Here is a 124,409-nt window from a genome sequence, read left to right on the forward strand (position 1 = left end):
GGGTCTGGGGCTGCTGTTGGTCAACAGAGCCTACAGTCCAGAGGAAGAGCTGGAGGCAAAATAAAACAATGACAAGCTGGAACCTGCCAGGCACCTCTGCATCTACAGGTCATGCCGAACCATGAGGGCATTCAGATATGGTACCACAAAATTCCTTCCTTGGCCAAGTCTAACCTGGAACCACACAAGGAAAGGGATTCTGCAAAACAATTTCCATTAACCAAGTTAATGGTGGGAGATTCTGGAGGAAATGTAGTGGGTTCCATTTTGGTCATGTTAACTTTGAGTTGACTATAATACATCCCCGTGGAAATGTTCAGTAAGCAGTTGTCCTGTGCAAATAAATTGCTCTGGAACTCTAGTTCTAATCCATCCTGGGGTGAGAGGGAGGAATGCAACTTTGGATTACGAACCTAGGAACTAAAAGTATTGGCAGGAGTCAAGCCAGTCTCAAGAGACAACAGACAGTTCAACCAAGATCTATAACTCAGGCAGTGACCCGGGGCAGTGAGATGGAATGGACAGACCCTACGGGGCAGGTGGGAGAAAGCATCCTCGAGAGATGGCCTGAGATACTTTACCTCTGAGTGTATGGTCTGTATATTAAGGCCAGCCTTCTGGAATCAGTATTTTGAAAGTACCATGATTTATAATTAAAAAACCTTACTTGATAGTCACTCCTCTTATTTTGTAATCCTATTATGCAGGCACAAGACAGTATATTTAACGAATGATTCTTCTTTCAGAAATTTCAAGCACAATTTGTTACCACAGTTTGTGCCCTTACTGCTTCATAGTCCTTCAGAATCCTAGAGAGAGTTCTGACTGAGGTTCCAGGTGATGTAGTAAACATTCCACACAAAGGGGTGTACCATTACATCAGTGGGACCACCACCACTGCCGCCACCACTACCACCACCATCGTAACCACCTCCGTTACATCCATCACCATCAATATCCAAACTTGGAGGAACAAAGGCTGGGGAAAGGTGGTAAAGAGAGGAAAAAGGAACGTAAAGATTCCAAATGAGCACAGAAATTAATAGTGCTTTCAGGTAAATTTTCCTTATTTCTATTGCATGACAAAGAACATTTTTTTAAAATTCCAGTGTAATTAACATACAGTGTTACATTCGTTTCAGGTGTACAATATAGTGATTCAACAAATCTTTTTTTTTTTTTTGGTAAAGACTTATGTATTTGAGAGAGAAAGAGAAAGTGAATGGGGGGAGGGGCAGAAGGAGAGGGGGAGGGAGAGGGAGAGAGAATCTCCAGCAGACAATGCAATGAGCACAGAGCCTGAAACAGGGCTTGATCTCATGACCCCGAGATGGTGACCTAAGCTGAAATCAAGAGTCAGATGCTTAACCAACTGCACCCAGGTGCCCCAGTGATTAAACAATTCTATGCATTACTCAGAGCTCATCATGATAAATGTGCTCTTAATCTGCTTCACCTGTTTCCCCCATCCTCCCACCCACCACCCCTCTGGTAACCGTCAATTTGTTCTCTATAGTTAAGAGTCTGTTTTTTTGGTTTGTCTCTTTCTTTCCCCTTTCTTCATTTGCTTTGTATCTTAAATTCCACATATAAGTGAAATGTCAGCTCTCTCTGACTTACTTCACTTACCATTATACTCTCCAGATCCATCTATGTTGATACAAATAGCAAGATTTCATTCTTTTCTATGGCTGGATAATATTCCACTATGTGTATATATACCACCTCTTCTTTTTTTTAAATTTTTATTTATTTATGATAGTCACAGAGAAAGAGAGAGAGAGAGAGAGAGAGAGAGGCAGAGACACAAGCAGAGGAAGAAGCAGGCTCCATGCAAGGAGCCCAACGCAGGACTCATGCCCTGGTCCAGGATCATGCCCCGGGACAAAGGCAGGTGCTAAACTGCTGAGCCACCCAGGGATCCCCATATTTTTAATTTTTGAGGAATCTCCATACTGTTTTCCACAGAGGCTATACCAGTTCACATTCCCACCAACAGTGCACAAGTGTTCCTATTTCTTCACATCCTTGCCAACGCTTGTTTCTTGTGTTTTTGATTTTTAGCCATTCTGACAGGTGTGAGGTGATATCTATCTCATTGTGGTTTTGATTTGCATTTCCCTGATGAGCATTTTTTCATGTGTCTGTTGCCATCTGTAAGTCAATGAACAATTTTATCTGCAGTATTCTTTTTCCTCCACTTTCTTAGTTATCAGTTGAAATCTTGGCTTCCTGTTAGACTATGTACATGGGGAAATGATATATTCTTCTGACTACCCTGTACAAAGGAGGGCTTCCATCCTTCTCTATACTCTTATTCTTTTTTTTTTAAGATTGTATTTATTTATTTATTTGACAGAGTGAGTGTATGCACACAAGCATCAGGAGCAGCAGGAGGAGAGAGAGGGAGAAGCAGGCTCCCTGCTGAGAAGGGAGCCTGATGCAGGGCTTGATCCCAGGACTCCAGGATCATGACCTGAGCTGAAGGTGAACACTTAACTGACTGAGCCACCCAGGCACCTGTCTATACTCTTATTCCATTATATTTTTCATTTTAGTACTTACTCCATCTGGTATTATATGTTTACATGTTTCTTTTATTTATTGCCTTCATTTCAGAATATAAACTTCATCACAGACCATGCCTGTTTTGGTCACTGCTGTATTCCCAGCAAATTAAACAGTACCTAGCATATTACAGAGACTCAAGTATTTGTTGAATGAATGAATAACACATTACATTCTAAGAATGGCTCCCTGTGAGAGAGAACTGTATTATGGCTGTTCTCTATATAGAGAAACATAAACTTCTGGTATAAAGGATCGACTGTAAGTTGAATCACAGTAGCAGGGTGCCTTAAATATTGTCCCAGCAGTTCATCAAGCCTCAGGAAAACTGCAACCTTTACATGAACATGATCAAATAATAGCAAATAAAAATATTTGTTAAACATTTTGGCAAGAAGAGCTTAATAGCTTTGCCAGTACTCATTTCTCCCCCTACTTCTCTGCTTGCCCCTCCATTTCCTTTGCTGGTCTTCTTCCTCTTTCTTCCTGCTAACCAGTCATTCCCTTGGATTTGCCTGGGACCCTCTTTTTGATCTTTCAACTGTGAGTTTTTGAAGTAGGCTTCTCAGGTGTCATGATGCCACTCCTATCTACATAAGGGGTTAAGTCCCTGTGTGGGCACTGTCCTGGGCCTCATCTGACCTGTTTAATTCTTTGTATGAGCATATGAGGCTCTGCAAACTCCTCCCCTCAAAGCCTCCAGCCTTCTCTGTGTGTGCTGCTTCAGCATTATGCACAGTAGTTAGCCTTTTGTAGATATTGAAGAAGTGAATGGATGCTGATTAAATTTGTTGATGAGACTGAAGTATTTATCAGTGAAATTGATATAATTTTGGTATTTCATTTTAAATATTCCAGTAAAAATAAATAGAATGTAATAAAAAAATAAAATGGCTGAAGACAAAGATGAAACAAGAATGGAAAAATGTTGATAATGGTTGAAGCTGATGATGGGCATATGAGGGCTCATTATACTCTTCTATTTTTGTGTACTTTTAAGTTTTTCTGTTAAAAAAAACACAAAAATTTGTTGTTGAGGCAAAGCCAAGAAGGCCTACCAATATGCTAATAGTTTTAGAAGCATTTATGAAGTGGAAATTTGTAAATAAAATTTTACAATAGGAATGGGTAGCTATATTCACTACAGTTATGCCCTTTAAGGAATTAAATACAAATGAGGAAAGCAGCAAACATGTCAAACTTTTCAGAGCTTTGCTTAATTTTTAATCGTATTGCCACGTGTAAACCATATACGAAGGTTGCTAAAGCCTTTTGCCAATCACATGGTACACCATCTTATTCATCATTTACCACAGAAAATTTTCCTCCCTAGAAATAGTATAGCATATAGGATGAAAATTCTACTGGGAAAAATCTTAAAGATATTTGCCTATTTTTATAGCCATTGTATTACTTTACTTATGCATTCATTTTTAATTTACATGCGTTACTCATAATTGTGTTCCATTTTTTTAAGTCCTTACTTATTTATTTAAGTAATCTCTACATCCAGCATGGGGCTTGAACTCATTACTTCAAGATCAAGAGTCCCATGCTCCTCCAACTTAGCTAGGCACTCCTAAATTGTGTCTGATTTTATATATCCACTTTATTATTTGTTATACTAACAATTGTAGGGATGCAATGATATATACAATTTACCACAACATATTAATAAATACACATATCTCAATTCTGAAACACTGATTCAGATACTGCTATGGAAAAAATCCTCTCCCAGCTCCTGGCTGGCATGCAATTCTTGATCTCAGGATTATAAATTCAAGTCCCATATTGGGTGTAAAGATTACCTAAAAAAAAAACCTTTCCCATTGATTTACTGATTTTTTTCTTTAATTAGTTTTATATAGAATATATTTTCCCATAAGTGTTATAATTTCATGTCTACATGTGATATGTTTCCATTTGGTACAGTTCTCAGCATCCTTTTTGCTTAGGGTAAAAGGAGCAGGCACTTTTTTTTTTTAATTTTTATTTATTTATGATAGTCACACAGAGAGAGAGAGAGAGAGAGAGAGAGGCAGAGACACAGGCAGAGGGAGAAGCAGGCTCCATGCACCAGGAGCCTGACGTGGGATTCCATCCCGGGTCTCCAGGATTGCGCCCTGGGCCAAAGGCAGGCGCTAAACCGCTGCGCCACCCAGGGATCCCAGAGCAGGCACTTTTTAAGTGGCCCCTGTTGCCAATTGCTTCACCATTTATCTTCATTTGATGCTATAAATAATCCTACTTACTTACAGATAAGAAAGCAGATGCTCAGAGAAGCTTAATTTGTGAAGACAGACTTTTTTTTTGAAGACAGTTTTTTTAAATCCAAACTCTACATTGTTCATAGTATATTGTTTTTTGTCTCCATATACAAACTTTCAGTATGAGGCCATGACTTAGTATTGAATAAAACTGGCAGATTCTAGGATGGTATGCAAATATGACTCATTTACATCTCAGAAAAGATGACATATATATTATGTATGTAAATATGTTTATGTAACCAATGTTAATATTATTAATATATTATTATATTACTGTAGGTAATATAATAGTCATCGTATGGTTATAATATATTTATATTTAATGTATATAATTATAATATATTGACATATAATAAATATATTATTAATATATTCTAATATATCTTATATATACATATTTGGAAAGACAGATAACAGCCATTAACTAAGGCTGGAATTTGGGAGTTAGGGTGGGGCTTTGGAAACAAGGAGAACACATTTTCTAGCTTGTATCTTTTTGTCTTGAACTTAAAAATGAAATGCATTACTTTTATGCTCAGAGATATCACTATTATTTTGTCATTAGTACTAAATAGACTCATTTCTTATTTTAACAAGTATCAGCATTCTGAATACCTGTTTTATGCTTGGAATGTTTAAGTCCCTATGGGCTTCAGGCATTCTTATTGTTGTAGGCCCATCTAACACATTAAATGTACTCACATCAAATACAACTTCTATGAGTTAAGTTGAAGTTAAATAGAACTTACATGAAGCTGAGTTGAAGTTAACATTGTCACATGTCATAAACATTTAAAGCTACTAAATTGATTTTTTAGGTTTTAAAGTAGTTTTTAAAGATTTTATTAGTTTATTTTAGAGAGGGCACATGAGCAGGGGAAGGGGCTGAGGAGGAGGAAGTGGGAGAGAATCTCAACCAGACTCTGCGCTGAGTGCAGAGCCTCATGCAGGGCTCAATCCCACCAGCCTGAGATCGTGACAGGAGCCAAAACCAAGAGTTGGATGCTTAACTCACTGAGCCACCCAGGTGCCCTATTCATTTTCCTGTGAACCTTTTAAGTAGAAAAAAAAAGTACCTTCACCAAGATAAAATGGAGTACACAAATAATTATGCTCAAATTTTAAATCAAATACCTAGGTCTCAAGCATGTATGTACTTTCACATGCCTGGGATACGATCTTGTGCTGATTTCTTTGAGTATTTATTCTTAGATTTCTGGTTGACTTTGTAGAGTCTGCCTAATTTTATTCAGGGATACACAATTCAATCACCATTTTTTTTTAGTACTTCCTGTGTGTTTTTTGGGGGAATGACAGCATCAGAATATTCAATGGTAGGCCCACATTAAATTGTGAGGAACTAAAGCAAATTGTAAAGGTAAAGACCTGCTTGAAAAGACTTTCAATGTATTGGGGCACATGGGAGGCTCAGTCAGTTAGGCACCAGACTCTGTTTCAGCTCAAGTCAGGATCTCACGGTTCTTGAGATCAAGCCCTGAGTTGGGCTCTGCATTCAGTGGGGAGTCTGCCTGAAGATTCCCTGCTTCTGCCCCTCCCTCCAGATGTTCACTCTTCCTTTCTATAATAATTTATCTATTAAAAAAAAAAAAAGACTTTCAATGTGTCACCCCTGGCATGTAAATATCGTTTATCCTGTTTGCAGAGTGTTTTGGAAATCAAGGGAATGGAATGTGAGAAAATCAACACATGATTCAGATCAGGAGACCCCACTTTCCCTGAGAAGGAGGTACTTTAGAAGGAAGAAAACGAGATTATCAAGATACTCAAAATACTCTGAAGACCATGAGAAGCCGCAGTCCTGTGATCAAATGATTACATTTCCCTGTTCCATATGTAAGCATGAAATTGACCTACGTGAAACTTTCCTCCATAAAAAGCAACATATGGCTCTGGCCACCCTGGAGTTTCAATGGATGGGTGAAAAGAAACCAGCGCTCCCAGTAATTACCATTCAGAGACAGTTTATAATCACTAAACTATTGTCATCTTCTTTATTCACTGAAAAAATCCTAGAGAGCATTAATTATGCTTTTGAGCTACTTTGGCAGAAACAAATACCAGCATACTATAAGATGATTGATAACGTTCACAGGAGTTCCATATATTCTCAAACAATCTCTCATGTATTGATTAAAGGTGTAGCCATTTGTGAAGATGGAAATTCTGCATGGAAAGCTGACATGAATGATAAATTCACTGTGGTGGATAATTTTGGCAAAAAACCTGATGTGTGTTTTTTTGGTTTATTTGATGGACATCATGGTGCCTCAGCGGCAAACCTGACATCAGTGGAACTCCCAATTTTATTTCTCCATCAGCTTTCCAGATTTGATCCTTCCTACCATATGACTTCTGAAGAGCAAAATGTAATCAATTCCTTTCTCACAGTATTTAGGGAAGAATACATAGCCAAAGAAGAACTTTTTTCCTCCATAAAGAAAAGGAGAAAAACAGGGAAATGTGAGTATGAGAACATACACAAAGCCTTTGCAAAAGCATTTTGGAGAATGGACAGGCTTTTACTTCTTGGAAGAAATGAAGTGTCCAGGGTTCGATGGAGTGGCTGTTCTGCAGTTACTTGTATATTGGAAGGCAATATTAAAACACCCTATACTAAGAAGAATTGGAGAATCAGTAATGATGATGGCTTGCCAAAGAATTCCCCTTCCCAGGTGATGCCACAGATAATTTCTGGAGTACTTCATGTTGCAAACACTGGTATGTACATTGAGTGGTGCTCATTACACCTTACATTTATTTTTTATTCCTTGCAGCAAAATTTCTCTTGCTTCCAGAACTATTTAGTGACCTATGATTTAGTGACTTAGTAATGCCTCAAAATTCCATTGACTAATTTAAGAAATGATCAACAACCACAGTTTAAATGCAGATTGCAGACCACAAAAATAATTGTAATTTTTTTTCACAAGGAGGAACATATAATTTGACCAAAACATTATTTTCTAAATGGGGTAGCAGTTCAGCTGTGGAGAAAGGCAAAGCATTTATTGCTTAGATCTAATGAAACAAAAAACATTTCCCATACTTCCCTTTTTCAGGAAAATGGAAAGTTCTTTGAGGATTGTTACAAGTCTGGTTGTTTAAGCTGGTCAGCTATTCTAATAACATATTTTCAATAGATCACTTGGGCTCACAGGCCAAGTAGCATCCATTTACTTTTAGAGAAAATAGTTTGTGCAAGTTTATAAGCATATATTCTATTCTCCAAAAATATAGCTGTATTTTTAAAAAGATATTTATTTATTTATTCATGAGAGGCACACAGAGAGGCAGAGACATCATCAGGCAGAGGGAGAAGCAGGCTCCATGCAGGGAGCCCAACATGGGACTCGATCCCGGGTTTCCACCTGGGCTGAAGGCGGCGCTAAACCACTGAGCCACTGGGGCTGCCCTATAGCTGTATTTTTAAAATTGTATTTCAAGAAGCAATTTTTTCAGTTAGTGCAAAAGTTCTAGCCTAGGAGCTTGACAAAATGGAAAGCCCACACGTAAAACATTCTTAGCAAAGTTAAGCTGAGCTCCATGGGATGCTTAATTGGGTTTCCACTATCCCTTTCATGAATAGTTATTATTAAGTAAAGTCTACCCCTAATGTGGGGCTCAAACTCACAATCCTGAGATCAAGAATTGCATGGTCTACTGACTGAACCAGTAGGGTGCCCCTGTGTAGTTATTAATAATAGTGTCCACTTATTTAATATTAAAATCTTAAAAAGTATAAAATATGTTCATGATACATTTATATATTGTAATATGATTGCCATTCAGGTGATAACTAGCACCTCTATCAATGTTACATAATTATCATTTCTTTTTTTTTTTTAAGATTGTAATTTATTTATTCATGAGAGACACAGAGAGACAGAGAGACACAGGCAGAGGGAGAAGCAGGCTCCATGCAGGGAGCCCAAGGTGGGACTCTATTCACCACCTGAGCTGAAGTCAGATGCTCAACCGCTGAGCCACCCAGGTGTCCTCATCATTTCTTTTTTAGTGGTTTAAACAATTAAATTCTAGTCTTGGCAAGCTTGATGATTATAATACAGTATTGTTCTCTATATTCTCTATATTGTGCATTAGATCTCTAGGACTTACTACTTGCTCCAAGTTTGGCTCTTTACACATTTGTTCTATTCCCTCACCCCTATATCTAAGTGTCGTTACCCCACTTTTCCCGATGAGAAAATGGAAGCTGGGAGAGGTGAGATAATTTGTTCAAGGTCTCAGAGATAATAGGAATTGGAGCTGGAACTCAAGCCCACTATATCATGCTGCATCTGAAGGGAATTGCTTCCAAAACCTAAGGAGGCTGGCCCTCAGCAAGTGGGACCATGTATTTGAGAAAACCAGATAACCACAAAGACCACTATAACGTCAGGGTCCCTTGAAGCCAGCGGGTTTCTGATCTAGCTCTGGTTCTGAGCTCAAGATGAGTACTCCAGATTAAGCAATATAAAGAAGCCAAGTGCAATGCCACTTTCCTCAGAATTTTTGTAATTCTTTTTGTAATGAGGTTCCAGATGGCTAGAGCAGGTCTACTTCATGCACAGGTTTCAGATTTCATACCACTCTGGGAACCAACCCATATTCTTGGACGTGGGACCTCCACTAGAAAATGTCATTACACATCAGGGTTCCTGTAGAACTAAAGGAAAAATTATGAGACAGTGAATAACTAGATGCTATCATTAAATGTCTAATTTACATGATTCACTACTTCCAGGATCACTGCTGTTTGGCTGGTTCTAATCTCCAGGTCAAACATTTGTTGGATCTAATTTCCACGCTTACATAATTCTGTTAAATTGTTTTCATTTAGGCATCCTTCATTTTAATAAAAACAAATATGTAGGGAAAAGTTCCAACTTGTGAAAAGGAGATCATGATTGATGATACTAGTGCTCCTGAAAAAAAGTGATTTAAATGGGTTACAAAGAGTAAATTTTTTGCAGAAATTTTTCAAGAGCACATGTTGTATTTTATAAAGCAAGACCTATATTTTTCCTGTATTTCCAGTACAAATATATTTAAATCTGTGAAATACCAGTGTCATCACAACTTGGGAATTAAACAAAACAAAAACCTCACTTTATAATGAAACATGAGTGCAATAATGAAGCCATTGAATAAATGTTGAATCTGTGCATGTAGAAAAAAATACTTCCAAAGTGACATTCTTGATTTTATATTCTTAGTGCTTCCCATTTATATTGCATTTTATAATTTCTCTTGGTGCTCTCCTATTTTACTTCAATTGATCCTCATAGAATTAAAACATTAACAAATGTATTCATACAGAATATGTAATTATACTTTTTCCCTAGCATCAAATAAACCACAAATTTTACATTTCTAATCAACCACACTAGTTCTTCATAGATATAAGGGATTCTTATTTGATCCCTTTGTTTTCCCCATTGCTTTTATTTTTAATAGCTTTATTGAGATATAATTCAAAAGCACACAATTCACTCACATAGTGTACGTGGTTTTTAGTACATTCACAGATATGTGCAAGCATCACCAGTCAATTCTAGAACATTTTTGTCCTCTTAAAAGGAAACCCAGTACCCTTTGGCAATCAGGTCGCTAACCTGCCATTTCTTCAGGTCTAAGCAATCACTAATCTACATTTTGTCTCTATACATTTCCCTATTCTGGGCACTTCCTATAAATATACTTGTGTTCTTTTGTGCCTGTCTTCTTTCACTTCATATGTTTTTGAAGGTTCATCCATATTTTAACGTGCATTAGTACTTCTTTCGATTGCTGAATATTTCACTGTATAGTTATGCCACATGTTGTTTTTCCATTTATTCCGTTGAAAAACATTTGAGTTGTTTCTAGTTTTTGGCTATTATGAATAATGCAGGCATGGACATGGTGCATAAGTTTTTGTGTGGACATGTTTCACTACCTTGGGTATATACCGAGGAGTGGAATTGCTGGATCATAAGGTAATTCTATACTTAACCATTAGAAGCACTGCCCCATTTTCCAAAATGGCTTCACCATTTCACTATCCTGCCAGTAATATATGAGGGTTTTAATTTTTACACATTTTCCCGATGCTGTCTTTCTGACTTTAGCCACCTTCATAGCCACTATTAAGTGGTATTGACTTGCATTTTTCTGTTGACTCATGATGTTGAATACCTCAAGTGCTTATTAGTCATTTGAATATCTTCCTTTGAGAAATGTCTACTCAAATCTTTTGTCATTAAGTTACTTGTCTATTGAGTTGCAAATTTCTTTTTATATTCTGGATACAAGTCCCTTATCAGATGATTAGGAAACATTTTAATTCCATGGTTTTTTTTTTTCTCTTGTTATCTTTTGAAGCAAAAAATACTTTAATTTTAATGAAATCCAATTTAGCAACTGTTGTTGTGATGCTTGCACTTTTCGTATCAATTGATGAGACCATTGCCTAATCCAAGGCCACAAAAACTTACACCAGTGTTTTGCTCTAAGAGATTTAGTTTTCTCTCTTACATTCAGGTCTATGATCCATTTTGAATTAATTTTGTATGTGTCATGGGGTAGGGGCCCAACTTCATTCTTTTCTATGTGGATACACAATTGTATATTATCATCTCTTTTACTACCTTCTTTTGAATTGATTTTATTCCTATTTCATTTGTTAGGTTGTTAGCTATGTTATATTATTTTTTTTGTTATATTATTTTAGAAGTTTATAGTAAACATCTTTAACTTCTCAGCTTATCTTCAAATGATATACCATATTGTATACAGAATAAAATCCTTACAACAGCACTTTTATTTCTTCTCTCCCAGACTTTATACTATTCGGTTCATATTATATATGTGGTATTTATATATATGTGTATATATATGTTTATTATACAAGACTTTTTAAAACTTGTCTCTTTATATATAGTCATATCTAGGAGACATTGTGGGTTTGGTTCCAGACCACCACAATAAAGCAAATATTGTGATAAAGCAAGTCAAATGAATTTTTTTTGTTTCCCAGTGCCTGTAAGTTATGATCACACTATAGTTTACTAAGTATAGAATACATTGTCTAAAAAGCCAATGAGCATGTCTTAATGAAAAATATTTTACTGCTAAAAAATGCTAATCATCTGAGGTCTCAATAGTGAGTTGTTACCTTTTTGCTGGTGGAGGGTCTTTTTTTTTTAATTAATTGATTTATTTATTTATGATAGTCATCAGAGAGAGAGAGAGAGAGAGAGAGAGATTGAGGCAGAGACATAGGCAGAGGGAGAAGCAGGCTCCATGCACCGGGAGCCCGATGTGGGATTTGATCTCTGGTCTCCAGGGCCCTGGGCCAAAGGCAGGCGCTAAACCGCTGCGCCACCCAGGGATCCTGGTGGAGGGTCTTGCCTTGACATTGATGGCTGCTGGCCCATCAGGGTGACAATTGCTGAGGTTTGGGGTAGCGATAGTAATTTCTTAAAATAAGACAACAAAGTTTGCTACATCGTTTGGTTTTTCTTTCATGAATGATTTCTCTGTAGCATGTGATGATCATATTTTACCCACAGTAGGACTTCTTTCAAAATTGGGAGTAATTCCTCTCAAACCCTGACACTGCTTTATCAACTGAGTTTATATGATAATCTAAATCCTTTGTCGTCATTTCAATGATCTTGACAGCATCTGCACCAAGACTAGATTCCATCTCAAGAGACCACTTTCTTTGCTCATCTGTAAGAAGCAACTTGTCACCCATTAGTTTTATCATGATTGCAGCAATTCAGTCATAGCTTGTCTCCACTAGTTCTCTTGAATTTCCACATTTGCAGTTACTTCCTACACTGGTCTTGAAACCCTCCATGAAGGTTGGAATCAACTTCCAAACTCATGTTAATGTTGTTATTTTGACCTCTGCCCATGAATCATGAATGTTCTTAATGGCATCTAGAATGGTGAATCCTTTCCAGGAGGTTTCAACTTACTCTGCCCAGACCCATCAGAGGAAAAATTATCTATAGTAGCTATAACCTCATAAAAGTATTTCTTAGTAATGACTTGAAAGTCAAAATGACTCCTTGATCCATTGGGCTGCAGGATGGATGCTGTGTTAGCTGGCATGAAAACATCAATATTGCTGTGCATCATCAGAGCTCTTGGGTGACCATTGCATTGTCAATGACCAGTAATATTTTCAATCTTTCCCCTGAGCAGTAGGTCTCAATAGTGGGCTTAAAATATTCAATAAACTGTAAAGAGATGCACTGTCATCCAGGCTTTCTTGCTCCATTCATAGAGCAAAGACAGAGTAGATTTCTTAAGATCATTCTCAAGGCCCCTAGGATTTCTGGAATGGTAAACAGGCATTTTTAAGTGAGCAATTTAGTGTATCTATCCCACTATCTTTAGGTCTAGATTGTACAAATTTTTTTTTTTTTTTTTTTTTAGGTTTTAGAGAATGAGAGAGAACACACGAAAGAGTAGGGAGTAGGGGGAAAGGACAAAAGAGGACAAGATCAAGGGAGAATCTCAAGCAGACTGTGCTGAGTGCAGATTGATGTGGGGCTTGATCTCTAGACCCTGAGATCATGACCTGAGCCGAAACCAAGAGTCTGAGCCACCCAGGTGCTCCAGTACATATTTGTTCTTAATAATTCCTTTTAATGAGGCCCCAGAAACTACTTTTGTACTAGTGATACCTTATAAAATTGGTGAGCTTCATTCTTCTTGTGTATTAAAATGTGGGTATCCTTACCTCGAGGTTGTAAGGATTAGATAAAGGAATCACCTGGTAACCATGAGAAGAGGACAGGGGCTTGATGTGGGCAACAACTGAGGAACTGTGAATAGTAGAAAAGCATTGGGTAAAGCTATCACTGGTCTCCGGATGTAGAAGGAGCTCATGGGACACAAAACTAGGTCACTAAAACAAGTTTCTGATAATTACTTCCAGCCCCATCCTTTTTCTTTAAAACCTAATTCAATTCCAGAATCACCTTATTTTATGTAAAAAATAACAAAAAACATATTCTTAAATAACACTTACCTTTTACATGCTTTACCTTCCCTTTCTCCTTTCTTTGGGGTATGTTGGTGAACTCATATATACAAATCTGATTCTGAAAACACATTCAACAAATACTTGATAGACAGTTGTTACTGATATGTAAAGTATTGTTAGGCTCCAGATGTACAACGGTGAATTTGAGTTTCATGCTCATATAGCCTACAAAACGAACAAAGGTATCTTTTGAATACTCAATGAAAACTAGCTCCCATCAGCAAGGCTCTCATGCCGATCATCAGTAGGAAGTCATAAACCTGGTGTCCATGCATACAAACAAATTCAGCCTTTTCTGCCAAAATGAGTCCTGCAGACAAACTGGATATAGGTTGTTTCCCTGACCTAATTTATATACAGGTCTGTATGCTTCCAATTTAGGTAGATCTCATTCATGTTTGAATTTCCTATTTGTTCATGCTCCTTTTCAGTTGCTTTTTCCTTCCCCAATAACGATTTCATTTCCCAAAATCTAAGTTATTGCTCCTTACTTCTTTAAGCCTATAAATCTACCACATAAGAATTACAAGTTTTGGGATGCCTGGGTAGCTCAGCAGTTGAGCACCTGCCTTTGACTCAGGGTGTGATCCCTGGATCCGGGATCAAGTCCCACATCAGGCTCCCTGCGTGGAGCCTGCTTCTCCCTCTGCCAATGTCTCTGCTTTTCTATGTCTCTCATGAATAAATAAATAAAATCTTTTTTAAAAAATTAAGTTTTTTTTTTTTTTTTTTTTAGTGTGTCTAAAAAACATTTATAGCTTCATCTCTTTTTGGATTGCCTCTTCTGGTTTCCCCTTCATGGAACCCAAAGGGGGGTAGAAAAAAAACCCTTCATCAAATTTCTACTTATTAAATTACCTTCTTAAATCTTCACAATAACCTTGACAAAAAATAACATTGCAGGTGGAAAACTGTAATTGAGGGAAATAAAGTGACTAAATGAAGGTCACATAAAATTGGAATTAAAGCCCAAGTGTTTCCACTTCCCCAAGTTATTTCTTCCAAAGTAATTTTTTATTCCTGGGCGCTACATTTTTTACTTCTGGACACTCCTACATCCTAGGTATGTTTCCTTTTCCTTCTACCACATATAATTTTTCTTCTTTTCCTTCAGTTCTTTTTTAAAAATTTCCTATTATTTTCAATAGTGAGTGGCTATAGCTGGAAAAAAATCATGATTTCGCCCATTCAGATCTAGAATTCTGTTTGTGATTCTAAGGTCACTTTGAAGTTTATAGGAGTACCCTTCATTTTCCTAAATTGAAGGTAACCCAGCAATTGCAAGGAGGCAGTTGCATAATTGCTCTCTGCCTAAGGAACACTTTTGCCTGACTACACATGCCATCTTGAAAAGGCTTGAGTATCATCTCAAAGCAGTTTCTCTAATCCCCCTGTAACCCTCTTGCAGTAACCCTGTTCCACCTTTGTTCTGATAGTGTTTGCTGAAGAGCACAGTCTCTCCGAACTGAAGCTGGTACCTTAGTCTAGAAATTTGAAATATTTATGCCCACATTCACATAAACTTTTTTAAGGGTCTTCAGCTCACTGCCTATTCTCATTCCCTTCACAGATGTTACAGGAACCTTTCTTTAAAGACAATCTTTATTTTTTTAATTTTATTTTTTAATTTTTATTTATTTATGATAGTCACAGAGAGAGAGAGAGAGAGAGAGAGAGAGAGAGAGAGAGAGGCAGAGACACAGGCAGTGGGAGAAGCAGGCTCCATGCATCGGGAACCCAACGTGGGACTCGATCCCGGGTCTCCAGGATCGTGCCCTGGGCCAAAGGCAGGCGCCAAACCGCTGTGCCACTCAGGGATCCCAAGACAATCTTTAAATTGTCATGACAGGTTACTCTCCCCTTTCAGTTCTCCAAACACTTGAACTTACAGTGTTATTTAAATCTTCCTCCAATTTCCCATTTTCCTTGGGACTTTTCATTATTCTTTCCTAGCTCTCAGCTTAATGTAGTCAACTGCTTTTAACAACCCAATTTGCAGCTGACAGCATATGCCACTGAGGCCCAGGAAATACAATTATTAACTCTGCACAATCTTTCTTCATTTGTTCCAACAGTACTCTCCAAGGCCTGAATCTTACGTATCCTCTACACTTCCTGGGCTATGCATGAATAGTTGAGATTATAGCGGGTACTTCTTTACTTTTTCCTTCATGCACCATTCTCGTAGGAAAGAATGTGAATTATTCAGGAAGCACTATTTCCCTTTTCATCAGGATAAACTTTGTCAACCAGAAGTATTTACAGCAAGTAAATGGTAGAGTGAAAAGTGCAACCAGGATATAATATCCCTTCAAGAAAGTTCTGTACTAAGCCCAAGGGATGTTCACAATAGTAAAATAAGCCAAAATGGCATTTCCTGTCCAGCACAGCAATTGGGGGGGTGGGGGGGGAGACGGGCGGGGAAGGGCACCTAGTGCATAAGAATATACTTACCAATCTCTGTAGACGCAACTAAAAAATACCAGTTTACCACCATTCCACTGTAACAATTATTTTCAAATCACACAATAGAGGAATAATACTTTTTCTTTTTGCTGAATGGACTTTGACTTGCCACATGCAAATAAAACATTTATGAAGTCAGTGGATTCGACTCTTCTGAGCCAAATGTCTCCTGCGTTTTCAAAGCAATGGTTACATTATTTTTTTGTGTATGTACATACATTAATAGGAAATTTATAATTTAAAAGAGATATTGAATCACATGTCCTCCTAATAAAACAATTCGATTTACCCAGGTGGCATGTTCAGTATCAATCCATGCTGCTTTGCTGGAATAGTAATAATTTATAACTCAGCAAAAGTCAAGAATTTTACTTTTTCTTTCTGTAGAGTTTAAGTAGAAAGACCAGCAAAAAAGACAAGCTAATACAAAATATTAATAACCAAACCACAGAGAAGTGAAAGAGGTCATGTAGTTTTCAGGACTATCACACAAGTCTCTGGTTTTAAAAACATTTTCCACATTATTTTTATAATTCCCATTATATAAATGAGCCAACAGGCTCAGTCTATGCCTGAACTAATTCTTCATTAATTTAAGCTCTTTCGGTCCAACCATACTAATTGCATAGACTATAGCCTTCTAAAATCTCAATTTCTTTACCTCAAAAACTGGGGATAGAATTGAACCTCTGTAGCAACAAAACTCAGATTCCAGGTATGGTATTATGATTGAAACCAGAGTATTCTAATGTAAATTCTGCATGATCCAAGGAATTTTAATTCTCAAAGGCACTGTAATATTCAAACATCTTTAACCTCATCTCAGAATAATTTATATACCCTTTTATAAATGATAAATGACTCCATATCAAGAAAAACTTATTGCTTATAAACTAAAAAATTCTGTGAATCGTTTTTTAATAAACCAAAGAAAGTTTTGGTATTACAACTATCCCTCAATCTGTTCAGAATACTGTTTAGATTTTCTTAAGATTTCAACGAAGCACACATCACAGGTTCATATGAACCATGAACAAATTACAATCAACTTTTAAGATTTCAGTTTTCAATCAAAGGGTTTAATTTAATATTGGCTAGCTATTATCCATTTAACACATTAATAATACATATGGATTTTTCTTTACATGGCTAATCGATTTAATTTCTTTTTAACCACACAACATGAAACTATTAAGACTGACATTAACAGTGGCATTCTAATTTTTTTCATCACCCACACCTATATATATGTTCAGGTTTTAACTTTTACCAGTTACAAAACTATCAAACTCCACTTAAAAAAAAAAAATCAATGCTTGTTTTTAATTAAAAAGGCATTTATTTAAACATTTAAAAAATGTCTGCCCTATGGAATATATGTTGGTCATAAAAAAGTTCAACTCTTGGATGTATAAATATTCAGCTGTTTCATAAAAAATTGATGGTTATTTTTTATTATTTGTAGTTTTAAGTTATTTTAATATTAAGTGCAGTATTTTGAACACTAAGTTACTTAAAAATGAGGGACAAACTCACCTCTCAGTCAAATCTTAATGACCATAAATCGCCCAATATTAATATTTCACATATGTAAAAAATATTTTAAAATGGCCTATTTATGCACTGAAACAGAATAAAGTTAAAAGCGTACTTTGATACAATTGGTCACTAAATCTCTAAGATCAATTTTTTCTAATAATCTTCTAGGTAATGTACAAGCAGTCTTATGCAGAAATGGAAAAGGCTTTTGCATAACCAAAGAACACACTACGAGAAACATAACTGAAAGAAGAAGATTACTTAAGAATGGAGCAATAATTAGTTCAAATGAACCATATGGGCTCCTAGAAGGGCAAATAAAAACCACACGAGGACTTGGATTTCATGGAAATCTCAAACTGAAAAAATCCATTATCCCAGCACCTCAAACTATCTCTGTCCCTATCGATGACTTATGCCAATTCCTTATCTTAGCTACTAACGGACTCTGGGAAGTTTTGGATACAAAGGAAGTCACTGCACTGGCAATGACAATGTTTCAAGTATATAAAGACACCTACTATTGTATCACACAAAATCAATCTTTACCATCCAAAGAGCCTTTCCTAATCAATGAACTAAGCAATACTAAATCAGAAAGTAATATCCATATATTGTTTCAGTATAAATCTGAATCTACAGAATGTGTGCCAACTATAAATACAAAAGAAAATTTGTTTGATTCAAAATATTCTAACCCTAAAAATGCAGAAACATTTCCATCAGAAATGACTAATCATCATCTATACAGTGAGAAAGAAAGAAATGGACCAACCAGTGTAGATGTGTCAAAAAATTCAAGTGAAAAAGAATCATGCATTAAAAATTTCTATGAAGGTGCAGCCAAGTATATTAGCCATGAACTTGTAAGTGCGGCTTTAGTGGCTGGATCCAGAGACAACATTACAGTCATGGTAATACTTCTCAAGGGAAGTGAGTATCAGTTTCTGACATAAAAAGATAAATTTCTGATTATCTAAGAGTACAAAAATGTAAAGACAGTTCTTCAAAGAACCAGATATTAGGATAATACATCAATACCACACAAATTTTAAAGAACATATTAAGGAAACTATAAAAGCATTATTTTAGGTTACATGATACTATTTATATATATATGTTCACTGTTCCATGCCAAGAAAGAGAAAAACCAGTACTTGCTTTTTATACCACTTTATTCCAACCTGAGCACCTCAATATAAAACTAAACACTGGTGAACTGTTTTCCTTACTAATTCTGAATTACGGTAAATGTACAAGTTCTGCTAGCAGTTCAACACTTAAATAGATTAAATCATCTCTGACACATGGTAGATTTCATATAATGAAAATACCTAAAACAATTAGTGCAATATACTGAACTGATCAAAATAAAATGAACTCTGGAAAACAAGGCTGCAAGACTGTTACTAACATACTGCAATAGTTATGTTACAAATTACTGGTACATTGTTTATTATGGTTCTAGCCATGTAGGAACAACTGAAGCCCCTTCCTTTCAAAGGGAGAGAAAAGGAAAAATTAGCTGTTTTAGTAACTGTACATTTTGTATACTTTTAAGCAACTCTTAAATATTACAGGAAAGTAATAAACATATATGGAGACTACAGTGCAGTACTCTATTTACAGTACAGCTGAAAATTGAATTTAAAATAATCAAGTTTGAATGTACATAATTGTTAGTGCATTGACTATATTATGTCCAAAGGGAACAAAGGCCCCCTCCCTGCCCCCAAACAACAAAACCTATGTAATGGCCAGCAGTGATTAAACAGAAATCACAGACACCTGGTTTGTTTCATTTCTGTTGAAGAGCTCACATGTTTGAAGGGAACACTATCAAGATGCATTCAATTTTCATATTCCTAAAACAAGATGAGGTTACGTTTGACCTTTTTTAACCCACTAAAAATACCAAGACTGGCTATAATTTAGATGCCACTAATGTTTGTGTTTTTCTCCCTGAAGATGTGGGACTGTTTTCTTGTGGCTAATCTGTTAAAATGTGGAATGTACATTTTAAATATGCATACTAAGAGAAATTACCAGTTTCCTGAATACTGTAGCTAAGCATAAATATCTTTAGAACTTCCTTCTAAAAAAAGAATGCTTTTGAAAAGCCCAAATTAATAAGTTCCAAATCTTTTACATAGAAGTGGCTGGTTAACTGTGGGTTTACATCATTTGTCTCTATCCCTGGTGATGAGAAATGATTCCCCTAACCGTCCAAGGAAACAAGCGTACACACACAGCTCTCATTCCCCCCTTCTACTTCTGAAATATTAGTCAGAGGGTCACATGCATGTTATTAAAAATTAAGTTCAAAACACTTAAAATAATTCTGTATTAGAAACTTGACTCTATCGTAAGTCTCTTCTTTTTGGAAGTCATACTGGGCTGGTTAAATGCTCCAATTCCACTGTCATTAACATTTAGGAAGCAGAAGAATATTCCAGGAAGTTCAAACTGGAGGTTTAGTTACTACAACACTGACTCCTGGTTGGCTGCGTGGGTTCAGTAAGGTCTACTCCTCTTCCTCTGGCAGAATTTGCTCCTGGATTCTGTGGTTCGTTCTTTGGCAACTTTTTAGCTGAGAGATAAATTATCAAAATAAACACAATTAGTGGATTCATATTAGAATTACTTTCATCTGCTTAATCTTTTTTTTTCCAGCTAGGTTGACCCAAACTATCACACAGCTGTATGTTCATTCTTTTCCAATTGCTTACTAAATATCTACTAGATAATACCAAATACTCTTCATTCGTCAGTCCTCAGTGAGGTTAGTGGGATAAGGGAAGGGTAAGATAGGGAACAGTTATATATAATTAAAACTTAAGTTGACTATATTTAATTTTTTACATATATTCAGTTAGCAATACCAGAATAGTAGTACTTTTATTTCATAATCTTTAATACTTCTATTGTTTAAAGAAAATCTAAGTTAATAAAAAAAAAAAGAAAAAGAAAATCTAAGTTAATAAAGATGATGGCCAGCCAATTATTTATAAAGAATCTTAGCTTGTATCAATGATCTCCGGACTGCCACATATACTTTCTGGAACAAGTCAGGATATAAACAACAAATGCCATCACTGTCACCCCAGCAGTACTGGTCCTCTATCATGCTACCTAATTATCACCCCAAATTCTGACAGATCACATCTATTTTCTTCTGGCTTACACATACTTAACTCTTCAAACATCTACCATGCTCCTCATTTATGGATGATTAAAAACCCTAATCCGATTCACTAGTAGCTCTGCCTCGTCTAAGGAAGACTTGATTCTGAAGTCTCTACTTCAAAAAATGATTTCCAGTCCTGAGCTGGATGATCTTGGCTTGTCACATTTGGACAAAGCCCTCAACTAGCAGTTATGGTTTTAGTTCTACTAAGCTTTATATAGCTAATACAGAGTGCTGGAGCCTGGATTCCACTGATTTAAAAACATACCTGTTAGATACAGTCTGCTTTGAATCTTAAAAATCCTTCATGTGCTGGATTCACTAAATATTAACTATCTCTGAGAATACTGACTGTAAGTGTACTAGATACACTATATCAACCTTGGGGAGAAGACTATTATGGGTGAATTCTAGCTTTACCTTACTATTGGCTCAGGTTACACAAAAGTTGGACATGCTCCACCTTCAATATCTAAATGTCTAGTTGCACTTTGGATCTTTTGTAATATTCCACACGAACATTAATCATCTTTAGAATCCTAGATGCTGGGCTAGGCAATGGAAGTTTGGGAAGAAAAGCCTTCACCTTCGACTACTTCTCTGGAAATGGCACTAAGGATGGAAGGGTAAATGGTAATGAAGTAGCAAATTTCCAGTCAAATACATTTTCAAACAAAGGTTTGTAGGGACAAAGAATAGGCTAACATTTATAAACTTTATTATAATTTATATTTTGGACTAAGAGATCATTTCTCTTTTCAATGGGTCTTCTGTAATTAGATCTGAGTGAAATTACGAGGTTGAAGGAAATAAACTAGAATAAGGAACTTTTAAGCTTCTATTTGGTAAACTTACACTGTGTGAAAATAAACTAAAATACAGCTTAGAAGTCTCAGAAGCAGCCCTCTATCTCTATCTCATATCTTATTTAATATTACCAAAGTAAAGCTAGTACTACTTGTTTGGTATATGGGCAATTGGAGCTTACCATCTGCCCCTGAATTAGGATCTTAAGAGGCTAAAAATCCAAATGAAGTTAATGAAGATGTGCAATGAAAGAAGTCATGTAAGCAAAATCTTATCAAATTGAAAGCAGATTATAAAATTATTGTAGACTTTCTCCTACTAAATGACTATATTCTCTACAGGAAATCATCAAGAGTAAAAATAATGAGTGTACTGTACTGTGTGATCTAAGTTACCTATCTGGTAAACAACTAGAAAGGCCACAATTCAATTTAATGCTTGGTATTTCTTTCAAGGAAAGAAACATTGTAATTTCAGAAAAATAACTGAAAGTTCTAATATGTAGGCTATCTTCTGATTGGAAAAATATATTACCAGCACATCTAAATAAAAGGATAAAGTCCATATGCGGGTGCCTGGCTGGCTCAATCAGTACAGTGTGACTCTTGATCTCCGTGTCATATATTCAAGCACCACATTAGATGCAGATTACTTAAAAAAATAATAAGCAAGCAAGCCCATCTGGTGGTATCTTAGTACTATCAGAAAAGTTTAAAGTTCATTCAGCCTGATTTGAGGCTATTATTCCCTTGATTTCTGTTACTGGCTTTTCAGATGTGGTTCTGAATGTAATTTTGTGTTCTATTTATAAAAAGAGCACATTGTCATATAATCCTCCACAAGTATTTCCCTAATAAACTTTAAGCCTGAGTTTTTCAGTAAAATATTTTACACAACAGGCAATTTTTTTTCCTAATGAGCCTAAATGAGCTACCATTAAAACTCTCTCATCTAGTGAAAGATATTTTAACAGTACTTGTAGCATTTACTATATTTTCTTTAGCCTCTGAATCAGCTGTTAATTGGTTAATTTGTATGACTTCAATAAAAGGACTATTTCTTATTTGGGGATAAGTTTGTGGGCACCCTAGTTAATAATCATTGCCATATAATAAACATATTTTGGAATGAGAAGAGTGCTTGGTGCATAAATAGTGCAGACACAGTAAAATGCAAAAGCCACCCAAGTAGCCAATTCTCACAGAATCCTCACCTTAAGATTGTTGAAAGGAGGTTAGGATCAAGAGAAATACTTTTATTTTTGTTACAGAAAATAGGAAGCTTCCTTATTAGTGTTCCAATTTCATTACTTACAATCAACAAACGTGGAATCACAATCTTAACACATAAAATTACCTTAGGGAAAAGGTAAGAGCACTGCATAGGTTAAATGATCAGAGGTAATATGAAGCATGTTATTTTATTTTCCGTCTTTCTGTGCCTCAATAATTTGAAATTTTGTTACAATATTTGCATTATATTTGTCAATAATCAGTGATTTAAAACTAATGTGAGAAACAAAAATAGTGTTTATTCATGGCAAAATAGAGATGAAAATAGTTACTGATCAGTGAGAAAGTAATCTCTTTATGTCTTTATGTTATGCTGATAAATATTGTTCTGAGCTTATCTTCCTTTCATGTAAAAAAGATAATCTAATACAAAAACTTATTTATCCAAATTTCTCATTGAAATATTTAGAAAATCCATCTGCTTGAACTATTAGCTCAAAGTCCAGGCTTTCAATTTACCTAGAAGAGACTTAAACTGAAAAGTATTACAACTTAATAGATAATAAACAGTCTTTCAAATTTAACATTACTAACAAAGTAATTCTTGGTGGAAAGGATCTAGAATAGTAGTAGAATCATTAAAAAAATGATTACTTTTAAAAATACTTCTCAAAATTATTTACCAAAAAAGTAAGTATTTTTTTTAAAGATTTTATTTATTTTTTCATGAAAGACACAGAGAGAGAGGCAGAGATACAGGCAGAGGGAGAAGCAGGCTCCATGCAGGGAGCCCGACGTGGGTCTTGATCCCAGGTCCCCAGGATCACAGCCTGGGCCAAAGGTGGCGCCAAGCTGCTGGGCCACCGGGGTTGCCCAGAGTAAGAATTTTTAAAAAGAAGACAGTCAAACCAAATATGCTACAGTGTAAGTATTATTGCCTATATCTACTGCTTGGAAAAAAATTAAAAAACTTACCTATTGCCATGAATATTTCATTTACATTCATCGATGTTTTAGCTGATGTCTCCATGAATAATAAACTGTTGTCATCTGCATAGGACTGTGCTTCCTGTTTATAAAACAAAAATATGATATATATCCTTTGCACATACTATAGCTGACTTATTTTTGTTATAGAATAAGAGGCTTCCTCATTACTACTCCAACTTGATTACCTAGAATTAGCAAATATATAATAATTAAGGTAAAAGAGGTAAGAGATCTTTTGTAGGATACCTTTTCAGTTCTTTTGCCTTAACTTCCTGCAGTATCCCCATTCTGATTCACCTAGGCTCACACTAAATTTGATTTCAAATAGTAAGTGCCAGAGGTTGGAAAACTGTCTATTCTAAACATAAAATTCTCTTTGATCTCAATGGCAAATTTTATTTATGCTTATTACTTTCAATGAAGTCAAAGGGAATCCAAATATCTAATGGCTATATTTTAATTCTTAGTATGTCATAAATCATTCCTTTAAAAATTATATTACTAGTCTACATTTTTGTCATGATTTACAGTTTGCATGTATTATTGCCTTTGATCCTCACAGTTGTGTGAAGAGCAACCAATCATCTTTCCCATTTAATGAAAAAAATGAGGTTCCTTTGAACTCTTATGTGAGAAGGCCACTTTTGACTGTAACTTATAACTTAATCTTACTTCCCACTCTATGCTGGGGAGATAACCATCTTAGAGAATAGATATTATACCCCACATGACAATAACTAGAATTAAATAAAATCACAGGTGCAACTTGCTCAACTTACTACCTAAAGGTGCAAGAAATATTAGTTCCCTTTCTCAGTCTATGTATTCCATCATAGCCATCATCAAAGAGAATTACCCTATCATTCATTATATATGTGTGTGTGTGTACGTATATATATATATGTGTGTGTGTGTATGTGTATATATATATATATATATATATATATATATATATATATATATATGCCACAACAAACTTCTCTGAGAGGTTGAAGAGGAAGAGAAAAGGGAAAGTTTAAATTAGAGACATTTGTTTTTAAGTAATTGTACTTTATTTTGTAGCAGGGAACATTCTTGGTTAGCTATATTAAATAACATATAAAGTGGGTTTTTTGAGCCTTTATTTTTGAAGGCCTATTTAAGAACCACATATGTGTAAGCTGTATATGTATATGTGGTTATGTATATATGTGCTGATATAAATACTGGCAGATAAATAAAAAGGGATACTAAAATATGTATGGGGTGGAGGGATTAGGGTAGGAGGCAATCACCTTTTGCTTTATATATTTCTGCACTATTTGTCAACAATTACTTCTTTTATAATTATTTAGGTCAACAAAATCTTTTTTTTTTTTTTTTTTTTTTTTAAGAGAGGTGGGTAGGAGGGAGGGAGAGAAAGAGTATCAAGCAGTCTCTGCGTCTGAGATCATGACCTGAGCCAAAACCAAGAGTCAGATGCTTAACTGACTGAGCTGCCCAGGCACCCCGCTCAACAAAATCTTTGAATCAATTTATATACACAATTATGTAAAGACATTTAAAAATTCAGATTTATCATAAGAAACATATTACATATAGTAGATCCACATTTGCACAAAAATTTGTTTTCTATTCTTTCACATGGCTTTAAAATTGTAACTAATTCAAGTGTAGATACAGAAGAAAAATTTACCATACATATGTGCCTTCAAACATACCTGGAAATCGACAGCTCTTTTATTTGCAAGATCAGCCTTGTTTCCTGATAAAGCTATTACAATGTTAGGACTGGCTTGCCTCTGAAGTTCTTTAACCCAGTTTTTGGCTCTGGCAAAGGACTCCTTGGGAAACAAAGAAACAGCTATTTGGCACAGGCTCAAAAAATGGTTAGGAAGTGTCTTTGTAAGACAAGGCTTTAAAGACTCTTCAATGTGACTCTTGGAAAGAAAATCTTAGGACTATTGTATTATTTGAGACACTTTAATCTTTTTTTAATCAGCTCTTCTAAACTCATAAAAACTTTGGCAGAAATGTCATACTTGGCTACCAAAAAAAAAGGGTCTTAAAAAATCTTTAATCAAAATTGAGTATCAAAAATGTATATTCAAACTAGTTACAATGTAGAATACATTTCTACTTACCTCATTTGTGATATCATATACAACTATGGCTGCTTGTGCTCCTCTGTAGTACATTGGTGCTAAGCTATGGTATCGTTCTTGACCAGCTGTATCCCATATTTCAAACTTTACTGTTGTATCATCAAGACACACAGTTTGGGTTAGAAAAGCAGCTGAAAGAAGAAAATATCTGTAATAAGCTGATCAGTTCTCCCCTAATATTTTCATAATACAGAAAACACCTGGAAACATGACATGACATATTGCATATACACAGTTAATAGTGGCTTGTGATACTTCAAAGATCTGTGCTTTAGAGCTTGATACACATATATGCTTATGTAAGACCTTTAGATTAAAATCACAGATTCAAAGATTTTTCTACACTCTTAATAAGTTTATTGTAATAGTAAGTTTAATACACATTTCTTAAATTGCTTTACACACTGTAAATTTGAAATTTTAAAACTTTAAAACAATTTAAGAAAAATACTGATATTCTTGAAAAACTGCATGGAGGTAGGTGGAAGAGAAAGGACTGGCATACCTGTAACTACCATCTACACTGTCAACACAATGCCTCCTCCTCCATTCTCCTGATATTTTTTGGCATAATCTGGGGATTTATTAGTTCCAGACCTATATCACTAAATTTTTTTGTTACGATATTTTCCCTTCAAAACATAGCACTTTAATTTTTAGAACTGCTATGATCTCAACCTGGACTTAATTTATTAACTATACACTCAATATTAACTCCTAGCTGTTTCAATCCTTAAATTTTGCATGTGCTTTTTTTTTTTTTATCAGTTCTTTTCTCAGATTTTTAACAAGAAAGTATACTTTTTTAAAGTAATCTCTATGCCAAACATGGGGCGCTTGAACTCACAAGCCCAAGAGCAAGTCACAAGCTCTACCAACTGAGCCAGCCAGGCACCCCAAGAAAGTATTTTAGAGTGATATTATTGTTTTTAAAGCTAAGAAGTTGCTGTCCAATCTTACAGAATGCCCATTATGATCCTCTTAGTTTTAGGAATAAACATCAAGGAAAACACGGAGATAGATATTCACAAAAAATGAAACGCCATCAATTTACCAAAAAACAGGTTATAATCAAGTGATTTGAACTTTAAAAAAGTGTTGCCCACTGCACTAAAACAAAGATACTTGGGAACAAGACCTACATATAGCCGTTCTTAGTAGCATGCTGACACGTTAGTTCTTTTCCTTCATTAGCTTCAGTAGTTAAGGCCCTGTTGCTCTATCATTCATGTTAGTATGCCCCTACCTTTTATTTTCAGCTCTAGGTGTGATACTGAACTCTTTCTCCTAAACTGGCGTGAAATTAAAGTCATAAAATTGTCTAGAACTCTGTCCTATCATTCAAGAGAGTTATGATCCACTTCTGTAAATTGCAGTTTATCTAGTAATGTCAAATGAGCTGAATAAGCTAAATCTAATTAGATATACATTTATTTTTACATTAAATATAACATTTATTTTTCACAGTATTTCTATTAGGTCAACTGGTTGCTGGCTTCATACTAGCAACCATAACCTCAGTTTTGCAAACATCATAATTGGAAATTTATTTTAAGCAATTTCTAATTAATAGTTTTGTGAATTCTCAGAAGTGGCTAGTCATAATTAAAATATATTCTAATTCATCAACCCTTTTTAACATATAAAATTAGCAAAAATATCCATTTTCTTAAATCCTGTATATATGGTAAAGGATTCCAAAAAAGTACTATATCTCTTTTTCAGTCATGAAAGGTTCTCCTGCAAAATCAAAAAAATATTTCAAAACACTTTAAGTCTCTAAAACTGTATTTTTCCATAAAATGAAAAGGAGATAAAAATGGGATCACAAAATATAAGCCATTTCTCAAGTACAGTTTGATGCAACTTAAAAAAGAAAAATCTGGATTACAATTTGCATTCAGACTTTGTTTTCTCTTTTCTATGACCACAAAATATACCGGTAGGAAAAACATTCATTTATACTGACATAAATCAACCCTAGGCTCAGAAATATATCTATCAGTTATGCTGCCTTAAAGGAAATATAATCTGATTCTTGAACACAAAAGATATCACAAAATGATACTACTCTTTTCTATAAATGTATGTACAAAAATGACAAAATACAGGCAAAGAAATTTCAACAAATACATTAAAATAACAGCCATGACCAAGTAGATTTATAAACACAAAGCTATCACTGACCAACAGGCTAAAAAAGAAAAATCATATATTTAAATAAATTACAAAAGGGCAGTTGAGGCAATATCCATTCCTAATACACATGTAGGATTCTTCCTTAAAGTTTATCAAGTGTCCATTCTATCTGTAAGCCTGAAATTAACATTTTAATAGTAAAGCTCTTAATCAGTCTCTAAATTTAGAAACCAAACAAAAATATCCACTATCACCATTATTATTTCAAATATCCTTATAAAAAAATAGGTTTTTAAGAAAAGATATTATTTGTAACAGGCAAGACTGAAAAAAAAATTCAAAGGCTAAAAAAGTCCAGACAAAAATGAATTCTTTAAACTGGCTAAAACATGTTAAAGTCAACAGCCTTCCGACACACTGCCAATAACCAGGTTTTCAATGCTATGCTGGGAGGAGAAAGGATCCCAATCATATTAACAAAGAACAAGAACAATCAATTCAAAAAAAAAAAAAAAAAAAAGAACAATCAATTCACTCAACTCCTCTTAGAAACCATCCATCATCACCCATTTTTTATAGCTCCCACTTCTGTGCAATGAACATTTTCACACTTTTTATAATCACTGATTTATATCTTTTTCCTTTAGACTGGAAGTTTTCTTGAGAAATTACTGTTAGCTATTCTTTTCCATACCCAACATCTAATAAAAATCTCCGGTCATGTAAATATTTGAAACATTTGCTACATGAAGTTCATGAAAGATATGTGGCACTATTTTGGGGATATCTTAAATAACATCTGAATAGACAAACAGTTCCCAAATGGGGAAAAAAATGGACACTTCAAAAGGCCTCTACTCAAGTCATTATATAACACAATCTCAAACAAAGTATCATCAGGATAATTTTAACTTGGTAATACCATACTGTTGTTCATGTAGTATGATACACAGAGCATAATGTTGGAGGAGGAGAAATGGACCAGTATTTCGAGGCCAGGGAAAACAAAAGTGCTGTAGGGCCACAAGGACAGAAATACTGTTTGTTATGGAAGAATTCAGTATTATTATAAACATTATATACTGCAAGACCATCATGATTCCTTAAAGTTCTCAAGTTTTCAAATACTTCCCCCATAAAACTCAGTGAAGTACGGCTGACATCTTCAAATCCTTAATGCTTCTAAAATTACATTGTTAGTCATTTATAAGGTTATAAATTAAATTCTGACACTCAAAATATAAACTACTACATAATACTGTAGCAACATTAACCACCACAAACTTACCTGAATCTGTACAACCACTTTAATTTATCCAAAACGTCTATTTTCTGGCTAAGAACCATCACTTTCTTAGACCTCTTCATTTTTTCTTCATCACCAGCACTAGCAGTTGGTTTTCTTTTCGGGCCCATATTTCACAAAGAAACAGCTTTTATCACTTCGAGAGTTACTGTGTACGCGACGACAAGTAGAGAAAAACAAAGCTGCGTTGAGATGCGGGTGCTGGCCTGTCTAATAGGCTCCCTCTTTGAGCTACATGATCAGTTCCTATTGGTAAGCCTGGCAGCAAGCAACATTTCAATCTCAGCAAAACTACAAATTAGTGAATCACAGACCTTGCAGTCCAGCTGAGAATAGCTGAAACTATAAATGTTAAATCTGCAAATACCAAAGGCCTACAATGGGTAAGACCTTCATAAATAGTAAGCAAGGAAGAGCCACTGCAATATACTGGGCAAGGGAAAAAAAAATATCCAAATCAATAGCATTAACCAAAAGTTAACAACTCAGAAAAAAAAGTTTAACAAATAAAATGATTCTACATGAATTAAACAGAAGGGACTAAAAGCGAAAAACCAAGGAACCATCCCAACCCTCAACTTATCAAATTTGATGAAAAAGAATTACCTTATTAGAATTAACCAAAAATTCTATAAGATTATCAATTTGAGGGCAGCCCAGGTGGCTCAGCGGTTTAGGACCGCCTTCAGCCCAGGGCTTGATCCTAGAGACCCAGGACTGAGTCCCACATCGGGCTCCCTGCATGGAGCCTGCTTCTCCCTCTGCCTCTCTCTGTGTGTCTCTCATGAATAAATAAATTTTTAAAAATCTTAAAAAAAAAAAAGATTATCAATTTGATTACATAAAAATTTGAGATTTCATTTGCAAACATGTTATCATACACCCAAAACACAGGGGTGAAGACATTTTAAGAAAATTTCTAGAGTATTAAGAGATTAAGTTTTAGAGAAAAATTCCAAAAGCATTAAGGATGTGTCAAGAAAATTCACAAGAGGAATAAACATTAAAAAAATAAGTCAACATCACTAGTAAAAAACAAAATCATTCTTCCAGCAAAAGTTGAAAAGAAAAAAGGCTCTTTTACCTAACTTAGCCAAAAGAAAAAACTTAAACAGTAGGGCACAAGCTCACACATCTCTGGTGACACTAAGTAAATGTTTTGAAAATAATTTTGCCAACATGTAGCAAAGCCATGAAAATGTTCATAGTTAATTAGTCTAGTATCTCATGGAATCTCCAAAAGATGGTATGAGGAGCAGGAAAGTAGGGACAACAAACCTTGATGCTCGAAGAATTTTTGTATTTAACAGTTAGAAACAACCTAAAATGTATAAATGAAAAAGTACTGGTGGCTTGGCAGGTATCAAGTAGCAATTAAATAAACGGCTATAAAATGACCTGTTCAAATGCCAAAAAGTAAATATATATATATATTTTTTTTTTTCTTCCTGGTAGATATGGTAACATCTATGTAAAAACATGACCAGAAAAGCACAGAAGAAACTAAAAAACAATAGTGTCTTCATAGTAGGATCATGACTGAAAGTTCTCCCTGGAAACAATGACTTTGAGTAGTAGTGGATTTGTGGCCTTTTAAAAGGCTCTTACTGAAAGGTAAGAATATAATTGCTAGACAAGAGAAGGGCCTTGCAAGGTTCAGGTTCTCAGAAGTAGATCAAAAATCCAAATGAGACTGTTTGGAAGTGATTTAAGGAGAAGCAAAGGTTTTAAGAGACAAGGAATTTAATAACTGAGTTCAATGGGTTTGGATCAAGCTTCAAGATGAATATCCAATCAGGGAGGAGGATGGCTGGGATTGACCAAGTAGCCGCAAGAACCAGGTACCAAAATTATCAGGGTAGAAAATGGCTTGCTAGGAAATGAGTATCAACAATAGTAATCTAATATAGTGAATTTTCTCACATAAGCACTGACTTCTGATAAAATTTTACATAGAAGAAAATATGGATAGTCTAGAGCTGACAGCAGGCAAAATAAAAAACTGAGCCCATTTTTCCCCCATTAACATCATATGTGCATAGTGAAGAATACTCAGTTGATTATGGCAGCAAAAACCATGTATTCATGAAAGAATTACATTTCAATTAATGTGGGAAGAAGGGTGATAAAAAAGATTAGGCAGAGAGGAAACAGTGACAAAGCACAAAAAGAAAATAATCCAAAAGCAAATCCATCTTATGAGATGATCTATAAATACTAATTGCATAGGATTCATTCTAAAAAAAAAAAAAAAAAAAAAAATCAATGAGCATCTGTTAAAGAGATTGATATCCAGAATAAAGATATCCTAGAACTCAGCAACACGAAAAACTCAAACCACCTAATTAAAAAAATGGGCAAAGAAACTTAATAGACATTTGTCCAAAGAAGATATACAAGTGAGTGAGAAGATGCTTAACACCACTAATATCTGGATCCACTACTCAGTGGAAAATAGAAAATACCACAATGAGAAGCCACTTCACACTCATTAGGAGAGCTAGTAACAAAACAACAGAAATCAAGAGTTGGCAAAGATACGGAAAAACTGGAAACCTTGTGCACTGATGGGACTATAAAATGGTATACTGCTATGGACAATGGCAAAAATATTAAACAGAATCACCAGACGACCCAGCAATTCCACTTCTGAGTATACATCCAAAAGATGTGAAAACAAGGACTTGAACAGACATTGCCTTATCTACGTTCAGAGCAGCATTACCCACAATAGCCAGGAGGTGGGAAAAAACCTAAGAATCGAAAATGAAGGATCAATGGAAAGATAAAGCAAAATGTGGTGTTAAACGTGATGGAACATTACTCTGCTTTAGAAAGGAAATTGTGACACATTAGAATATGGATGAATCAATCTTGCTGACAGGCTAAGTGAAATAAGCCGGTCACAAAAATACAAAAATATTGTACAATTTCCCTTATATGAAATTTCTAGAACAGTGAAATTCATAGAAAGAAAGCAGAATAGTATTTGCTATGGGCAGGGGTGGGGGAGAATGGTTAAGTTATTGTTTAATAAGCAGAGTTTCAGTTGGGGGAAGATGAGTGCTGATGGCTGCAACATTAATGTACTTACTGCCACAGAACTGTACACTTAAAATGTTTAAACTGTAAATTTTATATTTTGCTATTTTACAACAGAAATAATTTAGCAACATCTAAAGGTAACTGTTGCCAAATGAACTGTAATCCTGGAAACTATTACATCCAACTATCCTAATGGAATCCACTAACCAGGACATAGGGAGCTAGTCACATGTCACCTGCTGAACAGAATACTAGTATTTCTGATACTAAACTAATGCACATTCTTTTAAAATTACTCTTAAGAGTTTCATTTTAGTTAGTATCAAGTTTGTGCCTCAAACCTGAACACCCTAGGATGAATTGATAAGAACCAGTATCTGAAACTTCAAGGCTAAGAACCTGTGCTTGCCCCACCAAGGGTCCTAACCTTTTAAAGTCTTTACTCAATAGACTAGGTTTATATAGCAAGGATGCATCGAATAAAAAACTGGAAGCAGAATGAACACATTACAAAGAGGAAAGGTGAAGAGATGGCAGAAAGGGGAGAGGTTGTTAGAAGTTATTAAATTGTATCAGACAAATGCTCTCCAAGGAATAGCAATAGAGAAAAAAATTAATGAAATTAAGTTAGTTTTAAGAGATAAGTATCTATGAAGGACCTTTAATCTGTGGACAACAGGTACTTTATTAAATAGTTTAAATAGTACTTTATTAAATTTCCAATATATGCAAGGAAAAGAGGACTTCCGGTTTCTGATACTGCAGGTATGGAGCTTAGAAGTTGCCACTCAACTCTAATATGTAAAAAGATGAACCGACAACTCTTGTATCTGTAAGAAAAGTGTCGTAGGGCAATCTGCTGCTCCCAAAATTGGACAGAAAGGTGGATACAGTAAGGACACATCTCAGAGCAGAAGGCTGGGGAAACCAGCTCAGGTAGAAAAACTGGAGTTGTAACTGACAAATTGCTGGAAATTAGGTGTGGCCAAGTCAGTTAAAAACTCCAGAGGTGGGACACTTGGTTGGCTCAGTGGTTGAGCGTCTGTCTGCCTTTGGCTCAAGCCCTGATCCTGGTCCTGGGATTGAGTCCCCACGTCGGGCTCCCTCTGGGGAGCCTGCTTCTCCCTCAGCCTATATGTCTCTTCCTCTCTCTGTATCTCATGAATAAATAAAATCTAAAAAAAAAAAAAAAAAAAAAAACCTCCAGAGGCAGCAAAAATAAACAATTCAGGCTACATCAAACTAGAAAGCTTTTGTACTGCAAAGGAAATCATCAACAAAATGCAAAGGCAACCTACTGAATGGAAGAAAATATTTGCAAATGATATATCCAATGAGGGGTTAATATCCAAAATACATGAAGAACTCATACAACTCAACACCCCAAAAAACAATCTGATTAAAAAATGGACAGAGGACCTAAAGGTTTTTCCAAAAAAGACATTCAGATGGCTAACAGACATATGAAAAGATGCTTGACATCATTAATCATCAGGGAAATGCAATTCAAAATCACAATGTACTGTCATCTCACACTAGTCAGAATGGCTAATTAAAAAACAAGAAACAAGAAGTGTTGGTGAGGAAGTGGGGCAATGGCAACTCTAGTGCACTGTTGGTGGGAATGTAAACTAGAACAAACACTACAGAAAGCATTAAAAAAAACATTTTAAAATATCAAAAACAGTAACACACAATCCATTAATCCTACCTGTGGGTATTTACCTAAAGAAAATGAAAATGCTTATTCAAGAAAGAGAAAGCTTCTTTCCCCCTTCTCTTTAGTGACACCCCTTCTCCATCGGCTTCATGAACCTAGTATTTAATGCTTCCCAGAGAGAACTTTCCAGCATTACTTGCCTTGAAAATGATTCTTTAATGTTTAGCAATGAACCTATCCAGTAAGTCAACTTAAGTGCTAATATCTGAGAATTTTACAACATAGGAATGAAAAAGGACAAGTTAAAGAAGGGAGAAGAGACAAGGAAGACTTTAATGCCCAGAGTAAGTTACAGGAAACCTGCAATCCTAAACACAATTATTTAAGCCAAATAACACATGAAGAAATTGGAAGTATCTCCAAGGGAGTAAAAAAGTGATGAGAAGACTGGAATCCTTTTGATCCCATCATCATTTGATAAAATTACTTTTGGTTCACTAACCACATCTAGAAATTTATCTTACTGAATTAAGTCCAAGGTGGAAAAAAGTTCCAAAAAAATACCCACTATTAATAAGATTACCTAAAACAGCAAACAAAAATGCAAACATTAAATATCCAACAGTAAGAGTACAATTAAAGAATGTAAGATTACCAGTTACTGAAATAAATATGAACACAACACGGAGATATTGAGAAATTGTCATTAATAAATGAAACAGAATAGCATGCCTATTACAAATGAATTCACGGAAGAGTAGCATGAAATTACAGTTAACAGAAAAAGGAAACACAATGGGCTCTAAAAAATAAGATTCTTGATCTCACTCATAATATGGGAAAAATGGGGGGATCCCTGGGTAGCTCAGCAGTTTAGCGCCTGCCTTCGGCCCAGGGTGTGATCCTGGAATCCCGGGATTGAGTCCCATTTCGGGCTCCCTGCATGGAGCCTGCTTCTCCCTCTCCCTCTGCCTGTGTCTCTGTCTCTCTCTCATGAATAAATAAAATATTTTTTTAAAAATGGGAAAAATGTACAGTAAAAAATGCAAAAAAAAAAAAAAAAGCAAAATGGCAAAATCTCCAAGTACCTTGAGATAGTAAAGTAACAAGTATTCTGTGCACTGTTGTTGAAGGGCTGTCTGGAAAATTTTATCAGAATTACAAATATATGTAAACTGTGACAAAGGCAATCAACTTCTAGAAATTTACACTATAGAAATACTTGGAATATGTGAGAAATGACTGAATTATTTACTGCACTACTGTCAACAGCCAAAAATATAAAACAATGTGCAAATTCAAAACTAGAGAACCAATTTAAATATACATCAATATGATCCATGCAATGAAATACTGTTACAGCCAAGAAAAATGAAGATGCTCTTCCTAAAGTAATATGAATAGATCTTTGACAGATTGTGTTTTCCAAGATGGCTTCAACATTTCCTACACCACATTCTTCTTACATGATACCGCACACTCCTTTTAAATGTGTGAGCCTGTGACTAGTACATAATTGATGCTATCTCTGTGACTTCTGGGGATAGGTCATGAAAGGTCGCCCAGCTTCACCTGGTACTTTTTGGGACACTCATTCTTGAACCTAGCCATCATGCTGTGAGGAAACCCAAGTCAGGTGGCAAAGACCACATGTAGGTGTTGTGGCTGAGGCAGCAGTTGAGATGGTTCTCTAGCCCCAGCACTGACAGCTACCCATGAGATCAGAAAACCACCTACAAAGCCCACTCCACTCCCAGAACCATGAGAGGATAAATCGTATTGCTCTAAATCATGAAATCTGTGGTCATCTGTCTCTGAGCAATAAATAACTGCAATAGTATAAAGTAAAAAATATGATACATTATTGTGGCCCTGATGTTTCAAATTGCACAGGGTAGAGAGTATATAGATTTAAAGTAATAGTAACTTTCCAAGGATAGATAACAAAGTTACATTGTCTCTGGGGAAAATATCTGAATGGGATAGAAAACAGTAGGAAGAGTTTTCAGTGTAATGTCTTATAGCCATGGTAAGGTCCATATGAAACTTGTAAAAATGCTGAGAAATGCTAACAGTGGCCAATAATTATATATTGACTTGAGTCCAATATCAACAGATTATCCTCGTAAGTCCAAAAGTACCTGCTATCTTCAACAGTGGAAACCATGAATTATTGGTTCTTTACTCTGCTTTTAGTCTTCCATATCTATATTACCTTGAAGAGGGTGAAATGCTGTTCAACACTTCAAAAATTCTGTTCTACAAAACTTGTAAAATATGAAGGATCATTCCTTATTTCCAAAATCCAATGTCTGACTTCAACAGCACTCTTATCTTGAGGAATTTAATAATTTGTTTGGAGTTCATACTTACATCAAGATAGCCAATGATCAAAATCCCAAAACCTCTGCAATTACTCCTATTGCTTTTCTCACTCTTACACATTCTTATTCTCCTCTACCAAGAAACCTGTAATAAACAGTTCTCAATTGATGACTCCAAATTATGTTATCCTATGATAAATTCAGTATATACCATAAGATTGCATGTAAGTAATATCAGATTATGGTGTAAGATGCAAAAGGGGAAAAGAAACATTTTTCAAGGGACACCTGGGTGGCTCAGTGGTTGAGCGTCTGCCTTTGGCTCAGGGTGTGATCCTGGGGGGGGGGGGGGGGGTCCAGGATCAAGTTCTCCATCAGGCTCCCCGCAGGTAGCCTGCTTCTCCTTCTGCATATGTCACTGCCCCTCTCTGTCTCTCATGAATAAATAAATAAAATCTTAAAAAAAAAAAAAGAAACAGTTTTCAAAACCAAAGTTTTCCTGTATTTTTATCAAATCAGAATTCTTATTCTATTAAAAGCAAACTGTAAAAGCTTCCCACCTCACCACACCCAATCATCCAAAACAAGTATCTTTTATGGGCCTCTGATGTCTATAAAAGGTCAATCATCCACAAACCGTAAATGCTCAGAACAGAGTCAACAACAGAAAAGGTAGCAAAATAGACTGAATGTAACCAAAACTGATGTCATAAAGTCCAAGCCACAAAGCTTATGAAAACTTAGATTTTTTCAGTATGTAATTGAGAATATACTTCTTTTATATATACATATATGTCCTCTTTGGGGATATATATAAAAATAAATAAAACAGGAAGATCAACTGGAAGTTTAGGCCTAATTTAAATAGTGGTATGTAGGGCAGCCCCGGTGGCTCAGCGGTTTAGCGCCGCCTTCAGCCCAGGGCGTGATCCTGGAGACCTGGGATTGAGTCCCACGTCAGGCTCCCTGCATGGAGCCTGCTTCTCCCTCTGCCTGTGTCTCTGCCTCTCTCCATCTCTCTGTCTCTCATGAATAAATAAATAAAATCTTTAAAAAAATAAATTAAAAAGATAGTGGTATGTAATATCATTTTTCATACCTTATATGTACTCCCATCCTAAACCATAAGATCATCTTTGATTTCTAGTACTTAGCACAATGTTAGGCATGGTAAATTTATTGAGAAAATTAATTTTAAAAGAAGTTTCACAGTCTTACTTCCCAGTACATGACAGAATAAAGTAGCAAATTAGTAAATCAACAGAGGCTATTCACTAGTTAGAGCTAACGGTCAAAAATCATTGTACCAAACAGCTCTGGACACTTCAGCACCAGAGGGCAATGAATGAATGAATGTTCAAAATCCCAAATTATGAAATAAACTTTAAGAGAAAAAGATTAAATTGCATTGATTGTATAATGTGGAGGAGAGTACACACTAAAAACAAAGTTTTGCTCTTTAGGAATCCTTATTTAGTTCAATCCTCTCATTTTACAAACGTGCAAATAGGACTCACATAAGTGTTCAAAGAAGGGTATCAGGATTAGAAACAAGCTTACAGACTCCTAATCTATAGCAATGTTTAAGTAGTTGCGGGTAACATTTTAATTTAAACTGTTTAAACAGTTAAAACTGTTAGGATACTGGAGAATTGATGTTTAGACTGTTTAAAAAATCATTTTTTTAGAGCATAACTGGTACAAGCTAATACAAAGTAGCAAATCTCGGGCAGCCCAGGTGGCTCAGCGGTTTAGCGCCACCTTCAGCCCAGGGCATGATCCTGGAGACCCGGGATCGAGTCCCACATCTGGCTCCCTGCATAGAGCCTGCTTCTCCCTCTGCCTCTCTCTCTCTCTGTCTCATGAATAAATAAATAAAATCTTAAAAAAGAAAAGAAAAGAAAAAAAAAAAGCAAATCTCTACCAACTTCTCAGAGTAATATAACCTGTCTCAAATACTGACTGAATATATACCTTCTAGAAGGAAAACAGTATTATATGCATAAAGATATTTTCCCACTTGAAACCAATGATTAACTTCCACAAATTTTAATCCTCACTGTATTAGAAAGAACAATGAAAATTTCAAGCACTATTTTTCTCACCAATTAAAAACAATACGCTAGGTATTCCATCCTTTCTGAACAGTATTTTTAACTGAAGGGCACCTTGGAGGCTCAGTTAAATGTCCAACTCTTGATTTCCGCTCAGGTCATGATTTCAGGGTTGTGAGATGGAGCCCGACGTGGAGCTCCATGCTTAAGATTAAGATTCTCTCCCTCTCCCCATCCTGCACCCGCTTGCCTGTGCTCTCTTTAAAAATAAAAAGTATTTGAGAGCAATGTGTAGATGAAAAGATAAAAGCAATATATGTACAGGTTACAATTACAGATCTTCCTTGATTCATGAAGGGGTTACTCCCAATAAACCTATCATCAAGTTGAAAATAGTCAAAGTAAAAAATACACCTAACCTACCTTAGCTTAAATGTGCTCAGAACACTTATGTTAACCTACAGTTGGACAAAATCATCTAACACAATCTTATAAAGTATTGAATATCTCATGTAATTTTTTATGTTTTTATTATTTTTTATTTTATTATTTTTATTTTTTTATCATGTAATTTTTTGAATACTGTACTAAATATGAAAAATGGAATGGTTGCTACTGGTACAGAATGGCTCTGAGTGTATCGGTTATTTACCCTTGTGATCATGTGGCTGACTGGGAGCTAGGACACGCTGCCACAGCCACGCATCACAAGAGTACTGTACTGAATATTGCCAACCTGGAAGAAAATCAAAATTCAAAGTATAGTTTTTACTGTCTGTATTGCTTTTGCACCATGATGAAGTTGAAAAAGCTTAACTAAAACCACCAGAAACTGGAGGTCATCTATATACAGACTAGTGTTTCTGAAGGCTAACAAGTGAAGGGCAAATAGCAGAAAGCTTACTACTACAGTAAGAAGATGACATTCCGATTCAAATGTTCTGGCTGGCTTTTCTTTTTCAGTTTAGGAAGCAAATTTAATATCTGAATACATTTAGTATTCTATTTAACAGTATAATTTCTCTTAGAAAACTTCCACAAATAACTTAGTTCACGTGGGTGGCATGCATTTAACATAATGTACATGACTAATCACTTTATGAAAACCAATAAATGGAAGGGGAAAATTAGTAAGAATTTACCATGCAGAATTTTAAGAAATTGTGAATGCTCATACTATCTACTTACATGAATCTGCAGAAACTTCATTTTTAGGAAGGCTCAAATGTAGTAATAAGTATTTGCTTATAAGGTTTTTAAAATCCTCTTTGTTCCTATAATTTTTAATGAGAAGCTTTATTTTCCAATAAAAGAAAATCTAAACATAAAATTTTTTTAACATTGTCAAATCCTAAAATCAAATGCCATGCATTAGATGGAATAGTCATGATTCCAAAATAATGCCACGTTGTGACAATACAACAGGGACAAAAATGACTCAGCAAAAAGTACTGGTGGTGACGGTAGTGGTAATAGTTTAAATAAGCATTTTACTCTGTGCTAGGCACTGTAGCCAGGAAATTTATATGTACTTTCATTTAATCCTTACCAAAAACTTTTCAAGTTAGGTATCATTATTTTCATTCATGTAAGAGGAAAATAAAGCCAAGTATGAGTTTCCTAATATCATGCAGCTGGTATGTACTAAGTGCTGGAACTACAATTTAAAAAGGCACTTGTTACTCTAATTAATTTAGGGTATAATCAGTCCTGGATTACTTGTGACACTAAGGGGGAACAGCACTGGTACAGATAACTGAAAAACTACAGATATTTTAAAGTACCTTAGTAGAGAGAAGGCAGAGCAACCCAGATGGGACAGAAAGAGCCATACTCTCTTTAAAGGGCCTAAATAGGTTAACAGATTTGTGGAAAGGGGTTTCCATACAAAGAGATACAAATAATATTTGACAGGACAAAATACTTGTAATCTTCAAACTGGGGGAGTGGGATGAATAACACATTTTTTAAAACCCTACCCTACCCTATTTTAAATAACACATTTTTTTAAAAAAAGAAAAGCAATTATTCTAAGAACCACCTCAGTGTAAATGTAATATTGATTACTCAGTATACAAAAAGCAGTGGTTCTCACACTTCAGCATGCATCAGAATCACCTGGAAGACTTGTTAAAATATAAGATTACTAGTTCCACTTCAGTGTTTTGATTCAATATAGGATACAGGAATTTGCATTTTTAACAAATTTCCAGGTAATATAGATGCTCCTGGTAAAATTCTGAGAACCACTGCTCTAAAACAAAGCTCAAAAAATACAGTACCTGCAAGAGGAACACTGTAACACTGCTCTTACATATAATTCTATAACCTAAACCATACGTCTGACCTTTCTTTGACGATCAGTGCATACAAAATTAAACTGTAGTATAAGACATTTATCTTTCAAAAGAAAAAAATTGAATGCCTGCATCTTATTTCATTGCATATTCTAATCCTGCTCTTACACTGAAGAGCATTTTGTTTAAAAATTTGTTTTTAAACAAATTTGTTTTAAACAAACTTGTTTAAAAATAGCATTTAACTATGTTTAAAAACAAGTAGTTTTTTTGACAAAAGTACCTCACTTGAAATCTTTAAAGTCTTTAGCTACTTAAGATGTTAAGTGAAAGATGGCCCACCAATATTTATTCGATATTTATTGAAGCAATACTAAGCCTCCAGATGAGATAGTAGGAAGGAGACAACCACCTGAGCATTAATATTCCTTGCTAACCTTCTGGGCTTGTCTTAAACACTAAGACTTCAAAGCAGACTTTAAAGCCCTACAGATAAGCTAGAACTCCTCAAAATGCTTAACCCACAACCTAACTACCTAACCTCATTGTGAGTGCTACAGGGTCAAGGGGCAAATTGTATAGGACACTGCGAGACAACATGGATTCTGAAATTAAGCTATCATGTCTAAGAAGAAACACATAAACTACCCTGATATTCTTGATGAATGTAAGGTTCTAGAATACACAAATTCGAGAGTATAGCATATGATTCCCACATTAAAACACAGATGAAAATTTTAGGTGAGTCTTCACACCATAACGAATATTACTAGATACAAACAATCAAAAAAAATCAAGCACAGATAAAATGCAAAACATTTGGTCAAGTTCATTTAGATAAATCTTACCACACATCAGCCAAAACAAAAATACATATTACAAGTTACGGACCCGTTGTGGTCATCATTAAATTGCTTAAACCTTGAAATCCTTGAATGCTTAAACAGAATACTATCAAAGTTCCTAAGAGGGAAGAGCTGTAAGCAAAGAACATAAAAGAACAGCACTCACTGTAAAAACATCAAATCAATGCCTCACATCTTAACTTTACACAATGTTTTATGTCAATTATGTCTCCAAACAAAACCAAAAACTAGTAATCACAGCTGTAATCATAATGGATGTAATCATAATGGCACCATACCTCCTAAAGATATTAATATGTGGTCAACATCCACTGACACAGAAATTTGTATATAAATTCCTTTTAAAGTTGATTTTAAAAGCTAGATTTGATCTGTACAAGTAGAATATTAAGGAAGCTTTACACGTAGGAACAAAAAACTTGAAAAACTGATGAAATGTAAACAAGCTAATTTGTATTAAATGGAAATGGAGATTTTTATATATGCATATATACACTTATCAGAAGATATGTATGACTCATTGATACAGGGTTAAATTTTTCTTGTAAATGTCCTCCCTTGAAATGTCAGTAGGAAAAAATAAATTTGGATGACCATAATATCCAAAACAAAAACGAAGATTCTAGTCTTAGGCTGCTGAGGCTCCTGTAGTTTCCCAGAAATTCAATTCTTTACCATAGTACTTCAGTGTTTTTGTTATTTTAGTATGTACTGTGAAAAGAGGGAGGGTGGCATATATCAAGGCCCAATCCTGTCTGGCCCAGGTATTATAGCCTCAAATGCATATGTACTTTGGGAATTGCTGCCCCTGAAAACCACTTGAGAAGTGTTATTACCGTGAGAGGTAATATTTCATTACTAAACCAAATATATATGTTTGTGGGTATGTATACATACATATATATTAACAAAGATACCACAAAGAATGTATAATATATTGTTCATTAGATTTCTAACTCAAAAGCCCCTTATCATGGACCACATTTTTGATGCTCACCCATTATAAAAACATAAAACACTACAGGTGCCTGGGTGGCTCAGTCAGCTAGAGCTGACCCTTGATTTCAGCTCAGGTCTTGATCTCAGGATCCTGGGATCATGCCCCCCTGAGGGGCTCCACACACAGTGGGGAGTCTGCTTGAGGATTCTCTCTTCCCACTGCCCCTACCCACACCTACCACCCGGTGCTTTCTTTCTCAATAAATAAATCTTATAAAACACTAAAACACAACACTGTGTAACTTGATAGACACAAAAACAAAAGAGGTTGATAATCCTCACTCATTCTAAGTCTATTAAAGTGGAAATTAGTCTATTTACGTGGAAATACCACGTAAGTAGTATATTTCTCGTATGCAGGCAAAGCCAAGAGATAGTATAGTTTTACAAACTATTTTACTGGAAGGATTTGAACTATGTATAAAATTCCCAAGTGTACTTGAGGACAAACACCAAATGCACAACATAGAGTTATACTTCTAAAAGATCTGAAGTTGTTACATGTCATTAGTCTCATGCATGTCAAAAGTTTGAGTTTTTTATATGTATGAGATTAAAATACACTTATGTATTCCTTTAAAAATATAGTACTGTTTAATTACACGCCCCTTGCAAAATACTGATCTTAAAGCTGTGCTTCCTGATACTACCCAATTCAAAAGCTTCATATGATAGATGAAACCAAGGCCCTGAAAAGGCTCTTCTGCCCCACTGCTATATAGTTGTGAATTTGATTAAATTCAATTATCAAATTTCCTGTCTTCTACCCACAACACTGCACTATGAGTTGTCTCTGTCCTGCCTCTTACCTTCCCCTCATCTCAGCTCTAACACAATTATTGTATTCAGTGCTTACTCTACACTCTTATCCCCTCCTTCATCTTTCCCGACAGGTCCCATTTCCCTTTCATGTCCCTCTTCATTGATCATTGACTTTTTCTCTTCCTTCAATCTAGGAGCATTCTTATGCAAGTTTAATACAAGTTAATTAATTTTACTAATCAGTATAATTCATAAATAGTCCAACTATATAGAATTAGAATTTTAAGGTTAACTTTTACTATTTTCATTACTCATTCTAAAGCCAATATAATTTAGCACAAATGCATATTAATTTGAAGAAGTCTCTAATCATTATCAAGGAACAGGTATCAGATCAAATTCAATTACTTGGGACATTGACTCTGTTCATGCTTGTATATGTATTCCAGCTTTTACACAACCATCTTGGGGGTAACCAGGAAATCAAAATGTAGGAAGATGCTACCTACACAAAAATCCAGATAATTTTTAAATCTTGAAGTCTGCTGAACAGTTTTCTTCACTGTGTGACCTATTTTAGGTATTCATCATCATGCAACTGGAAATGCAAAATTTTTGCCAATGTATAATTCAATTAAATGAAGGGAAAAAGAAAATCTCACCCCCTATGGTACTCTCTTGAAATTCATGAAATTGGCCCTTCACAAAACGAAGCACTAGGCTTGATTTGCCAACAGCAGACTCTCCCAGAAGTACTAGTTTGAACTGGCATATTTTATTTCCAGTATTTGGCCCGTTGGGTCTTGTTGCTCCTCGATTAGCCATGTCCAAATTTGAAAGAAGTCCCTAATTTCAGTCTCTTAAATGAACTTCCAGGATGCAAGGTGTCAAATTTTTTCTTTCTGGATATACAGAAACCTGCACAAAAACAAATATTAAGTAATTAAATACACAAATCAGTAAACAAATCCAACAATCACTTCAGTAAATTTTGTCTATAACATATTATCACATAATTTTAACATCCACAGGACATTTAACACAATTTAGTTAAATTCACTATCTTTGTAATGAAATAATATATATGAGATTTAACTAAGCCTAAAATCCTGTTGTAATTTTCAAAGCTTTTTAAAAATTTAAAGCTAATCTTTATTAAAGACTTAACTGTGCCAGGTAGTTAACTAACACAGTCATTAACAATCTTGTAAGACTACTACAATCCTTAAAAATGAGGAAACAGGCACAGAGAGGTTAAGTAACTTGATTGAGGTCACGCAGTTACTGTGACAGAGCTGTGACAGAGCCACAAAAGAGCTGAGTTTTAAACCCACTCAACCTGAGAGGTGACTCGAGTTCAGGTTCTGGAGCCAGACTAGTTGGATTAAAAGAGTTTCAGGGAAAACGAAGTTCATAAATAGAAAGTTCTTACAACAGATCCTAGAACACATTAAAGCTCAATAAATGTTGGCTATTATTATGTGAAGGTCTCTGTTAAATTGTACACTTTTTGCTTAACTAATGTTAATTCTAAAGCAACAAGTATTTTAAAGCTCTCAGGTTTGTGTGTCTAGTGGCTCAAAGACTTAAAATTGTTTCCTTATGTGCTCAAGTACATTACTCATGAAAGTGTTAACAGTGGTTCTTTAATGTGGTGAGCTTAGTAGTGTCTTATTTACTTAAACTTTCCCATAGTTTTGGGCCTACTTATTAAATATGTCACTACTGTCCGTTTAACACATCTAGAAAAACCTAGCCTAAATGGCAACTTCTATATTTTTCTATTATCTAATACTAATTTTTAATCTCAAAGGAATAAGGGAACATTAAAGGACTCTTTTCCAATCTACTCACAAATCACAGTTTTCTCCCATCTTTAGCTAAAATCTGATTATGTGCTCATTAAACCTGATGGTTCCCTGTTATATCTCACTTAGGTACCTCATAAGAAATTTGCCTTCCTTATAAAATTAGTTTATATAAGAGTCTCTTTGGACAATGAATTAATATCCATGAGACCTTACATTCGAGACAATAAAATCACCGCTGACTTATCTAAACAGCAGCTTTGCAGAATCCTGAGTAATACATACTGAACTACTTACACATGAAATGATCTGTCTGAATTGCTTCCAAACAGTAAGGATGTAAATAAAACACGACTGGCCATAGATAATTTAAAGCAGGTGATGGATTCATTTTACTATTCTCCCTACTCTATATATTTAAATTATTTTCTGTATCAAAAAAAAGTGCTCCAATCCCTACACTGACCACCTCCCCACCCCCAAAGCTAAAAAAACATATGAGATTTGGGGATCTAATCCTGATGGGCTATACCAAAGTCTCCATTTCCAAAGTACCTAACTCAAATACCTGCTGGAGAATTAGATGAGAGAATATATGTTAAGAAAGAAATCTCTAATACAGGGACCAATACATAATAGGGATTGAAAATTGGAAATTAAAGTGGCCCTTTGATGAAATGACCAAGTATCAACAGATGCACACTGAACGTGTACCAACACACCTTCAGATATTTCAATACCAACTGAAACGCTTCTCAATTGTCTCATTACCTACAAAACAGCAAACTAAAATACTTGTCAAGGACAACATACTCTGAATTTCCATAGTCCAAAATTTCAGGGAAAACATGAGATTCTCAATAAAAAATTACGATTTTAGCTTTGCCTTTAGAGGGTTAAAACTGTTGGAATATGACCCCCTCCAACGCTCTCTAGCAGAAAATAAATCTCGTTATAAAGATACAGTTATCATGAGAGTAAGATTAAAAATCATGTGCATTCATTTGTATTCACTACTGAAACTTTTGTTTGGCAAGACGAAAATTTTGCATAAGATGCTTTTTAAATCTTTTGATTTTTTTTTGAGAATTAAGTGGCAGTCTAAAAGTCTCTTGGTGCTCTTTACTGAAAATAGTATTAATAACAGCAGCTAACCAGATAGTACGTGCCAACCACTATTTGATGAATTTTGCTTACAGCACCCCTATGAATTCATATTATCCCAATTTTACGTTAAAAATAGTTCCTGAGCTCTCCTGAATTACCATAGTGTTGTATACGTTCCCCCCCCCCCCCAAACCAGGGAACTGATTTGACACTAACAAAAACCAAAATATGTGAATTATGACATTCGGAGCTTACACTCTGAAAGTCTGGGGTGGGGTGGGGGTGGGGGGGTAATCAGCTTCCAAGGGAAGAGAACGGCAGAACAGGTTTAATAAGGTGTCTCTCTCTCTACCCACGGTGCGTGTTCAGCGGCCTAGCTCTCTTGAGTTTCTTAAAGCTGCGGTTCATCACCTTCTCACAGATGAGACAGTCCCTAAACAGACCATGTTGACGAGCCTCCTCCTCCCTCCATTACCGCTGTTTGGAAGTCGAAGGTAGGCGGAGCTCCCCAAATTCACACCTGCCATAGGCCCCAGTTCCTCCTTGGAGACTACCTGAGTAACTGATACCAAACTCCGGATGGCCTGAACAAGCAAGACCCATGCAGGCCCCTTGGCCATCTTTCCCATGCTGCTTCCCTGAACCTAGCCTGGCTTCGGCCGGGACCACCCCCTCCAGGACTGCCAGGACAGGGGCCAGACGGAACCGCGGCCTCCGGCACTCTTTCAGGCCGCCATCTTGAGAAGGGAAGAGGGTGACACCCGTCGCTCCCTCAGCCACTCCGCAAATCCCGGTCGCCAGAGCTCTTTGAGGAATGAATCACCAGGGCCCGCAGGACGAGACGCCGGGCTCGACAGCTCTGGTCCAGGGCCCTGGCGCCGGATAAGGAAGAATGGGCGGGGGACTCCGTGACGGCAGGGCCGCAGGCAGACTGAGGGCAGCGTATAACCTGGGGTCCCGACTGGCTCTAGGCAGGGAAGAGACGGTTTGGTTACCTGAGGCCGCAGCACGAGGAGCCGCGGGGCTGAAGCAAGCCTCCCAGCAGCAGGTCCCAGGCGCAGCCCGAGAAGGGGCTGAGGCCGTGGCGGTGGCTTAGACGGCGACGGCGGCGGCGGCGGCGGCGGCGGCGCGTCTCCTCCTCAGGCCGCTCCCCTCAGACTGGACCGTGCGGGGATCGCGCCGTGGTGCCGCCCCCGTCCGACTCCGTCTCCGCCTCTCTCCGCTCCGCCTTCCTCTTTCCTTTCTCCTCCTTCGCCGCCGCCGGCGCTCGAGTTCCGACTAATTCTTCCTCCTCCTCCTCCCTCCTCTGCCTCCTCCCCTCAGGCCAGCCGCGGGCTCCGTCGCGAACCAAAACACAAACACTCTAGTCCCAGCGCGGGAGCCACTTCCGCCGCCCGGCGCCGGCCTCGCCGCCACGTCGCTGCACGTAGCGAACTGCGCCCCTTCGTCACTTCCGCCGTGGCCCGTCCCACCTCCCCACCCACTCCCCCGCCCCTTCGCCAAGCTCTCGGCTGGGGCTGGTGTGCCGGGCCGGGGGGCCGGGAGGGCCGGAGGGGGGGTTGTCACGTGACCCCTGGCTCCTCCAGGGGTCGGAGTCAGCCTGCTTCTTCCTCCCACATCCCCGGCGAGCGCGGCCCCGCCCTTGCCGGCGCCATTGTTGTCTGGGTGGCGGTCTTGGGCTCCCCGCGGCCGCGAGCGGTGCAACTCTTACTGCCTTGCTTTTGGAGAAGCGCGAAAGAGCTCGGCTTTGTTGCTCCCCGCCCTTGTGGGGCGGCGAGGTTCCCTCTGTGGATATTAGCTCACCGTGCCAGTTACCCTACTCTGCAACACCCCAACCCTGGCAATTCGGCTCAGGGGCTTTTTGGGGAAGGCATTTTTAGTACGAGAGCCCCCTTCCCCCCCAACATGCCCTAAGGGGAAGCTTGGGTAGTGCAGGTGTGGTATTTACTCCTGGGAAGAGGATTAGACTCTCTGCGTAACAGAGGAAATCTTAAAACTAATAACTTGCTTTTTATTCACATGTTACCTATTTTTGGTGTGTGTGTGGGGGGGGGGGAGCGAATCTTAATAGCCCACTTTTACTCAGGGTTTTCCTTTCCGAGTTATTGTTGTAAGTGCTTTACAGGAGCTGTTCCATTTCACTCTTAACACTACCAAGGATTCACTCGAACGAATATCTGAAACTAATTGCCTTCCTATTTTAGAAATACTAACTCCCCCAAGTGGTCCTCAACGCTGTCTATCTAGCACAGTTCCTGGCTGTGGAATTAATGAATGAGGCGTGCCTGTTTTAAAGGTAAAGAATTTGAAGCAAAGATGGGGGAACTTACCCAGAAACACCACTGAGCTGGTAATGAAATTGTATTGAAACCTGCATGCTGGCTCTAGAACCTGAGTTCTTAAGCAGGATTCCAGTAAAAGGCAACTCAAAACATTCGTCACCCTCTACTGCAGAACTACATAACACACCCTTCTTTGGTTAAATTCCATACAATAGTTTCTGGCCAGGCATCTGAAACAAAACAAAAGAATTCATTTTGTAGTTTGGTAGAATGTTAAATTCACTTTTCTTCAGGATAAGGGCTACTTTTTCAGTTTGCAGTTTACCGTGTGTAGCCCTGTTTTGAGACTATAAACATTGATTGTCTAGGATGTGCACTTGGGGCAAAGTAGCCCATGGATTCTCTGTCAACGAAGATGATTTGAACCCCTGAACAGCCAGTCTTGGAGATCAACTCCCCAGTTACTAACCAGAAGAGCACAATGTGTCATACCTAAATGGTATCTGTGGCACTTTATCCCTAAGAGGTTGTTCCAATACAATATGTTAGTCATGTTAATACCTCCTGGACAATCCAAGGAAGAATCAGGAAATAGGATATGGCACATCAGTCTTGGCATGTCAACAGTATGTCCCAAACCAAACCCTATTCCAGTCCAAACCTGCTTCTGCTTCGTTGGCTTCCAGTCACCTGGACTTGACGGCAAAATCATCCTCACTCTTTCCACTTTTCTTCATAAGCCATTGTCCATTCTAATATCAAAAATTCTATAATCCCCAAATCTGTGATCTAATCTCAAAATTTGGGCTATGGTGATATCATATAAACAGAAATTAATGCACACCCCTGCTATCTTTTCAATCATTTTTACATTCAAAAACGTTCAATGATAATCTTACTTGCAAAATAGAGTCCAAAGTTATCTAGTCCCAACCCACATTTCGTTCATCCTATTTCTCCCTTTGCCCAAACTCTTGCTTTACACCCTAATCATAACAGTCTACTCTGTGTTCCCAGAATGTTGCTTGTGTGTTCCCATCTGTTGACATATTTGATCACTTTGTTCTCTCACTTCCAGAACGCTGTTGCTGCCCATCACTGCAGGATTCACTTTGGCCAAGATGTTCTTGATCACATCTGAGGATATAGTTGACCCTTGAACCATGCAGGGGTTAGGGGCACCAACCCTCCATGCAATTGAACATCTGCATATAATGTTTGACTCCCCCAAATCTTAAGTACTAATAGCTTACTGTTGACTAGAAACTTTACCAATAATGTATTTTGTATGTTAAATGTATTACATGTTCTGTTCTTAAATTAACGCCTAACTTTCTCTTAATTTTTTTCCTATTTCTAGGTTATATCATTTGCAAGTTTTTTTCTAAACTCTGCAAATCTCCAAAAAATTTTCCGGTATATTGAAAAAAAATCCACATATAAATGAACTCACAGAGTTCAAACCTACTGGATTTGGTTATCTTTTTCCGGTAGTTTCACAATACTTTGTTTTACTCTCTATAATTGTTCTAATATCTATCTGCCTTATTTTATAGTGCCTAGACTTTTTTTCTCAGGCTTTCATTCCCATTAGGAAATCTAAAATCTCTTGGGGGAGGAGGATACCTGGGTGCCTCAGTCAGTTAAGTATCCAATTCTTGATTTTGGTTCGGGTCATGACCTCAGGATCATGAAATCAGGCCCTGCATTGGACTCCTGACACACTGGGCATGGAGCCTGCTTAAGATTCTCTCTCTCCTTCTTTCTCTGCTCCCCCCGCCCCATAAATAAAATAATAAAATAAATAAAATCTTGTAAGGATTTTAAAGTTCTTAGGGACCAAGACAATAATTTATTCATCATTTCAATTCCTTGTAAAGGATCTTTGCTATAATAGGCACTTAAAAAAATTTGTGAACTTAATTACATTTAGAATGACAAACTTTTGACTTAAGACTTTACAAATAACACATGGATGGTGAAATTTATAAATTATTAGGAATTCCCCATTTCATTGTTCTAGGATATTGCTTCCTCATTTATTTTTTCTACCAATTGAGTCTTTTAATTCACCTCCTTCATGAATACATTCCACAGTATTTTATAGTTTAGTTATAATGGTTGCCTTGAAGAATGCTGCTCTAGTGGCTAGCACCTCTAAGCTTCACTGGCGATTTGGGAGAGACTGATATGCCACAGTAAAGCTTTGCTCTTGGTGCTGACACTCATAATATGGCTGTGCTTTTTTCCCTAACTCTAGGTAACTAAGGAGGACTGATAATTGCATGTATTTTAGTGTCAAATGCAGAATCCTATTGACAGAATTTGTTAAGGCAACTACAAAGTGGACAGGCCTTACATAAAGTTACAGACTTGAACAAAGCCCTTAGTGCTTCCCTTGTTCTCAAATCTCTAAATACCACTCAGAAATCCCTAGCACCTTGCGTCTATCATCCCCAGGACTCTTACCCTATATCTTCTACCTTCTCTTCCAGGAAATAGTTGAAGAGTGAATCAAAGATGGTAATGACTGGTAACGTGTTCTTTTAACTGGGACCATCTGAGACAAACCTAAGGTAATTCTAATGTAAGGATTTGTAGGCATGGTGGCAAGGCAATGAGAAGACAACAGGACCTTGAGCTAGTCATGTTTAAAAAGTTTGTGTCTTTGCAGAGCTTAATACAAGCCTCAGTCCAAAGTTACCTACTTAAGGGACTTCTAAGCCTACCAATTCTAAAGTAGTGCCCCTTCATATCAAAGTATTGCTTTCTCCATTACACTTGTCACTGTGAAACGATCTTATTTATTGGTTTAGTGGATGGTTATCCCCACTAGAGTATAAGTTCCAAGAAATAGGGATTACCTTATATTTCATTATATTCCTAGCACTGACACAAAGTAGGTACTCAATAGTTATTTGTAAAATGAAAGAATTGAATGCTTATACATACAGACATACCTTCATTTACATGCTATCCAGTCACTTAAAATGCTTAGGGGGAGAAGAATATTTATATTAAGTATCTGAGAGTGACAATATACAATTTTTTTCAAATGTGAATAATATGTCCTAAACATTTTTTTAAAAGTTTTTCATAGAGTTTCTAAAAGACTAGAATCCTGTAAATTCTATTCAGATTCTAAGCTAAGTGTTTTGTATCCCCTATATGTGTGGAACATGGCAAGTACTCTCCAAATACACTTTCATTAAAACCTTATAAAAAGAGGGTGCTTGGCCGGCTCAGACTGAAGAGCGTGCAACTCTTGACTTCAGGGTCGTGAGTTCAAGCCCTACACTGGGTGAAGAGAATACTTAAATAAATAAACTTAAAACCTAACAAAGGTGTAACCCCAATTTAAAGAAAATCCCATGCTTAAAATGAGTTTGCCACAATATTTTAAAAAGTCAGTATGTGTTGTGTAACACATTCAAATTTTAATATATTTAAATACTTTTTAAAGGCTAGTTATTAAAATGTAAATATTCTCAAAGACTTTGTTTCTGTTCCACAGGTACCAAATATAATCACGGAATTTAAAGTAGTTCTTTAGGCTAAAAGAACTACATGCAGTATGCATGTACTTGCACAAAGAAGGACCTAAAATTGATGGTCACCACCAGAAAAATGACTACTTATTCCCTGATCGCCAGTACAATTAATAGGCCAACGGCCCCGAGGAAGCCCATGGCTAAATTCATCCCAGGGGAATTGAGTTGCTTGCTAAACCAAAGAGAAGATGGTGAGCATAGTGCCCAAGACCACGTCCTTTAAGTTTTCTTGCCCTCCAGATCTAGTAAGGAAGCTGGCAGAAAACACAAGAGAGGGAAGGAAGGAGAGAAAGTAGGAGCGGGAGAGAAAGGAGAGGGAGAGGGAAAAAAACGGAGCGAGCCCCAGTGGGAGAAATGGGCGGGGACCTGCCTGGAGAAACAATTGCGCGCCAAGCCACGCCCCCGTTTCCTAGGTAACCGGGTAAACAGACTTTCATTGGCTTTCCTCGGTGAACTCCGCTAGGTGTAAATTAGTAGGCAGGAAGCTGTGGGCAGGGAGTCCGAGTGGAGATGTGTTCTTTTGTGAGACTGGGGTCCCCTAAAGGGTTGAAGCACCACAAGATATTAGGAACTTCCCTTGAGCCAGTTACAGCTTTTCCTTTAGAGATGAGTGACGTTAAAGGAATGAGGGTGTCAGAGAGGAAATCTCCTCGGAGCATGGAGGTTGGGCTCACCCACGAAGGAAAGGATGACTTAGGAGAGACGGGGGTCCTTATGGGAGCAAGATCTCCCATAAGGGAGTTAGGGTTCAGAGTGGGATTAGGAAAAGAAGATTCCTCATGCAGGGAGAGCCTCCTGGTTGGTAACAAATTTGAAGAAAGGATAACATCACCAGAAACAAAATTTCCATTGGGGATGGAGCTTGAAATGAAATTAAAAAGACAGAATCTTTCTGGAACCCTCCTGGAGAGGAGTAATTTAGGAGTCTATGGGGTCTCAGCCTCCCAGGAAACAAAATCTTCTCCAGGTATGTTGCCAGGAAGAAAGGGTGTAGAGAATGAGTATCTTATGGCAGGATGTTCTGGAAGGATAATACAGCCTCACTTAGGCATGGTATGTGAAAATCCACAGACTCTAAGGAGCAGGAAAGGTTCTGTGGCTGGTTCCTCTGAAGGGTTAAGGGCTTCACTGGAGATGCAGCCTACTTTGGATATGGAACCTAGACAGGAACTGGAAAAAGAGACTTGTGTGGTGGTGAAGCCCAGTGCAGAGATGAAGCCTCCTGTGGATGTGGAGGTGGACACTGGTCTACCCAAACTAGAAGAGCCAGATGAAACAGGGCCCCAAATAGGTTTGGTGATAGAACCTACTGAGAGCCAGTTTGCCCAACAACCTGAGGAGAGAAAGGAGGCTGAAAACACTGAACCAGGAGTGGAGCCTCCAGATCGCATCAGACCAGTATACTCTGGGAAATTTTTTGATCGGATGCCTTGCTGGCCAAGTGTAAGTGGTTTTTTTTTTTTTCCTAGTACTTTCCCAGGATCTATGTATATCCATGTCTTAATCAAAATGATAAACTGATGAGTTTGGATTCATGGAGTCAAAAGTTTCCCTGAGCTTCTGATATTCCTTGTCCCATTGGATTCTTTCCAGCTTTCACTTTGTCTGATTTCATCTCATTCTTTGCCTCCCTTCCTAGATTTCAGCTTTGTGTTCTATGCACACCAGTGGTTCCTCTTGATTTCTCCTGCCTTTCTCCTTTGACCTTCATTTTATTTCTTAATCTGCATTTTCTCAACCCTCTCACCAAGATACATATTGCATCCTAATTGTCATATAATGAAGAAAAAAAGGAAAAAAAATTCCCCATTCATTATTTATTCTGTGAGTTACTCCTTTCAGCAAAGACTTGTGGTGGTGGTGCTGTTGCCCGTTTTGCTAGATACAATATAAAACAAAAAAATATATATATTATCCATATACTCTAGGTTGAGGCACTCATTCCAATGTTAGAGACAGATAACTAAAAACTGTTATATAGGTGTTCAAATGAATAGAAAACAAATGTGATAATTTCTTAATAGAAATGTACTCTAAGCACAGAACTCAGTGGAAAGATTGGGCAGCTCTGTTTGAAGGAATTGGAAAAGGCTTTGCAGAGGAAGAAATATTTGAGCTAATTTAGAAATATTTGGGCTCATTTGAACTAATATGTCAGATGAAAAAAAAGTTTGGAGCGTTTTTGGCAAAGAAAGGCAGAGAACATAACCAAAATTAAGAAGAAATATAAGCAATTCTTTTTATTCAGCATGGTGTTGATACAAATGAAAAATACACGGAAGAAATCTAAACATCCAAAATATAAGAGTAAAACATATGGAAACAGAAGTAATGATGGATAAAATTTGCCTTTCGGAAAGATAATTCTGATATCAGTAGTAACAATGGATTAGAAGGGGAGATATTTAATGACAGGAAAAAGTTAGAAGGCTTAATCAAAGCAATTATGGATGGAACTTAATGTAGAGTTAGAAAGAGAGGAGAGTACAATTTTGTAAGCTTTTTAGGAGATGATATTGTTAAAAATTGCCATCCAGGGACATCTGGGTGGCTCAGTTGGCTAAGCATCCAACTCTTGTTCTCAGCTCAAGTCTTGATCTCAGGGTTGTGAGTTCAACACCCATGTTGGCTTCCATGCTGGGTGTGGAGCCTACAAAAAAAAAAGAAGAAAAAGAAGGAAAGAAGGAAAGAAGGAAAGAAGGAAAGAAAGGAAAGAAAGGGAAGGGAAGGGAAGGGAAGGGAAGGGAAGGGAAGGGAGTTGTTTTTTTTAAAAAAAGGAATTGCCGGGATGCCTGGGTGGCTCAGCAGTTGAGCATCTGCCTTCAGCTCAGGTCATGATCCCCTGGTCCTGGGATCGAGTTCTGCATCAGGCTCCCTGCATGGAGCCTGCTTCACCTTCCGCCTCTCTCTCTCTCTCTCTGTCTCTCATGAATAAATAAATACAATCTTTATTTATTTTTTTTAAAGGGGAGGGCGAGGCAGAGATTCTTTTTTTTAAATTTTTATTTATTTATGATAGTCACAGAGAGAGAGAGAGAGAGAGAGAGAGGCAGAGACACAGGCAGAGGGAGAAGCAGGCTCCATGCACTGGGAGCCCGATGTGGGATTCGATCCCAGGTCTCCAGGATCGCACCCTGGGCCAAAGGCAGGCGCCAAACTGCTGCGCCACCCAGGGATCCCAAATACAATCTTTAAAAAGAAAAAAAGGAATTGCCATCCAGTTGTTCTTCTATGTGGTGAAAGGAAAGCTGATGGATGACTTAGGAGTTTCTAGGTTGATGATGATCTCTTCTAGTTTGATGGCAAATGAATATCTGGTGTTGGCTATCCTGAGTTTGAAATATCTACAAGATATCAGATGAAGAAGCCAGAGAGATGGTTGGTAATGTGAAACAGTTGGAGCCATGGGTAGAATAGAAGTTTAGGCAAGAACCTTGGGAAACACATTTGTGAAATGTCAATTAGGTGAGCTTTTGAAGATAGGGCCTTTACCTTATTTACTGTGTAGCTGGGTGGCATATCACAATGCCTGGCATATAGTGGTCATTTAAATATATGATGAAGGAAGCCTGGATGATTAAATGGGAGAACAGTCAGAGAAGAAAGATGTGAGTCTGAGAGAGTGGTATTGAGGAACATAAAAGAAAAATCCTTGAGATATTCTGAGAATAAAAGAGTCCACACACTGAGATTTGACAATACAATTCTATTGAAAGTGGTCACAGGGATTCTGCAGAATTTTTTTCTGTGTCTGCAGACTTTTTGTTCCCCCTTGGGACTCAGGGTGTTCTTTTGTCTTTGACCCACTTTGCTTTCTGGTTCCCTTATTGGATTTCCCCAGCTACACTCTTTCCCTTGACCACTCCCACTTCTTCTTTCTGGATTGGTTCTGTAGTCTACCGCTCCAGACCTGATCTCACACACAGACAGATACCAGCTTTTAGTTTCCAAGAGAGGCAATATTAAAAACCCGTACTTCTTCCTCCCGTCACATCCTCCTTTCTTATTGTGATAGGACAGGGAGGAGAGTTTCACAGAGAAAGTGACTGGCAGTGTTAAAACACCTGTAATAGGGTAAAGAGGATGCAGATTAATTAGTTTTGGACATTAAGGAAATTAGCAGCATTGTTAGAATGGCATAATGGAAAGAGAATTCAGATTCTAATATGCTGAAGAGTGAATGGGAAATTCAAATTGGAGAAAGTTATTGTGAATTTTGTTTTTCCTTAAGAAGTGCAACAGTGAAGAGAAGGGAGTAAAGGTTCACTTAGGAGTCTATTTATTTATTTAGTGAATCAGTAGAAGAGTTTGAGATAACACAAAGGAGATAGTGGGTGGAACCAGATCCTAGATAAACAGGAGGGAGTGGAATTAGGATATAGGTGAGAGGAGAGATTAGTGTGGACTAGGAATAATGTTTTAAATATTAAAATATCCATTTTTACTATAAAGCAAAATTAATAATATTATAGAAAACTTAGACAACAGGAACAAAAACACGCAGAATCTTATCACCCTAACGCAATGCCTTCCCATACTCTGCTGCATTCAGATGAATGTTTATTAGCAGCTTATATCAACATCACTACACCTGGTGCTTTGAAGTATAAACTCATTTACTGTCATAACCACCCTATGAGACAGCTACTATTATTGAATTCCATATTACAGGGGAGAAACTGAGGCAAATTAGATAATTTGGCCAAGGTCATATAGCTAGGAATTGGTAGCTCCAGGATTTGAAGTCACAACTTCAGACCCAAGAGTGAATTCTTGACTATACTACATTTCTTGTGACACTTTTCTCCAAATGCATTTTTATGTAGTTGTTATACCAAACATACAAATTGTTTTTCTTGATTTTTCACTAATTATGATTTAATACAATTTCAGTGTTATTACAGAAATCTTAAAAGAAGTTTTTATGATAAAAAAACAATATTTTTTTAAGCCAATCTAAGATTTTTTTTAGGTAATTTACCCTCTTTCTTGTTGGACATTAGATTTCTTCCCAGATTTTTCTATAAAAATAGTCTGTGAATATCTTTATGTATGCATCTTTTTATATGTCTTGGAATATTTCCTTAGGATAGAGTTTCAGCAGAAGCCAAAGGATGCATCTTTCTCTAGTTACTGTTGCCAAATCCCTTCCTAAAAGATTGTACCACTAAATTTTAAAAATTAATGATGATTTGTAAGGCATTGTTTTAATTCACATTTATTGGAGATTGACATTCACATTTATTTCTGATATATCAAATTAAGGATTGAAGATTGTTCCATATGTTTGTTTCCATTGTTCTTATTCTTATATCTGTTCATCTTGGTCGACTCCTATTAGGTTTAATTGCTTATCATTATGTAAGTGAACTCAAGGGGTTTGCTGCTTGGGGTGCTTCATATTGAGCAACCCAAGGAAATGTTGAAAGCAAAGAATTTTTAATTGTTACAAGACAAGGAAATATCTCTCAAAGCATCATCTCCCTATTAGGTTAGTATAGGAAACTTTTATTCCGTGTATTGGGGGCGGGGGCAGGGAGCTTGCATATGCACTTTTGGTTTAATTGTACATGCCTAGTGTGTTAACATGTTAGTGCATACATTGTATGTTAAAAAAATGACAGAAGACTCTGCTTATAGGAGGAGAACTTAGTATTATAATGAATCATAGGTATCTACAGGACAATTCAGGGGGGGTTCTTTGCAGGTCCTCAGCTCCAATTCAACTCAAACGGACTCAAGTAAGGGGTTACCAGGCAAAACACACCTAGCAAGGTGGTATCAGGTGAAACACCTAGCTGGGCATCTCCTTGGCTGGAACTATTGGTTCTGCAAAACAAAACACATTTCTTCCCTCCTTTTGTTTCTTCCCCTTCTCCCTTCTGCTCATAGTTTCCAGGCCTCTTATTTGGGTAACTTTCCATTGTATCCTAGCTAACAATTATTTGTATTTTCTAGGTAGGCAACCATATTGATACTTTGTCTTTCCTTCTTCAGCTTATATATCTCCTATCTCTATTTCCCATCTCATTATATTGCTTATGATCAATAATACAATGTTGAAAGTAAAGTCTCTTTTCAAATTTTAATGCGAATGATTCTTATGTTTCACTATCAAGTATTTTTGCCGGAGATTTCTGATATATCAAATTAAGGTTGCCAGTCTTCATTCTCAGTTTGCTAAAAATGTTTAAAAATTAGGAATAGGGATGCCTGGGTGGCTCAGCAATTAAGCGTCTGTCTTCAGCTCAGGGCATGATCCTGAAGTCCCAGGATCGAGTCCCACATGGGTCTCCCTGCATGGAGCCTGCTTCTCCCCTGCCTATGTCTCTGCCTCTGTGTGTGTGTATGTCTCTCATGAATAAATAAATAAAATCTTTTAAAAAAATTAGGAATAGAGTTTGAAACTTAAAAGGCTTTCCCTCACATTTGCTGAAATACATATTTTCCAAATTAGAATTGTTAATTTTCAAAAATCATATTTTTGAGCTAAGCCCTACATGGTTTTGATATACTATTATTATGACATATTCTGGGATTTGATTTGCTAGTATTTTACTAGCATTTTTGCATCTATGATCCCATGTAAGATTGAACAGTAGTTTTCCTTCTTGTGCCATATTTCTTTTAGTTTGGTATGAGAGTAATGCTGATATAAAAGGAATTGGGAAGCCTTCCCTGTTTCCAATTGTCTTTATGCTTATAACTGTTTTTCTGTTATGTATGTTACCTATTTTTTGGTAGGCTTGGTAGAATTCACACAGCTGAAAGGGGAAGGATGGGTGATCCCTCAACATCCTCACCAAGGTATATTCGATGCTCCTGAGTCCATACAGTCTCAGAAAAGGAAGGAAGGGGAATTCCTGGGTGGCTCAGCAGTTTAGCTCCTGCATTTGGTCCAGGGTGTGATCCTGGAGTCCGGGGATCAAGTCCCACTTCGGGTTCCCTGCATGGAGCCTGCTTCTTCCTCTGCCTGTGTCTCTGCCTCTCTCTCTCTCTCCTCTGTGTCTTTCATGAATAAATAAAATCTTTTAAAAAGGAAAGAAAAGGAAGGAAGTGCATTTAGGGGAGTTCAAAACCCAGTTTCAAGCACATGACTATGAGGAGTGTTCAGTTGGAAATTCCTATTGTGAAGAGCCCGCTAAAATCAACCCTTGAAGACAATTGCTTTGCATTATGGTGTAGTTAGGGAATTGGGGAGCTTATCTCAATCAGAGGCCTTTCTGGTGTTGAGGGAAGGAGAGCAGATATATCTCAATGTAAGGGCACTTATCCTTTTGTTGCTTGAAGTTGCTGTCCAAAGTTGGTGTTGAGCTGTATGTGAGGGTCTGCTCTGATGGATTTATGAGGCACCCTTAAGCCTTCTAGTCCTTCAAGTAAAACAGTTATTGATGTATAGCATAAGGACCTGTATTCAGGAAAAGTTTCCAAGAAATAGTGGCTGGCGAGAGATTTTTAGACTGTCCTTCAAGAATTACAAAGATTCTGGTAAAAAAGAGGTCCTCTCCGTGTAACCCACAAGAGGGCTTTTGGCTCTTAAAACTCTGGTAGAGATCAAAATCTCCATAGTGGTTATTTCTCCAAGACATCCTGAGACTGTCCCTTAATCACCACTAGTACACCAACTATGGCAGAAACATTGAGTTCTTAGACAAGCCAACTAAATCTTACAAAGTGCATTAGTAAATAATATTGAGCCCTGAGGCACAAAGGGGAAGGAAGAAGAGGTCCAAATAAAGGTTAAAAAAATTATAGAGTCTACAATGACTAGATTGTATATTAGGCATCAGGCTACAAAATGCCTACTTTTAAAGAACTTAGAGTCTATAGACCTGAGACCAATAGACAACTGTTTTTATAATACAATAAATGTCATGTAATGAGGGTGCCTTATTTTTTTCCCCAATCACTAAGAGTACCTCATAGCTTTTTGGGGAAAAGATTCATTTTGTCAGAATTTGCAAAGAACCAATGTCTGCAGAATTCTGAGAAGTGGGTGATTTAATTTGCATATTGAGTTCAGGGCTTTCTGAACAGAAAGCAATTGATGTTATCACTCCTAACTTTTTTTCCAAGATGTCCAGAAATAAGGATATCTATGGGCAAAACAGGATGTTCTTGACCAAGGCCCAATGAGAGAGATGGGACCATTATGCTACCCCATACTGAGTTTGGAGAGAGGAAGGTGGTGTGATGATTATGGGTCAGTGGGTCTTTGGTAGTTAAAAGTGTCTTGTTACCAACCTTTCTGAGTTGACTTGAATCTTGAGAACCAATTACATGAGATGGTCACTGAAAGCTGTGATAGTGGGGACTGGCTGAGGAGGTGGCCAAATGGGGCCAGACTGATGTGATTAGAAGCTGAGAAAGGGGGTGGCTGAGTGAGGAGGTGGTCAGTGCTGTTGGGAATTTGGTTACATCCAGAGGGCTTGAGAAGGTAAGTGAATATATTGAGGACAATAGGAGCCAGGTTTCTCATTGATAGAGATAAAAGTTACCAATATGAAAAAGGGAAGGAGAATGATAGAAGGAATCCTGTTGTACTGGATTGTAATTGGAGGTAATTGTTGGAAACTCAATTACCGTGTCCAAACCCATATCTACATATTTAATAAAATGGAATATTATAAAATTGATATAGATACTAGTATGTGGGGGAGTGTATACATACATACATTTCTAACCGTATCCTCTAAGAGAACCTAGCAGCAATGTTTAGTAGCAGTGAGCACACCAAAAACGAGATCTTGATTTTTGAGTATTAATCTGTATTAAAAGAAATCAGGATTCTGGAAGAATGGCTGACTCTAGGGTTGGTACACTATAATATGAACTTGGAATACCTTTAAGGGCCAAAAAGTAAGAAAATTCTCAAAGAATAATGCAGATATATCAAAGGGGCACAGAAATAAGCTTGACAAAACTCTTAGTGAACCAAACTGTTATATTTGGGACACTGAATAAAATTGCCATTGAGTAAAATAGACATCCATGAGCCTAGACTGATGTAAGTACATGAATGATTGAATAAATAGAAAGAAAGGAAAGCTTCCTTGTAGTCTATTGCCAATTAATAAATGTAGATGGAATGATGGAATTGGAAAGTCACCATTTGGCAGTCATCAGAGTAATGATGATTTAGGCATGAATCACCAATGGATATTAAACAGTAGGTGAAAGTTTGGTGAGGAACTGGATATTTACATAGAATAATTATTAATTACAAAGGAAAAATAACTTTACAGAAGAGAAACCTAGCAGATAATACCTTCATTTAATGACTAAATCTAACACTATCAGTAATAGGACAGATTAACAATGTGTCCTCCCTGACAGAACACAGCACTGTTTCTGTGATACCCCTAACAAAAATGTATGACTTTAATCATAAGAAAACAGTAATCAAACCTAAACTGAGGGACATTTTATAAAATAACTGGCATGTCCTCAGAAAATGGCAGGGTCATGAAAGACCAGGAAGTATCAGGAACTGTTCCTAACTGACAGGACCAAAGAGACAGAACAACTAAATGCTCTGCATGAGTGGTGGTTCTGGAGGTGCCTGGTTCATATGTCCCTTCAAGAGTACCTGCTGTGGGGAGCATAGCGAACTGACTGCCTCTTCCTGCTGCCCCCATGAAGCTGTTGCAGCATCCATGCTCCCAGTGATTGAACATGGCAGGGTTCCTAGGATTGGACTCTTTTTACCCAGTGGGATTTCTTTAATGGGAAACTAAGTCTCAGAGACCACTCATTCGCCTGGCCAAAATTTTCTCAGCACTTTAAGTTAGTCTGAAACTCAACTTTTCTTTCTTTCTTTCTTTCTTTCTTTCTTTCTTTCTTTCTTTCTTTCTTTCTTTCTTTCTTTCTTTCTTTCTTTCTTTCTTTCTTTCTTCTTTCTTTCTTTCTTTTCTTTCTTCTTTTTCTTTCTTTCTTTCTTTCTTCTTCTTTCTTCTTTCTTTCTTCTTTCTCTTTCTTTCTTCTTTCTTTCTTTCTCTCTCTCTCTCTCTTTCTTTCTTTCTCTTTCTTTCTTCTTTCTCTTTCTTTCTTTTTCTTTCTTTCTAATTTTATTTATTTGAGAGAGAGAGTGCACGCATACGAGGGTGTGAGCTGGAGGAGTGGCAGAGGCAGAGAGAGAATCCCAAGCTGACTCTGCTGAGCCAGACTTGGGACTTAATCCTATGACCCAGAGACCATGACCTGAGCTAAAATCAAGAGTCCTTTGCTCAACCATCTGAGCCACCCACGCACCCTTCAAGCTCTTCCTTCTTAATATTTCCTTCTCTCTCTCTTTTTAGAAGTGTTACGGCTTGAAAGTTCTCCCTACTCACTATTCTCCATCTCACCCTGAGCTGTCCCACTCCCCCCACTTATTTTTCTCAGGTGTTTTCCCTAATAAATCTCTTATGTGTCTAAGCATGTTATCTGCTGTTCAGAGGGACCAATGACACTGTGATTTTGGGTTTGTTCCTTTTGTTATAAAGGACAATATTGCGGCAATTGGTGATATTTGAATTTTGTACTTAGATGCTAATATCAAAGCTGAATTTCTGATTTTTGATGCCTATAATAGTTTTTTTTAAGATAATAGACCATAAGGAAAAGTAAAATAGAGAAGAGAGAACAGTTAAGAAATTTCAATAAACTTTAGAAAACAGGAAATGGAGATATAGCAACTGACTTTGCAACACAGGAGAAAAGGAAATTGAGGGAAATCAGGTGGTTTTTTCCATCAGATATGATCTGGTTTTCCTGGAATAATCCCTGAAAAGCTCAACCCTTGGAAAAAAGGGTAGTAAAACTTGGATCTGAAAATCAAAAGATCAGTTTAAGTTCATATTCAGCACAGTTGGATTCTAGTTCCACTTCTCTATCCTATGCTACCCTGACTCCCTACCTCTCTGCACTAGCTCCTACTCCTTTCCACCAAATCTGTGGATTTATTTTTCCCAAAGCAGTTTTTATAGTCAATAAAAGGCCAACATAAGGCAGGGACGTAGGTCCATGCTGAAAACGAGACATACATAAGTAAAATGTACTTTCTGTAATGTAATTTGCCTAGTTTCCTCTCCCAGTGGCCCTCTGAAGGGCCAGCAGTGAGGGTGAAAGCCAGCCCTCTCTCCTGTAGGCCGTGCATAGAGATGCAGTGGAGGATCATGAGTAAGAGCAGAGATTTGAAAAGCAGCCTACCTGGGGTCAGGGCTCTGCCAGTTTATTAAGCAGTGTAATTCTGCCACTCAACCTCTCTGCCTCATTTTGCTCATAATAGAGGTGGTGTTAAAAGCACCTACTTTGTGGAAGTCATTGAGTACTAAATAAATTAATACATATAAAACACTTAGAACAGTGTCCAGCACATTGCTAAGTGCTTTATAATTGTCAACTCTTATTTCCATGATTACTATTCTCTGGAAATTCTGAATAGTCTAGAGGAAAGAAAATGATACTGGGAATCCCACCAAAATAAAAACTGCCTCATCATCTGATCACTTCATAGGAAAAAATAAAGGTTTCTTTTTGGAAAACCAAGTCAACGAGTCCTGCAAACACACAGAGCTACTAATCATCTTTTTAGTGCCTTTTTAACATAATGATCAGACTCCAGCTTGAAAGTGAAGGCCATGGAACACCTGGGTGGCTCAGTGGTTGGGTGTCTGCCTTCTGCTCAGAGCCTGATCCTGGAGTTCCAGGATTGAGTTCCACATTGGGCTCCCTGCTTCTCCCTCTGCCTTTGTCTCTGCCTCTCTCTCTCTCTCTCTCTCTGTGTCTCTCATGAATAAATAAATAAAATCTTAAAAAAAAAAAAGTGAAAGCCAAAACAAATTAAAAAGAAACATACAAACACAGAGGGAACAGGAAAATGTAAATAAAAAATGATTGCCTGAGAGATAAAAGATGTTTAATCCATAAAACAAGTTTGCAACTTCTAAAAGAACAGAAAATAACTTCTGAGAATGAAATCAGTCTAAATAAAAATTCAACGAAATCAGGAAGTCTTCATCAAATAGATTTCCCAGACATTAAAACAAAGATTAAAATATTCAGATTCACTTGACTAATGGTGCAGAAAGAGAGGATAAAGTGGAGAAAATTATCAAAGACATACAGCAAACCTTTGAATTTAGGGTACAAGTCAAGATTGCAAGGAGTTAATTCCAAATGAAGGAAAAAAGACCCATATCATGGATCATTGTTGCAAAATTTCTGAAAACTAGGGATATAGAGATGATTCTAAATACTTCCATAGGGGAAAAAAGCCACATACGATGGAACAAAAAACAGAGCTGCATTAGAATTCTAAACAGCAACACCACTTTTAAAGTAATCTCTTCACTCACCATGGGACTTGAACTCACAACCCCAAGACCATGAGTTACATACTCTACTAAACCAACAAGGTGCCCAAGACCACCTCTTAGACATTGGCATAATGCCTTCAAAATTGAGAGAAAATTATTTGCTACCTTGTATTTTATACCTAGCCAGACTATTAACCAAAAAATGAATCTGTTAAAAAAAGAAAAAATCAACTGAGTAAACTTGAAGATCTAAATGAGATTTTTTTTTCAATAATCCGTGAATCAGGCAGCATTCCCTTTAGTGAGTGGAAAAGAGCTTTGAGGAGCTGTACAAAATGGAAGGCTTTTATAAGCAGAAGGGGGTGGGGACAATGAAGTCATTATTAAAAAGAAAGGATTATTTCAGACAAGGCCACCTTTCTTTGGGAAAGGATGCAGTCTATTGAGCAGACGACTCACTAGTGTTGATCAGGAAATTCCAGACTGATTGATTTAAAATTCCACTCCTGGGAAAGGCTGAGACTACAATTAGGTTATGGATCAAGTCTTAGTCCATTAACATGGGGCTTAGCACAAGTGGTTCCATTTTGAGCCTGTTTTTGTTGTTGTTTTTTAAGAGATGCAAGGTATCAAAAGTTGACTTTTTATGTCTTCTTTCTTAGGAAATGACTAAAGAATTTACTTGGTGAAATGGGAGTATAAATCCAAAAGGTGGCATAGATGGGATTTATGGAATGGGTAATCTAAGTCTGAAGAATGGCAAAGGAAAAATATCCAGGACAAGAGCTCTGCACCAGACCTAAGGGCAACCAGATGAGATATGTCTTCTTTCTTAGGAAATGACTAAAGAATTTACTTGGTGAAATAGGAGTATAAATCCAAAAGGTGGCATAGATGGGATTTATGGAATGGGTAATCTAAGTCTGAAGAATGGCAAAGGAAAAATATCCAGGACAAGAACTCTGCACCAGACCTAAGAGCAACCAGATGAGATTAAAGCAGGAGGAAGGGATCCCTGGGTGGCGCAGCGGTTTGGCTCCTGCCTTTGGCCCAGGGCGCAATCCTGGAGACCCGGGATTGAATCCCACATCGGGCTCCCGGTGCATGGAGCCTGCTTCTCCCTCTGCCTCTCTCTCTCTCTCTCTCTCTCTCTGTTTTAATTTATCATAAATTTAAAAAAATGAATAAATAAAGCAGGAGGAAGAAGAGTTATAGGAGAGAGTTTATTTAAAAAAAAAACAAAAAACGACAAAACAACAACAAAGAAAACAAAAACATCCTAGAAATTTGACAGATCAGTTGGAGCACTTGGAAGGATTTAGAAATAGGCACATTAAAAAACAAACAACAAAAAATCATTGCAATGGCAATGATTAGGAAAAAATAATATAACATGATATATATAATATAATACCTACTTGGTTCAACAGTGACCAATTATGATAATATACACACCATTGGCTTTTCAAAAAGTATGATGTAACCATATTGAGAGGATGAGAGAGGGGAAGTCATGATGGTGTAAGAAAGCTACAACCTTCCCTACCATGAAAGGGTACCAGTATTGTCTAAAACTAATCAATATATAACAGTATAAGGGTTAAGAATGTGAAGATAAATATCAGAAGAAATGACTTAAACTTTAGAAGACAGGTGGCTCCAGAAAATAGGACTGGGTACAAATGGGGCAGAGAAATGCTGTTTTTTTCTTACGACAATTTGATTTTTGAACAAAGAACGTGTATTACTTAGACAAAAGTTAATTTTGTAAAAAAAAAAAAAAAAAAAGAAAATAACAGGTGTTCATTCTTCTAACACTTTTGAACCAGATAAAATGGCGTCCTTGCTGCATCTGTATCATGTATAAATGTTGAACTTAGGGGTACATGGCTTGTTCTTCTGGGTGATAGGTGCTAAAATAATACTATGTGAAGGTGAGTGGTAAATCAGGTAGGGGGAGTCTTTGCTGCAGAAACCACAAAGATGTAGATAAATATATCTTGCAAAATAGATTATTTTCATTTTTCTTTCCAGGTTTGAGACTTTGTCTTCTTTTCCACTTTCCTCAGAAAAATCTACTAGGAATTCTTAAAGTGTTTATTCCAGGCTGGCCTTAGTCATGTTGTGGGGAACTAATGTAAGTTTGAACCCAAGAATTAAGAGGGCAGCACCTGTTTTAAAACCAATCTGTGGTTGAGAGATAATTGGAAAGAAATCTTTAAGAGAAAGAGGACAAGATATATGTTATAAAAGATAACCCATTGTCTTACCTATATGGAGACTTTTCTTTGATTGCCAACCTTGGAAAACATGACTTTTTTTTTTTTTTTTTTTTTTTTTTACTTTTATTTTGATAAATGAGGTTAGTAGTAGGAACACAGAAATGAAACTCGAGCTGGTTTCCTATATGGGTTTTCATGCAAGATTAGTTCAGTGTCAAAAATAAATAAAACCTCCAAGATCAGATTAATGGGAAATCACTCACTTCCCTTTGAGATTTAAAATGTACATTAGTATATTCAAGATCTATCTACATTTACCAAGTTTTTGTCAGCAGAATTTATTTTATTATTATTATTTTTAAAGGTTTTATTCTTTATTTGAGAGACAGGAAGAGAGACCTAGAGAGAGCATGGGCTGGGGGAGAGACAGAGGGAGAGGCAGACTCCCTGCTCAGCAGGGAGCCTAATGTGGGGCTCAGTCCCAGGACCCGGGATCATGACCCAAGTCAAATGCAGTTGCTTAACCAACTGAGCCGCCCAGGTGCCCCACCAGCAGAATTAAAAAAAAAATGCATTAACTATAAGTGTTCGTGGGACTAAAGTTTGGGATATACTGCTAAGTTCTACCCATCCCTGGTGGTGCAAGATGGGGTCCCTGCTAGGAGTTTATAGTACTAGAGAGTGTGTTTTATGGCTTGTTGAGGGCTACGGTTACACTTAATGTTTGTTTACATTTCTTGGGGTAGATCATCATACTCCGCTGAGGCAACAGAAAGTCTTCAGGAAGATCATTGTTTTCCTTTTCAGGTTAGGGAGGTCATTAGGATCACCCTAGGCTACCTTTTAGAGGAGTTCAGGAAGTAGAACTCAAAGTGGCCATTAAAGCTGCTCCTCAATTCTGTCTTGGGTCTGGATAGACTTGATTATCATTCTTAGTTTCTAGTGCTCTTGCTGATGTTTTTATTCTAGTTGATGTTGTTTATAGACTTTTTGGTAACCTTTTATTGCTTTCTTTTGCTTTATAAAGCAAGACTTAGTTATAAAATATTGAGAATAGTACAAAGAAGAAAATAAGTCACTTGTAATCTCACCTCTCAAATAGAATCACAACTGGCAACTTTTTGTCTATATGTTTGTATAGAGATAGGATTCTGTCTATTTGTATGATGCAAATTTACATCTTTATTATAATTCACATTATGTCATGAACATTTTTATATTATTCAAAATTATTTATATATATCATTTTATTTTTAAAAAGATTTTATTTATTTATTCATGAGAGACACAGAGAGAGGCAGAGACACAGGCAGAGGGAGAAGCAGGCTCCCTCTGGGAAGCCTGATGCTGGACTTGATCCTGGAACCCCAGGATCATGCCCTGGGCCAAACAAAGGCAGGCGCCAAACAGCTGAGCCACCCAGGGATCCCCTGAGCCACCCAGAGATCCCCAATTTTTTATTTTTTTATTTAGCTGTCTCTCAGAGATTTTAAAAATTTCTTTTAAAAAAAAAAGATTTTATTTTTTTATTTGTCAGAGAGAGCGAAAGAACACAAGGAGTGGCAAGGTAGATGGTGAGACAAGCAGATTCCCTGCTGAACAATGAGCCCAATGCAGGGCTTGATCCCAGGATCCTGGGATCATGACCTGAGCTGAAGGCAGACACTTAACCACCTGAATCACCTAGGTGCCCCTTTAATTCTTTATTTAAAATCAATTTCATTAACATATACTGTATTATTGGTTTCAAGGGTAGAATTTAATGATTCATCAGTTGCGTATAACACTTAGTGCTCATTGTATCAAATGCCTTCCTTGATGCCCCTCACCCAATTATCCCTTCCCCCCTACTAACTTCTCTCAAGTTTCATCTTATTTTTCCTTCCCTTCCCCTATGTTCATTTGTTTCTTAAATTTCACATGAGTGGAATCATACTGTATTTGTCCTTCTCTGTCTCATATCACTTAGTGTAAAACCCTCTAGTTCCATCCAAGTCATTGCAAATGGCAAGATTTCATTCCTTTTGATGGCTGAGTAATATTCCATTGTGTTCGTGTGTTTATATCTTCTTTATCCATTCATGTGTCAATGGACAGACATCAGGGCTCTTTCCATAGTTTGGCTATTGTGGACATTGCTGCTATAAATATTGGGGTGCAGGTGCCCTTTTGAATCAGTATGTTTTGTTTGTATCCTTTGGATAATTACCTAGTAGTGCAACTGCTGATATTGAAGGATTTTCTTCTTCAGTGAAAATCTGTTCTTGGTTACTCTGTTTCAAAGAATGATGTTCTTGGTTCTTGGTTACTCTGTTTCAAAGAATGATGAGGCAGACCAGAGAAAGAGTGGTGGGCAGCAAAGCAAAGTTTATTGAGTGATAGTACAAAGTTCCCAAAAAGGGAGAGGACCTGAGAGGGTTGCACTGGAGTTTGTAAGTCTAGGGGTTTTTATGGGGTGTTGGTGGGCTCTTTTAATCTGATTAATCCTTCATGAGGCTGTCATCCAATCAGTTTTTTGTCTTCTGTTTATCACACGGGAAAGGGCGGAGGGCTCCTTGTAAAATCCTTTTAAAGGGAAGTTTTCTCTTAGGGTGAGGTCCCCTTGTCCTTGCCTACCTTTTATCCAATTATCTCTCATCACTGGGTTATAATGCAGTCCTATTTTTAACTCACTGAAGAACCTCCATACTGTTTTCTACAGTAGCTGCACCAGTTTGCATTCTTACCAACAGTGTAAGATTTTTTTTTTTTAAGGAAACTTATGTTTTGCAGAAATAGTTATCAGCTGCCTTGAAATGACAAAGGAGGAAGAATAGATAAAAAGTTTATCACTGGGAATAATTGTAATCTTTGCCTTGGGCAAGGGAAGGACAGATAAGACCCAAGTTAGAATTAAGTGAAAGAAGGCAAGTGCATTGGGACCATTCACTGAAGGAGTGACAGATTGCATATGTGAAAAGTTAGGGCGTTGGTGGAAATACACGCATTTGTAAACATACCACACACACACACACACACACACACTCAGAAGTACTTAACACTTTCTCTTTAGCTTGAATGCAGCCATACTTCCATCGTTACTGATGATGTAGTACAACTGATAATTAAACATTATTTCTGGGATCCCTGGGTGGCGCAGCAGTTTAGTGCCTCCCTTTGGCCCAGGGCGTGATCCTGGAGACCTGGGATCGAATCCCACGTCAGGCTCCCGGTGCATGGAGCCTGCTTCTCCCTCTGCCTGTGTCTCTGCCTCTCTCTCTGTGTGTGACTATCATAAATTAAAAAAAAAAACAAAAAAAAAAACAAAAAAAAAAAAACAAAAAAAAACATTATTTCTGAAAGTTGACTCCCTCGGCATGTCACAGAGATAGCATAACTGGATACAATTACTGACAATGCTAGCACTGTGAAAAAGGTATACTTAGCATATATTTAGCATATAATGTTTGTATTATAAATCAGGATTACTTTAGATTTGCTGTATTTCTTACTTATTTTTCTTTTTTTTTTTATTTATTAGTCACAGAGAGAGAGAGAGAGGCAGAGACATAGGCAGAGGGAGAAGCAGGCTCCATGCACCGGGAGCCCGATGTGGGATTCGATCCCGGGTCTCCAGGATCGCGCCCTGGGCCAAAGGCAGGCGCCAAACCGCTGCGCCACCAAGGGATCCCACTTATTTTTCTAATTGTATTAAATAGTTGAAAGTAACTATTAGAAGCATACGTCAACTTTGAAATAAATGCCATTCTTCAAAATGCTCCAACTCTCCTGACAATGACCAACTATTTGTTGTTGTTTCTTCCCCCTTTAGGCAGGGAAAGTTATTCCTATTGGATACAGAGTTGCAACCTGTTTGACTGAAAAACTTCCCAGGGTGAGCATTTTCAATATGCATTTTTGTGAACATAAAATAGACAACTCTTGACATTTCTTAAGAAAGTTGTATAAATTTATTGTGGTAAATTTTGATTCTTTACTGTATTTTGAGGCCTTCTATTGATTTTGTCCAAGGAAGTGAACACTCCAAGCTTACAATTTCTAGCTCTACAAAAACTATTGGAGATACCATTTATTTCTATAGAAAATAGGCTTTTATGGTAAGCTTTTTAACTTAGGTACTTCCTGGTTGTTTTCTAAATATAACTTTTAAAATATGACATTTATTTCTATAAAACACATTTTAGGGAGTTTCATTATTTGGGTCTGTAGTTCCCCATGTACTTACTGCATTCATGTAATGGTGCTCACCGATTGGTGTAGATTAATCCTGATAATATTTTAAAAACTGTACTTAATAATTCTATTTTCTTGTCTCACTGTAGCTAATTACTCCACCTGAGGCAAAAAAATTTTTCAACTATAGAAACCCACCAGCTGGAGCCAAAAGAGTATTTTATGGCAGAGCAAATGATCCTCAGATTGCTCCTTATTTGACACATGGAATAAGATCTAGAATTTCAATACCGGTAACAACTCTTCCTTTTGCCCCTGTACATTGTTAACTTACTAAGGTGAAAATGCACAAATGAGGTATTAATGAAATCGTCAGTTCCAATTTCCTTCCCACTTTTATTCTTGAGTAGTGAAAAAAAATCCAAGCAGCAACAGCCAAGAAGCAGTAGAGAAATTAGTGGTCTGAGCCACAAACTACTTAGTCTCACCTCAGATAATAAAAGCCAAGTTCCACTCCATTTTCTCAGAGTAAAGAGAAATGCTGTCAGGCTTTGTTAGAGAACAGAGAGGATGAAGGCTGGGTGGTATCACCTGGAGGCAGGGCAGAGTGCTTGCATAGATTCTGAGGGAGCAGGCTGAAGGTTACCTGTATTGATTGGGCAGTCTAGATTCCAAAAACCTGATCTGTACATCTGGAGAGAGCTTGTAGCAATTGCGGGGTTCTTGTACTTGTCATTCCCACTTTTCTAGAATCTGTGTCAAGTAACTATGGAGCTCTTCTTATAAACCTTAGAGCCTCCGTGAAGGTTCTGGTGTAGGCATGTTTCAACTTCATAGCTCCAGTGCTGACAGTTCATTTGAAGATGAGCAAAGGCAAGGATAATGAAATGTTTTTTCCACAATCACATTCTCAGTTTCAGTTTTCAGATCAGTTTCAGTTTTCAGATTTTTTTATTTTGTTGTTGTTTCATCTGTGCTTTATATGATTTCTTTAGGCAAAGGTACTGATAAACCCACAGCCTGTAACGACATTTCAACAGAAAATTAAAGATAAAAAGGAATCAATATATTTTAGTAATCAACGAGCACCACTAGGGAAATCTCATGATCAAACGCCAGGATTACCTAAAGGTCTGGATGTCCTCAATACGACATTTGGGACAGCAGTCATCAGAGGTAGTAAGCAAAATGATGGGGAGTTGGGTGGTGAAATGTCTTCTAAAAAGAAAAAGAAATGTGTTCTTAGAAAATGGGATTAAATATCTTGTTGACATGGCATTTGGTGGTGGTGTAAATGATGATTCAGAATGAAAGATGGGATCATAGCAAGAAAATGACTCTCAGACCCAGAATCCATAGAGTTTCTGTACCAAGACAGTAAAAATTCAAGTTTTGATGGCAGATTCAATGAGTATAGTAGAGATGTTATAAAGACAGGAGAGAGAGAGAGTGTCAAAGGTGAATAGAAAGCCTTCAATCCCTTCTCTGTGGACATGCATTTGTATGTGTTATTACCACCAATGCTTCTGATGTGTTCATAACTCTTAACTCTTTATGAAACAGACCACAGAACAAATAAGTTTGGCAAAAGCATTTTGCCAAACGTACTGCACTCCATCCGTGCAGACCCACAATATCTACCTGCATATTACCAAATACAGACTGTGTAGATCAGAACTTCACTCACATTTTGATAGGGAGTGGAGTGCATCTTTCAACAAACAGCAACTTATAATGGAATTGGCCACAAGCCATTGCTTCTTCTGAAGCCCCAGCCTCCTGCCTTGCTGCTGGGCACTTTTCCTTACACCTGTTCACATTTATCTCCTCTTCATTTTTTCTTTTTTTTTTTTTTAAGTTGTCTGTTTTATTATTTTTTTAATTTTTTATTTATTTATGATAGTCACAGAGAGAGAGAAAGAGAGGCAGAGACACAGGCAGAGGGAGAAGCAGGCTCCATGCACCGGGAGCCCGATGTGGGATTCGATCCCGGGTCTCCAGGATTGCGCCCTGGGCCAAAGGCAGGCGCCAAACCGCTGCGCCACCCAGGGATCCCTCCTCTTCATTTTTTCATGTCTCTTACCCTGTCTCTACTGGGGTCTTACCACAGGAGACCTCAAATTCCATTTTTCTTTATCTTGCAAAGAAATTTGGTTCTCTTTCTTTTTCTGCACCCATTAAAACTCTGCATCAGGAAACTTTTTTTTTTTTTTTTCACCAAAAGGGCTATTAGATTATTTTCCTTAATGTAGTAATACCCACTCTGGAGATAAGTTATGGCTCTCTCTTGGGATGCAAAATCTGCAAAGTCTACAACTTGGTCATATCAGATCTAAAGTTATAATTAGTTATGTGAAACTTGAAAAATATATTTTATTTGTTTTTAAAGATTCCATTTATTTATTCATGAGAGACACACACACAGAGAGAGAGGCAGAGACATAGGCAGGGAGAGAAGCAGGCTTCATGCAAGGGAGCCCGATGTAGGACTCAATCCTGGGTCTCCAGGATCATGCCCTAGGCCAAAAGCAGGTGCTCAACTGCTGAGCCACCCAGGTGTCTCGAAAAATGTATTTTAGAGCAGATTTAAATATATTTTTACTTTATAGGATTTTAAAATTATATTTATGTAGATACGGCATTATAGCAGTATAGTAATTATATCATAACTGCTATCTAGGATTAGACTATTTAATATGAAAATAGTGTCAAAGTGTACTTCATTTAAATATAAAATAGAATGTTCCAAAACATGTATTTGTCTACTCATAGGCACAGTAGTTAATATATTAGAAAAAAAGTACTGCTTTAAGGATTACTTTGAGTTGACCCTCTTTCTGGTATTCTTAATAACTATTTGTTTACAGACCCCAATTCTTGGCAGAAGTTCAAAAGAAAGAAAATATTTGAATCTATGTCATCAGGTTGAAAGAGAAGAAGGAAATTATTGAATAGCATTGTATTTAAAAATCACAACATAAAATAATAAAAACAAAATAACTCACTGTATATAAAACTGGGCCCACCAATCATGGGAAAGCAGCCATTAAACAAACATCTTCTAGCTCTCGGTTTGGGATCAGTAGGAAGAATTTCTTCTTGATTGCAGTGATTTCCCTGGCACTTTTGGCTACTTTGAAGATAGATATTCATATCAAAACAGACTTAGGGTATATGCTTCAGTCTACAGCTGTCACCAAGTCCACCCTCATAGGGCATCAGGTTTTCTGAAATTAATTTGTGATTCAAATTTGCTTAGAACATCTTGGGAAGTCTGGAGCAAACTAAAATGAAAAATTGTCCTGAGCATCTCAGAATAAGAAATTTAACCAGGCTTGGAATACATCTTGGGACAACCTAAATAGTTAACCAATACAGAGCTCTGATATTCTTCAGAATTCTTGGGAGTGAGCCAGTTCAAGTGGGAGTCCCCAGGACAGTGGTGGTGGTGGTGGTAGGTGGTGAAATTGCTAAATCTTTATTTGTGTTCTCTCAGAGTGCTCATGTAGTTTATGTCATTGGCATACCTCATTTGTCATTTGTTCTAGTCAATTTAAATATGTTATAAAAAGATGAAAATTATCTTAAAACTGATTTCATTAATTCTTCTTTTAGAATTATCTGCTAGAGATGTAGTGAATCCACCAAAACCCTATGAAGAAGTAGTTAAAGAAGGAAAAGAAGGACATGATCTGTATATTGTTTCTCACAATGATTATTATGCAGGTAAGTGTCTTCCTATGTAAAATAGGCCGGGATATAAGACCCTCAGATTTATGAATAGGAATAAAGGAGATTATGTGCATTAAATGCTTGGCATATAATAAGTGATCATTAAATAGTAACTTAGTATTCATAAGGTCATAAACCCTGATAGCTAGGAACACATATACTAAGGCCTTTTGTATGTAAAATGACAGATATATGTATTATTGAAAGGAAAAACATCTTAGAAAGGTTACATGTTAGTTTTAGGCTTAAAAAATGCTGTTATATATATATTCATGAAAGACTCCTAACTCTGGGAAACGAACTAGGGGTGGTGGAAGGGGAGGTGGGTGGGGGGTGGGGGTGACTGGGTGACGGGCACTGAGGTTGGCACTTGACGGGATGAGTACTGGGTGTTATTCTATATGTTGGCAAATTGAACAACAATAAAAAATAAATTTATTTAAAAATGCTGTTATTTTTCAAATGTCAGGATATTCTAAGTACTTAGATTGGGTAATGGTCAGTAAACAATTTTTCTGAATCAGATAGAATATGTTCAAATCCTTGCTTGTCCATTTACTGTCTTTAAACTTTGGATATTTCATTTATCTTACCATCATCTATTCTAATCTCTTATAGGGGACAATAATATTGTGAGGATTAGGTGAGTGCCTGTAAAATGCTCTCATAGTGCTTGGTACATGGAAGGGGCTCAATTACTATGATGATGATGATGATGACGATGATGATGATGATTATGTGATCTTGTCTAACGTAGCATATTACTAGAACTACTCTAGAACACAGCTAAAAGGTTTTAGATGCTTACAGTGCTGTGAAATACAACTTAATTGTTGACATGTTGATGCTAAGTGGAATCTTGATGTAATAAAAGACTGGGAATTAGATTCTCATACATGTCCTGAGAAAGCTAATGAATTGTATATGATTGATTCAAGGAATCACTCCTCATTAGCTAGAGGCAAGACTTGCCCTTTACTGTGCAGCAGAAGGCCCTTCTCATCCTTGCTTTCTCTTATTTCTTTACTTTTAATCTTCCCTCTCCATCCTCTCATACCATACTTCTTCTCTGTGCTCTTCCTCCTAATTCTGCTCATAGCTGGGCCTGTTTCCTATGTCATTGCTCCAGTGTCTGGAATCTGTCATTCTCTTCTTCCATGGCTGATCTCTTCTGTTCCCCTGCACTTGAACACATCGTCTTGAGATTCTCTCTGTCCTCCCATTCACACTGCCACTGCTTCCCCTTACTCCCTCACAGTACCCTGCCTACCTCTCTGGCTCTCTCCCTCCCTTTCTTCCTCTCCTCCCTCCAGTCCTTCCTTCCTTTATTCCTCCTTCCCTCTCTCCCTCTCTTGTGAAAATATTTTATTCATTTTTTGAAAAAGTTTAGCATGTACTGCACAGTAAAATCCAATGCCTTTTGTTTTCAAACATATATATAAATATATAGAGACAACCTATAATTAGATATCTTATTTGCATTTAGCAGTTGGAGGAAAATGAGTGTAGTTTTTTTTTTCTTTTAGAAGAGCTCTAATGGACTAAAAAATGACTGACATTACCTTCACTTGCTGATTTTTATGGAAGTCTCACTGGCCCCTTGAAAAGGCACTGAATCCAATCATCCAATCTTTTTAATATTGTCCTTATCTTTTTCATAATGAAAGTAGCTTTATTTTTTTATAAAATATGTAATAATTATAGAGAATTTAAATATCTCAGTAAAATGAGGAGTGTCTGACTGGCTCAGTTGGTAGAGCATGCAACCCTTGATCTCAGGGATGTAAGTTTAAGTAGTTTCTACACCCAATGTGGGTAAAAAAAATAAAATCTTTGGGGGTGCTTGGCTGGTTCAGTTGGAAGAGCATGTGACTCTTGACTTTGGAGTCGTAAGTTTGAGCCCTACATTGGGGGTAGAGGTTACTTAAATAAATATTGAAACAAATATACACATACATACATATATATATATAAATATCTCAAAAAACTGAAGAAAAGTAAATATAATGTTGAAATCCCATTAGCCAGAGGTAACTATAGTTGATATAGTGAACATCTTTCTAACCTGCATGCACTAAGTCATATATCTTTAGTTAAATGGAATAACATTCTCCATGCTTTAGGGGTAACTGCTATATACATTAAATGTTTTTTATTTAAAGTGATATGTCAAAAAAAATAAAATAAAATGATATGTCAAGGGCACCATTCAGTAACAGTAAATATGTATCTATAACATCTTTTAAATATACTTAATTTTAGTCATTACTCAAGTAATACATATTTATTTTATAAAATATAAAGAAAATCTCCCATAATTCCCTGTCTTTCACAGATGATACTTTCATAGATGTTTTCCCTCTGTGTTTTCATATATGAGTATATACATGTGTTTTGTTCCCCACTGTAAATGCTTTTTTCTATTTGCGCTTTTCCCCACTAATGAAATAACTTAGTTGTCTTTTCATGTCAGTATCTAAATTGTATTTTTCAATATTACAAAATATATTGCCTATATATCTTTGTGAATGTGATACATTTTTAAGGATACATTCCTAGATTTATGAGCATTCAAATTATTTACTATTATTATTAATATTTTATTTATTTATTTATTCATGAGAGACACAGGCAGAAGGAGAAGCAGGTTCCATGCAGGGAACCCAATGTGGGACTCGAACCTGGGACTCCAGGATCACACCCTGAGCCAAAAGCAGATGCACTCAATGGCTGAGCCACCCAGATGTCCCAAATATTTACTCTTAGAGCCAAAAATCATCCACCTGAATAGCTGCCCCAATTTGCCCTCACACCCACAGTATATTAGAATTTCAATTTCTCCATATTCTCCTTAATAGTGAGCTTTGCCAATCTTTATTTTTACTTAGAGACAAATTATGATTTCACAGTATTGTTTTTATTTACATTGTTTGGGTTACTAGTAAGGCTGAATCTCATTTCTTAACCTTTTAGTTGATTTCTAGTTTTAGTCTTACTTTTCTTATCTAGAAATAGAAAACTAACACCACATCATAACTTGAAAAAAGTACAGTATTAGATCTTAAATATAAAGACCTCCCTTTGGGCTTTCAGGCTTCAGTTTCTAAGATGAGATAAATGATTATAATGAGATGGGAAGGTTGCAATGTTCTGATGATCTCACCAAATCTCAGTGAGAGCAAGTACAAAATACCAGTCTCTCAAATCTTAGCACAGTGGGAAGGACAGCTGGGTTCCCAAAGCATTGCAGTATTTCCCCTAATCTTCCGGATTTCTGTAGCATTAATGGAGCCTGCATTTTTCATCATTTTGTCTTTCTCCTACACCATTTCCCTACTTACTTACTAAATATTAATACAAGAACTCTTTTCCCACCAGTCTCCCAGCTCACATGGGAGAATGTCCTCTGTAGCCAAATCTGTGCAATTCTGGCACCGTTACAATTCCATTCAGTTCCACTCTCATTTTCATTGTCAATGAGAGCATAATGTGCTTCTGACAAGATAAGGTTATTTGTGTTGCTTCCTCTTTTTTTCACAGGAGAAGCAAAGAACCGAAAGTATAACCCATCAAGTTTCCATAGGTTTAACTTGTATGGTGTCCCAACACCACATTTTAATGATGGAAGAGCCATGGCAAAAACTTTATATTGGCTCCATGACCTACAAATGTAAGTTTAATTATATTGGGTCCTGAAACAGATATTAGATATATGGCACGTGAACTTAAAGAAGAGTGGTTGGTTTAATACATTTTTTGAAGAGGTGTAATACATTGATGTGGTTCAAATATAAAATTAATAGAAAAATACCCAAGCAGACTGCGCTGAGCACAGAACCCTACATGGGGCTCCACACAGGGCTTGATGTGGAGCTAGATTTCACAACTCAAAGATCACGACCCCGAGATCACCACCTGAGCTGAAACCAAAAGTCAGGGCATAACCCACCCAGTCTTATTCATGTTTCTGAAGCTATGGGCTTTCAGATCTCTATAAGACAATCTTATCATGCATAACTGAACTGTGATTTATTATTCAGTTTTTTAAAGAGTTATTTGGGCACCTGAGTATTTGGCTTAACTTTTGCAAACTGTGACCTTTTTATGCCTTAATTCTATATATGACTACTTGCCTAGAAATTAAAATAAAGCTCCTTAATTTTTATTTTCTGTGTTATACTTTATACATAAGCCAACACTTAAGCATTGGGAGATTAGCAATAAAAATTCATATTTCCTACTATGCTTAAAAAATCAGAAGATTGGAAATACTGATATAGTGGCTTGAATGGTGGCCCCTAAAAAGATATGTCCTTGTTGTAATTTCTAGAACCTATGAATGTTAACTTATGTGAGAAAAGGGTCTTTGTAAGTGTAATTAAGTTAACAATCTTAAAATGAAGATGTCATTTTGGATTATGTGCATGGGCCCTAAATCCAATGATAAATGTCGTAAGGGAAAACAGAGGGAAATTTGAGACAGAAGAGAAGACACATAGAAAAGAGGTGATATGAACTCAGAGGAGATTGGGGTGATTTGGCCTCAAGCCAAGAAAAGCCAAAGAATGCCAATAGCCTCCAAATGTTGGAAGAGGCAATGAATAGATTTTCCCCTAGGGCCTTTGGAGAGAATACAGTCTTGCTGACACTTTGACTTCTGACATCAGGCCTCCAGAACTGTGGGAGAATGTTTTTGTTGTTTAAAGTCACCAGTGTGTGAGAATTTGTTGCAAACAACCACAGGAACCTAATACATTGTGTCTGCACTTGTATACATCATTGCTAGGAGTAGATTTGTTTTGCAGAGGGCAAAGGGCCCTCTTTACAGGAGACACTGGCCATCTCAGTCTCCATGGGTGCACATAAGGTTTCAATCCCACAGATACCCAACCTGCCTTGCTCATTCTCCTGTATGGTCCCTATGATAGAAGCTCCCTGTTACAGAGGCAAAGTGCTAAGTACTTTATATATTATTAAATTATTCCTACCAATAACTCCATGAGGTAGGTGCATTATAATTTTTTTTTAATATTTTATTTATTCATGAGAAACAGAGGGGAGAGAGAGAGAGGCAGAAACACAGGCAGAGGGAGAAGCAGGCTCCCTGCAGGGAGCCCAACATGGGACTTGATCTCAGGTCTGCAGGATCACGGCCTGGGTGAAGGCAACGCTAAACCGCTGAGCCACCCGGGCTGCCCTATAATTTTTATCCTTTCCATTTTACAGATGAAGAAACTGAGGTACCCAGAAGTTAAATCATTTACCCAATATTATGCAGTTAAGAAGTACTAGGGGTAGGAATAAAACCCAGGCACTGTGGCTTCAGAGGCTGCCCCTAACCTATATCAGGTATACAGGCTGTGGATTCTATGATCACAGGCCTGAAATATTGATTTCCATTCCTCTTCTACTTTTTTATTATATGAGTTTCTGATACTTGAATTATTAAAAAATATAATGATAAAATACAAACAGCAAATAAGTTTTTGTAATATTATACTAAACTCATATGAGATAGTTTCCTTTGGAGTACAGAAGAGTCCATATATCAATATTTGATAACTGATTAATATTAAAGCAATTAAACCACATATAAAGGAAAACATGAAGAAATGATTTAAATATATAAGGATTATAGATATATATATAATTAAATATAATATAGAAGTTAATAAAGGGAGATAACAAAATATGGTTTATCCATTTTTGAAAGCTCAGAAATATGATACAATTTATGAAATATCTAAAATAAACACATTAACAACAATGTGTTCCTTAAGAACATCCTAAGAGGGGAAACTTTAGGTTGACAAAGACATATTTATCAATTATTTGGTGAGATGGTCATAGAAAAATGCACTGAGTAGACCCAACACTAGCAAAATGTTATATGCCAATTATATCTCAATTAAAAAATATGCTGAATTTGTAAAAGCAGGTAATATTCAGGGTTTGTTTTTGTCCAACTTGTTAATACCCCCAAGGAAACATTGTTTATAGAACAATGCTTTATTTGATCATACTTCTTATATTTCAAAAATTATTACTAAAGCAATGGAGAGATTCTTCATTATTTTCGTTTGTTGGATTTTAAAAAGAACTCACTGGGGCACCTCAGTGGTTCAATGAATTCAGTGTCCAACTCTTGGTTTTAGCTCAGGTCATAATCTCTGGGTTGTAGGATCAGCTCATGATCTCAGGGTCATGGGATCAAACCGTGAAATGGGTTTGAGCACCATGTTCAGTGTGAAGCCTGCTTGAGACTCTTTCTCTCCCTCTCCTTCTGCCCCCACACCCGTCTCTCAAATAAATAAATAAATAAATAAAATCTAAAAAAAAAAGAGAACTCATTGTTTCATTCTTCAGTGTGATTTCTATGATAATTTTGGAGTTAAGCATGTTTATACTTTAAGGTGTCTCAATTTTATATTTTAATGTGAACTTGGTTTATGTTCGACTTTTAAGGAAACTCTGTAAAGCTAACTCTATCTATATTTTGTTTATGACCTTTTGTCTGAAGAATCAGTTAGAATCTTCATATAATAGGTGAGTGTGTGTGTCTGAATGAAAAAATTCACATGAAGGCCTTTATTTTGAGTTGTTTAATAAATGCTGTGAGCCTGCAGTGATGCAGTTATGGATATTTCGACATATATGACTGCTTATAGATACTTCCTAGTTCTCCCAGAAACATAATCCAGGCATTTTTAGGGTAAAAGGAGTAGGCTCTGTGATTCATAATCCTTACCACCTTCATCCCGGACATGTTCCTAATTATGTTCTTTGGAACTATTTCTAGAATGTCAACTTTATTTGTTCAAATTATGGCCCTGATACTGCCATTGATTTATTTTGACTCTACTTGTATTATTCTTTTCCCCCTTTTTGAACAAATGTAAAGCAAATGAAGACAGAAGAGATGGATTACTTTATATTTCATCTTTTGTTTCTCCACAGAGTGTCACTCTTCTCCAGAAATTTATTCAGCTCAGTATTTCTATATCACAGGAAATAGATTTAAAAGCAAATGGAGTTTAAGAATTAAATGCTCATTGTTTTTAGTCCTAACAAAACAATAGTTTATTAATTTTAGTTATTAAATAGTAGTGTTGTAATTTTACAGTTCTCAGAAGAAATCTTGTTCATTTAATCACAGTGATAGAAGTAATGAAATTATGTTCCAGAAAATTGGCAAACTAAAATCCCCCATAATCCTGTCACCAAAATTCAACCATTATTATCTTTTTAATGTATTTCTTTCTAGTGTATATTCCTATGTAAATGTTTGCATAGTTTTAATCAGAGTGCAATCCTGTTTTATATCCTGCTTTTTCACTTAACATAAAATAATTTTATATTGCAGTGTATTCTTAATAGCCAACACTTAAAATGCATGCAGAACGTATTCTTGTTAATGTGACATAATTTAATCACGCTCCATGATCAAACATTTATCTTCTTTTTTTCCTTTGTAGCCATCCTTTGTAGCCAGTGAGGCTACAAACATTTATATATATATAAAACATTTATATATATAATAATTTAAAATGTAGGATAGTTATATATATATCCTACATTTAAAATTATTGTGTTATTATCTTCTTAAGATTGGTTCCCAGACACAGATAAATGGGAATGACCACTTTTATGCTTTTTGAATCATGTTACCAAATTATTTGCAAAAGGATTATAGCAATTTGTACTAGCAATCTACTAAGTGTTTTAACATACTTTGTGCCAATGTTAGGTATTCTCTCTTTCTGTCTCTATTTGCTTATGCACTATATTCCAAAAGTCACTTTGTTGTTGTTTATTATAAATTTATTACTGGAGAGTATCAGAATTTCTCCATATATTTGCTTACTAGATGTGAATTATTTGTTTATACCCTTTGGTTATTTATTTATTGGTGTGTAATTTTCTTTTAGAAATTGTAGGAGTCACGTTTATGATAATGATGTTAACACCTTGATTTTGTTTACTGAAAAAGTTTTTTTTTTTTTTTTTTAAATTTTTATTTATTTATTTATGATAGTCACACAGAGAGAGAGAGAGAGACAGAGACATAGGCAGAAGGAGAAGCAGGCTCCATGCACCGGGAGCCCGATGTGGGATTCGATCCCGGGTCTCCAGGATCGCGCCCTGGGCCAAAGGCAGGCGCTAAACCGCTGCGCCACCCAGGGATCCCTGTTTACTGAAAAAGTTTTAAATCTTCTTTGTTTTATTCTTTAGATAAAATTTTATATTCTATTATAAACACATCTTTATATAGTTTATAATAGAATATAAATGATAGAAGAATGAATATATACAGCTTTTTTTTTAGCATATAACTTTTTTGAAATTGTGTGTATGCTTTAATGGCCCAAATGATACTTGGTATTTCAAGGGGTGCCTGGGTGACTCAGTTGGTTAAGTGTTCAACTCTTGATTTCAGCTTACATCATGATCTCAGGGTCTTAAGATCAAGCCCTGTGTCAGACTCTATGCTGGGCATGGAACCTGCTCTCTCTCTCTCTTCTCCTTCCCTCCCTTCTGGTATTCGCTCTGTCTCTCAAAAAAAAAAAAGATACTGTGTGTAGTATTCCTCATTGTATGTGTATTTGGCAGCCAAGATACTTAAGTAATAGAGAAGCTTGACAGTTTTCTAATTTTATAGGAAAAGAGGAGCTAAGTTTGTATCCAAGAGAGTTGATGATTTCAAAGAAAAGTTTCAACATGAACTTGGAAGAGTTTTAGATCCGTAAGTTAATAATTAACTTTGAATTGATAGTATCTTTGGATGGAATTTAAAAAGCACTCTTGTAAATGTTGGTTTGTTTTCTTTTCTTTCTTTCTTTCTTTCTTTCTTTCTTTCTTTCTTTCTTTCTTTCTTTCTTTCTTTCTCTTTCTTTCTGTTCGTTTGTTTTCTATTAGGTTCTATCCATTAAGTAAGAAAGTCATCCTTTTGTGTGAATGAGGGAACTCTCTTAGCTGCCCTACTGCTTGAGGTTCCAGGAAAGTGCTGAGTCCTCTGAGATGAAGAGGGCGTTTAGAGACAAGGGAGGGGAAATTTTGTGTAAAGCTTTATTTCTGGGATATTAGAAACTTAATTTATCATGTTACATTTTTTCACTCTCTTCCTGTCTCTGTCTGCCTATCTGTACTTCCATATTCTGCTTTGAGTTAGGTTCTTAATTTTCTTTTTAAATCTGGGCTACTGAAAGCCAGGGAAAGAGTTTATCCATTGCCTATGCAAGTGAAAGATTAGAAGATTGGTGGGGGAACTGTTTGGTTATAGGAGAAATATAGGCAACTAAAAACATATGACAAGCATATTTTAAATTCCAGAGATGCCATGCGGTGAGTGTTTTAACTAAAGGATTTGTTTTCTTTGATAGCATTGCAGAAACAATGAATATTCCCCCAGACCACACATTTGGAGCTTGTCTCCATGCTGAAGAGTATGGTAAATATACAAACTTTCTCCTTAAAAAACAAACAACATGCTCACAAAGTTATGTGGTTAAATGCACCATCTCCTTCCTTCAAAGCTTCTAATTTTAAAGGCTTACAATGTTACATTAACATTAATGAACAATTTGTAGCACAAGAAAGAAAAAAAAGGTTTTTCTTTTTTTTTTTTTGAAATAGGCACAGTTTAAAGCCTTTGTGAATGAATACCTTAAGTATAGTCAAGGCTCAGAACTTTATTTAGAAAATAAATATGGCCTGTATTAAATAAGCCAAGGTAATTTGAGGCAGCTTTTTTAATGAATTCAAGCATTGTACTGGGTCCTTGTTACTCAGAATGTAGCCTGCAGACTGGCAGGGTTGGTGTCCCTTGCAAATCTCTTAGCAATGCAAAATCTCATGCTCCACACCAGACCTACTAAAACTGAAACTGCATTTTACGATATTCCCACATTAACTGTAAGCACATTCAAGTTGAGGCACCACTGTACTCTTTAATTACATAATTAAGAACCGTTCTCTTTCCACCAGCCAATCAATCAATTAATCCATAAAGTAGCAGAAGAAACTTTTCAGAATTTTCTCTTTATTTCTAAGCAACCTATACAGTAGATGTCCAAAGGGAAGACTATGCTAAAGCTTATCAGGATTGGGCTGTGAGTGGTTTTCAAAATATAATCTGTAGTCTACCGGCACTAAAATCACATAGGGAATTTATTAAATATGCAGGTTCCTGGGGCCTGTGCCCAGATATTCTGATCCAGTACGCTCTTATGTACACTAAAGTTTAAGAACTGCTACTGAAAATGTTTTAGCTAAATCCCATTCATTGACAAATAAAATATATATTTATTGAGCTTATGAAACAGTATTTTAGGACAACATTAATTGCATTAATTAGGAGATTATATGTTGGTTCTGTTTTTAGATGAACTGTTACATGTTTAACGTATGCCTATCCATCACAGAGGCTCTTCCTATCAGTTAGAGTGATTAAGAGATGATTTAGGGAATCCATCAATTGCCCTGAAAAATAAATAGATAATCATGGTAAATTCTGCTTACTTGAGGGCAGGCTTCATGATGATGGGTGCTCTGTCTTGCTGTCTGTTGGATCCTTGGGGTCTAGCAAACAGTACATTTTTCACAAATATTTATAGCACGAATTGGTGAATCCAACACATAGTTTATCATTTTGACAATTTGACAACATTGACAAATTTCCTAATAGTTGATCGAAGTTATCCCTACAAATTGAATGAGATATTGTTACAAGATGAAAAGGAAGAAAACCGACATTAATAACTTTAAAAATATGTAAGTATCTGTACCAGCATTGGTGCTGCATAGTGTAACTGATATCTTCAGTTTAACTGTGAAAGGAGACTCTTTGAACTTTTCCTGGAGTTTATGGATGGACACAGATTAGCTCTAGGTTTTCACCTTTTGTGACCATTATTGGGGTCAACTAATAGCACTTGTTCTCAGAAAGCTTCTGCTTCTAAGAAGAAATTGATTTCTTTACTGGGCCTGGATTTCTCCTTTATACTTACTTATGGAAATAAAGGCAGCAGTACAAAGAATGTCTCATCCTGAAGGCCTAGAGTTATTGGTTATGTTAAGACACCTCTAGGAAGAGTGCAAGGGCTGTGGGCAGCCCCTAGAATGTACCAGAGCATAGGTAAGGTAAAGGAAAATCCAAGACTGGTGGACAGTGCTGCATCATGAGAGTTGGTGCAGGGAGAGTACAATTAAAGCACTTACTGGATTTTTCTGACAGCCATGGTGTGGTAGCTAGGTCATGGGTCTCTCAGGGCCAGTAATTGTGCTCCTGATTTCAACTCTATAGAGATGACTCTTGTGTAATTATAAGTGATTTCACATAAGCTTCATAAATATTTTTTCAGGGCAAGCCAAAAGATATCAGCATACATCTTACTCAACAGGAGTTACACCTAGTGGGATTATGGTGGGAAAACACTTGTAGTTGAAAAAAAACCCAATCATTCAAATGGTTATTTTTGGATAGTAATAGAGAGGGAAGACCTTTGAAGATAAAAACTCAACAAAAGCTATTTTGTGGAAGAAGGAGGATCTCTCTTATACACAATACCCACCCACAGTATTTGTATCAGGGGCAGGAATGTGGAGGAGGAGAGGAAGCCATACTCATTTGTCAAAAATCACTCTCACTCTCTTGATTTCCTCTTACAGAGCCTTACTTCTGCTTTGACCACTTTAGGATAATCTGATGGTAGCTGATTCCATTTCAGATGACTTTGGCCTCAGGCACTTGCCCAGTTCCTACAACCAGCATTTGTTGTGGGGTTCTGACCCATATCTACCCTTAAAAACATGACTTTCATCAGAATATGTCAGTTTAGCTCCTGTTTTTGTAATAAGAAAGAATCTTAGAGGTGCAATGAATACCTATTAAGAGAGACCCTTGACAGAGCCTAAAATAGGGCCTTTTCAAAGTACTTATAAATATTAGTTGCTGTGAACTACAAGAAATGTAGTGATTTAAATTATTCCATCTAGCTTATTATAGCCAACAGCCAACATGATCCTGCCCCAAGAAAGCAAGAAGGGAGGGGTGTAGGCCAGGAGAAAATGAACTGAGGTAAAAGATTTCTTCTTCATCCACCAAGCCATCAGATCTGGTGATGCAACATGGGCAACTCTAGTCTAATCTCTGTCACCATTAACATCCAAGGAATGTTTTCCAAAAGGGAGTGGCAAGAAATGGGGCTTATAAGAAATGGGGCTTATAGGCAGTGTGTATGTTGTACTTTCTTTGTGTCATTGTCTGGGGAAGTTCCTTTAAGTCATGAAGGATAAATGGAAGCAAGGGCCAGGTCTGGGGGCATATAGCAGGGAAATTGGAGAGTTTATTACTTCTAGATAACTGAGGGGGTTGTGGATTAGGACTCAATTAGTGGAATTGTGGATGAGGCTTGGTTTCCTGTGCAGGTGGCTGAGAGAAATGGGAACTTGATATGCAGACTGAAAAGTCATATTTGGAGAGAGTAGGGTATTTGAATTCAATTTTTACAAGGGATCCCAGAGGTTTAGTCAACTTCAAGGCATGTAAAGTGGTCCCCACATAGACTCTGCCCTAGCTTTCAGATCCTCAGTATTGTAGACAAATGTCTACAAAGAAGCAGAGAGGCAAGGACTATCGTCTTAGGAAAGACAGCCAAGTAGGGCTTATACTTGCCCCCTAAAATTCATTTTGTCAGAACTTTTTTATTGAACAGAGAAGTCACATAAAACAGCAATATTAAGTTTTTATCAATTACTTTATGTACTTTTTAAATACTTTTTCTGTCATGCTACATAATAGTTTCAGAGTTAGGCATGAGGTTTTTTGTTGTTGTTGTTCACAGACTTTGGTAGATCTCTCTTTTTTAGGATAGGAAAAATATTAACAGACTTTAAATTCAGATAAAAGACTTTACCCTTTCCTTCACTCTTTAATAGGAGCTGGTGATCTCATCCATAACAGACTTCCAAGTGAATATCTTCAAGGCAAGGATAGACAGAGAGCCCTGATTGCAGCAGTGCGACATCACTTGAAGAAAGTTAACTACCAAAACTTTGACACTTTGCTGGCAGCCTTCAGGCATTATGATAAGGCCAGTATTTGATGGAGGTTTTTGGACTATGCACGGACTTATAGATCCTGGTGGGTTGCTGTAGATCAGGGGTCAGCAGATGATGGACCGTGGGTCAAATCCAGCCCACCATCTGTTTTTGTAAATAGTTTTTAAGTATTTTCTATGGCCACTTTTGCACTACAAATGCAGAATAGTGTGTCAAGAGACTGAATGACCTGCAAAATCTAAAATACTTACATTTTGGCCCCTGACAGTAGAAGTTTGCCGACCCCTGGAGTAGATCAGTGTTTGCCAAAGTGTGATCCTTTTACCACTACCAAGGTTACTTGGGAACCTGTTAGAAATGTGCCATCTAAGGCCTGCTACTGAAGTGTGAACTCCAGGTTGGGGCCTAGCAAGTTGTTATAACAAGCTCTGCAGGTAATTCTGATAAAACTTGAGAACCACTGTGGCAGATTAAACTGTAGTGTGCTGGAAGGAAGGAGTGGGGTAGGAAGGGGCATCATAGATCCCCAGGGAAGATTCCTGGGTCTAGGCCATCATACCTATCATACCTAAAGCTGAGTATGTACACATAGTGCTGTCAATCTAGGTCCAAGTCAAGCTTAGAATGCCTCTACCCGGGGGGAGCAAGGTATGGTTTCAGTTTTCTCTCTCTCTCTCTCTTTTTTAAGCTTTTAAAAATTTATTTATTCATGAGAGACATACAGAGAGATGCAGAGACATAGGCAGAAGGAGAAGCAGGCTCCCAATGGGGAGTTTCAGTTTTGAGAGTGTAAGATTATTCCATTTTCAAGCTACTCTAAATTGTGTCCTTTCATAAAGTCAGATCAGTCTGGGGCTAGATAATTACTTCACGTGATTTTAGGCCATCACAGGACTGCTTTCACCAAGCTGCACTGCCTTTAGCTTACACTAAGATGCTCTATTGTACAAACCTTTTGTGAAAAATCACACAATTTTGTTGGTATGCCCATGAGGCTGTTATTTATTTTTGTCACATGCATCCTCTTTATAAAGAAACCTAGTCTTTCTAAAGATGATTGTGCTTCATTTATGTATCTGGTTTGATTTTACCTCATGAAGAGCATGAATTTTGTACTGATTGTGAATACCTTTTTGACTTGGCCATCAGGAAGCTCAAAGCCAATTTAACAAAATGCATCTAGTTTGTGAACATGATCTTACAGCATACATTTTGTGTGTTCTTTTGTTCCACATTTCTTCTTATTTTATTTATTTATTTTAAGATTTTATTTATTTATTCGTGAGAAACACAGAGAGAGGCAAAGACACAGACAGAGGGAGAAGCAGTCTCCATGCAGGGAGCCAGACATGGGACTCAATCCTGGGTCCCCAGGATCACACCCCGGGCTGAAGGCAGTGCTAAACGTCTGAGCCACCTGGGCTGCCCTCTTCTTATTTTATTTCATCTTTATTTTCTCTCTGCCCTGATTTCCTCACTCTTTGGGCTCTGTTTAACAGTACTTATTTTTTTAGGCAGCCTCAAACTATTTTAGAATGAGTTTAATTGAAACCATAAAAGCTCATAAATAAACCTGTGGTGATGTAGTACATCATAATCTTGATATGAGAAGGAAAAAAAGCAGAATAATTTTATCTCAAAGAGAAAAGATAATATTTGTATCTTCCTTCCAATGTTGAGCACAATTTTTAGAAAAGTTATGCTTCAGATTTTTATCTTAAAAAAATCTTGATTACTCATTGGCTTATTCAGTTTAAACCATTCATTTTATTTGTTTTTAGATTAGAGGCCTGTGTGCCTGTGTTGTACTGATGAATAAAAAGTGGGTTAAATATCTCATTTAAGTTTGTACCAATTATGTAGGGACAAACACCAATCAGTCACCCACTGCATTTCTCACAAAGTTGTGTTTAAAGAAAATGTAAGTATTCAACTGTTTCTCTGGTTTTTAATAGAAACCAATTGCTATTTACAGGTAATTTAAAAATGAATCTTCAGAATTAAAATATGTAAGCTAAAATAAGTACATTTTAAACTTTAGTCAAATACAAGTATCTTACAAAGATGATAGCAGTGTAAATTTAGATAGCAGTAATATGAATAAGAGAGAAACTACCACAATACAGAGTGCTCTGCTTTTCAAAAATTCTTCATTTTAAATGTAATTATAGGCAAGATGATCATCTTAATAGCTGTTGATTATCTTAGTGAACCACCAGGCACATTCCTTATGATAAAATTAAATTAAGCAGGGAGGAAATTACTGAGAATTATTTAATGTTGATATACCTTTTAAATAGTTAACTTTTAATACCACAATGCAGTGCTCACTGTCCTTGAGGAGCTTTTTTATCTGAGAGGGTAATAAGATGTGGGTCTTCTAGTACAGCTGTAGGATAATTTTTGATTATCTGAATCTTCTATTATTGCATGCCCAGATTTACCTTAATGAAAAACACAAAACAGAACAAATAAACCATGATTCATAAATGAATCTTCTTGGCTTAGAGGATTAATTCTTCTATTTATTGAACACTCACTGTACATTAAACATTATTCCAGATAATGTGTAGACTTTCCACTTAGGAAATTTAAAGTCTAGAGGTGAAATAAAAAGACTCATCATGTCCAGAAGTGGTCACAGCAACATCCCAAATTTTCAAAATAGGTCTATATTATTCCAATTCCTTTTATTCTCATCATTATCCAGGAATTAGCTGAGATGAGATTATTCCTCTTTGGGGATAGCTGCATTCAGTTATAAAACTCGTGTAAGCTAGAAGCTGGTGAGGAAGATAGACAATTTTTGAGAAGGTTATTCCAAAGCTCAGTCTTACCAGATGGCTGTGGATGCTTGGTGTAGGAAAGGTTCATTGAATACCTTGACTAACAGCTCATTATTGAATAACACTTTTGCTATAAGACACACCATCGCCATGCAGAAAATGGTCCAGAAAGCAAAACACATGACTCATATTCATTTCATGGGCCATAATTCTGTGCTTGGAGCTGGCTGATTGAACTAGAATATCAATCCCATAGCTTGAAAATGTTTCAACTGTATGAGGCACCACCAATAGCTTGAAAGGGGATGAAGGTTCCATGTAGTCAGTATGCCAGGAGCATAGAGGCAATGTGTCCTCTGTGATGTGTCCTCCCTTACCTCTCAAATTGGCCAACTTTTGTCAGGAGTGGTAACCTCTGCCTTAGAAATATAGAGGTGCTTTACCTTGTAGTGATTGGGGTGTCCCCATGTCTGGTACAACAGTAGGTCCAGGCAGCGGTGGTGGCAATATGGATTGATTCAGGCACATTCAGAAGCTTGATATCAGTCTGAGAATGGGCAAAGAATGGACCCTTATCATTGGCATCTATGTGGCTTACCCACATGGTTCAATCAACATCTATTTGTTACCATAGTTCTCAGACACAGAAAAGTGTCTTTAATCATCTAGTGGCTTTTCAACCAAACAGGCAGGCCATTGGTAACAGTCCAAGAATCAGTAAAAATATAACAGGTTCATCAAGGGGAGTATTGGGCAGAGCCATGAAACTAGCCTTGAGTTCTGCCCACTGAGTAGATTGACTATGTGCATTTTTTATCATAACTGTCATTAAAAGCCACAGCAGCCCAGTGAAGACCACTGGGTTTCAAGTTAGTAAACCCAACCCAGAGGTTCTGAGTGTCAAAATCATTAGTCACAGAGACTTGAACCTCAAAGGGGTCATTAGGGTTGTGGGTACTGGCATCGTCTACATGTGGCTCATGAGTAATACGAGCATGTCAAGTGTCAGTACCAGTTATACATTCAGCCATGAAAGCTACAGAAATAATAATAATAATAATAATATATAATATATAATATATATTATTATATAATAATATATTGCTGGCTTTCCTTCTTCACTTTGAACAAACCCTGTTCACACCCCACCATCTGAATCCAGACATCTCCTCCCCCTAGAGACTGAGTAGGATGATGACTTTGGCAAAGAAGCCATACAAGTTTGAGACTTTGCCCCTCTGAAGTTCTACAGTATACTTGAACAAATGAATGTAGCATTTGATCTCCCTTGGGGACAGGGAGACCTTAGTTCCACATCTAGTTATCTTTCTCCTTATGGCAGCTGAGGTTGGAGCATGGAGGAAGGGATGATCCAGGGTGCAGATGGTGTGACTTAGTACCTGGAGAGTAAGAAACATTTACTTTGAGTTTTGAGTTTTGCAGCACAATGAAACAAACCACCAATGTTTTCAGCCCACACAAATCTGTATATTGGGCAATGAAGTCATCATTCTTGGTGTCATCTATTTCAGTTTTGAGGACCTCTTGATTCAACTGCCATATCCTAGGTGGCTTTTCATCAAGGGCGATGGAATTTGCATTTTTGGTTGACTGGGGCTTGTAGCAGAGATTTTTATAAAGGAGTCTACTTTAGTCCAGGGCATTTGCAACCCCCTTGTCAAGATAATACGTTTTAAATTTTTATTCTATCTCAACATAAGTGTCAGGCCTATGGATCTGTCTGCAGGAATTTATCTAGGGTTCATTTGGTCAGTTCCTCATTCTCCAGGGATCACCTTCATCAGCATTGCACCTTCTCATCCGGAGCATGAGACCTGAATACTAGTCCATGAATCATTTATCTTTTCTCTTGGGAGTTTGTCTCAGGGGAATTTCTCTGAGAGGGCCAAAGCTCCCTTAATAGCAGCCAGGACCCACTGCAAAAATATTCAAATCTTTTACTTTCATCTCCAAATGGGTTTATGGTTTGATAGACTCCAGGAGGGGCTTAGGGGTAAGACATCTCAGCTCTTGCCATTTTTCCTTAACAAGCATTATGCGTTCTGTCCCTTTATCTCCCATCCAAGTACTAACCAGGCCCCATCCTGCTTAGTTTCCAAGATCACAGAGATTGGGAGCATTCAGGGTAGTACGGCTGTAGACAACTCCTTTATCTCCCAAATGGGCAGTTCCTGCCCAAAGCCTTCATAAATTTCCCTCCTTTCTCACACAGTGTAGATGCTCCTGTCTTTAACTGTTGTCTGGAAGAAGGTGGAACATCCTCTGCTCTGCCTACCAGGACGAATTTTAGTGTTAATTGTTACAACAGGGCCAGATTAGTAGCATGACCCTCTTGCCCATAGGAGTGTTAACAAGCAGGCAACAGTCTTTGAATCTGCCTCCCTGTATTTGGCCTGCAACTACTTCCCCAATTTCTCCTCATTACCAGACAATGGAGTGGAGGATCATTTAATGCTCAGTTGGAACACCAGAGGTGTTAAAAACTTTGAAAGCATGGGAAATTGTAGAATGCTGTCAAAAGTACACAATGTTGGTTAAATGTCATGCATAAATCATGGTTATATCTGCCCTACCACAGTGTAAACAGCATGATTTAAAGAAAAAAAATATTAAAGTAGAATGAAAAAAAATCCTGAGCCACACCCCACTCCAACCAGGATTCAAATTACTGTGCACATATCAAGTTGGCACAATGAAGATTTTGCTTAATATTTGACTACTCTTATATAAAAAATAAGACAAATTCTTTGAATTTATATGATAGATCTCTTTCTTTTTCTTAAATGAAATAATAGATATTGCATACTCTGCTCTTAAAGACAATGCTCATTTCATCTTTTCCTACTTTGTGTCTAACAGAATGGAGATGGGGTGATAGATAAAGCCGAGCTTCGGGAGGCTTGTGAACAGGTCAGCTTGCACTTAGATGAGAAGCTCCTGGACCAGCTATTTGACTACTGTGATGTGGATAATGATGGGCTGATTAACTACCTAGAATTTGCAAATTTTCTTAACTGGAAGGATAAAATGCCTCTTAAAGAGTATGAAGAGAGGGTCATAATTAAAGGTATTTAATTTTTGAAGGTTTGCTGAATTCTTAAATGGACTTTTTAATTTTCAGTTTTCTAGGAGCTTGACTTGTCAACCTTAATATTATATATTTAAAAATATGCACATATATATGTTATTTGCTTGTTTATGCATAGAATATCTGTGGAGGGACAGGAAAGAATTTGATGACATTTAAGGGGAACCGGTAGCTAAGGGACAGGGTGGCAATAAGACTCACATTTTAATCTATGTGTTTATGTCTTTTGAATTTGGAACCATGTATTGTCCATTCAAAAGAAAAAAAATTAAAAGCAAAATAGTTTACACTAAAGTCCAAAATATGAAAGTTCCTCAGAAGGTTGTTTGAAAACCATTGTCTTAGAGTAATTAGCTCCCTTTCTCCAGGAAAAGTCAATAGTAAAACAGAATTTGACATAAAATTTATTCTTTTCCATTTTGTAAGAGAAAGAAAAACAATTTTTACCTTTATTCAAATGCTTTCATGTTTCCACATTGACTTCTTGCATCACTAATATGCATAATTATGTATATGTAAAATCACAGTGAATGTATCATTTTTATTTGGCTTTTTAAAATTTAGCTTTCAAACTTCTATGGAATTAAGAAATAGCTTTATGGTAAACTTTTTTATAAATTTCATTTTCAGTTCCCTCATGTTGATGTATGATGAGTTACTAAGCCATTTCCTCACTCTTTGAAATTTAGGTTATTTCCAGATATTTTAAAAGTAATATCGGTAATGCTACAGTGATTATCATCTCTCAAAAATCTTTTTTTTCTAATTATATTTCATTTCCTATGAATGTTATTATTGTCACAGAAGTTAACTATATTTTCATTTTGTTTTTCTAAATGATTGTACCAATTTGCAATTTTATCAGCCAAATCTGTGAGGTTATACTCTAACTTTGCTACCATTGAGTATTATTTCAAACATTTCAAATATTCTTGTAATTTAGTTGTTACCATGATACTTTGTTCACTTTAATGTTCAAATTTTGATTATTAGAGAGGATTTACTTTTTAAAAAGGTTGTTTACACTTCTATCTCCTCTGGAATATTCTTCCTCCAAAAAGTTAAATTATTACTGTTTTTACTTTTATTCTGTCATGCCTTTTCTGCAAGGCCAAACCAGATTTGGGGCCTTATTGATGATGTGAGCCCTTAATAAGTTTCTGAGATGGCCTTTCTATTCTAGCTGCTAGGAAAGCAGGAGGCTCTTCTTTACCTAAAGAAGATATTTTAGAAAACAATTCTACCCTAGTCCTTTCAGAAAATACAAAGAGGTGATAGTTTTTTTCTTCTTGGCACAATTCATGAAGTAGTGGGGGAAAGCAGAAGCCTGTTTTTAAACCGGATAGTTTTTCAAATTGTTCCTGGTTTTGAGGTTCTGATTTCATCAGCTACCTTCAATGAAGTCCTTGAGGTTTTCCATCTTCTGAGATACTGGCCAGTGGTTCAGTCAGAAAGGGCTCAGGAATGTTTTGCCAGGAATTTTCTTATATCCAATTCTACTTACTGTTGACTTCTAGAGGAAAGGGTGAAGTATTCTAAGGCAGTGGCTTTAAAACAGTTCTTTGAGAAACTGTTTCTCATACTTGTCTGTATTTCTGCTTTTTTGAGGGGCACAGCGAGGGGATTAGAGGTTTTGGAACACAAGGCCTGAATGTGTTCAGGACGGTGATTGGCAGGAGCTGAATAGGGGCTGCAGGCTTTAGATAGGCATGTCTTTTCTAGTTTGTTACGGTTCCCACCCCAACCTGATACTGGGGCACCGTCTGCCTTTGCAACCCTTGCTTGGAGCCCTGAGAGTTCTTCCAGAGACTGAAAGGCCACAGCGCCCTCTAGTGCTAGCTGTGTAGCCACCAGCGGTGTGGACAAGGTGACAGGAATTTACTCCTAAATTTCAGAATGACTCAGCAAAGCAAATCTTCAAAAGCATAGTCTTGAAATTTGAGTTTTACCTCAGGGCTTTCTTTTATACACTGATATGAAGAGAGTCATTTATATAATCGGTTCCTGCCATGCACCACCATCAGGTATGTGTGGAATTTACAACTCCAAATGTGTTTTCTCCTGTCCCTCTTTGGGGCACAACTTTGGAAATAACTGGTAATCCTGTAGTTTAAGTTAAATGTAAAAATAAACTCTAATTTTTTTTTAAGGGAAAAAAACCAATTTTCATTGGTTTCTCAGATTTAAAAGCTTTATTCTAAAGTGGATAGAGTGGCGAGAACAGGCCATGTTCAGATTTCCTGGTACATGACATTGGCTTGCCTTTGCTCTTCCACAGTGGGGTGCTGGCATCGGTGGAGGGCTTTCACCAGCCCAGTCTCAGTCTATACCAGCAAGGAGAGAGACTAACCAGGAAAACTGATTTCGTTGCAGAACAGCAAGCACAAAGTAGTGATTCTTTCCTATACTTCCTACCCTTCCCGCTCCCTTTTTGCTTAAAGGTAGAAAACCAGATTGTACAAACCGTACTGAGGCTAATGTGGAAGAATCTGAACCAACTCTCCTAATAAAACCAGAAGATATAGTCTTAAAAGAACCAGGGAGCTCAGAAAAGACTCTCCGGACGCTTCTGAGGCCAAGTGATAAAGTTTCTAATTACTATAAGACAACTTCTTCTGAGATCAGTGCGGTTGTAGGAGCTATTCCTTCTACTTGTGAGTATGTCACATTATTTGCTGAGTTTTAAAAGGGTCAGCAAAGAAGTGTCCTTTGTCCTTTTATTGTCCCCAGCTTCTGTCTTCATTTAGTTGTTTCTCCAAGCTAGGACTTTCATTCAGTTCTGTATTTGAAGCATCTAAGGGTCTCAATAAATGTAGGCTGAACTGAACTATTGTTAGTGATGACGCAAGTCAAAGGATTCCCTCAATATTAATGAAATTGATTTATGATGATTAGAACCTTGAATGTTACACAATGTAACATTGAACGTTACACAGTGTTAGAAGACGCATAAGCCATGTGATTCTTAGCTACAAACAGATTTGCCTTCAAATATTTGAAGAGCTTTTGCAAAACTATTCTGTATATCTTCATTCTCCATCTGTTAGTTTGCTAGGGCTGCCATAACAAGTGTAACACATTGGATGGCTTAAACAAAAGAAATTTATCGTCTTACGGTTCTGGAGGCTGAAAGTCTGAGGCCAAGGTATTGGCAGGGTTGGTTCTTTCTGGGACTGTGAGAGAGGATCTCTTCCAGGCCCCTCTCCTAGATTCTGGTGTGTTGCTGGCAATCCTTGGTGTCCCTTTGCTCTTGCTGCATCACCCTGATTTCTGCCTTCACATTCACATGGCTTCCTCCTATGTGAGAGTCTGTGTCCAAATGGCCTGTTTTATAAGGACTCCAGTCACATTGGATTAGTGGCCCATCTTATTCCAGTGATTTTATCTTAATTTAATTAATTACAAATGTAATAGCTCTCTTAAGATTTTTTATTTTTAAGTAATCTCTACATCCAACATGGGGCTTTAATTTACAATCCCAAGAGACTATTTTATGTTGGTCAAGATCACTTCCTTAGACTAAGGACATGACTAAGGATGCATGTATTTTTCTTAACTAGATTTTACAGACATGCTGTATATTCTGGTTTAATGAGATCTTGCTACTTCCTTTAGAATAGTGCTATCCAATAGAAATAGAACTGGAGTTATATGTATTCAAAAATTTTTAGTAGACACATTAAGAAAAAAAGTGAAACTAATTTTAATAGTATATATGCTTTATATATAATATATAGATCTCCCAAATATTTTTCAACAATTAATCAATATAAAATGATAAGATATTCCACTTTTTTTGGGTACTAAACCTTTGAAATTTAGCATGTATTTTATACTTATATCACATCTCAGTTTGGACTAGCCCCATTTCAAGTTATGTACTCAATTGTCATGTGTGGCTAGTGGCTGCTGTATTGTAGAGCTCAGTTTTAGAATGTCTGTTTTCCTTTCTCATCGGTTCCTAGGTTATCCCATCTATGGTGTTCCAACCATTCGGTCTGATATTCCTGCCCCCCGAATTCGTCGCATCAGTGATAGAACTAATTATGGTGAAGAGGGCAATGCCTATTCACTACTACATCCTACTGTCTTTGGCCAGAAAGGAGTGTTTGAAAGAGACTTCTTCAAGACCAGATCAAAAAAAGAGGTACAGCATATTATTCAAAAAAGACTTGAAAGAAATGTCAACTTCACATAAACACACAAAGATGAAAATGTCTATTTATCAACAACTATTTAGACTGTTTAAAACTTGAGCTTTGATATTATAGAAGTCATCAAGATCCCCAAATAGGATTCTCGAGGATAACGTTCAGTTTGATTGTGATGTTTTGGTACTATTCTTCGAGCAGATGTTCTTCTATGACAGGAAACATTATATTCACATCATATATCCACTATGACCTATGTATAAAAAGAAAAATATTTCCCTAAGGTACTCAACACTATTCTTAGTTGAGAAAAAGCAAAAGGGACCAATCCCTTCCTTGTGTAAGTATCTCATGGTTTTGTAGCTTCAAAACCAAAGAGTAAGTACGAGAAGGGCCACTCTGCTACCCTTCTTAGGTACTGCTATTTTATGGTTTAGATTATCGGTGAGAGCACTTATTTAAAATATTCTGTCCTGTTGCCATACCATTTGTCAGCCCATGTATCTTGTTTTTGTTTGTTTGTTAGAAAACATGGTCCTCATATTCTAGGTGGTTTTCTTCCTAGGTGGGTTATAAACAGGAGCAACTAGCTAGGTCCAAATAGCCACTAGGATTCTAAGGGCCAAGGATTAATAGCAAGCTTGGTCAGTCTGTCTTAATCTGCACTCTAGAAAGCAGAGTATAATCTAGGGTGCAACTGCTTCTTCAGAACTTTCATATCCAGAACTAGGAATGATATGAGCAGATGTAAATAGACATATGATACCTATATATGATACCTTTTGGGACCTCAGATGAAGGGGTGATGACTTGATAACTTACCAACTACTAATGGTAATGATGATAAATTAATGATGATAAATTCATTCCAACAATTAATTCCCACTGAAGTAGGGGACAGAGGAAGGGAGAAGAAACTCAGAGGAGATGCCCTGCTGGCTGCTCCCAAAGAAGGAACTCAGGGTCCACCCCAGGGGATCAGAGAAGGGACGCCCCCAGATTGTTTCACTTCTCTTAATTACTCTAAAGGCCTTATGAAATAGAAGTGCAGAGTTGCCAAAAGAAACAAAAATTGCCTGCTTGTTGCATGATGGCTAAAGTTCTTTTAAGGAGGAAAGTCATCTTTTATTTCACACATCTAGAAAAAAAAAAAAAGAAAGAACCCAAATGAGTGGTTGGAGAAATAATGCTAATGTGAGAATGGATGGGTTTCTGGATGATATTAACTAATCAGTGTATTGTGATGGAATGGAGAACTAGGGGAGGGATGCCTCTTGAGGAATGGGAAAGGAAATGGAGGAGCAGGTCTTGGATGCTCAAGACTGATTCGGGCCACTTTCAGAATTCACTCTGTGGGGACAGCCTTCACCAGCCACTGGTTGGAGGAGAATCACAACTCTGCACTGGGGCACTGAAGTGTTTTTGCTGTACAACCACAGTTGCTGGAAGCTCTGCTCTTCTGAATTTCAAGTGTATTTGATTATACTCAGTCCCAGGGACCCTGGATTGTGACCTGAGCCAAAGGCAGATGCTTAACGAACTGAGCCACTGAGGCACCCCAAAGATATTTTTAAAATACAAATTTAAAAACACAAATTTTTGTCTGATTTTCAATATTTTCCCCCCTAGATTGCAGAGATATTATGTAACATTGGTGTTAAGCTTTCTGATGAAGAATTTGAAAATGTATGGAATCTTGCATCAAAAAAACACCACAGAGGAGAAGTTTGTGTTGAAACCATCAGAAATGTTCTGGATGAGCTACAACATGCAGACAGAATCAAGTGTAAAACAAGCATGTGATATTTTGGAGTTCATTCATTTAAACAAAAGAATTACTAAATATGTGTTCATGAAAAATGTTTAGTCCATTCTGGTTTTAGATCTTATGTTAGAATTCAGCAACTGCTGTAGTAGGACTCCTATGCTTATGTGTTGCTAATAAATTTGATTTGGGATTTTAAGGTTTATTTTATTGTTTTCTGTAAAACACCAAAGAACTTGACAAGCACTTAGAGTTAACGTTTTACCTAGGAGATGTTTGTAATGTTTAGTATGCTTAGGAAGTCTATGCCTTTTAGTCGGTTGACTGAAATTCAAGTCTAGTTTGTGATATCAGGTTGACAATATTTTGCCTTCAACCTTTTGTTATTTTCATCTTTAGGTGTCACAATAGCAGAACATAAGTTTAGCGAGGCTTTGGTCTCTGTTCGCATCTGAGGAAAACAAACACAGGGAACAGGATTTAGAGAACAAAAGCTAGAGTTCCAATAATGATGTAACAGCCATTAGGTTTAATACCTTCTGGCCATTTATCAACAATAGTTAAACTATGGAAATAGCCCAAGTGTTCATCGACTGATGAATGGATAAAAAAGAAGTGGTGTATATATACAATGGGATATCACTCAGCCATTTTAGGAAAGAGTAAAATCTTCCCATTTGCAACAATGTGACAGAGCTAGAAAGTAGTATGCTAAGTGAAATAAGTCAGTGAAAGACAAATACCATAGAATTTTACTCATATGTAGAATTTAAGAAACAAAACAAGCATAGGGAGAAAAAGAGAGGCAAACCAAGAAACAGACACTTAACTTTTGAGAACAAACTGATGGTTACCAGAGGATAAATGGGTAGTGGGGGAATGGGTTAAATAGGGGATGGGGATTAAGAAGTGCACTTGTGGTGGTAAGCACCAGGTATTGTATGGAAGTGTTGAATCACTAAATTGTACACCTGACATTAAGGAATGCACTGTATGTTAACCAACTGGAATTTAAATAAAACTTAAAAAATATATTTCCTATGGCCAAAAAAGCATATTATCTTTTATTTTTTTAAAAGATTTATTTATTTATTCATGAGAGACACACACAGAGAGAGAGAGAGGCAGAGACATAGGCAGAGGGAGAAGCAAGCTTCTCACAGGGAGCCTGATGCAGGACTGGATCCCCAAACCCAGGATCATGCCCTGAGGCAAAGACAGATGCTCAACCCAGGCACCCCAACACATTATCCTTTAAATACCTGAAGAGTACATAGCTGACCCACCATTACATGTAGCTTTAGAGATTTGCAGCAAATGTGCTGAATCATTCCCTCCCTTATGCCTTGGCCCTCTGATGCCCTGGCCTGGAGGAGGTAGGGATGGTAGGAGGGTGTGACCTCAACAGAGTGTGTTCTTTCTACTGCATCAGAAATACTAGCATGGGGTGAAGCCACTACTTGATGAATTGAATGATTAATAACATGTATTCTATCAATGTTTCTCTGATAGACCTTGAATTTTGTTGTTCGTTGTCTATTAGTCTGAAAAATTACTGTTTAACTTAGATATTGTGGTTATAATGTAGTCTACCATTACTTTTAAAAGATAGAGAGAGACCTGAAGTTTAAGAAATGCTTTACCCAATCTCTAGAAAAAGTAATTTTATAGTTCATTTGTTATATAGCTAATTTATATTTGTTAAAAATTTTAACTTTTTCTTTTGAAGTAATTTCAGACTTACAGAAGATTTGCAAAATATAGTTCAAAAACATTATACAGTTGTGGGCTAGAATCTGATGTTAATGGTTCACTTAAGTCAATCATGAGCATTTCTTTCCACTGCTGCATTCAGTGACTCCACATTGATAGTGTGGAACCAGCTACAGTGGGAGTATTTATTTACACTAAGGAAACAAACAAATGCTATCAAACATGGATTTTTCTCCTATGAAGAGCCAGTTATTAAATACTTACAAACACATCTATCTTTATCTATCTATCCATCCTTCTGTGTCTGTCCTTATTGAGCCTGCATTGCTCAGTTTTAGTAAGAATCCTGCTAAGTCTAGAGGGAATCTTCCCACCCTTGATATCTGATCAAATTCCTCATCCCCCATCTTTGATGCATAAAACATTGGCTTGCCTTGAGCAAAAATTCTTAAGTCAGTTTAGCAAAAATTACTCCCACCCTTGATGTGTTCTCCATAATTTTCTCTGCACTGACCTCCCCCAACCTGTTTCTTGGCTGTAAATCCCCACTTTTCCTTGTTGTATTCAGTATTGAGCCCAGGTCTCTACTGAGGTCTCTCCTGTTGGGATAGTTCCCAAAGAAAACCTGTCTTTTACCTGCTTTAACTACTGTCCAGCTCTATTTTCAACTCTGTTCATCCATCCATCCACCTACTCACCCATCTGCACATGTACACTGTACTTCTAAATACTTCAGTATGTATTTCCTGAAAATAAAGGTATTCTACTACCCAGCTATAGTGTAATTTTCAAAATCAGGAAATTATCATTGCTATGGCATTATTATGTAATATACAGAACTTATTCAAATTTCTCCCAATATTCTTTATAATGCTAATGTTTTTTTACAGTGAAATTTTTTTTTTCTTGGTCTAACTTGGATCCAATCAATAATCACATGCTGCATTTAGTTGTCATGTCTCTTTAGTTTCTACTAATCTGAAATAATTCTTCTTTCTTTAAGCTTCATGACTCTTGATGTAATCCAAGCCTCTAGGGACTAGAGGTGATGTTGGTGCTACAACACAGCCTATTGTCAATATTCTCTTGTAGAGTGGGCTCCTGCAATCTTGTGCCCAAGGCTGTTTCCATTGCTTCTTGGGTTGGAGTTGCTTACGATTCAGAAACCCACTTTCTGTGAAGATTTATTTTTCCCTTGAATTAAATCATCAGAGTCAAAGTGGGGCATGTAGTGGGAGTGATCCTCGAGCCTCATGAAACCAAGTTAAGCTGATTGATAATTTGCTCCCTGCTTTGAATACAAGATAACTTTGGAGTGATGGACCTATCAATGCCTATCTGGGTAAGCCTTATTTAAAAGCTAGAGCCTCATAAAGTGCCTGGGTTGCTCAGTCAGTGAAGTGCCTATTTTTTTTTTTTTAAAGATTTTATTTACTTATTTGAGAGAGAGAGAGAGAGGGAGAGAGAGAGAGCAAGCACAGGTGGGGTGAGGGGATGGGGGAGAGGGACAAGCAGACTCCCATTGAGCAGGGAGCCCGATGCAGGCTGAAGCTTGATGACCTGAGTTGAAGGCAGATGCTTAACCAACTGAGAGCCACCCAGGCACCTAAGTGTCTGGCTCTTGATCTCAGTTCAGGTCCTGATTTCAGGGTCATGAGTTCAAGCCCTGGGTTGGGCTTTGCATTGTGTGTGGAGCCTACTTAAAAAAAAAAAAAAGCTAGGGCCTCACTATCAAGCTCTGTGGCATAAAGGCATCTGAATTGACTTACAGATTAAAAGTTTCATTACCTAATATCCAAAAGGGTTTATGTACATGGAAAGACTCTCTTTTCTAGAACTGAATCCTTGCCAAGGATTGCCTTGCTTTTTTACTGGGTCTTGGCAATGTTATCAGCCGAGGCCACAGCAACTCACAAGTTCACCTAGTGTTGTAACTGAAATGTAGTTAGGATGCAGCAGGCTGTACCCTGAGACACCTCTGCCTATTATATAGGCCTGTTGGCTGGGGTTAACTTGCCAGATGTCTGGCTGAGAACACCTCCATGGCTTGTGTTATCACTAAGATCCTCTTGTAGCTTTATAAAGGCTGTTTTTCCTAATGTCTGAGTAGTTAGAAACTTTCCAGTTAATCTTTTGTGAAGGCTAACATTTCCTCTGCTTACTCTCTACACAGTATTGTCACTAAAGCAGCAGCCCTTATTGATTGATTGATTGATTGCACATGAGGAGGGGCAGAGGGAGAAAGAGAGAGAGAGAGACAATCTTAAGCAGGCTTCATGGTTAGAGTACAATGTGAGACTCCATTTCCCAACCCTGAGATCATAACCTGAGCTGAAATGAAGAGTAGGACACTTAACCAACTAAGCCACCCTGGTGCCCCAAGAAGCAGCCTTTAAAGACTTCTGGAAAGATGGCAGAGTAGGAGGATCCCAGGCTTACCTTATCTCAGTCCCACAGAAACACCTAGTAACAATCACATCAGTACAACCAACTCAGAAAATGACCCAAAGAGCAGCAGAACAAACCTTCCACAGTTAATCATAGAGAGGAGGCCATATTGAACAGGGTAGGAGGGGCAGAGACAGTTGGGAACCAAACTCCCTGGGAGACTAACCACAAATATGAGGGGCACAATAAGCACAGAGAAGAGATAGAAGCCAACCCCTCAGCAGGTACAACAGGCAACCCAGACATGGGAGACCTTCACTGGGAAGACTAATCCCCATAATATTTGGCTTTGAAAACCAGTGGGTCTTGCCTCCAGGTGTTTTAAAAATCAGCAGGCTTGGGGCACCCGGGTGGCTCAGTGGTTGAGCATCTGCCTTTGGCTCAGGGCGTGATCCTGGGATCAGGGATCCAGTCCTGCATCAGGCTACCTGTGAGGAGCCTGCTTCTCCCTCTGCCTATGTCTCTGCCTCTCTCTGTGTGTATCTCGTGAATAAATAAATAAAATCTTAAAAAAAATCAGGCTTGCCTCTGGGAGAGCCAGAGGGCAGTAAGAAACAGTCCTCATTCTTAAGAGATGGCAAAACAAACACCTCTTCACCCCAATGAGATAAGAATAGAAGCAGCAGTTTGAAGAATACCTGGAGTATAGGTAAAGAGTGTTTTGTTGTTGTGTTGTTGTTATTGTTTTGAGGAGGACTTATATACTAGTCTCAGAATCTGTGCTAGAGGGGCAGGGATCTTTAGGAGACCTCTCCAAGAATAAAATGGCTAGTGAGTGCTATTTTTCTTCCTAGTCCCCAGCCTATATAGTTGGATATCTGTGAGAACCAACTCAAACACTAGCTACCTTGGTAACACTGTGCACCCCTGTGTTCTCCTGTGGATCTACCCCCATCCAACCTGCCCTACTTATCAGGAGTCCCCCCAGAGTGTCTCCTGCCATATCTCATCCTGCAAGCAGCCCCAGCACATCACTACTGCAAAGTGACTCCTGCCCTGGGGAAAGGGGAAGATAACCATACACACCAGTTCAACTCTAACCACAGCAGTGCAGAGAGAACCTTACAACTATAAGTGCAGAGAGAGTGCTCTGCTGATCAGTATGTCTGCAGCCCTGGTAGATGGTCTAGGGGCAGGCATATGATCTAACTGTAACCTCAGGCATCTATAAAAACATCTCAGGGGGTAGCACAGGGACATTGTGCTCCAGTTTGGGTTCACTGCTGCCCAGGCAGATGGACTGGGAGCAGGCATATAGTCTGACTGCTGACACTACCCACCAACAAAGGCTTCTCAGAGGACAGGCAGGAATAGCATGCTGCAGGTTGGTGCTACTGCAGCCCAAGATGGACTTGGGCCAGGCATCTGGTTTATCTGTATGCCCTGTCCACCAATGAAAGCTGCTCTGGGAACAACCAAATGAGTGTCCTGCAGTTCTTTGTGACCATAGCCCCAGCAAACAGGCTGAAGGAATACATCTGGGTTTGACTGCTGACACCATCCAACTATAAGCCCATGGCAGCCCCACGTTGGCCCCTTAACAGCACAGGGACTGAATCTCGCCCCCAACAGTCAAAGCGGGTTATTGAAGCTGGATGGACTGAAGGCAAATGTGGCTCAACCAAATGGTAGGGCACATACAAACCATATAGGACACACTCCTGAAGCACCTGGTTCTGGTGAACAGGAACATTTCTGTGTTACAGAGCACCATAGGACATCTTCCTCATAAAGCCACTATTTTCAAGATCAGAGGACATAACTGACTTTACTAATATATAAAAACACAGAAAATTAGACAAAATGAGACACAGGAAAATGTCCCAAATGAAAGAACAGAAGAAAGCCATAATAAAAAAACTCAGTGAGATGGAGATAAACAATATACCCCATAAAGGATTTAAAGCAATGGTCATAGAGATACCGGACTTGAGAAAAGAGTGGAGGATCTTAGACCTTCGACAAAGAGAAAATATAAAAAAGAATCAATCAGAGATGAAGAACTCGACAACTGAAATTAAAAATACACTAGAGGGAATCCATAGCAGATTAGAGAAGGTAGAGAATGGACCAGCAAGCTGGAAGACAGGATAATGGAAATCAATCAAACTGAATAGCAAAAAGAAAAAGTAATAACAAAAAATGAGAATAGGTCAAGGGAACTCAGCAACACCATCAAATGTAATAACATTCACATTATAAGGATATCAGAAGAGAAGAGAGAGAATAAGGGGCAGAAAATTTAAAGAAAACAGGTGTTGGCGAGAATGTGGAGAAAGGGGTTCCTTTTAGACTGTTGGTGGGAATGCAAACTGGTGCAGCCACTCTGGCAAACAGTAAGAAGTTTCCTCAAAAAGTTAAAAATAGAACTACCCTACAATTCAGCTATTGTACTACTAGGTATTTATCCAAAGAATACAAAAATACTAATTTGAAGGGATACATGCACCCCAATGTTTATAGCAGCATTATCAACAATAGATAAACTATGGAAAGAGCCAATATGTCCACTTACTGATGAATGGGATAAAGAAAAAGTTATATATATAATATATATATATGGATGGAATATTACTCAACCACAAAAAGTGAAATCTTTTCATTTTCAGTGACATGGATGGAGCTAGTGAGTATTATGCTTGGTGAAATAGGTCAGAAAAAGGCAAAACCATATGATTTCACTCATACATGGAGTTTAAGAAGCAAAACAAATGATCATAGGGAAAAAAGAGAGGCAAACCAAGAAATAGACTCTTAACTACAGAGAACAAACTGATGGTTACCCAGAGGGGAGGTGGATAAAGGGATGGGTTAAATGGGTGATGAAGATTGAGGAGTGCATTTGTGATGAGCACTGGATGTTGTAAGTGCTGAATCACTAAATTGTACACCTGAAACTAATCACACTGTAAACTAACTGAAATTTAAATAAAAATTTAAAGCAACAATAAAAACCCAAAGCCTGTAGGAAGAAACAAAGGAGGACACTGTATAATGACAAAGGGAACAATTCAAGGAAAGGATATAACAATCGTAAAAATGTATATACCCAACATGGGAGTACCTAAGTACATAGGCAACTATTAGCAGACACAAAGGAAGAAATTGATAATAATACAGTAATAGTAGGGCTCTTTAATACCTCACTTACATCAATGGACAGATAATCCAGACAGAAAGTCAACAAGGAAATATTGGCTTTGAATGACACACTGGGCCAGATGGACCTAACAGATATATATACAGAACATCCCATCCCAAAAGAACAGAATACATAGGCTTTTCAAATGCATATGAAACATTCTCTAGCATAGATCACATGTTAGGCCACAAAACAAATCTCAACAAATGCAAAAATGTTAAAATTGTGTCATACATCTTTTCCAAACACAATGGTATGAAAACAAATTGATCACAATAAAAAACCTGGAAAGAACACAAATACATAGAGGCTAAATAGCATGCTTCTGAACAATGAATGAGTCAACCAAGAAATCAAAGAGGAAATAAAAAAATATATGGAGACAAATGAAAACACAACACTCCAAAATCTTTGGGATGCAGCAAAAGCAGTTCTAAGAGGGAAGTATATAGCAAGATAGGCCTATCTTAAGCAGCAAGAAAAATCTCAAATAGACAACCTAATCCTACACCGAAAGGAGCTAGAAAAAGAACAAATAAAACCTAAAGCTAGTAGAGGGAAGGAAATAAAGATTAGAGCAGAAATAATGAAATGGAGACTAAATCATAGAAAAGTCAATGAAGTCAGGAGCTAGTTCTTTGAAAAGATCAATAAAATTGATTAACTTTCACCCCAACTTACCAAAATAGAGGAGAGAGGACTCAAATAAAACAGAAAAGAAAGAGGAGAAATAACAAATGACACCAGAGAAATACGGAGGATTATAAGAGAATATTATAAAAAATTATATGTCAACAAATTGGACAAGCTAGGAGAAATATATAAATCATCTCAATAGATGTAGAAAAAGCATTTGACAAAGTACAACATCAATTCATGATAAAAACTCTCAACAGAATAGGTTAGGTATACATCAATGTAATAAAGGCCATATATAAAAAACCCAGAGCTAATATCATACTTATTAGTGAAAAATTGAGAACTTTTCCTCTAAGATCAGGAACAAGACAAGGATATCCACTCAAACCATTTTTATTCAATATAGTACTAGAAGTCCTAGCCATAGCAATCTGATAAGAAAATAAAATAAAAGATATCTAAATTGGTGAGGAAGAAGTAGAACTTTCACTATTTGCAGATGGACATAATATTATATATAGAAAACCCTGAAGAGTCCACCAAAAAACTACTAGAACTGATAAACGAATTCAATGAAGTCACAGGATAGAAAATTATACAGAAATCTGTTGCACTTGTATACACTAATAATGAATTAGTGGAAAGAGAATTTAAGAAAACAGTCCTGCTTATACCAAAAATAATAAAATACCCAGGAATAAACTTAACCAAAGGGATCCCTGGGTGGCGCAGCGGTTTAGCGCCTGCCTTTGGCCCAGGGCGTGATCCTGGAGACCCGGGATCGAATCCCATGTCGGGCTCCCGGTGCATGGAGCCTGCTTCTCCCTCTGCCTATGTCTCTGCCTCTCTCTCTCTGTGACTATCATAAATAAATAAAAACAAAAAAATTAAAAAAAAATAAACTTAACCAAAGAGGTGAAATATCTGTACTTTGAAAACTATAAAAGATTGCTGAAAGAAATTTAAGAAGTGACAAATGGAAAGATATTCTTTGCTCATAGATTTGAAGAATAAGTATTGTTAAAACGTCTGTACTACCCAGTCCAATCTACATATTTAAAGCAGTCCCTATCAAAATACCAACATTTTTCACAGAACTAGAACAAATAATCCTAAAATGTACAAGGAAACAGAAAAGACCCTGGATAGCCAAAGTAATCTGGAAAAAAAAGGACGAAGCTGGAGGTATCACAATCCCAGATTTCAAGATTTACAACAAAGCTGTCGTAATCAAAACACTATGGTATTGGTATAAAAATGGACACATAGATAGTAGAAAAGAATAAAGAGTCCAGAAATAAACCCATGTTTTCATGGCCAGTTACTCTATGACAAAGGAGGCAACAATATACAGTGGGAAGAATACAAATCATATTGAAAACACTGAAAAGCTATGAAACTGGACCACTTTCTTATATCATACACAAAAACAAACTCAAAATGGATCAAAGACCTAAATATGACTCCTGAAACCACGTAATTCCAAGAAGAGAACATAGGCAGTAGTTTCTTTGTTTTTAGCCATAGGTTTTTTTCTAGATATGTCTCCTTTGGCAAGGGAAACAAAAGGAAAATTAAACTATTGGGATTACACCAAAGTAAAAAGCTTTTGCACAGCAAAGGAAACCATCAATAAAAACAAAAAAGGCAACCTATTGAATGAGAGAAGATATTTGCAAATGATATATCAGATAGGCTAATATCCAAAATATATAAAGATCTTATACAACCTAACATCAAAAAATTAATAAATTTAAAAATACAATAAAAATTAATCCAATTAAAACATGAGCGGAGGACCTGAATAGACATTTTCCTAAAGACATTAATGGTCCACGGACACATGAAAAGATAGTCAACATCACTATCATCAGGGAAATGCAAATAAAACCACAATGAGATATCATACACAAGTGAACATGGCTGAAATTAAAAAACACACACACACACACACACACAAACAAGTGTTGATGGGGATGTGGAGAAAAAGGAACCTTTTTGGGTGCACTGTTGGTGGGAATGCAAATTGGTGTAGCCACTATAGAAAACAGTATGGCGGTTCCTCAAAAATTAAAAAAATAGAAAAAAATTTAAAAAAGGAAAGGAAGGAAAAGTAAAATAGTATAAATACAGAGAAGGAGACAAACTATCAAAGACTCTTAATCATAGGAAACAAACCGCTCTCTTCTCCCAGGAGGGGAGAGTAGGGGGATGGGGTAACTGGGTGATGGACATTAAGGAGAGCACAGGATGTAATGAGCACTGGGTGTTATATGCAACTAATGAATCATTAAATTCTACCCTGAAATTAATAATTCAATGTGTTAACTAACTTAAATCAAACAAAAAATTAATTGACAAATATTGAAAAAAATTATCCTTAGGTGGGTTTCCTATGTCCCTATTTCCTCCCTCCCTCCCTCCCTCCCTCCCTCCCTCCCTCCCTCCCTCCCTCCCTCCCTCCCTCCCTCCCTTCCTTCCTTCCTTCCTTCCTTCCTTCCTTCCTTCCTTCCTTCCTTCCTTCCTTCCTTCCTTCCTTCCCTCCCACCCACAATGTGACTAACCATTCCTTATCTGAACTTTGGTTAAATATCCTTTTCCCCAAATCCCAAAAAATCCCATTCTCTGAATGGAGCTGCAAAGAAATGTGCTTCCTCACTTTCAACGGTAGGGGGCACCCTAGCATTTCCAAACTTAGTGAAGAGCTTTAGCTCAGTGCAATAGCTGCAGAGGTTCAGTAATACTCTGAGTAAAAGGGAGAATGTTAAACTGGAGGGGGAAGACTGCATTTTCCAAAATTCAGGGTGATCCATGTGGTTTCTTTTGTTATTTTGTTGCAGTAATTAGACTGGAAAGGAACATTTTAAATAGTTAGCTACAGGGGAGGCTCATTTGGATTATAAAGTGTCCTCTCTCGGTGACACAAGTAAGGCGGTGTGAAATATTCAAGTATGATAAAAATAAATATCCAAATATATCACCATATCCTCACCTAAATCCATGTTTCTATAGTGTTCAAGATAGTCTTGTTAATGGTAAAATATATTAAACCCATAACAATTTTAAAAAGCCACTGTTCCAGCCCAGACAAATAAACTTAGTACATTTTCTTCACAACATAGCTAGCAAATAGAGAAACTTGTTGGAAGTATTATGTGGACCAATAAAAGGTAGTTTTATTTTATATAGTAAAACTATGAAAACTCACTGTGGCTTGATGTGAAGAGCCAGGCTAGTTAGAGGTTAACACCCCAATCATAAACCAACAATGAGGATAGACTTGAAGGGCATTTCTTCTATTATGAAACATTTACAATAATAACCTTGTAAAAAATAATGGGATCTATTTAAAGCTCATTTATTTCCCAGCTAAGTGGCAATTTCCCATCACTCAAAATGCTAATACTTCCTCCTGAAACCCTAGGGATAATCCAATTCATGTGTGTTCGTTAAAAAAAATCTGGTTAAAATAAGCAGGTGATTCTGTTTTAATAATATCTGTCCTGCCAGCAATAAGACAGTCTCAGGTGCAAATAAATATATCAACAAACAGATTTTCTTTAAAGCACACAGGGTCTCATATCATTTCCAAATTAGCCAATTAGCATGATGCTATTGGAAGAGCTAATTAAAAAGTGCATTTAGACTCAGAAATGTTTCCTGAGAGTAATCTGGAGCTTATAGTCCTTATTCCACGTGTAATTACTCAGGCTGATTTTCCACTCTGTAGATCGAGGTGAATACACCTTTACTCGGGTAGAGGAAAAAGCCTTTTTCTTTCTCTTTTGGAGTGAGCTCATGTATATCAATCAATACCTTAATCAATACAAACTTTGTCTTTTAAAAAGGCACTCCCCATCTCAACTTTCGGAGTTGTTAGAGGGATGGTTAATGAGGACAGAATTTAGAGTAAGATTAAGAATTTCTTTGTCCAGGGATTCAGGCTATAGTTTGTCCTATTAGAAACATTTTTAGAATTAGTGTCCTTGGCATGTTCATCAACTTTTGTAAGCAAATGTGTTTATTAGAAAAACTGAATTCTTGAGATTTCCTAGTAGCAGAATTTTCCTGGGGGAGGTGAGGATAGGCCACTTATATTTGATAGCCACTAAGCTAGTGCCTTTTAAAGTTTAATGTGCATATAAATCATCTGTAGATCTTGTTAAAATGCAGGTTCTTACAAAAAAAAATGCAGGTTCTTATTCGGTAGGTCCCCCCACGACCGGTTGCAGCCTGGGACTCCGCATTTTTAAGGTTTCTAGTTGATACAGTGCTGAGGGTTAGGGAAAGTACTTGGGTTGACAAATCTAAGTCTTCAGGCAATTCTGTGACTATGTTTTACGTAGATCAATTCTCAAAAATTCACCCCCCAGGTTTATGTGGACGTTTTACTATTTACATTCCTTCCATTCTCTGCTGATGTGTGCACATGTTCATTCTCTTTTGGTAGCATTCACTTTAATTTTAAAAACAAACTTTTAATTTTAAGTTTTAGGTTTATAGAAAATTTATGAAACACCAGTTTCCTCTACTGTGAACGCTGCACTGGTTATGATTAATGAACCAATACTGATAAACTATTATTAACTGAAGTCCATGTTTTATTCAGATTTCCTTAGCTTTTACCTGATGTCCCTTTCTGTCCAGGATCTCATCCAGGATACCACATTACATTTAGTTGTGATGTCTCCTTAGGTTCCTCTTGGCTCCGACAGATTCCCCAGACATTACTTGTTTCTGATAATCTCTGCAGTTTTGAGGATTGCTGGTCAAGTATTTTGTAGAATGCTCTTCAATTGAGATTGTTTGATTTTTTTTTCTCGTGATTAGACTGTGGTTTTGTGTTTTGGGGGAAGACCATAGAGGTAAAGTACTCTTCTCATCACATCATATCTAAGGAACACACTATCACCATCATTTATCACTATTGATGTTAACATCGACCAGCTAGCTGAGGTAAAGCTTGTCAAGTTTTTCTGCTATCAAGTTACTCTTTACCCCCTTTTCTGTACTATACTTTATGGGAGGAAGTCACTGTGCACAGCCCACACTTAAGAAGTGAGAAGTTATGTTCCATCTTTTTAACAGCAGAGTAGCAATGCAATTTATTTTCGATACCTCTGTGTAGGAGATTTGTCTACTCCTCCCCATTTATGTTTATTTATAGCATAGATATTTATTTTATACGTTGAGTTATAACTCAACATTGCTTTATGTGGTTGCTCAAATTTTTTGGTTGCTCAAATTTTTCCAGTGGTTTTGTTTGTGTTTTAGTGCTTTTTAACTTTCTGGCACTACAGAAATGCTCTAGGCTCTTTTTGTGTATTTTCTGCTCTAGTTGTAGAATTAGCCATTACTCCAAAGAATCCTAACCAGCCCTTTTAGGAGAGAATGGCATTGGAAACCAAGTTCTGAGCACTAAGTGTGCTAGTGCTTCCACGCGTTCTCAGCTAATACAGCAAGTGAATACAGATGTGTATAGTATCCTGTGTATATACATATATTTACAAATGTTTCTATGTGTAAACATCTATATCTACATTAAACTAAAAATGAGCTTATATTGATGTTCTTCCTCCCTCCCTTTCTCTCTCTTTTCTTTCTGTATTCAACTTACGCACATATTAGGCCTTTTGAAAATAAAATTGTCCTTCAGCTCTTGGATGTTTTGTTCTTTTTCTTTCCTCTTTGCCTTTTAGTTTGGGAAATTTCAATTGACCTATCTTCAAGCTTCAAACTGATTCTTTTCTCAGTCATGTCAAATCTACTGATGAGACCATCCAAGGCAGTCTTCATTTCTGTTTCAGTGTTTTTGATTTCTATCATTTCCTTTTGATTCTTTTTTTTTCATCTCTCTGTTTATATTATCCAGCTGTTCTTGCATGTTGTCTATTCTTCATAGCCCTTAACATATTAAATCATGGATACTTTATTTTAAAATGTTTATTTGAGAGAAAGAGAGGGCTCATGGGGGAGCAGGGGAAGGGGAAAAGGAAGAGGGAGAGAGAGAATCTCAAGCATACTCCTTGCTGAGCATGGCAGTGATGGTGGGGTGTATGTGTGTGCTGAATCCCAGGACCCTGAGATCATGACCTGAGCCAAAATCAAGAGTCGCACACTTAACTGACTGAGCCACCCAGATACCCCTAAACATAGATATTTTATTTTTATTTATTTATTTTTTTAACATAGATATTTTAAATTACCTGTTTGAGAGTTCAGTTTGCATGTAATAATTTGTACACTTTTTGTCATAATTATTATTGTCATAATTAATAGAGATGTCTAACATACAGTTAAAGGATCTTGTGGTTACCTCTGCAAAGGTTAGCACTTATGTGGACCACCACCTAATATATCAGATAAATGATGAAAGGAATATATCAAAAATGTATCTGGGCCAATCTCTTTAGTTTGTACTTTAATGACCTGAAAGAACTTCTGAATGAACTGATTTATACCCCATATGTTTACAATTTTTATGCTTATTGTTGCTTCTTACAACTCACTTCCTCCTTCTGGATTTAATTTCCATCCTTTCCTTTTCAGTAGTTCTTTCTGCAATGGCTTATGATTGTTAATTCAGTCTGTCTGTTTTCATTTTCATTTTCAATTGCATAATGTTTTAGCTCAGTATAGAATTTTATTGACAATTATTGTTGGTTAACAAGTTGGCAATATTCACCGTATTTTAGTTCACCTTGTTCCTTTTGAAATAACTGATTTCTGAATAATTGTTGTTTCCTTGTAGGTCATATATCTTCTCCCTCTTCTTCTTTTCAAGACTTTCTCACATTTCTATGCTCTGTAGTTCACTGACATAAAGGTATGACTCTATTTTGCTCAAGACTCATTGTACTTCTTACATCTGGGTTCACCTTTGGCAAGAGAACTAAAGAGTTTCATGTGCTTTATTCTCTCAAGTTAAAACTTGAGAATAAACTTTATTTAAATTTGGTGGCAATCTTTACCAAATGGGACTAAAGTTTCCGGAGACAAGGAACAGAGTTGAAATCCAGTTTTGGCATATGGACTTGGCTAACACTGTTTATCTTCCCACTACTAACACAAGCACCTGATGAATAAAATACAAGATCAGAAACACAAATCATATCTCTAAAAAAAGAAATGGAAATCCTTGGATGCTTGAAACAGAGAAGTAGTTTAAAATCAGAGAAACATGTTTGCAGCATGACATCATGATAACTTGGGCCTATGTAAAGTATATATTAGCACTGAGGCTCCTGCATCAAGCCAGAGCCCTATAAGGGCTGCTGTGGCAGGTTGTATTTTCCAAAGATGGCCAAAAGAATATTTCTCACTCCACGTGTTCTTATAGATACTTGCCCACCATCAAAAGGTGGAGTCTAATTCCTCTTCTCTTGAATCTCTTGTGTCTCACTTACAACTAACAGAATCCAGAAGTGATGTTGTGTGATTTCTGGGTCTAGGTCACAAAAGATGGTTTATCTTTCACTTTACTTGTTGGAACACTCATGCTGGAGGTCTGCACTGCCATGAGAGCTGTCCAACTGTACTCAGGCCATCAAGCTATGAGGAAGCTCAAATTATCCCATGTGGAGAGACCACATGGAGAAGCCCCAAAACTATACATAGAGAGAAATTCCTAGCCTACTCCCATCTGCTCCTGCTGACTCCATACTCCTACTTCACTTCTAGCTCTGGTCACTCTATGACTATCACCACTTGAAGGATATTGAGCCAGAACTGCCCAACAGAACCAGTATCAAATTTCTGACCCAGAGAGACCATGAGATGATAAAATGACTTTATTTTACTTTTATGTTCATTTTAAGCCACTTATGTTTTATAACAATTGGTTATACAGCAATAGCAACTGGTACCACTATTCTTTAGTAAAAAAAGTGACTAAAAGCATCCTTTCCACTGACTCATTGGAAATAGTTTCTTTTGAGAAATCAAAAATCTTGAGGGCTCTCTCCTGAGACTGTGAGCTATGAAGACCATTTAAATATGGACTATTGATTTTTTTTCATCACATGGTAATCATCTTTCAGAAAATAAAGCTAACATGGACTTAAAAAGAGCCAAGACTGGAGGGAAAAGGAGTCCCAAACACAATATTTGAGTACCTGGATCCAACTATGCCTGAATTTATAATTACATGAGTTCCCATATTTTGGGTTTTGCTTTAGTTTGTCTGAATTAAGTTTTTGTTACTTCTAATGAAAAGGATCCTGACAGTTATAACTCTACTATTCTAGATCAGTTTGTACCTAAGAGATAAGAAGTAGAAACAAGTTGTCCTGTGAGGTAGACTATTATGACAGTGGCTTATGAACCACACCTCCTGGATTCACGCTCTCTATTGTCACCTCCCACAATGAGTCTGGGTTCAACCATATGCGTACCTGATAAGTGCTTGCATTTTGGGGCTAGTCTGTATTTTGCATGGAAGTTCAGGATACTCTGCTGTACAGAGAGGCCATGTATAGAATTCTTAGAAGATGAGACATACAGAGATACCCCGTGTAGAAAAACACTGAGGCACCCCAGCCAAAGTCCTCTCTGAATGTAGCCACATGAGTGAAACAGCCAATACCATGTGGAACAGAAAAACTGCCCAGCTGAATACAGTCAACATGTAGAATCATGAGAAATAAAGATCGTTATCGTTTTAACCAACTAAGTTCTGGGGTAACTTATTAGGCAACAAAACAACTGAAATAGCCAAGGACGGAACACCCAGTCAGTAGGTCTTAAACAGTTGCCCAAGACAGAGTGCCAGCGATATTCATTCATTCATTCATTCATTCACTCATTGTAGTATTTAATGAATGTCTACTATGTACTGGTCAATAAAAAATGTAGAGACCAGGAAAAAAAACCTACAAACAGAAAGAAAATGTGCACAATCACACTAGGTAAATAAAGGATTTTACTTCAGAATTTGATTTTTTTTTCAGAAGATTTAAAATGGTTTTGGTCTGTGAGGGAAATAATTTCTGACTAATCATTATTGAGAACCAAATTTTCCAGCATAGAAATGGAGCTTGGAGATATGTTTTAAGGCCACATCCTCCCATGGTATATTATAATTACCTATATTTATGGATAGATGAATTACTTCAAGGTTTAATGGAAATATGCTTTCCTTGCAGTGAGTAACTAGTTATTATTTTCTGCTTTGAAATTTATTCCTTCGCTGGGGGCATCTGATTACTTGGATCTCACTTTTAGTTCCATCACTTGGTAGGTTTATGACCTTGGGGCAGTATTAACCATTCTAAGCTCTGATTTCTCCATTTATTAAAAGGCATAATACTATATACCTTATATAGTAAGCCCTAGACAAAATATTATTTTTATAATCCTAGATGATTTCTGGATCACCAACTCTTGTCTTAGGAAATTCATTTGCTTTTCTTTTATTTCAAAGAAAACAGTGCTCATCGTTGCTTCCTAAGAGGCAAAAACCAGTATGCCTTCTTAGTATTAACTAACTTCATCCCTCCTTTTCACTCCATGCTTTGGGAAATTAAAGATTTTAGTAAAAGGTTAAACTTGAGAAAATGTATCAATGTATTAAATGGTTTTTGTACCCATTACCTTATTATAGGATATTTGAAGGAGTCGGTGAGATATCTGAATATGCTTAGTTTTATAATGGAATGGGGAAGCAGGGAAAAAGAACTGGGCTCATCTTTTTTCATTTTGGAGTAACACATAAAGGTATAATTGACAGAGGAGGGAGCTTTGCTTTCAAGGGATTCAGGTTTGAGGAGTGAATAGTAAATTCTAGCCAAGCTGGGAAGCTTTGGGAGGTTCAAATTTGCACAAAGTAGAAAGCCTCTATGTACCAAGAACATGGAAATCATGGCCAAGTTTAGATTTGGATTTTGCCACAGCTCTGCTTTGCTTTAACCTCCTGATCTGGCCAATTCATATCCTCATGTTTGAGCACTTGAGGATATGGTATGTACTATCCTGTGATACCGTGTGCATTTGAATTATATTCTTACTTTTTAGAATGACAATGATAATTCTAATTATAGAACTGCATAAAGTAGCTCAAGGTAGATATGAGCTGGAAAAATATTTGTGACTCTTTAGCATCATATTATATTCTTCCTCAACTGCTGGAATACTGAAAAATTGGCACAGGTCAGGTATCTGTGGGAGGCCTCAGAAGCTTTGAATTTGGGATCTCATGCTAGGTTTTCTGCAGGGTCTCTACTTGAAGATATTGGTAATGATGAACACATACACACATACGCACACACATTATGGCTGTGATGACTTAATTCCTTCCTTACAACTCTTTAATTCTGTTCATAGCAGCACTGACAAAAAGTCTAGCTCTTAGCAGAGCATAAAGCCAGGGGGATTGATTGAGAGGGTTCTTCTGTTAACTAACCTTAAAACATCCCTGCATATACCTAAAGCAGTTCATGAAGCTTTGCCCTCAGGAGTACTTGTGGGTTTGTGGGTGGGTTTGCTGATATTGTGGATATGCCTCACCCACATGGCCTCTTTCTTCACTTCCCTGGAAATGTAGCATTAAAGACAGTGTGACACGGGTCACTGCTGGTTGGCAAGTGAGAAGAGGAGGTGCTATCAATACCCCGTATAATGGAACTGGGTAGTTTGGATTTCAGAGGAAGATATTCCTTCCCTCCCCCCTCCCTCTCTCCTCCTTCCCTTATTCCCTTTCTCCCTCCCTCTTTGTCCCTTCTCCCACTTCTTACCTCCTTTATTTTCTACATATTTACTCACACTTCCTCTGTTTCTGACACTGTTGCTCAGGGCTTCAGTTATAAAGTAGTTTTCCTTTATTAGCAGTCTGGCTTTCTGCGGTTTTGTTCCCACGCTAACCATGGTGGGAAAGCCGGTCAGCCTCCTTTTGACGTCACAATGCTTGCAACATTCCTCTCGCGTCATCGCATCACGTAGACATTTTATCACAAGAAGGGTGAGTGCAGTACAGTAAGTAATTTTGAGAGAGAGGGAGACCATATTCATATCTTTGTCATGGTATAGTTCTGTAAGTGTTCTATTTTATTTATTTTTAAAGTTTTTTTTAAAGATTTTATTTATTTATTCGAGAGAGAGAGAGAGAGAAGCACAGACACAGGCAGAGGGAGAAGCAGGCTCCATTCCATGCAGGGAGCCTGACGTGAGACTCGATCCCGGGTCTCCAGGACCACACCCGGGATTGAAGGCCGTGTTAAACCACTGAGCCACCCGGGCTGCCCAACTTTCAAAGATTTTATTTATTTATTCATGAGAGGCACAGAGAGAGAGGCAGAGACATAGGCAGAGGGAGAAGCAGGCTCCCTGGTGGGAGCCCTATTTGGGACTGATCCCAGGACCCCAGGATCAGTACCTGAGCTAAAGGCCACCACTCTGCCACTGAGCCACCCAGGTGCCCCATAAGTCTTCTGTCTTATTATTAGTTTTTGTGTTTATTCTCTTACTGTGCCTCATTTATAAGTGAAAGAAAAAAAATACAGTATGTATAGGGTTCAGGTACTATTTGCAGGTTTTTGATATCCACTGGGGGTCTTGGAAGTTATTCCTCTATGGATATACAGTGACTGTTGTAGTGGGAACAAGCTCTAGCAGAGGAAGGTGAATATTAAAACCAGTAATTCCAATAAAGTGGGATTATCATTATGGCAAGGGAAGGAGAAGTACTGTTTTTCATTTGGCCAGAGCATTTGTGTTTTCCACCCTGAAGGCATTCTTCACAGTGTGTCTAAAGCTTCTGTCTGCCTTTCTGGACTATGCTTCCCTAGAAGGTCTCATTTAGCTTGATATCGCCATACCCAGCCCAATGCCTGGCATTTGCAGCCTAATAAGAATTTTTTGAATGAATAAGTGCTCTATGAATATTGTTGAACAAATATTTTATTCATTTTTTTTATATCTGTAGTCCTGACTTATGGTTGGTACATGATAAATATTGGCCAATGAAATGATAGTCATCTCTTTTTATAATGTGGTTTTATTTATTTATTTATTTATTTATTTATTTTTAAAGTAATCTCTATGCCCGATGTGGGGCATGAATTCATGACCGTGAGATCAAGAGTCACATGCTCTAGTGACCCAGCCATGTAGGCGCCCCCTAGTCAATGAAATACTATGACTAATGAAATCAATAGTCATAGTGTTGTGAACAGCAATTGTGGGGAAAACACATTGATTAGGATGGAAGGGACATGGGGATTACGACCTATTTCTGCCATGTACTAAGCTGTCGTTACTGGAGCTAAATACAACCACTCTCTCTTGGTTCTGATTCCTCATTTGTAAGGTGAATGTAACAGTGCCTGTCCTGCCTCCTTTGCACGTTGGTCATCAGCGTCAAATGGCATAATGTAAGTGAAATGCTGTGAAGCACTGTACACATTTCATTGTTCAGTGCCTGCTTTGCTCGCTGCAAGAAAGGGAGAGACTTTCAGTACAAATAAGAGAACAGCATCACTTTTCTTTGAGAAGCTCTTGGAAGGTAGAATGCTTTCCATTTTAAATACCATGCTCCATGCTATGTTTTTTGCTTTTACAAATCCTTTCTCAACCTCCTCCTTCCCTAAATATCAAAAGAAACAGCATCATTCTTTTGTACTTTTTCCCTTGGCATTTTATATTGAAAGATATCAAACTTACAGAAAAGTTGAAAAAACATTGTAGTAAATACCTTATACCTTTAATCTAGATCACCAGTTAATCATTTGCCACATTTTCATACTCTCTTCTGTCCATCTCTGAGTATGTTGTGTATCAATATTTATGTATAAGAATAAGTTTCACACAGCATAATATTTCACCTCTAAATATTTCAGTGTAACATCCCTGTATAAACACCATATGATTATCACACTCAAGAAAAGTAATTTAGATAAATTAATTAGATATCATTAAATAATGTATGGCCCATAATCAAATTTGTATATTTATCCCAATATGTACTTTATGGCTGTTTTTGTGTTTTATTTATTTTTTATTTTTTTATTTTTTTAATTTATGATAGTCACACACACACACACACAGAGAGGCAGAGACACAGGCAGAGGGAGAAGCAGGCTCCATGCACCGGGAGCCCGACGTGGGATTCAGTCCCGGGTCTCCAGGATTGTGCCCTGGGCCAAAGGCAGGCGCTAAACCACTTCGCCACCCAGGGATCCCTGTTTTTGTGTTTTAAACCAAGGATCATGCACTCATGCAGTGAACTTATTAATTTTGCTCCTTAATGATCTCCCTCCCACTCCTCCCTTTTTAAAATAATGTTTTCAGAGTCCAGGCTAATGTCCCTGAATTTGGATTCATCTCATTTTTTCCTTAGGATTATATCCATGTTAAATGTTTTTGGCAAGAGTAATTCAAAGCTTTGAGGTCTTCTTGGTGCATGTCAACAAGAAGCATACATCAGTTTGTCCCATTATTGAAGATGTTAAATTTGATTACAGCCTAAGTTTGGTTAGATGTTTTCTCCTTGATTTCTTCCTTGTAAAGGTCACTCTTCTTCAATGTAGTCAACCAGTGATCTATAGAATGATACTCTGGGACTAAGATACCTTGTTCATCTTCAATCTTTTACTCAATGGTTTTATTCTTATAAGAGTGGATACAAATACCCTTATTTGTTATTGACAAATGGATGAGGAAATAATAGAACATTGACTTTATAAGTCTTGATGGTCAGTGTGAGAAGAGAAGTAAGTAGTAAGACTTTGAGACAAACAAAGTGGTCCATGGATGGAAGGAGGCAACACGACAGCATGAGGACCCATGTAAGATAGAGGCTAAAATGTTGTGGGACATGACAGTCCTTCCCGACTTTGGAAACTTGGTCTGTGGTCAGCTTTGGTGGAGACCATTTATTGTATTTTATTTATGGCTTCTAAATCAGAAGTGACTTTCCTGGTGATAAAACTTGAGTTTGAAGGTTGTAGTACTGGCCAGATAGGGTAAGACTGAATCCTGGAAACTAAATAGTAAAACAGGGAGAGTGTGATGCTAATGTGTAATTGCCCTGCCATCCAGATAGGTAGGATATCAGAGGAGAGGAAGCAGGCTTCAAGTGAAAACTGTGTTTAGGCATGAAGATTTCATAAGCTGTGAGGACGCTGGTGTGTGTGGGTAGGGAAGATAATGGAGGTGTCTGAGAACTGGTGATACTTGGACACCAGGAAGGCAGATAGACAACAGATGTCAAAAGCAACCAGCAGCAGGTAGTATAGTCTTCAGGTGGTCCCCAATCCCAGAGTTTAAGATAGACAGAATAAATCAGAAATAGTAAAAAACCAAGGGGCTCATAGCTAAAGAATGATGGCCTCAAAGGCAGTATTATTGGGAATCTGCTTTCCTACACACTTTATGCACCATGAGGAGGCCATTTTCCTCATTTTATTAATGTGGAAACAGCCACCGAGAAGTTGAGAATTATCCAAGACCACAGAATGGCAGACAAAGGATTCAAATGCAGTTTGACTTCAAATCTAGGACACTTAAATCATAATTGGTTGTATTATGGTTCCTGGGCACAAAGATCTTAGAATCTGGAGAAAAATATGCTTATATCTAAGAAAACTATAGTGGGATTGATTGCTGAAGGATGATAGAACTAGAGACCCTGGAGACTAAGAAACCTGAATCTCACTTGACTTTGAAGAGTCAAAGGCTACTGTTCACTTGAGTATCCAGTACAAGACTCTTGGCTGCCCTCTGCCCCCAATAAATAATGGTATTTTGATAGGAAAAACCAGAGGATGTGGCTGGTGAAACGAATCCAGTCAGATCAGCACTGATGCACATCTCTTGTTCATGGCAGGGCTCTACAGCCAAAGCGTCAGGAGTGGAAAATCAGGGTGAGGGGAAAGGCAGGGAGTAGTCTGAGAGGTAAAATAGGAATAGAGTGGAGGTCTGAAGGATCTGGATGGGCTGGGAGGTGTGTGTTGCTCCTCAGGTTCTAGTTTTTGTGGCACTAAATATAAAGGATCACAGGTCTGGTTGATTTGGAAAGGTGGTAAGTCAAATGGGCCCCTGATCTTGACAGTCTGTATATTATGCTTCAGAGGAGTTATCACATTCATTCATCCTTTCCTCTACAAATCCATTCATTTATTTATTCATTAATTCATTCAGTTAATATTAAATGGGCACCTAATATTTAAATCAAGCTCTGTGCAAGCCTCTAGGCTTGCAGTGATGAAAATAATAAGGTCTCATGCCCCAGTCCTCATGAGCTTATAGTAGTATAGTGTAGTAAGGGAGGTAGATTTAGTCACATAACAGGAACAAAACTGAAACTACAATTGTGGCAAGTTAGAAAACAGGAATTTAAACCTCTGTATTTATTCAAAATTTAGAGGCAATCTTTATATGATGCATGGTTATTCTACATACCACTAAGAAAAAAATCATCCACAATGGAAACCCTAGAAGGGAATGCCACATTAAGCTGGGGTACCAAAGGCTGTTCTGCTCAATAAAAGGGAAAATAAGGAAAAACTGATCTCACAGTAAGGGACAACAAGGAAACTTGCTGGTCTCAACCTTGACACAGGGTGGTAGGGGGAAAATAAAACTCCCCTAAGAATTCTGATGCCAAGTCAGTACTTCAGGGTTTTCAATCTGAATTCATGTTAGTACTATGTCCAAAAAACTCAAGCAGAGAGTTTAAAGGAATTTTAGGTTGGTAGTTCCCTGAGATGACTGGTAGAAGCAAGTGCAAAATCTTTCTGGAAGAATTTGACTTTAGCTGAGCCAGCAGTGACTGGGGGACTCCATTTACTTATAGGACATACTTTCATGCTTCAAGGGGAAGAAACATGCATCATTGAGTTGATGAAACTTGGTCATCAGGGAAGTATGGGTGGCTTTCCTGATACACTGATGCTTGGACTGACATTGAGATCTGAAGGATGCAAAAGCTTTAACTTGGGGAGGAGGTTGGGGAGAACACTCTAGTTGGAGGCATAAGTACATGCTAAGGGTCTGTAGAGGGGGAGGTACAGAGAGGTCTGGTATGTTGGAGCGGTAAAGGAGGGAGTTTGGTGCTGGGCAAGGCTAGAAGGCAGGGCTCAGGTGAGGGTGTGCAGGACTGTATAAGCTACATGGAGGACTTTGTCCAGATTTTAAGAGAAATGAGGAGCCTAAAAGGTTTTTGGGGGGATGCCTGGGTGGCTCAGTGGTTGTATCTGCCTTTGGCTCAGGTTCTGATCCCAGGGTCCTGGGGTCGAGTCCCGTATTGGGCTCCCTGCAGGCAGCCTGTTTCTTCCTCTGCCTATGTCTCTGCCTCTCTCTCTCTGTGTCTCTCATGAATAAATAAATAAAATCTTAAAAAAATAAAAGGTTTTTTTGGAAGGAAGGTTGATAGGATCATATATGAATTTAGAAACAATGGTTTTTTGGTTGCAGTAGGGAAAATATGTTGAGGGTAGATAGAAGCCTGGTGAGTGGTGCTCATAGTCTAACCTTGAGACACGACACTTTACTTTGCAGAAAAGATATCTCAGAAAGACTGAGACCCACTTTGGACTTTACTGTCTGAAAGATAATCCTTAGACATGGCAGTTCAGAGACTGTCACCATGCCAGAAGGTCTGCAGGTTGATGGGGGTATTCTAGAGTCTAAAGGTGGTAGTTTGGCTTTCTCATAATATAGCTTTTAACACATTACTTGCCTTTTTTTTTTTTTTTTTTTGGTTCCTAA

The 124,409-nt window shown here is 37.2% G+C and overlaps 3 protein-coding genes and 2 long non-coding RNA genes across 16 annotated transcripts; 3 read left to right on the top strand and 2 right to left on the bottom strand.

Moving 5' to 3' along the window:
* Positions 1–845: 845 nt before the first annotated feature.
* Positions 846–20,399, top strand: PP2D1 (protein phosphatase 2C like domain containing 1). Of its 2 annotated transcripts, XM_049100006.1 has the most exons (4): positions 846–1,055; positions 2,360–2,487; positions 6,505–7,580; positions 18,079–20,399. In XM_049100006.1, the coding sequence occupies exons 3-4, from the start codon at positions 6,671–6,673 to the stop codon at positions 18,864–18,866; spliced, it is 1,698 nt and encodes a 565-aa protein (XP_048955963.1). In that variant the 5' UTR covers positions 846–1,055; positions 2,360–2,487; positions 6,505–6,670; the 3' UTR covers positions 18,867–20,399. The 2 variants fall into 2 exon arrangements, with proteins under 2 accessions (XP_048955963.1, XP_025304615.1); XM_025448830.3 differs by lacking the exon at positions 2,360–2,487.
* Positions 19,068–48,990, bottom strand: RAB5A (RAB5A, member RAS oncogene family). Of its 2 annotated transcripts, none has more exons than XM_035705219.2 (6): positions 48,968–48,990; positions 44,385–44,640; positions 26,250–26,401; positions 25,827–25,949; positions 24,112–24,205; positions 19,068–20,500 (listed from the first exon to the last, which is right to left on the bottom strand). In XM_035705219.2, exons 2-6 carry the CDS (start codon positions 44,545–44,547, stop codon positions 20,385–20,387), a joined length of 648 nt encoding a protein of 215 aa, XP_035561112.1. In that variant the 5' UTR covers positions 44,548–44,640; positions 48,968–48,990; the 3' UTR covers positions 19,068–20,384. The 2 variants fall into 2 exon arrangements, with proteins under 2 accessions (XP_035561112.1, XP_025304616.1); XM_025448831.3 differs by lacking the exon at positions 48,968–48,990 and adding an exon at positions 47,633–48,068.
* On the top strand, positions 48,106–50,261 carry LOC118352124 (uncharacterized). Its single transcript, XR_007405322.1, has 3 exons — positions 48,106–48,572; positions 48,842–48,933; positions 49,998–50,261. It is a non-coding gene; the product is annotated as an uncharacterized LOC118352124 (long non-coding RNA).
* A 2,490-nt stretch (positions 50,262–52,751) lies between these two features.
* On the top strand, positions 52,752–99,965 carry EFHB (EF-hand domain family member B). Of its 4 annotated transcripts, none has more exons than XM_025448826.3 (13): positions 52,769–53,913; positions 70,803–70,865; positions 71,314–71,457; positions 72,160–72,340; positions 74,780–74,890; positions 75,515–75,539; positions 83,556–83,639; positions 84,277–84,344; positions 87,833–87,987; positions 93,622–93,829; positions 96,292–96,504; positions 97,816–97,997; positions 99,631–99,965. In XM_025448826.3, the coding sequence occupies exons 1-13, from the start codon at positions 52,981–52,983 to the stop codon at positions 99,802–99,804; spliced, it is 2,541 nt and encodes an 846-aa protein (XP_025304611.3). In that variant the 5' UTR covers positions 52,769–52,980; the 3' UTR covers positions 99,805–99,965. The 4 variants fall into 4 exon arrangements, with proteins under 4 accessions (XP_025304613.3, XP_025304612.3, XP_025304611.3 ...); XM_025448825.3 differs by lacking the exon at positions 75,515–75,539 and adding an exon at positions 78,437–78,566 and having other exon boundaries at positions 52,772–53,913; XM_025448827.3 differs by lacking the exons at positions 75,515–75,539; positions 96,292–96,504 and adding an exon at positions 78,437–78,566 and having other exon boundaries at positions 52,762–53,913.
* Positions 71,370–118,592, bottom strand: LOC125753444 (uncharacterized). 7 transcript variants are annotated; one of them, XR_007405317.1, is made up of 10 exons: positions 118,439–118,592; positions 118,108–118,236; positions 100,032–100,217; positions 92,046–92,141; positions 91,185–91,288; positions 90,245–90,399; positions 85,415–85,596; positions 74,170–74,391; positions 72,290–72,382; positions 71,370–72,184 (listed from the first exon to the last, which is right to left on the bottom strand). It is a non-coding gene; the product is annotated as an uncharacterized LOC125753444 (long non-coding RNA). The 7 variants fall into 7 exon arrangements; XR_007405316.1 differs by lacking the exon at positions 74,170–74,391; XR_007405319.1 differs by lacking the exon at positions 74,170–74,391 and having other exon boundaries at positions 91,960–92,141.
* Between the last annotated feature and the right edge of the window lie 5,817 nt (positions 118,593–124,409).

Source organism: Canis lupus, chromosome 23 (genome assembly GCF_003254725.2).
Source record: "Canis lupus dingo isolate Sandy chromosome 23, ASM325472v2, whole genome shotgun sequence".
NCBI lineage: Eukaryota > Metazoa > Chordata > Mammalia > Carnivora > Canidae > Canis > Canis lupus.

What these genes read in the sequence shown, in the direction of transcription:
- PP2D1 (XM_025448830.3), top strand. Translation starts at nt 1,027, where the DNA reads ATGAGCACAGAAATTAATAGTGCTTTCAG. An exon ending in GAAATTAATAGTGCTTTCAG is followed by an intron (nt 1,056 to 6,504) that starts GTAAATTTTCCT and finishes TCCTGTTTGCAG; the next exon opens with AGTGTTTTGGAAATCAAGGG. An exon ending in ACTTCATGTTGCAAACACTG is followed by an intron (nt 7,581 to 18,078) that starts GTATGTACATTG and finishes ATAATCTTCTAG; the next exon opens with GTAATGTACAAGCAGTCTTA.
- EFHB (XM_025448825.3), top strand. Translation starts at nt 52,981, where the DNA reads ATGTGTTCTTTTGTGAGACTGGGGTCCCCTAAAGGGTTGAAGCACCAC. An exon ending in GATCTAGAATTTCAATACCG is followed by an intron (nt 71,458 to 72,159) that starts GTAACAACTCTT and finishes TGATTTCTTTAG; the next exon opens with GCAAAGGTACTGATAAACCC. An exon ending in CTTGGAAGAGTTTTAGATCC is followed by an intron (nt 83,640 to 84,276) that starts GTAAGTTAATAA and finishes TTTCTTTGATAG; the next exon opens with CATTGCAGAAACAATGAATA.
- RAB5A (XM_035705219.2), bottom strand. Translation starts at nt 44,547, where the DNA reads ATGGCTAATCGAGGAGCAACAAGACCCAACGGGCCAAATACTGGAAAT. An exon ending in AAAGAGCTGTCGATTTCCAG is followed by an intron (nt 24,206 to 25,826) that starts GTATGTTTGAAG and finishes TTTTATAAACAG; the next exon opens with GAAGCACAGTCCTATGCAGA. An exon ending in TGAAATATTCATGGCAATAG is followed by an intron (nt 20,501 to 24,111) that starts GTAAGTTTTTTA and finishes TTTATCTCTCAG; the next exon opens with CTAAAAAGTTGCCAAAGAAC.